The sequence below is a fragment of the Apium graveolens genome, chromosome 6 (genome assembly GCF_009905375.1).
Source record: "Apium graveolens cultivar Ventura chromosome 6, ASM990537v1, whole genome shotgun sequence".
Classification (NCBI taxonomy): domain Eukaryota; kingdom Viridiplantae; phylum Streptophyta; class Magnoliopsida; order Apiales; family Apiaceae; genus Apium; species Apium graveolens.
Genome location: NC_133652.1, coordinates 7,233,960 through 7,378,138, shown reverse-complemented (window position 1 = coordinate 7,378,138; position 144,179 = coordinate 7,233,960). Strand labels below are relative to the sequence as shown.

The window sequence follows — 144,179 nt, the reverse complement described above, 5'->3', positions numbered from 1 at the left end:
TTCAGTTTAAAATCTTTCTATGATACTGATTGGGCAACATGTCCAATAACTAGAAGGTCATTGTTTGGTTACTGTATTGTTCTAGGAGATTCCTTAATATTATGGAAATGCAAGAAACAAAACACAGTAGCCAGGTCTTCTGCTGAAGCAGAATATAGGGCTTTGACCACCACATTGTGTGAAGTTACTTGGATGTATAATCTACTCATAGAAATGCATTTCAAGATTCTTACACCCATTCCAATGTACTGTGACAATACTTTTGCAATACACATTGCTGAGAATCCAGTTCTACATGAAAGAACTAAACATATAGAGCTGCATTGTCATTTCATCATAGATAAAGTGAAGGAGGGAATGGTGCAACCTGTATATTTATCTACAGCACAGTAGCGAGCTGATTTAATTACTAAACCTCTATCTGCAGCAAAATTGTCCTATCTATTGAACAAATTGGGAGTTCAAAATATGTTCAGACCTTCCAATTTGAAGGAGGGTATTGGAGATAACAAGATAGATGGTGGATAGGTTAGTTTGTATATAAGGGTAGATATATCATTTCATCTGTTTCAAGTTAGTTAGAAGTATAGATATAGAATAGATACAAGTTAGTTAGATCTGATTTTCTGATCTTGTATATAAACAAGTTGTTGTACATATGTGAGTATGAATGTAATGTAAATATTGCTTTATGAAGGAAAACTAACCACCTTCGGAGTTACTTGCTGAAGAAAGGGATATGCATTCGAGTCTTGAAACAGATGTCGAGAACTATCTGCAAGGATAACTCTACAGTTGACTAGAATCACTTCAATATGAAATTGTGGTGCAGATGCATTCTGGCACAGCCACGGTGGTGGAGTATTGGGAAGCGATTCTTAAACGTCTCCACATATACAAGACCAAGGTACATTTTGGAAACCATTAAGAGGGTTAGAGACTTAGTGTTGAGAATATTGACACAAAATTAAGTTAAGAGGCCAAGGTAGAAGAGAATGACAGCACAGCTCAACTGATTGATAATTAGTGAAAGGGCAATTTTGTAATTACAAGCTTAAGTTCAGAATTAGTATAAAAACAAGGAAAGAACAGTCAGTTAGTTAGTTAGAATCTTGAGTCCAAACATTTCAATTAGAGAATGTAATCAGTAGATCTAATCTCGATGGATCTCTCTTCTCTCTCTCTCTCCCAATCTCGATGTATCACTTTGCTTATTCTAAGAATTAGTATGAATATGTAAAACTTTGTATTCAGTAATGAAGATTGTTATCATGATGTATTGTGTTCGTTATTTTGTTTGAGTCTGAATTACATCTTTCAACATGGTATCAGAGCTGTAGGTCTCGATCTTGGATCGGTACTTGAGATTGTTGACGATGAGTTTATGATCGTTGTTTTTTTTTCTCAAAAATTTCTTCAGAATCGACTTAATTGAGGTATTTTCTCTGGTGACATGCTCGAAGATTGATTTTCTTTTCGATTCTTATACGATTGATAGTGCGTTATCTTCGATTTTAGTACTCAGATTCATATCATTGATTCGTTAAGATGTTTCTTCTTGATTGTTCTTGATTGTTCCTATAAATCCTATTTTATCTTCTTGATTGTTCTTGTTGATTAGTGATACATATCTTGTGAATTGATCTTAGCACGATTACATCTTAGATCATAAAATTTGTTGTCAGTATTCATTGTTTCTTTCTTAACATCATTTCACAATTAGAGTTATTAAATTATTCTTGAAACTCTTGAATTAGCCACAGAAATGGCTGCAGCAATTGATATTTCACAGAATCCTACATCACCATATTATATACATCCTTCTGATAATCCTGGTATGAAGTTAGTCTCTACTCAGTTTGATGGTACTGGATATACTGATTGGAAGAGATCTATGTTATTGAGTTTGACAGCAAAGAATAAAACAGGTTTTATTAATGAATCTATAGAAAAACCTCTTGTGGATGATGATGCATATAAGGCTTGGGATAGATGTAATAGTATATTGATCTCTTGGTTATTGGGAGTGATTGATCAGAGTATAGCTAGAAGTGTATTATACCTTAAGAGTGCAAGGGACATTTGGTTGAATTTGGAAGAAAGGTATGGACAGACTTCTGACACTTTATTGTTTTCTTTACAACAAGCTTTACATGAAGTGAGACAAGGTCAAGATAGTATCTCAACATATTATACAAAGATAAAGATGATTTTGGATCAACTTGATTCAACTGATCCTATACCAAGTTGTGAGTGTGCTCAGTGTGCTTGTTCTATAACTCATAAACTTGTTAAATCTCAAGAGGATAGGAGATTGGTTGAGTTCTTGATGAAATTGAGTGATGGTTTTGAGGTAATCAGGGGTAGTATCTTGGTAATGAGTCCTCTACCTAAAATTTCTCACGCCTATATGCTGTTACTTCAGGAGGAAAATCATAAGAAACTTTATCAAAATTCTCATCCCCATGAGGGAGTAATGGCTTTTGCTGCTAATAGGAGAAATTTTCCTGACAAATACAAGCAACAAGGTATAATAGGTAGAACTTTGGAGGAAATTATGATAGTGGAAAAGGGAGGATCTCATACTATTGTGACCATTGTAAAGTCCCAGGACATAACATTCAAAGATGCTACAAAATACATGGATATCCACAAAACTTCAAAGAAAGGAAAATATCTGCTAATGTTTGCGAAGGACAGAAGGATGACAATATCAATGCTGATAATAACATGGGATTTACTCCAGCTCAATATCAACAATTGTTACAACTACTTGGAAAGAATAAACATGTGGATACAAATGAAGACAATACACACACTAAAGCAGCCTATGTAGCATGTAAAATGTGTTTCCTGTCTTCTTTTTCTCAGAGTTGGATAGTGGACAGTGGTGCCATTGATCACATGTGTTGTGATATTGCATTATTCACAAATATAAAACCAGTTCAAGGATTAAATCATATTGTGATTCCTAATGGTAAGCAAGTTTTAATAAGCCAAACTGGGATAGTTAAATTGGATAATCACATTACACTGTATGATGTGTTATATGTGCCCGATTTCAAGTACAACTTGATCTTTATTCCTAAGCTTTGCAAGGATCTAAAGGGTGCAGTTACATTTACTGATGATGCTTGTTTTCTTCAGACCACTTCAATCCAGAAAATGCTTCTTGGTAAATTCAAAGCTGGGTTGTATCATTTCGAAGATTGAAGTACTCAAATTCCGCATTCTTCACTTAGTATGGCTGATGCTGCTATCAACAGTTCTAAAGACACAAATAAGATCAAGCTTTGGCATCTCAGAATGGGGCACATGCCCATATCTTTATTGCATCTTCTCACATCAGAATTCTCTGCATCTTGCTCAATTGATCATATTTGTCAAATTTGTCCAGCAGCTAAACAAGTGAGAATTTTTTTTCAATCTAGTTCTATTAAAACTTCGGTTGCACTTCAGTTGTTATATATAGATGTTTGGGGCCCTTATAGAGAACAAACTCATAATGGTTGTAAGTTTTTCTTGACAATGATGGATGATTTTACAAGAATGACTTGGGTTTTTTTGTTGCATTATAAATCTGATGTGGTGCAAGTTCTTATTGACTTTGTTGCTTTTGTTGAAAGGCAATTTCCTTCTTTGGTAGTTAAAAGTATTAGAACTGATAATGCTCATGAATTATGTGATGGGGAATTAAAGCAGTTTTATTTTAGGAAATGAATTTTACACCAAAGGAGTTTTGTGTCAACACACCACAGCAGAATGATGTAGTAGAAAGAAAACATGGGCACTTATTAGAGACTTTTAGAGCGTTATTTTTTCAATCTAAGTTACCCTCTGTACATTGGGGTGATTGTGTTTTATATGCTGCTCATCTGATAAACAGAATGCCTTCTCAGTCATTATCCAATATTAGTCCTAATGAGAAATTTCACCACCAAGCCCCTGACTTAGAATACTTAACAGTATTTGGATGTCTCTCTTTTGTCTCTACTTCTACACAAAATAAATCAAAATTTGCTCTTAGGGCTCAGCCACATATCTTTATAGGATACCCTCTGAAGGGTTTTTAGCACATAAACGCAACGAAAACGTAAATTTAAAACTTAAAAAGAAACCGAAACCCTCCGTAGGATCCATGCGAAAAATAATATTTAATTCGTAGTTCAGTATGTTTACCTTAAGAAGCTTTACATTAATGGAAAGATGGAGGTCTTTAATAGCGATCCAAGAACCACGAGCGGAGATCCTTAGCAGCTGCTCCTCAAGTGTGAAGCACTCCACCGGTATCCACCAAGAAAACGATGTAATGGAGAAGGAGGAGGTGGAGAGAATTAGGGTTTTGTAAAAATTTTAGGTTGAGGCAAAAATAGGGTTTATAATAGTATATTTATAGACAAAATTTTCAGCTGAAAATTTTCCCATAAAATATTATTATTATTAACCCTTTATTATTCTCATTAATAATTAAAATATCTTTTAATTATTAATCCTTTTTCTAAACACTTTAGAAATAATTTTCTCTCTTCATTTAATTTCCAAAAATTAAATTCTTAATTAATAATATTAAGAACCTTTTCTTAATTAATTTATAATCAATTAAATCTCATTCAATCAATTATTAAATTTACCAATTAATTATTTATTTCATAAATAAATAATTATCAGCCATTATTAATTAATTCCTCCACCATTAAATCTTTCTCTTTTATGGTGTGACCCCGTAGGTTCAATATTAAGCCGGTAGTAGAAATAAATAATAATAAAACTATTTTATCATTATTTATATAAATTCTCTAATTCATTAAATATGATTAATTAATTAATCAAATTTATTCTATATCGTGAGGGATACTTCTCAGCATATCGCGACTATCCAAATAATACGAATTCACTGCTTAGATTACCAAGAACCTATTCAGTGAGTAGTTACCGTATAGTTAATTCCTTCTACCCTGCAATGTCACGATTAAATACAAGGCATGGAACTTGTGTTAAGCCTATCTTATTTAATCATTTTTTCCCCATTCACTATGCTTAGTTCTATTTAATGTAAATTAGAAACTCCTTTCTAATTTCATTCACTCTGGCCAGAGATTCCTGAAGTAACATAAGTGGATCAACATTGAACATTCTCTTCCTACACTGGAAGGGGTAGATCCTTTATTGATCATACACTATCTTCGTGTACAAATTCCTATACCCAGTAGAGCCCTTATAACTGTCCCTTGAGACTAAGAACTAAACCAAAGCATAGTTCAGTGTACACAAGATGACTATGATGACCTCAAGTCTAAGGATACTTGTACAACTATCACTATGTGAACAACTGCTGACACGTGAGTGAACTCCATCAGTTGTTCAGTTGTGTGAGTCATGTTCAGTGAACTTATTCTATAATAGGCACCTACATACTAGCTATAGTGTCACCACACAACTATCTATGAGAACAGACATCATTCATAATGATGCAAGCATAGTATGTATCGATCTTTGCGGATTATTAATTACCAGTTAGTAATCCTACGACCAGGAACTATTTAAGTTTAGAGTTATCATCTTTTAGGTCTCATTATTATGATCTCATCACAATCCATAAAAAGCTTTACTCTAAACTATGGTATATCTTATTTAAATACTTAAATAGATAAAGCCCACAATAAAACCAAAACAAGTCTTTTATTAATATCAATGAAATCAAAACAGATTACATAAAAGTTATTCCTAAATCATCATACATGATTGGACTTAGGACACATCTCTTTCAATCTCCCACTTGTACTAAAGCCAATCACTCTGGTATCTAATACCCATCTTATCTTTATGATGATCAAAGTGACTTTCAGAAAGTGGCTTTGTGAGTGGGTCCGTTACGTTGTTATGTGTGTCAACTCTCTTGACGTCTCATCTTTCAATATAATACAAGAAATGTTACCGCGCTCCCACTAACCTTTTTGTAGCCACATGGTTCATCTATGTTTTTGATAAAACCAAACTCTTGGATTGTCTCATCAAAACGGATGTTCCATCTACGAGAAGCTTGCTTTAAACCATATATGGTTCGCAGCAGCTTACACACTAGGTGTTCATTTCCCTTGGAAAGAAAACCCTATGGCTGTGTCATATACACTTCCTCCTCAAGTTCCCCATTGAGGAAGGCTGTTTTCACGTCCATTTTCCAGATCTCATAGTCGTAGTAAGCAGCAATCGCAAGCAAAATCTGAATTGATTTTAACAGGGCTACAGGAGAAAAAGTTTCATCAAAGTCAATCCCTTGCCTTTGTTTGAATCCTTTTGCCACGAGCCTGGCCTTATAGGTCTCCACCTGGCCATCTGCTCCAATCTTTCTTTTGTATACCCACTTGCACCCAATAGGCTTAACACCTTCAGGCGCCTCAACCAGAGTCCATACTTGGTTGGTATACATAGATTCCATTTCGGATTTCATGGCACTATGCCATTTCTCTAAGACAACACTACTCATAGCCTCATTATAGGTCACAGGGTCGTTATCATCAATGATTGACAACTCATTGTCATTCTCAATGACAAGGCCATAATACCTCTCAGGTTGGCGAGACACTCTCCCTGTCCTACGAATGGGCTGTTCCACAGAAGGTTGTTCAGTCTGAACAGGTGTTTCCACTTGATCCGTAGTAGTTTGTGCTTCTTGAACTTCATCAAGTTCAATTTTACTTCCACTGTTTCCTTCAAGGATAAACTCCTTTTTCCAAGAAGGTAGCATGTCTGGAGACAAACACCCGATGATCGGTGTAAAAGTAATACCCCAAAGTCTCTTTAGGATATCCCACAAAATTACATTTTATGGATCGAGATTCCGGCTTATCTGGGTCAACTTTCTTGACATAAGCTGGACATCCCCAAATCTTAACGTGTTTAAGACTCGGTTTCCTTTCTTTCCATATCTCATATGGTGTTTGAGGAACAGATGTGAGTATGAATGTAATGTAAATATTGCTTTATGAAGGAAAACTAACCACCTTCGGAGTTACTTGCTGAAGAAAGGGATATGCATTCGAGTCTTGAAACAGATGTCGAGAACCATCTGCAAGGATAACTCTACAGTTGACTAGAATCACTTCAATCTGAAATTGTGGTGCAGATGCATTCTGGCATAGCCACGGTGGTGGAGTATTGGGAAGCGATTCTTAAATGTCTCCACATATACAAGACCAAGGTACATTTTGGAAACCATTAAGAGGGTTAGAGACTTAGTGTTGAGAATATTGACACAAAATTAAGTTAAGAGGCCAAGGTAGAAGAGAATGACAGCACAGCTCAACTGATTGATAATTAGTGAAAGGGCAATTTTGTAATTACAAGCTTAAGTTCAGAATTAGTATAAAAACAAGGAAAGAACAGTCAGTTAGTTAGTTAGAATCTTGAGTCCAAACATTTCAATTAGAGAATGTAATCAGTAGATCTAATCTCGATGGATCTCTCTTCTCTCTCTCTCTCCCAATCTCGATGTATCACTTTGCTTATTCTAAGAATTAGTATGAATATGTAAAACTTTGTATTCAGTAATGAAGATTGTTATCATGATGTATTGTGTTCGTTATTTTGTTTGAGTCTGAATTACATCTTTCAACATGGTATCAGAGCTGTAGGTCTCGATCTTGGATCGGTACTTGAGATTGTTGACGATGAGTTTATGATCGTTGTTTTTTTTTCTCAAAAATTTCTTCAGAATCGACTTAATTGAGGTATTTTCTCTGGTGACATGCTCGAAGATTGATTTTCTTTTCGATTCTTATACGATTGATAGTGCGTTATCTTCGATTTTAGTACTCAGATTCATATCATTGATTCGTTAAGATGTTTCTTCTTGATTGTTCTTGATTGTTCCTATAAATCCTATTTTATCTTCTTGATTGTTCTTGTTGATTAGTGATACATATCTTGTGAATTGATCTTAGCACGATTACATCTTAGATCATAAAATTTGTTGTCAGTATTCATTGTTTCTTTCTTAACATCATTTCACAATTAGAGTTATTAAATTATTCTTGAAACTCTTGAATTAGCCACAGAAATGGCTGCAGCAATTGATATTTCACAGAATCCTACATCACCATATTATATACATCCTTCTGATAATCCTGGTATGAAGTTAGTCTCTACTCAGTTTGATGGTACTGGATATACTGATTGGAAGAGATCTATGTTATTGAGTTTGACAGCAAAGAATAAAACAGGTTTTATTAATGAATCTATAGAAAAACCTCTTGTGGATGATGATGCATATAAGGCTTGGGATAGATGTAATAGTATATTGATCTCTTGGTTATTGGGAGTGATTGATCAGAGTATAGCTAGAAGTGTATTATACCTTAAGAGTGCAAGGGACATTTGGTTGAATTTGGAAGAAAGGTATGGACAGACTTCTGACACTTTATTGTTTTCTTTACAACAAGCTTTACATGAAGTGAGACAAGGTCAAGATAGTATCTCAACATATTATACAAAGATAAAGATGATTTTGGATCAACTTGATTCAACTGATCCTATACCAAGTTGTGAGTGTGCTCAGTGTGCTTGTTCTATAACTCATAAACTTGTTAAATCTCAAGAGGATAGGAGATTGGTTGAGTTCTTGATGAAATTGAGTGATGGTTTTGAGGTAATCAGGGGTAGTATCTTGGTAATGAGTCCTCTACCTAAAATTTCTCACGCCTATATGCTGTTACTTCAGGAGGAAAATCATAAGAAACTTTATCAAAATTCTCATCCCCATGAGGGAGTAATGGCTTTTGCTGCTAATAGGAGAAATTTTCCTGACAAATACAAGCAACAAGGTATAATAGGTAGAACTTTGGAGGAAATTATGATAGTGGAAAAGGGAGGATCTCATACTATTGTGACCATTGTAAAGTCCCAGGACATAACATTCAAAGATGCTACAAAATACATGGATATCCACAAAACTTCAAAGAAAGGAAAATATCTGCTAATGTTTGCGAAGGACAGAAGGATGACAATATCAATGCTGATAATAACATGGGATTTACTCCAGCTCAATATCAACAATTGTTACAACTACTTGGAAAGAATAAACATGTGGATACAAATGAAGACAATACACACACTAAAGCAGCCTATGTAGCATGTAAAATGTGTTTCCTGTCTTCTTTTTCTCAGAGTTGGATAGTGGACAGTGGTGCCACTGATCACATGTGTTGTGATATTGCATTATTCACAAATATAAAACCAGTTCAAGGATTAAATCATATTGTGATTCCTAATGGTAAGCAAGTTTTAATAAGCCAAACTGGGATAGTTAAATTGGATAATCACATTACACTGTATGATGTGTTATATGTGCCCGATTTCAAGTATAACTTGATCTTTATTCCTAAGCTTTGCAAGGATCTAAAGGGTGCAGTTACATTTACTGATGATGCTTGTTTTCTTCAGACCACTTCAATCCAGAAAATGCTTCTTGGTAAATTCAAAGCTGGGTTGTATCATTTCGAAGATTGAAGTACTCAAATTCCGCATTCTTCACTTAGTATGGCTGATGCTGCTATCAACAGTTCTAAAGACACAAATAAGATCAAGCTTTGGCATCTCAGAATGGGGCACATGCCCATATCTTTATTGCATCTTCTCACATCAGAATTCTCTGCATCTTGCTCAATTGATCATATTTGTCAAATTTGTCCAGCAGCTAAACAAGTGAGAATTTTTTTTCAATCTAGTTCTATTAAAACTTCGGTTGCACTTCAGTTGTTATATATAGATGTTTGGGGCCCTTATAGAGAACAAACTCATAATGGTTGTAAGTTTTTCTTGACAATGATGGATGATTTTACAAGAATGACTTGGGTTTTTTTGTTGCATTATAAATCTGATGTGGTGCAAGTTCTTATTGACTTTGTTGCTTTTGTTGAAAGGCAATTTCCTTCTTTGGTAGTTAAAAGTATTAGAACTGATAATGCTCATGAATTATGTGATGGGGAATTAAAGCAGTTTTATTTTAGGAAATGAATTTTACACCAAAGGAGTTTTGTGTCAACACACCACAGCAGAATGATGTAGTAGAAAGAAAACATGGGCACTTATTAGAGACTTTTAGAGCGTTATTTTTTCAATCTAAGTTACCCTCTGTACATTGGGGTGATTGTGTTTTATATGCTGCTCATCTGATAAACAGAATGCCTTCTCAGTCATTATCCAATATTAGTCCTAATGAGAAATTTCACCACCAAGCCCCTGACTTAGAATACTTAACAGTGTTTGGATGTCTCTCTTTTGTCTCTACTTCTACACAAAATAAATCAAAATTTGCTCTTAGGGCTCAGCCACATATCTTTATAGGATACCCTCTGAAGGGTTTTTAGCACATAAACGCAACGAAAACGTAAATTTAAAACTTAAAAAGAAACCGAAACCCTCCGTAGGATCCATGCAAAAAATAATATTTAATTCGTAGTTCAGTATGTTTACCTTAAGAAGCTTTACATTAATGGAAAGATGGAGGTCTTTAATAGCGATCCAAGAACCACGAGCGGAGATCCTTAGCAGCTGCTCCTCAAGTGTGAAGCACTCCACCGGTATCCACTAAGAAAACGATGTAATGGAGAAGGAGGAGGTGGAGAGAATTAGGGTTTTGTAAAAATTTTAGGTTGAGGCAAAAATAGGGTTTATAATAGTATATTTATAGGCAAAATTTTCAGCTGAAAATTTTCCCATAAAATATTATTATTATTAACCCTTTATTATTCTCATTAATAATTAAAATATCTTTTAATTATTAATCCTTTTTCTAAACACTTTAGAAATAATTTTCTCTATTCATTTAATTTCCAAAAATTAAATTCTTAATTAATAATATTAAGAACCTTTTCTTAATTAATTTATAATCAATTAAATCTCATTCAATCAATTATTAAATTTACCAATTAATTATTTATTTCATAAATAAATAATTATCAGCCATTATTAATTAATTCCTCCACCATTAAATCTTTCTCTTTTATGGTGTGACCCCGTAGGTTCAATATTAAGCCGGTAGTAGAAATAAATAATAATAAAACTATTTTATCATTATTTATATAAATTCTCTAATTCATTAAATATGATTAATTAATTAATCAAATTTATTCTATATCGTGAGGGATACTTCTCAGCATATCGCGACTATCCAAATAATACGAATTCACTGCTTAGATTACCAAGAACCTATTCAGTGAGTAGTTACCGTATAATTAATTCCTTCTACCCTGCAATGTCACGATTAAATACAAGGCATGGAACTTGTGTTAAGCCTATCTTATTTAATCACTTTTTTCCCATTCACTATGCTTAGTTCTATTTAATGTAAATTAGAAACTCCTTTCTAATTTCATTCACTCTGGCCAGAGATTCCTGAAGTAACATAAGTGGATCAACATTGAACATTCTCTTCCTACACTGGAAGGGGTAGATCCTTTATTGATCATACACTATCTTCGTGTACAAATTCCTATACCCAGTAGAGCCCTTATAACTGTCCCTTGAGACTAAGAACTAAACCAAAGCATAGTTCAGTGTACACAAGATGACTATGATGACCTCAAGTCTAAGGATACTTGTACAACTATCACTATGTGAACAACTGCTGACACGTGAGTGAATTCCATCAGTTGTTCAGTTGTGTGAGTCATGTTCAGTGAACTTATTCTATAATAGGCACCTACATACTAGCTATAGTGTCACCACACAACTGTCTATGAGAACAGACATCATTCATAATGAAGCAAGCATAGTATGTATCGATCTTTGCGGATTATTAATTACCAGTTAGTAATCCTACGACCAGGAACTATTTAAGTTTAGAGTTATCATCTTTTAGGTCTCATTATTATGATCTCATCACAATCCATAAAAAGCTTTACTCTAAACTATGGTATATCTTATTTAAATACTTAAATAGATAAAGCCCGCAATAAAACCAAAACAAGTCTTTTATTAATATCAATGAAATCAAAACAGATTACATAAAAGTTATTCCTAAATCATCATACATGATTGGACTTAGGACACATCTCTTTCAATCTCCCACTTGTACTAAAGCCAATCACTCTGGTATCTAATACCCATCTTATCTTTATGATGATCAAAGTGACTTTCAGAAAGTGGCTTTGTGAGTGGGTCTGTTACGTTGTTATGTGTGTCAACTCTCTTGACGTCTCATCTTTTAATACAATACAAGAAATGTTACCGCGCTCCCACTAACCTTTTTGTAGCCACATGGTTCATCTATGTTTTTGATAAAACCAAACTCTTGGATTGTCTCATCAAAACGGATGTTCCATCTACGAGAAGCTTGCTTTAAACCATATATGGTTCGCAGCAGCTTACACACTAGGTGTTCATTTCCCTTGGAAAGAAAACCCTATGGCTGTGTCATATACACTTCCTCCTCAAGTTCCCCATTGAGGAATGCCGTTTTCACGTCCATTTTCCAGATCTCATAGTCGTAGTAAGCAGCAATCGCAAGCAAAATCTGAATTGATTTTAACAGGGCTACAGGAGAAAAAGTTTCATCAAAGTCAATCCCTTGCCTTTGTTTGAATCCTTTTGCCACGAGCCTGGCCTTATAGGTCTCCACCTGGCCATCTGCTCCAATCTTTCTTTTGTATACCCACTTGCACCCAATAGGCTTAACACCTTCAGGCGCCTCAACCAGAGTCCATACTTGGTTGGTATACATAGATTCCATTTCGGATTTCATGGCACTATGCCATTTCTCTAAGACAACACTACTCATAGCCTCATTATAGGTCACAGGGTCGTTATCATCAATGATTGACAACTCATTGTCATTCTCAATGACAAGGCCATAATACCTCTCAGGTTGGCGAGACACTCTCCCTGTCCTACGAATGGGCTGTTCCACAGAAGGTTGTTCAGTCTGAACAGGTGTTTCCACTTGATCCGTAGTAGTTTGTGCTTCTTGAACTTCATCAAGTTCAATTTTACTTCCACTGTTTCCTTCAAGGATAAACTCCTTTTTCCAAGAAGGTAGCATGTCTGGAGACAAACACCTGATGATCGGTGTAAAAGTAATACCCTAAAGTCTCTGGATATCCCACAAAATTACATTTTACGGATCGAGATTCCGGCTTATCTGGGTCAACTTTCTTGACATAAGCTGGACATCCCCAAATCTTAACGTGTTTAAGACTCGGTTTCCTTTCTTTCCATATCTCATATGGTGTTTGAGGAACAGATTTGGAAGACACCTTATTCAGTAAATATGCTGAGGTTTCCAATGCATAACCCCACAGGAATACTGGAAGATTCGCATAGCTCATCATGGACCGAACCATGTCTAACAAAGTTTGATTTCTCCTTTCAGATACCCCATTCAACTGTGGAGTATATGGAGAAGTCCACTGGGAGACTATACCATTTTCTTTGAGATAAGCTAGAAACTCTCCATTCAAGTATTCACCACCTCAATCTGATCGAAGAGTTATAATACTATGTTTGGTTTGTTTCTCCACTTCATACTTATATTCTTTGAACTTTTCAAAGGCTTCAGACTTGTGTTTCATCAAATACACATATCCGAATCTAGATCGATCATCTATGAAAGCAATGAAGTATGAAAATCCACCCATGGCTTGCGTAGACATTGGTCCACATACATCTGTGTGTACCAATCCTAGCAAATCTGCAGCCCTCTCTCCATGTCCACTAAATGGAGATTTGGTCATTTTACCCAATAGACAAGACTCGCATGTAGGATATGATTCAAAATCAAAGGGGTCAAGTAACCCTTCCTTATCCAATGTCCGCAGTCTATTTTCACTAATATGACCAAGTCCGCAGTGCCACAAGAAAGTGAGATTTTCATCATCCCTTTTTCTTTAGTATGTTCAATTTGTAGTAAATTATGCTCTACGTCACATACATACAGACCATTGTTTAAAATACCACTTCCATTAAGAACGTTATCTCTAAGAATTGAACATTTATTATTCTGAATAACAAATGAAAATCCAGCCAAGTCTAACATGGAATAGAAATAATATTCCTCACAATCGAGGGAACAAAATAACAATTATTTAGAACAATAGTCTTTCCCGTAGGCATATGTAAATGAAATGATCCTACAGCTTCAGCAGCAACTCTTGCTCCATTTCCCATTCGTAGAATCACCTCCTCTTCTTCAAGAGTCCTACTTCTCCTTAGTCCCTACAACGAATTGCAAATATGAGAACCACAGGCGGTATCTAATACCCAAGCAGAAATTTGACTTAGTGACATATTAACTTCGATCATGAACATACCTGAATCAGAAGCGGTAGTCTCACTACCCTTCTTCTTCTTCAATTCTGCAAGGTAAACCTTGCAGTTCCTCTTCCAGTGCCCCCACCTTGTTACAGTGAAAGCAAACAGCTTTGCTCTTGGGGTCTTCAGCTTTTGGTGGAACCGGATTTTTCTCACCTACTTTCTTCTTCTTGGAAGGGTTCTTCTTCCTTTTCTTAGGATTGGAACCTTCACCAATTAGAAGAACAGAACTCTTCTTATGGGGGAAATTCGATTCCGCAGTCTTCAACATGTTGTGGAGTTCAGGCAGGCTGACATCCAGCTTATTCATATGAAAGTTCACAACAAACTGCGAGAACGAACTCGGAAGTGATTACAAGACCAAGTCTTGGCTCAGCTCCCCATCCATGGCAAAACCAAGTTGTCCAAGACGTTCAATCAAATTGATCATCTTAAGTACATGGTCATTCACAGATGATCCCTCAGACATCCTACAACCGAACAGCTCCTTCGATATCTCATATCGAGTTGTCCTCCCTGCCACATCATACAACTCTTGTAGATGCATAAGGATAGTGTGAGCATCCATATGCTCATGTTGCTTCTGTAGCTCAATGTTCATGGAAGCTAGTATGATGTATTGAGCAACATTTGCATCATCTATCCACTTACGATACCCAACATGTTCATCATTATGTGTATCGCTAGCAGGTTCAGTAGGCTTAGGTGAGTCAAGCACATATTCCAGCTTCTCAACCCTGAGAACAATTCTCAAGTTTCGAAGCCATTCAGCAAAATTAGGACCAGTCAACTTGTGAGCATCTAGTATACTCCAGAGTGATAGTGCAGAAGACATAACGAATATAGTAAATCTGTAAATGATGAACACATAACAACACTTAGAAAATATTTAATTTCATTTTAAAACACTATATGAATCGGGTCTTTATTCATAAGTGGCTCCCACTAGTTTATCTAATTTTTTTCAACCCCCTATGTGAAAATTAAGCATTCATAATGCTAGTGGGAATAGGGATCCTACATTCCATCACACAACCTCGGTTGTGGCACGAAACGTCATGTGATGTTCAATAAGCAGACAACTCTTATCAATTACATCTTATGTTATTCCCTAATATAAGTTTAGCCTCTTGAATAATTGAGTCACGGCTGTGGCACGACAAACTCAATATTCTAAGTCAAGTCTAACCCAACATTTCGTACAATTAAATCAGTCTCCAACGGCCCACGGCTGTAGCACGTACTGACCTTTAGATTCTAATTCAATGTACACATCTCTATATAATAGACAAGTATTTCTTATTTCAAAATCAAAGCCCTCAGTTGTAGCACGAAACGACAATGATTTAAAAATAAGAACCACTTTCTACCATGTTGGAAGGCTATGACCGACACAAGCCCGTTGTGTCATTGGCCAATTACTACTTGATATTATTTAATTTTAGAGGGATTATATTACGTTACAATCATAATCATATTACAAAGAGATTCTTCCTTTTAAATTAAATATTTCAAATCAATAATCGATAATTAGATAATTCCCAGATCGGGTGGAGCATTGTCAAGAGGCGTCACTTAATAACCCTTTCTTACAGATAGAAATCTGTTGTTGACAGAATCATCCTTTCTCTCAATATTGAAAATTCATATTCAATTACATGTTTCATAAACACAAGAATCTCATGATCGTATTCATATTATTTATTGTTAAGGCAAGAAACAATTCATATTCTAGATTTTCTAGAGCATGCCTTATATTGATTTAAGTTCACCTAAATCTATCATCGCATGGTAAACATAGGCATATATCTCATATATAAAATTAAATAAACAAGTAAATGTAAAGTGCAATAAAGTAAATGTGTTTGGTTATGGCCCCATCCTATGTGATCTTTATCAGGCTCATGATAAAGATCAAGGTCAATCTAATATGGTGATGGAAATAAATACAACTACTTATTAGAAAAATAATATTTAATTCGTAGTTCAGTATGTTTACCTTAAGAAACTTTAAATTAATGAAAATATGGAGGTTTTAATAGCGATCCAAGAACCACGAGCGGAGATCCTTAGCAGCTGCTCCTCAAGTGTGAAGCACTCCACCGGTATCCACCAAGAAAACGATGTAATGGAGAAGGAGGAGGTGGAGAGAATTAGGGTTTTGTAAAAAATTTAGGTTGAGGCAAAAATAGGGTTTATAATAGTATATTTATAGGCAAAATTTTCAGCTGAAAATTTTCCCATAAAATATTATTATTATTAACCCTTTATTATTCTCATTAATAATTAAAACATCTTTTAATTATTAATCCTTTTTCTAAACACTTTAGAAATAATTCTCTCTCTTGATTTAATTTCCAAAAATTAAATTCTTAATTAATAATATTAAGAACCTTTTCTTAATTAATTTATAATCAATTAAATCTCATTTAATCAATTATTAAATTTGCCAATTAATTATTTATTTCATAAATAAATAATTATCAGCCATTATTAATTAATTCCTCCACCATTAAATCATTCTCTTTTATGGTGTGACCCTGTAGGTTCAATATTAAGCCGGTAGTAGAAATAAATAATAATAAAACTATTTTATCATTATTTATATAAATTCTCTAATTCATTAAAAATGATTAATTAATTAATCATATTTATTATCGTGAGGGATACTTCTCAGCATATCGCGACTATCCGGATAATAAGAATTCACTGCTTAGAATACCAAGAACATATTCAGTGAGTAGTTACCGTACAATTAATTCCTTCTACCCTGCAATGTCACGATTAAATACAAGGCATGAAACTTGTGTCAAGCCTATCTTATTTAATCACTTGTTTTCCCATTCACTATGCTTAGTTCTATTTAATGTAAATTAGAAACTTCTTTCTAATTTCATTCACTCTGGCCAGAGATTCCTGAACTAACATAAGTGGATCAGCATTGAACATTCTCTTCCTACACTGGAAGGGGTAGATCCTTTATTGATCATACACTATCTTCGTGTACAAATTCCTATACCCAGTAGAGCCCTTATAATTGTCCCTTGAGACTAAGAACTAAACCAAAGCATAGTTCAGTGTACACAAGATGACTATGATAACCTCAAGTCTAAGGATACTTGTACAACTATCACTATGTGAACAACTGCTATCACGTGAGTGAACTCCATCAGTTGTTCAGCTGTGTGAGTCATGTTCAGTGAACTTATTCTATAATAGGCACCTACATATTAGCTATAGTGTCACCACACAAATGTCTATGAGAACAGACATCCTTCATAATGAAGCAAGCATAGTATGTACCGATCTTTGCGGATTATTAATTACCAGTTAGTAATCCTACGACCAGGAACTATTTAAGTTTAGAGTTATCATCTTTTAGGTCTCATTATTATGATCTCATCACAATCCATAAAAAGCTTTACTCTAAACTATGGTATATCTTATTTAAACACTTAAATAGATAAAGCCCGCAATAAAACCAAAACAATTATTTTATTAATATCAATGAAATCAAAACAGATTACATAAAAGTTATTCCTAAATCATCATACATGATTGGACTTAGGACACATCTCTTTCACCCTCCAAATTAGAAGGGCTATAAAGTCTTGAATCTAGAAACAAGAAAAATACAGGTTTCTAGAGATGTTGTTTTTCATGAACAACATTTCCCCTTTCACATACCTAAATCTACACATTAACCTTTGATTCCATTCTTCTTACCAGCTAGTATAGAGTCTTATTACTTCGACCAAGATTTGTTGCCAACTATGTTACAGACTCCTACACCAAATACTGCAACATCCGAATCTGAGTCTTCTACTTCAGATATTGATACATCAAACTCTACCATTCCATCACAATCTCCTATTCTACCTAGAAAGAGTACCAGAATTATCAAACCACCATCTCACTTACATGATTTTTTTTTGCAACAATGCACATATTAAAACTGATTTCCCTGAACACGGTCATTGGTGTAATTTGGTATCCTTTCAATACCTATCTCCTGTTTCCCATGCTTTTATTGCTATTTCTGAGAATCTAAGAGAACCCACTACCTATGAGGAAGCTTTTAAGGACTATAGATGGGTGGAAGCTATGAATACGGAAATTCAGGCTCTTCAAGATAACAAAACCTGGGTAATGGTACCTCTCCCTCCTGGTAAAAAGCCAATAGGTTCAAAATGGGTTTACAAAATTAAGTTTAAGGCAGATGGCAGTATAGAAAGGTTTAAAGAAGATTGGTGGCTAAAGGGTATAATCAGCAGTGGGGGATAGACTATTAGGAGACATTCTCTCCAATGGTAAAGATGACCACGGTTAGATGTTTATTGGCTATTGCAGCTTATAGACACTGGGATTTGCATCGACTTGATATTAACAATGCTTTCTTACATGGAGATCTCCATGAACAAGTGTATATGTTACCTCTTGCTGGATTTCAGACTTCTCCAAATCATGTCTGCAAACTTATCAAATCATTGTATGGTCTAAAACAAGCTTCCAGACAATGGTTTGCTAAGTTAGTGGGGGAACTGTAGTTCAAAGATTATATTCAATCAAAAAATGACTATTAATTGTTCATTAAGAAAAGACTGCATCATATCACAATTATAGTTGTCTATGTGGATGATATCATTCTAACTGGAAATAATGCTGGTAAAATTCAGGAAGTCAAATAACATCTTCATGATACTTTTAGTATTAAGGATTTAGGAAGATTGAGTTATTTTCTGGGAATAGAAATTGGATATCTTGAATCTGGAATTTCAATGTCACAGAAAAAGTTTACCAGAGAATTATTGCAAGAAGCAAGGGATGCTGGAATTATAATTGATAAGACTTTGGTTACACCTTTGCCATTGAATCTCAAATTGAAAGCCGATGAAGGAGAATTGTATGCAGATCCTACTTTATACAGATGTTTAGTGGGAAAATTGAATTTTCTCGCTAATACAAGACCTAACTTGTCTTATACTGTTCAGCATTTAAGTCAATTTCTTCAAGAACCAAGGGAGTCTTATTTTCAAGCACTCTGTCATACTTTAAAGTATGTATGTTCAACTGCTGGACAAGGTATAGTACTTAGAGCAGAAGAACAGCTTACACTTCAGGCTTTCTCTTATTCTGATTGGGGTGCCTGCTTAGATAGTAGAAGATCTATATCTGGATATGTGATGTTACTTGGAAAGTCACCTGTGAGTTGGAAATCTAAAAAACAGGGAACCATATCTAAAAGCTCTTCTGAAATTGAATACAGAGTTATGTCAAATGCTGTATCAGAAGTAACATGGTTAGTTCGACTGCTGGATGAACTTGAAATTAAGAGATTGAAACGTGTGACACTTCACTGTGATAACCAAAGTGCAATTCATATTGCTAAAAACCCCGTGCAACATGAGAGAACAAAACACATCGAAATAGATGTGCATTTTATAAGAGACAAGGTTTCAGAGGGATTAATACAAATAGCATATCTACCAACCACTGATCAGATTGCTGATGTGTTCACAAAGATAATACCTTCTCAACATTTTGGTGAGTTGTTGTCCAAACTAGGCATGATTCAATGCCAGCCTAGTTTGAGGGAGGCTGTTGAGAATATTGACACAAAATTAAGTCAAGAGGTCAAGGCAGAAGAGAATGACAGCACAACTCAACTGATTGATAATTAGTGAAAGGGCATTTTTGTAATTACAAGCTTAAGTTCAGAATTAGTATAAAAATAAGGAAAGAACAGTCATCTAGTTAGTTAGAATCTTGAGTCCAAATATTTGAATTAGAAAATATAATCAGTAGATCTAATCTTTATGGATCTCTCTTCTCTCTCTCTCCCAATCTCGCTATATCACTTTGCTTATTCTGAGAATTAGTATGAAGATATAAAACTTTGTATTCAGTAATGAAGATTGTTATCATGATGTATTGTGTTCGTTATTTTGTTTGAGTCCGAATTACATCTTTCAACAGAATTGTGCTATATATGGTTTTAAAAGGAAATTATAGGCTACATAGTATACGTATTGAAGAATCGGCGGAGAATTGATAGGTGGAAGAAATTAAAAGGATATTAAAATAAAAAGCTGCGGAACTGGAACGGGTGCGCCTTGTTTTATCGTGTGTCCCGGATAAAATAAAGAAGATCAATATTGAAAATAGATGGAATAGAAGTACGGCTTCAAGAATAATGTTGAGAGCCCCCCCCCCCATTCAGGAGTGTGGCCCCATGTTTCATGCGAACCCCTCCATATATTACTGTGATAAAAAAACATAAGGACGTGTCTTACCAAATAACAAACATGTTTGTGCATTTATGTGGTGCAAAGCGCGCCCGTAAAAGTTGGCATTTTGAATTGGCTGGAAATGTATGAAGATTGTATATCATTTTGGTTAAGAATAAAAGTTAATGGGCTGCAAATTGAAGTTCGGGACTCTCCGACAAAAGTTTGGAGATTTGATGCGGAAAAAGTTAATGGGCTGCAAGTTAAGAATAAAAGTTTGGAAATTTTGTAACATGAATGTTCTGTAGAAGACCTTGTCGATGTTGATGCTCCCCTAACAGAGGATGCGCCCTCTAAGGATGATAACCTTATCGATGTTGATGCTCCTCTTACAGAAAACGCGCCCTCCAAGGATGAAGACCTTGTCGAGGTAGATGCTCCTCTTATAGAGGACGCGCCCTCTAAGAATGAAGACCTTGTCGATGTGGATGCTTTTCTTATAATGGACGCTCGCTTCAAGGATGAAAACCCTTGTCGAGGTTAGACACTCCTCTTAGAGAGGACGCGCCCTCATGATTAAGAATAACATAAATTTTTGCTTAGGTTTAAAGATAATGGGGATGAATGTTTTCCATGTATAACGTATTAATCGGTTAAAATTCTTTGGCTGCACCCTTAAAACTACACCAAATAGGTGTGCCTTAGTGAGAGAACGATGCGTACAAATTTTTTGAATCAACTAAAGTTAAAAATTCCAATCCCATTTTCAATGACATATGGAATTTGGGGGGTAGTTGTTATAGCCAAAACTTGGTACAAGAGATATTCGGATCAAAGTCGGGCAACATAACTCAATATGGGCGGATGCCAAGTAAATGGTTTTTCGTGGACGGGTTGGTGCGAGCCAAACCCCTTGGACAGCTTGGTGAGCCAAAACCCTTGGACAGGTCAGGGCAAGCCCTTACCATTGAAAGAGTTAGGGCGAGCCCTAAATGTTTGATTGTCAGATTCCTTGGACGGATTCCTCGGGCATGATTAAATTGACAGATTCACACATTGGCTTTCCTTGGACAGAGTTAAGGAAAGCCCTAACCATTGAATGAGTTAGGGCGCGCCCTATAATGACAAAAAAAGAGATCAAAGGATGATGACGCAAGGGTGGCACCAATATATAGAAATATTTGGGCGCGCCCTTAGATTCTACTTGGCGCGAAATACAACTTTGACATTTTGCTTGGACGAGGACTTTGGATGCTTTAAGGAGGAAGAATATTATTATTACTAACATATTTACTGCATGTACTCTATTGAACAACTCATTCCTGTAATGCAACCACGGGAAAGCGGTGTCCGTGGTCAGAGACCTCCAGGGGTATGCCTGGACGGAAGGCATCCTCCTGTAGTCAATGAGTATCCTTATTGGGGATGTGGGGTAAACTCTGGTATGTGCTTTGGGAGCTCTGTCTCTATAGTAAAGGTGTGTTCTCGTTGGTAGACTTCGGAGTATCCTGCACTTTGCACTCAAAAGTTTGGGATAACTTGCTGCAATCTGGTAGGAGCTCCTTCTCCGGGGGACAAGAATGTGTCCAACATTTGGGGTGAACCACGGCTATACCTGCGTTCACGGAATAGAGAAACAGCTGGTAGCAGAAGGTTATCCTTGGCAAGGGAGATGCCTTATCGCGAAGTCTTGAAGCCGTGGACGAGCCTTGAACCTTTGTGGTTGGGCCTCATCGGCGGACATTCCTAAGACTAATTGAAAACGATTTCCAGTAGGTTTCCTATTGGGCCCCGGGACAAGAAATCTAAGCTCATTAGGTTTTTTGTTCCCCAAGAACTACGTTGGCTTGATCCCTTATAAATAGGGATACGTAGATAAATTATAATGGGTGAGAAGTGAGAGCGCAAAGGAGCCAACACTAACCCTAAGCAATCTCAGCCACCAAAAATCACAAATACCAAACACTGTTCATATAATCTGATGATTATTGTTCACGTTTTCCGACGAAAAACCACCGTTATAGATTTTATTTTCGGCTACGAACCTCAAATTTTGTTGCTTCCAAATTTCTCCGTCTAACTGTATCGGGGTTGGGGCAGCTATCAGAAATCGACATGAGGCTTTCTTCGTGCTAGAGTTAATTGTATAGTTGGTAAATGGGTACCTCGTGAAGCTGAGGTTTTAAGCTTAAAGGAAGCTCTATCCTGGGTTAGGGAGCTAGGTTTGGAACATTGCATTTTCGATTCCGATTCTAAATGTTTGGTTGAAGCAGCAAAGGTGAAGATGGAATGAGCTATTTCTATAAAATTGTCTCAGATTTATGTAAGCACTATAATCATATAATCATGTGCTATTCCGTTTTATTCGTAGGTTTATAAATGGTATAGTATTGGTAGGTCTATAAATGGTATAGCACATTTATTAGGTACATATTTTATGTCCGGCACGAGAGAGTGTCCCCAGTTTATTCTACTATCATATATTAATTTCTGATATTAATTGAGTAATGCAACTACGTTTCTTTCAAAAAAAAGTAAGATAACTAAATAAAATATATAGTACTAAGATATCTGTATATTATTTTTTTTCCTAATATAATCACGTAGTATATTATGCAAATACCTTCGTGAAATATATTTTTTAACAATTATTTTTCATATTATTTTTTCCTTGAAGTTAAAATTACGTAATTAGTTTTACTATATGTCAAATGTACATGCATTTGTTATAAATATAATAAAATATAGTATTATAATGATTTAAATCAATATTTTTGTTCATCAACTCCAACAAAATGTCTTATATTTGTGCCTTATTATTAAATTAATAATATAATTAAATTATAATTAGAGTGAAAATAAATAATGAGAAGAGAGATGTATAAAAAAAAGAGAAATAATTTTTTTTATTGAAATAAATAATACAGAGCATGCATAATGTCTCAAAATGAGACATGATGGTTGTCCTAGTCATTGAGGCACTACTAAGGCCGAACACTTATTTTTGTTCAATATGCTTCAAATTTTAGTTTAGGATAAGAACTCTTGGACTTGCTACCAACCGTATTCCGATGATCAATCATATTTAATCGTACAATAATTAACGAATAAGAAATAATATCAAACTCCGTATATCTCATTAGTGGCTCGCTTTATTGTGGCTCCTTTCCGATGATCTATCATATTTACTCGTACAATAATTAACGAATAAGAAATAATGTCAAACTTCGTATATCTCAGTATCTCTAAATATCAGCATGGAAATCCAGTAAGATTGTCATTACCGGTATGTGCCAAACAATGAACATTCAGGAAATTGGAATGAGTATGCTTTTTACTTCTCGTTCTGGACAATTACAAATGATTGGTTTGAAAAAAATTATGATTGCTAATTAATCCTGTATATTGTCAGAGAAGACTATCCCTATCTTTTGAGGGTTTGTAAGAATTATTATCTACAGTTTCTTGCCTAGTTCATAAATTGCAGACAGACTGGACACAAGCAGGGGACCTTCTATTCGTCGCTCTCAGCTCTCATCAGGATCAAAATTGTAATCATACCTGCAAACAGAAACATGATTAAATAGCTTGGCAAACATGCAAGTCTGCAATTATGTACACTAATGGAACTTAAGAGAAATGATCGCAACCCACGTCAACTCATCTCCAGCAAGCACACTGGTTTTGGCAGTGAGCACTATCCTGCTTTCTTCTCCGCCCAGACTTAATATCCTAGCATTACAATTGGGCATGCACTGCAGTATAGTCACAAGCAAAAGTTAAAATAAACGTCAATGTTATTTCACATACACAATAGCCCAGAGGGTCATGATATGTAGATTTACAAAACAAAGAATGAACCCCTTTATCGAGCTTGAAGAAAATTTAAATGCCCTTCTCTAGCAGAATATACAAGTAAAAGTTCCGGGAAAAAGTTGTCTTGATCCAAATTTCGAAGAGAACTTTAACTTCAGTGATGTTTTATGTCTGCCTAGTGAACAGTTAAATAAAACTGACATGCTTATTGGACAAGATAAGCCTAGTGCTTGCAAGTTCCCGAAGGAATGGAAACTTGAATTTTAAGGCATAAGAAAAGCAATTGTCTCCAGAAGATTGGGAGGATAAACTACAGGGAACCAGTTAATATGCTTACATATTGGATAGAGAGGAAGAAAAGATGCATTTTATGGTTGTTTTTTTTTTTTGCCAAATTGCATTTTATGGTTTAAATTCAATACTGTAGAACTTACTGAATGATTGATCAAACGAGCAATGTTCCTCCTCTCAGTAGCATCAATTACTACTTCACTGATCTTGAAAAGCTGCAGAAGACAAGAGTTAAAGAATAATCAAATTATAGAGACTAACTCGAATTACAAATTAACTATAATTTGTTGATCTACAATCTTATTGGACCCAAAACAATAATTACAAAATAACTAATTTTTCAACAACTTCATTTACACCATGCTTTCAAGCAGAAATTAATCAACTTACATAACAATATTTGCCTTTTACACGGTACTGTGCCTCTCTAACATCAGCCACACGCTTCCTTTCCATCACGCCGCAATACTCCAGAATCTAGAATAAAAAATACTATCGGGAGTGTTAATAAACAGATTTCTTAGAAGCTTTTAAATACTAATTCATCTATATACCATTTCTCCTTCTTGAATGTCCGTGCGAGCAAAAAGTCCCCATCCATGTGTTCCAGATTTGCCAAAACAAAACCTATGATTTTCAATTTTCTGAAGCACAAAGATAAAACCAATATGTGACAATCAAATTTTGTAGAACATATAACTGAAGTTGCCACATGTTTAATTTTGTACAAAAATTTCTACTATAGGGTTCTAGCAACACTACTCATTACTGACTTGTGCAGTTGTGATGTGCAAGAATTTAATGGTGTCACCAAAATATGAAAAGAGATTATGGTTACGTCCCACACTTACCTTGCTATAGGAGAGATGATCTATATTGAGGTTTGATCCGTCTGCCTCTCGAATTGTACTGTGATTAATAACATGACCGCCTCCATGACCAACATTCATACTTTTCACTAAAAGTGCTTCCTCTATTGATGCACGAAACTTGCTAGGTTTGTATCCATACAGTTTAGTCTGTGTCCGGAATCTGAACAAGGCATATCCAAAGTTATTAATTCCAATCCATATACACAAGATATGCTCACTACTTTTTACCGAGAAATAAGGTAAGAGACCTCTCCATGAAGTCTGCAAATGGATATATATTACCTTCCTTGATCCATCCATAATCCTACATGTGAATAAATGTTGAGCATTAAACAATGAAACATCAATAAATGGGAGAGATAAAGGGGTGGGGAAGGGTGGGGCAGATGGTGATCACCCTTTCTCTTTTGCTATTGAATCCATAGAACATTACACAGATCCTTCCGGGTACACAGGCTTTGCGAACACCCAGAGGAGCTTCCCGTAATGGGTCGATGACAATAGCTGGCCAAGCGGGTGATCTTTCGAAGCATTTGGCCCAAACCAAATCACCGTGAAAAAAGTCTCCTGAGGTGTAATAATCCTCTTTTGTCTTCACCGGAGCAGAAGTAGCAGCAACAGAAGGAATCTGTAGTCAAATATTAGGCATTATGACTTCTTTTTTTCTGCTTCTTTGTTTTTACATTATATACTTGTTATTAATTATCAAAATACTATTAACATTCCAAAATTAGTAGTGCTATTAAAATATTTATACATGTTGCTAACATAAATAACTACATTTGACTAATGGATACAACATTAAATTTATATACTACTACAAATATCAACATCCACAATGCAACTTACAATTTGAAATGTAAGCTATATATGAGAATCTGTTAATATTAACACCTACTATTTAAATTTGTTATCGCATTTGCAACTTAATGATAAGGGAACAATTTCTATAAATTAAAATGCTGCGAGTATCAAGGTAGCAGTGATAGTAATATATTCAACACTATCAAAAAACACAAAAAGGTTCAACATAGCAGATAAACTCCCTGAAAAAAAAAAACAAAGTGCCTTCAACATATACTTCATGATCTGTACCTGCTTTTGCGATCTTCTGTAGATGCGACACCTTGCAGAAGAGAATGGCTCATACTCATTCACTTCTGCAGTTAATGGTTCGAGAAGTTCATTTGTCTTGCACGACACCAACCTTGATCCCCGTACAGATTGTGATTGATTAAGAAAGTCTTTGGCACCAAAAATGCCGGTGGGAGTCCGTATGACTATACCGTTACTTGCCTCATGGTCACTGCATTAAGAGCATGATTATGAAGCTGTGTAGTCTAAGCATTTAAAGCTAAACAGCTGACAGGCAAATTTTTTGCATGAGCACACACACACACACATTGATAATAAAAAAAAACAGTACAAGTTGACATCATCCACTATAATGTACCACTTGGTATTAAATTACTACATAGAACTGTAGAAGTTCGAAGAATCTTATTCAGATAAATGTTTTCATCCACAATACACAGAAAGCCATGTTCTGAAAATTCTCTGCTAGGATCATATTCCTACACAGTAAACCAAATATATCAAGTATATCCAGCTCGACACATAAAATGTATACTTGGGAAAAGTATCAGGTTACATTTGGAACTTGAATGGGGCAAGGAGGTTAAAACTCGGAAAATAAATGTTTCTTAAGATAGGAGGCAAAAAATGTCTGATGTATATTCTGCAGACAAATGTATAATATGGGTGCATTGCATCGTAACTTAGGTTGGGCCGGACTTCAAATTTATACCAAATCACATACAAGGAGTTGGATTAAAGTAGGCTTACCAAGCACCAGTAAAGAATCATACTGCTTTCTGCAACTAAATGATTTAAATAATAGAAGGTACTTCATAAACAATTATGATACCATGACTAATAAAAAATAGCAAAGCCTAATTCTTTTGTCATGCAAGCCAAAAAAACGAACTTCTGAAATTAAAAGAATAATAAGATTTAAAACTAGACAGTATCCGTACCATTTCATATTAGCTATTACTGTTCGTAACAAACCTCTTCCATTACGATCACAGGAGACCATAATGCACCAAATGAAACCCATCATAACATCATAATGAATGAAGTAATAGGTAAAGTAGAAGCATAACTATCAAGATGACAACACAGCAAAAACAACATCAAAGACAATATTGATTGCAACATTTTTTTCTTACCTGTGGACAGCACAGTAGGACACCCATTTGGTGATTTGCTGTCCATTCTTCTCCAAAATTTGCACCTGAAAAACGGAGAACATGAAATGCTGGATCTTAACCCTTGTACATTTTGGAAAGAAATAAAAGCCCATTTTTTATATAAAGAAAAAGATAACAAACTTTAAAAGTCGACTAATTAATTCTAATAGGCCAAAGTTTGTGAAGAACAAAAATAGGAACCTCTGTCTCTACCTTTCTGAAGCACAGCCACAGCCATTAAAGATACTACAGTAGAAGAGGGAAGCTAAATCTAAATTTCAGTCAGAAACAACTTTCCTCTAAACTGGAAGAACGTAATTCATTCTAAAAAGAAAAACAGCTAACCGAACTACTTTAACAAGGAAGACGACTATGACATTAGTATCAATGTGTAGCTCCCAATATCAAGAAGTACATATAGTGTGTCTTGGTAGATTTTAACCAGCATAATAAAACTATAAAAGTGAATTTAAAAAGGAAGAGGATAGTTATCTTATAACACCAATAACAGAACAGCTTTTGTACAGTTGCATGCTGGGAAAAATAATTTCCTTACAAGGCTAGTTACGTGCATGCTAATAACAGTAGCGGGAACTTACTTCCATGTGATAACCGGCTTTCAAAGCACACATTGAATGGTAATAAGTAGAACACCTGCAACACTGCGTGCAAGAACCATGCACTTGCTTGCAAATAATACATGCCTGTCATCAGAAGTCATAATGGATGATTATACAACAGTCACTCGGATATTATTAGCAGCAAGAAATGCAGCGTAAATATATAGTTACATGACCAAACAACAGAGGCAATTCCATCACAAAGTGCTAGGATAGGTAGTTAATTTTCTATGCTAGAACCACAACCTATAATAGAGATAGGGACACAAGCTTAAATATAAGAATGATAAAACTGATAAATTTAATTATATTAGTTTTGTAGTAAAAATCAACTTTGTCTTTTATATCATTGCACCTTCATAAAAGAATCTAACGGGGTTCTTAAAATCCCAACAGCCGGTTCCATTTTCTCAAAGTTCAGAAAACCAACTTCAGGACGAAACCATGCACATGTGACATGAACCCACAAAGTGTCAACATCAGTTGGCTTCAAAGCACCACCTGCACAGTAATTCATTACAATATAAAGAGATTAATTTAGTGGTATATTTGTCTGTGCCTGTGGTTGTGCGATTGTTTAGCGTGTCTGACATATACATGCCTTTAATTGGGCACATGCAACACTCTCTCCCAGCATCTGGTATTTCACAAACTCTACAAAACCATGAAGTAAAATCACGATCGCCTGTCACGCCATAGCATTCCTGATGGACTGAAATTTCACATCTGGGAAGAAAACAAGAAGTTTTGTAATTCTACTTGAATCATAAATTCACACGGTAAAGCATACTTGACAAATTCTTTACAACCGAGCCATGATTCAGAAGCTGTATATTAGTTTGGAGCTAACAGAAAACCTGTTACATAACACGATTTTGTTATACTCCCAGTCCTCAACCGAACCACAAACAGCACAACGTTCTGTCGTCCACTTTGGGCAAACAGGCTCATACTTCTCTGTCAGATCAGAATGCAATTAGATATGAGAAATTAGTTTTCCACAAATTAACCAAGACACAGATGCTAAAGGTGCTATTACCTTGTAGAATTGCGCATAACTTCTGCTTCTTTAACTTCAAGGGCTTTATGTCAAGTAGTTTATACTGCAACATCTGCAGTGCATTCATTAAATTATCAGGGCTGCAGCCCAAAGGGAACACTTAACATCAAAATTAATAAAATTTGCCTCCACCCACAAATGTGACCAACGAACATATGTTTGGCATTCAAATTATATATGTATTTTGATAGACTAGTTCCGATCGGGGTCATCAGAACAGACCAAGAAGAACAATAAAATGTATTAGGTGTAAAGCAGCAAGTATTTAAAAATTAAATTAGAGAACCAATAAACTAGTATCCCGTTGATACTCCAGTTGAAATTTCAATACAGCCCGAATTGCATTTCAACATAAAATTAAGTTGCGACCAACAGAATCATATAGATAGACACTTGAAGCAGAATAAAAAGCAAAACATTAGACCATGTCATCACTTGAGCAAAACTAAAGAAATTGCTGGCACTGATCCCAGAGGTCAGGACCCGGATAGTTTGACCACCGGGTAAGTCAAAGATTTTGAAATACAGATCCACTAATATCTTTAATATGTAACTGCATCAGCAATAACATCATTTACTTTCAGCAAACTAATTTCAGAGAGTACCATAATGAAAAGCCTGATTAAGACAAACACATCAGTTATGGTTATGTCACACTTACCTTGTTATAGGAGAGATAATCAATATCTTGATTTGATCCGATTTCTTCATCAGTTGTATTGTCATCAGTTTCATTATGCCATTCCAAAAATAGTATTTCATTTGGTGCAACTTGCTCCTCATCTTCGTGCAATTCAACTTCTAATGGTGGAGGTGGAGGTGGAAGTTGATTTGGGCCTGGATGCATATCTTCTGGAGCAGGTACCAGAGTAAACTCGAAGCAATCATAACCCTCATCGGTATGAACTATATTACCTGCAAAGATGTTATAAAGCCCTAAATATTCGTACCATCCCCTTCTTAGTGGACCCCCATGTGCATATAATCTGATTAAACTCCCGCTCATCATTGTTTCTCGAAGGGCCGCATTGTATGCGGTATTTTCTTGATCACGCATGATTCTTTGGCGTAGATGGAATGCCCTTTTGATGTCAGCACCGGAGCCACCAGCACGATAAGAAAAGAAAGGATTTACATCATGAAAGTTATGTGTTGCGTATTTAATTACAAGACATGTGGCTGTGGCATTAACTCCAATGCAAACCCCGTTGACAATGTGATTGTGATGACCTTTGAGAACTAGTTGATGACGATACCGATATCGCTCACCGGCAACACCAAACTGGTGGCCCTGATTTCTCGCTCTCTCTGACACAATTTGAAACTCGTGCCCGTGAAGATCCTTCGTAAAATTATATGCTGCATCTACATTATCGCCTAACTGCATACGGACATGGAATGTATTGAGAAGGACAAGAGCTGGATCCACTTCTTCTTGATCAAGAAGTATAATCTCTGCCATGTTTCTGAAAATAACCTGGAAGTACAGATAATAAATTTCAAGCCAAATTTACAAGTATCGAAAAACTAAGTCCTGCATTTTAACTAAAATAGCATTTCCTACTCAATTCTAGCTCCTGCCTTTTAGCAAAAACTAACTAGTATCATTTGGAGATTATATTCCTACTTCAATTATCATTTGTACGAGAAAACTAAAGTCGGCTAAACTAGCTCCTACATTTATGAGTCTCTTAGTTACCAAAAACATATAAAGAAATTATCACATAACATATTGCGGTTGTGGAGGGGAAGATAAAACTTAGTCTATTTATCTTATGTGTTGTTCGGAAAAATTATATTATAAGAAAATAAAAAACAAACAACGAAGTACATGAGTCAGGATACTGCAAAATTTGATCAGGTTGTATGTCACCTTCCGTAATCCGGAAACATACAAAACAGAAACTAATAATCCAACCAAATTCATCATACTTGGCCGCAATTAAGTTGAATTATATGTAAACATATACTAACTTATCATATAGACATGGCAATGGTCGATGATGTTTTAACACAAATTGTGAACACAGCATTTATTCCCATACATTTGACCTGATCGCAAGTTATTGTAATTCATGTTGAGTAAAAATAAACATGTAAAACATGCACAATAACAAGCTAAAAAATTGTACAACAAATAAGAATAGACTGCATGACATGACATACACGCTTTGTGGCATAATGAATTCACAATCTGCGGAAAATTGACCATTTTTTCACAATGACTCTTTACACCTCTTTGCAAATTGCACAAAACTTCAGATCAGATACATGTTATCCAGCGCACATACAAACTAGATTTCCAAATTCCCAATTTATTCACAACTAATTTTGTATTGCAGTAACATAAGCAACCCTAACACATAAATATATAAAGTTCACATGTACATTAAAATTTGTACATGTACATATATGACATACATACATAGGCATAGAAGAAATTACCTGCTAATTAACAGTAGACTAGGTTTAGATGATGTAGAGTGACTTAATCGCAACAGCAGTACTGTAGATGTTCAATTGAGTGAAAAGAAATCACCGGAACGAAAAGAAATCACCGTGAAAACATATCGGACGAGATCGCCGGACAACCGATCGGAGAAGAGAAGACGAGATCACCGGAAAACAGATCGATCGGAGAAGAAGGATTGGAGAAGCCTAATTTACTGCTAAGTAAAATCGATAATCGTCACGGAAAGCTGTTGTTTCTTAAGCGTGTACTCGGTGTGTTTGATAATGCTTGAGAGAGGTATGAAGATCACAATGATCTGCTCGTTGCGTTGAAGTGAATCATAGAGATGATGTAGAGTGTCTTAATCGCAACAGCAGTACTGTAGATGTTCAATTGAGTGAAAAGAAATCACCGGAACGAAAAGAAATCACCGTGAAAACATATCGGACGAGATCGCCGGACAACCGATCGGAGAAGAGAAGACGAGATCACCGGAAAACAGATCGATCGGAGAAGAAGGATTGGAGAAGCCTAATTCACTGCTAAGTAAAATCGATAATCGTCACGGAAAGCTGTTGTTTCTTAAGCGTGTACTCGGTGTGTTTGATAATTGCTTGAGAGAGATATGAAGATCAACGAGTAAAAATTAAGAAGGAACAACTAAGTAATATGTACAACTACAAAATTTTAGTCTATGAAACTACGCGGCTCCCCTGCTCAACCAAAACCAAAACTAGGCGGGAAACGTTGTTGCTAACCGGATGCTTAGCTGGAGAGCTGAGCTGTAAAATTATTTATAATATTATTTTGGATTTCAAAAGTTTGGGTATGGACTTTAAAAAAAACTAACAATTCTTAAAAATTCGTTGTTAATTACTTCAGATTCTAAAAAAAATTGTGGGTATTCAATCAATATTTCAAAAAAATAGGGAAAATGGATTATTCTATCACTCAAATATTATACATGTTAAAAACTTATCAATGAATTAAATGGTTTATTTTTATCGACCCTAATCTTACATTTCTTTTTCATTTAAAGTCATTCCGTTAATCTTGTCTAAAAAACATCAAAATTTGATTGATTAGGTGGACAAACCTCATGAAATATAACCCGACCACTATTTTAAAAAAAAACTAACTGTTTTTGGTGTTCTCAAAGATCAAACTCGATTTAAAAGTGAATTTATAGTTCAAATTCCGAATTTAACTAACCAAATCGATCGTTGTGAAATCATCTTCCTGATTTCATCAACAAAAATTGATTTAGGAAATTTTCAATTAAATTCAAAAAATTATATATTATTAAAAATAATTCGTGAATCGCGTATATTATTATATCCGAGAATTAGAAAAAAAGAATTCCTTATATTCTCAACAAGATAAGTGAGCATTAAAAAATATTATAATATTATCTTTAATGTCACATAACCACAAAATATTATTTATTTTTTTATAACTAACACACCCGTTCATGCATCTTGTTTTTGAGAATATTTGAAATAGGGTCGTGAAATGATCAGGGTAAAACCGTACACCCTAACTCAAATATCCTATCGTTTTAATTATAGTCTGTTTAAATTTGAATCTAGGATCATATTATTCAGATACAAATTAATCGCGAGTATATGAGGACTTAATCCAAATCGAATGATTAATCCAAATCGAATGATCTACCAAATACGAGTCAAATATGATACACTAATATTAAATATTATTTTTATTTCAAATATTGATAGTATTATTATTTAGTCTAAGAAAATATATTACTATTAAAATAATATCAATATAAGTCATACTTTGCAGCAAATTTAAACTTATATAAGATATTAATAATTATAAAACTATGGGGTTGAATATATTCAGTTGAATCGAAGATAAGTCATAAATCATATTTAAATATTCAAATAAGAACTCTTTATAGAAAAATAATATATTCATATCCTGAATCATATTTTATCTTAAACCTATGCCGGAAAAACAAGTCAGCTCAAATCATTCACTACTTATTCGTTCGTTCTCTGGCTTATGCCAAACGAGAAAACAGAGCATATTTACTTAGAACTGTGTACCAAGAGACCCATAATCCCGAAACGAAACACAAAAACAAAGATTTCACATTAAAATCAAAAGCACACAAAAACCTCATGTCCTAAACACGTATTTTTTTTTATTACCACTTGGTTACCACTTACCACCCGGAAGAACTTTACAAATCCATCAGTTGGGGATGTACTGCTACATCCTCCTTATCTGTTACTACTACTAGTGCTATAACAAGTCGGTGCATTTTCAACATGGTTAAGCTAGTCATTCATGGTTAAGCTAGTCATTTTGAAATTTTATTGTCATTGAAAAAAAACAGATTAGTAGTTCAATTGCAATATAACATCAATTTCGTTGGCCTTTTAACTTACAAATCAATTTCAAATTGGATAGGATTAGACAAGACTTTGCTATCTAATTCAAGATTATAAATTCTAAAACATGTGATAAAGAAAATAGTTCTAGTCTCCGTTGTGTTTTAACTCATTTTAAATCAACCTGTTCAACCACAAACATCAATGAGCCTATAGTAGCCGGAAAAGTGAACACTTGCAAAGCTAAGCATCTTCAATTTGCAAAAGAAAGAAAAGGCGATACTAATTTATTCAACAGAACCATCTAAGCAATTACAAGAAGTGCGAAGTATAGTCCAAAAAGATCTTCAAGCAGTCTATTGTGCATCCGTTGATATTATAACTTCACAACTGTATTTACGCACTTTTCACATGTCTCTTTTTGGAGTTATTTTTCCGACGCACCTTCACTAGACCGTTTTCCACAGCCTCGTCCTGATTAATATACAAAACAGAAAATATGGACTTTAGAAGTTGGCAAAAAGAAGAAAGTGGTTGACAAAGACCGACTTCAAGTTACCTGTCTTTCTTCTGAAGTAAATTTTTTCTCCTCCGTCCAGAGTGCATCCAAGTCGTAATAAGCTCTCATCTTCTCGTCAAGTGCATGAATAACCAATGAGCCTAAAGTGCAGACAGGTAAGTCGTATTCAAATTATTATAACTTCATATAAAGAACATTAATGCTTAAATTACGACAAATCCGGTGCAAGAATCGGTTATAAAGATTCAGGACTTGGAAATAGAGCCTGGTGAAGTGAAAAAATTTAGTAGTGAAAGCAGGCTATACAAGTAGTGATGGTCAGTAGTGCTTCGCTGCTTCTTTAACAGCGGGGCACTGATTCCACTGGTGCAAAGTGTTCAAATGCCAGTGAAAAGACGGAAAATGACCAAAGGAAACTTCTATATGCAGATCCTTGCCTTTTGAAAGTTGAGATAGGGAGGTTGGAAAGCCTAATCATCGCCACAGTATGCGGGAGTACTCATCAAACATCTATACAGCCAAAGTGCAAAAGTGTTGTATGACTGAATATTGAACAATTAGGGTGCCTAATCATTTTCCCGTGGTTAGTGTTTCTAGTTTAAATGATATAATTTTCTAAAGATCATCAGGGTAAATGCATTCCCATCAGAAGTACGAGTCTTCATTTTTGGATGAATTTTATCAAAAGGTCATCCGTCTGATAAATACTTGCTTTGTTTCTTATGTCAGTTCCTACATAATTTGAAGTCGGTCTTTGGTCTATGTGACTGGAGCTAAGAATCACCGCCAAAATATGCAAAAAGCTCTCAACTAATTACCCTCACTAGCACCACCATTTGACTCCTCATCTCACCCTCCCAAACCTACTACTATCTTAAAACTATGCCCGAAAAACAAGCCTACCAAATCATTTACTACTTATTCGTAAGTGCATTGGCTTATCCCAAAAAAACATGTGTACTTAGAACTATGTACCACAGACCCATAGTCCCGACCGAACAACACAAAAACAGAGATTTCACATTAAAACCAAAATCACACAAAAACCATAGTCCTAAGCATGTATAATTACGGTCAAGGAAAAAACGACCGAGTCAGGAAAAAATATACCAGAATCAACAACAATCCACTTCCCACCCTTTTGACCTTCGACAGTAGGCAGCAACTTCTTCTCACTCCCTCGCTGCTTCAACTTAGCCTATTCCTCATTACGAAAAAACAACAAAATATAAAACACAAACATTTCACATCCAACCAAAACCAAACAATCACCACACAAACCATCAAGCATTTCCAACAAACTAAACAAAAAAAGCACAACACTAAACCCGTCAATTTCATACACGATAAAATAAAAAAAACAAAACTACCTTATAAAAAAGGGCCTGAGCAATATTACGAACATGCCAAGCAGACCGACCAGTGGCGAGAACAACATGATCAGTAAAAGAGTGATTTTGAACCGGAATTACTTTCACATTATCGGCTCTCACGGCGCTAAGTATCTTCTCTACTTCCGGTAAGCTGAGAATGTCATTACGCTCCTCGCCGGATGTTGCGCAGGCGGTGTTTGCGTTATTACCAGTAACGAGGCGGCTAATTCGGTCAATTTTGTCGAGAGAAGATAGGGTTCGATAAAACCCTAGTTTCAATTGGGGGTTGAGGAGTGATGACACGCATCGATTCTTCACAGCAGCAAACATTTTTTTGATTTTTTGGATTGGAAAAGAGTGTGGGGATTTAACAGAATTGATGAATTGAATTGGGGGAGTGAGGGGTTTGTGGGGAAATGAATCGGGTCTTATTGATTGTTTGGCGACCCGGATCGCTCAATTGAAATGAACCTCTGATTTTTTGGTTCGGGAGTTAGTTTTTTGGGAAAATAACGTTTTTAAATTAAATTAGCGGTTTGACTAAATAAAATTTTTATTATTTGTATTTGGCTATTTGCAAGGTTTTAAAAATCCCCGATTTTTAAAAAATTTCCCGATTAATTCTTAAAAAATATTTGACCGATCTATTTTTTGAAATTCGATTAATATTTATAAATTATTTTTAAATTATATATTTCATAATAAATAAGGTAAATATATTAAATATTATTAAAATATTTAAATATATCCGATTTTTGTTCTGATTTACCTATTAATCCCTAATCAATAGCTAAATCGATTAGTACCGATTATCGATTTTTACAATCATGGCTATTTGCCTGTTTGGTAGTTTGCGGTTTGAAATAGAGATTTGAATTGGAAAGTAAAAATTTACTTGCTGGACCTCTTCTTTCCAATAATGGAAACATTTATTTAACAAATAATTTTTTTTAAATGATTAATCTAGGTAGCACCCAAGGAAGTATACTCTTATATAGAGAATCATAGAGAATCATTATTTAAAAAATATAAAATATATAATTTATTTTATTTTTCATCATATATAATTATAAATTTTAATTATCAAGTTAAAAATCAAAGTTACACAATTTTTTTATTTAAAAAATTATTGAAATTATTAAAAAAGTTTAAATCAGTTCTATAGCAGAATCACAGTAAAATCACACTTATTACAAATTATTACACTGTAGAATCAAATTTAAAATCAAGTAATTTTATCAAGTTTTAATTGTTAAATTTTTTATTATATTTATTATTCTAGATTAGGATCGAATTTTACATTTTTTTAAATAAAATTTTACTATTTATGATTATATTTTATAATAAAAACAATGATTTTTCATGGTTCACATATAACATGGTTATTCATGGAGTAAAGACATGTATTTGTATATTGCACATTTGTTAGTCATTGTAGTGCAGATCATCTCCCGAAACTAATCTATAAAATTATTCTATAAAATTATTAAAAAAAACCTCAAACCTGAGGCCTAACTACGTTCACAAAATTTCTAGTCGCGAAATTTAGTAAAAGTTAAAAATACTAAACTGAGATATGTGTTTAATGTAACTTAAAATATATATAAAATTTAATGTTTACAAGTAATTTGAGATCCAGGGCTCCCTCCGTCCCAAAATAGTAGTTTATTTGACTTTTTATGCGTAATTTAGTGTGTATAAAAGTCATAGTTACGAATATTTTTTTCTAATTTTATTTTTTTTAATTAAAATTTAGAATATTTATTTTATTTAGAAAAAAAATTGAATAATATTTTACAGAGCTATTTTTTTTATTCATTTTGAAATAAGCTAAAAAGTTAAAGAAAGAGCCATATTTAAAGACGGAGAAAGAATTAAACTTGAGAATCAGTGTCCGAGTAATTTGAGACGAGGGTATAGACAAATCTAGGTAGTCTTTTACCAAAACAAACTTTGTTCTTTTCTGCTGAAACATGGAGTTTCAGTCAACGGTCTTCTATTTTGTGTTTACACGTGCCACGAAGTATCTTGATTCAAATCATCAACTTACACTTTAATTAAGAATGTGTTTGGTATTGCAGACAAACAACAGCAGTTTTTCGCTGAAAAATAGTTAAAAAACTGTTTGGTAAAATTTAAAATTTGTTTTTTTTCTAAAAGTGTTTTTGTCCTAAAAGCTGCTGTTAGAGAAAGTAAGTCATCCGATACTTTTAGAAAAAGCTGATTTTCAACTGTTGCGAGAAGCAGATGCTGATTTCACCATCAAACCTTACCAAGAGCATCATTATTTTTAATTTTTTGCATCAAAACATATACGTATCAAAAAATTACCAAACAGTCATCTGATTTTTACAAAAACACTTTTTACGACAGCATTTTTTCTAACAGCAATTTTTAACGGCAATTTCAAACAGAGCCTAAGTCTAGGGTAAACTACAACATTTAATAAGGAGAAACGTGGGGCGGTTCAGTTCTGTTTTAGGCTAAAACCGAAATCGAAACCGCGAATTCTCGGTTTTTAAAATTGAAAACTGAAACCGTAATCGTCGATTCAGAGTTAGTTAAAAAAAACTCGGTTCGGCTATAATCGGATCGATTTCGGATTTAAAACCGCATCACACGAAATTAACAAAATAAATATATCTTGTATAATTAAAAAAAAGGAAAAATAATACATTTACTTAAAGTTTTTTATAAACCTTCAGGCAAGACGCGAAAAAAAAATTGAATAAAGAATAAGAATAATGTGCAATCAGGTTATATGAGTGTGAACTGAGCCTTCATATATTAATTTAGGAAAAAAGAAAACGAGAGTGCAGAGATGTTAAACTAACATAATCCTTTTACTGCTTGGACAACTAGGAAAAAAGTAATAAAGAAGCAAATTCAAGTAAAAATATTTTAACCTTGTGTTAAAAAAATAGGTAGTTACTAGTTTTAAATTTTATATATATTAAATATAATCTAGTTTTAAAATTTATATATATTAAATATAATATATATATTTAATTTTTAAAATAATCGGTTCGGATCGGGTTTTTACAGTTCGGTTTTTAATTATAACCGAAAACGAAGAATCAGTTTCGGTTTTTATTTTTCGGTTTCAGATCCGTTCTTTACGGTTCGGTTTTAACAATTTTTAGCGATTTCGAGTTCGGATTTTTTTGATTTTTTCTCACCGCTAACATTGGGATTAATACCACTTCTAACTAATACTTGCGACTTCCTTTATTTTAGCAAATGTCGAGGATTTGAACCTTGTCAGACTACTAATACCAAATGTAAAAATGTAGCAGTTGACTGCCAAGTACCAACACACCTGGTTTGGCCCTGTGGGAATAAAAGTGTAACATAACATGTGTACCACGTTGGATCATGTAATCATTATTACTAATAAATATATTGCACATATACAATATATACTGAACAATCACAATAGTGGTACTTGGATCAAGATCACAGCTAGCTTTGACATTTTTTTTAAGATGCTGAGAGCCAAGTCAATACCAAACACCAGCTCTGGCCTCTCCATACCCACCGTCCGGCGACATTTGGCGGCCTCAGTCACCGGAAAATCGAGTTCGAAAAGTACCCATCTGGTCCCTTTTTACAGGGTACCTCAGAAGCAGAGAGGCCTAGTTGCAGCAGCAAAACAAGTGCATGTAAATATTCAAGAAAATGAGTCAGTTACTAGCAGTTCAGCAAGTAAGAGTGATGGGATTGATGTGAAGGTAGTGATCACAATAAGAAAGAAGATGAAAGAGAAGTTGAGTGAGAAGATTGAGGATCAGTGGGAGTCTTTTATCATTGGGATTGGTCAAGGGATCTTGATTCAACTCATCAGTCAAGATATTGATCCTGGTTTGTTTAGTAATGTACATGTTTTTTATGTTAGATTTTCAATCTATTAGAGCAAGTTAAATGCAATGCTACAAGTAATGATATTTTTATAATTTGAAATCAAATGTCAAAAATTTCAACTACAAAGGAGTTCTATACTATGCAAATATGCATATATGCATCTTTGGTTCTAAATTTGAAACCAAAGATGTATTTATGTATCTAGCCACATCATCATCTACTATAAATTAGATGCATGGTGTTGTACTTTAAATGAAACTTAGTATAAAGTGACAATATTTAGGTAAATAAGGAAATATTTGGTTTTAAAATGCATCCGGCATTGGAGTTGAAGTTTTGTTTTAGCACAAAAAGATACTTTTTGATGTAGCAATAAACTATAGTTATTTTGCATCTTGCATTGGACTTGCTGTTACTAATATAAGAAGTTACTCTACTCATGCAATTATTGTCATTGCTAGTTCAAAATGGTAAGCTTTTCAGGATAATATTAAAAAGAGTATGCAGTTTGTCTGGTATCTTAAAAATGGCAAGTAAATAAGACTATTTTTTTGTCTTTTATCTACACAATTTTTTGAAGTAGCTAATAATGTGCTATATGATATCTTAATCTAGACTCATATCTTGATGTGCTTCTAGGTAGTAAAGATTGATTATGTAACAAATTGTAGGCTAATCTTGTTTAGTAGTATTCTTTAGTTTTCTATCTCCTTGTAACTGGACATTTTTGTACTTGCAGTAACCAAATCCGGAAAAAGCATAGATTCATTTGTAAGAGGCTGGATGCCGAAGCCATCAAACCATCCGAATATTGTTGAATATGCTGCTAATTTTACTGTTCCACATGACTTTGGACTTCCTGGAGCTATTCTCATAACCAATTTTTATGGCAAGGAGTTTTTTCTGAGAGAGATTATTATTCATGGCTTTCGTGAAGGTCCCGTGTTTTTCCCTGGTTATACATGGATTCACTCGCGCAATGCTAATCCTGAAAGTAGAATTATATTCAAAAATGATGTAAGAATCCTTTACATGATTAAGTCTAATTATTTCTAGTAGAGGTCATTGATAAGAATTCCCTTATGTTGAGATCAGGTGTACTTACCATCTCAAACACCAGCTGGTATTAAGGATCTTCGACGTGAAGATTTACTGAGCATTCGTGGAAATGGAAAAGGTGAGAGAAAGCCCCATGAGAGGATTTACGATTATGCTCCCTATAATGATCTGGGTGCCCCTGATAAGAGTAAGGATTTAGGAAGGCCTGTTATAGGTGACCAAGAAAGGCCATATCCTAGGCGCTGTCGGACTGGTAGACCATCAACTAAATCAGGTACTTTCTTTGACATTTTTGTCTTCCTTGTAATTTGTATATTTTCCTGCATAATATGGTGATTGTGTACAGATCCATTATCCGAGAGTAGAATAGAGAAACCTCATCCAGTCTATGTTCCACGCGATGAAACATTTGAGGAGATTAAACAAAACACTTTCTCAGCTGGAAGGCTGAAAGCTCTATTACACAACCTTATACCATCTATAGCTGCTTCATTGTCAAGCACAGACATTCCTTTCACATGCTTCACTGACATAGATAAGTTATACAAAGATGGTTTTGTTTTAAGTAACGAAGAACAGGAGGAGGGCACTGGGAATTTATTTCTTGGAAAATTGATGAATCAAGTCTTGACTGTCGGTGAAAGGTTACTGAAGTATGAAATTCCTGATGCTATAAAAAGTATGTTTTATATTTCCTTTCATTTCTTATCATTTAATGAATAAATCTGCCATTGAGCTCATCTGATCATCTCCACATAAATACGTGACCCTAGCCCATATTAAACTAGGAAGAATTTTTATATGAAGTGAAAAAATTCCAATATCGAATCTTAAAACATACTGTCATTATATGAGCTTTCCATTTGCAGGAGATAGATTTGCATGGCTGCGTGATAATGAGTTTGCACGACAGGCTATGGCCGGCGTTAACCCAGTAAACATTGAACTACTGAAGGTAGTACTTGGATTGCTTTCTGTTTTCAGGCTCTGTTGCTAAATATCCATGTGAGAGCGCACTAATCTGGCTGCATTGTACAGGAATTTCCAATTCTCAGCAAACTAGATCCCGCGGTCTATGGTCCAGCAGAATCTGCAATAACAAGAGAGATAATTGAGGAAGAATTACATGGAATGAGCATCGAAGAGGTATTTTTTTTACTGACTTTGTCGAAGAGTATGATTCTAAAGGCCATTAACATGTCCTTTTGCAATTTGCTTAGCTGTGCTCTAATCTGGAAAATGTGTACTTACTACTTAGGCAAACTATTCCACTTATTTTTGGCATAGTGATGATCTTTACTCATTCATATTGGATGAAACAGGCTATTGAGAAAAAGAAACTATTTTTACTTGACTACCATGACATGCTTTTGCCATTTATGGAGAAGATGAACTCCTTGCCAGGGAGGAAGGCTTATGCCTCTAGGACAATTTTCTTCTACAATCATACAGGTCATCTACGACCAATCGTTATAGAGCTCTTACTTCCTCCAACAAGTACTGCACCTCAGAACAAACGCGTGTTCACTCATGGGAATGATGCTACAAGTCATTGGATTTGGAAACAAGCTAAAGCTCATGTATGTTCGAACGATGCTGGAATACACCAACTTGTGAATCACTGGTAAATTTTAGATATAAAGTTAATTCCTTTGAAAACAGTACTTTTAAGCTTGGTCCACTCTGGAGCTAGACTGCAGGATTACTATTAAGTAAAATAAATAATAACTTAAGACATATCTTTTCATAAACTTCACCTGATCGCCTCACATAAGATATAATCTACATTTTTGCTGCAGAAAAAATAATAATAACGGTGATGTATATTTTCAGGTTGAGGACCCATGCTTGCATGGAACCTTACATAATTGCCACACATAGGCAGCTTAGCTCATTGCATCCCATTTACAAGCTACTTCATCCACATATGCGCTACACTTTAGAAATCAATGCACTTGCGCGTCAAAGTTTAATAAATGGAGGGGGAATTATTGAGGCTTCTTTTAGCCCAGGAAAGTATGCTATGGAATTAAGCTCTGCAGGCTATAGTAAGTGGCAATTTGATATGGAGGCTCTCCCAGCAGATCTGATTCGTAGGTATAATCACACCTTGAAACTCTTGCAAATATAAGATGTTGCATCTGCACACTTGGCTTATAAATTAAGAAAAATGCAGGGGCATGGCTGTTGAAGATTCTTCGAATCCCAATGGTATCAAACTTGTGATTGAAGATTACCCTTATGCTGCAGATGGGCTTCTTATCTGGTCAGCAATAAAAGAACTAGTTGAATCTTATGTTCAGTATTACTATACAGAGGTAAATTCTGTTACATCTGATATTGAGCTCCAAGCTTGGTGGTCCGAAATAAAGAACAAGGGTCATTTTGATAAAAGAAACGAGACATGGTGGCCTTCTCTTAACACTAAAGAGGATTTGTGTGGCATTCTTACCATAATGATTTGGATTGCTTCCGGTCAGCATGCAGCCATAAATTTTGGTCAGTACCCCTTTGGTGGATATGTGCCTAATCGTCCAACTCTTCTCAGAAAGTTCATCCCTCAAGAAACTGACCCTGATTATGAAAAGTTCATACACGACCCTCAGCAAAGTTTTCTGTCATCTTTACCAACTCAACTTCAAGCAACGAAGGTGATGGCTGTACAGGACACCTTGTCAACACACTCTCCAGATGAGGAGTACTTGGGTCAGATACACGAACTTCAGGGCCATTGGATATGTGATAATGAAGTTGTCAAACTGTACAAGGAGTTTTCTGCTAAACTTGAGGAGATAGAAGAAATCATAAAGAAAAGAAATAAGGATAATAGTCTGAAAAACCGTTGTGGTGCTGGCATTCCACCATATGAACTGCTGCGTCCATCATCTGGCCCCGGGGTAACTGGCCGGGGTATTCCCAACAGTATTTCTATATGAGAAGCATGCAGCTATTGGCAAGTGAAAGCCTCAGTCATTTGATGAAAACAAAGATTCCTGAGCTTCAATTTCAAATGACATTTTTTTTGCTAGGAGGTCATTAAAGTGTTTAAATGATGAGTGCCATCTTTTTAGCATTCTTGTAAGAGTATAATGAATAGCTTAGTGTTCGTGAAGGCTGAAGAAACAAATTCTGAGAGAAGTCTTAGTTGTCAGAAAACAAGATTTCGAGGTCCCTGCTTCATTAGGCACATAAAAGAGCTCTGTGGATCGGAATATCAATAATGGCGAAAACTAATCTGAATACGTGATTGGAATGGTCTTATTTTGTAAACCAGCCAAGTTCCTACTAGCTTGAACCTACCATCAGCAAGTTCCAGCAGAAACGATTGTGCACGTAAAAGCTAGCAGAGGTGGTATGTCAATAACTGTTAGTTGCCTGAAATGCAAACATTCGTTTACAAATTACAATCAAAATTGTAGGATATCACACACATTGCACAAAAACTTATTGCAGTCTGAATGCTAACAATTTCTATGATACAAACAAAAAAATGTCATGAAGCTAAGCAAACATGGTATGCTTTATTGTGGATCTCCCTGTTTACTACCGAATATAGCTTCTCGAGTGACTATTCTGATTCCCCTAACCCACAACTCAGCCATATCAGTTCCACCATCACACAAAAAATGAAACTCCTTGTTCTTTGTAGTAATTACACGGAAAATTCCAGGGTTATCAGCATCATTTTTTTTCCTTCGGTTCCATCGGAATCCCGAGCTCGGACCAACCTCAGCCCCCCTACAAGTCACATTTCTCCTACTTGATTTACCCCAGCTTAATACTCCAACAGTGTCAAGCATTCTCAATAACTTCCTATGCGAGGATCTTTTACCCCTCTTGCGATACTTTCTCAAAGATGACCCTCCTAGCACAAGCTTTCGTGCAAGCTCGTCTAGTAGTATCCCTTCTGCTTGATTGCCCACACCTTTCCTCCTTGCAAGCACTAGTGCTGTTTCATGCCTAGCATTCTCATAATCAAGCCTGGCGCCAAATGAAATCAGAAGCTCACATATGTTACCATGTCCTTCCTTTGCTGCTAACATAAGAGGAGTGTAACCATCACTATCAGGGATGTTAATATCATATCCCCTGGTCAGAAGCATACCTGCTGAGTCTATGTCACCTTGACGTGCAGCTCGGTGTAAAGCATGAATTCCACCAGAACATTGATTTCCCTTGCCAAGAGCATACTCAAGGATTACCTTTTCAAATTCATCGCGGTTATAGTTATCTTCTGATAGACTAACTGCTGTCTCCCCATTTTTATTAAGCAGCATTAGATCAGCTCCAGCATAAACAAGTAGCTGGAAAGCTTCCACATGACCACCTGCTGCAGCAACCATTGCTGCAGAGAATCCATTCTTATCTTGTTGATCAAGATCAGTGACAGGGTTCTCAAGTAGTTTTCTCAAGGCTGCTGTATCATTTGTTTGAATAACATATGTCAAAGGCCAAAATACATCGATGTTGCTAGAATGAGGAACCTTCTCAGCTTGAATGACTTCTAGAACTACATCTTGAAATTCAGTTTTCCACTGCATTGATTCAGCAATTGACTTGACACACTTACCAGTTGAACTTTGCAAACCAAAATCAGCACCAGCTAATGCGAGAAGTTTAAGACACTCGACATGTTTATATCTTGCACAGATCATTATTGCTGTCTCTCCGGCTTCTGATTTTGAATTGAGATGATAACCTGCATTGATTAGCTGCTGCAGTATATTCGTAGACCCAAGTCTAGCAGCCAAATGTAGAGGAAAGAACTCTGTTCTTTCAATTGTTTTGATAGGAAATTCTGCATTAGCACTGCAACTTAAAAGCACCTCGACTGCCCTGGCGTTACCACATAAGATAGCGTGGTGAAGGATTGTCCTACCTAAATGAGGTACATCATGGGAAATGTGTTGGAGGAGCATGCGCAAGATAGCACCACTGGATTCAAAATACTCAACTGCACACCAAACAGCATTGTATGGCTCAGCTAATCCAGCTCCCACTCGAAACTCTTCTCCTGTAGCCGTCTCCCAGGACCAAGCTCCCAGTCTCACCTTAGTGTCTATTCCAGCACCACCAACCTGCTGCCCAATATTAAAAGGTATCCGTCACTATCACATTGTTCTTATCTGGTTCTAGTACATTAAAAAAGAAGAGGAAAGGTTGATAAGTGATGTAGCAATGCTACTGCTAATGGTCACACCAAGGCGCATATTTAGTAGGTAGACCATATGCATAACTTAGAGACCAACATAGGGTAGATTGGAGGACGGTTTGCCAATAGATGATGCTATGAGAATGTTGTACCTCAACAAGATAGTTACCTTTAATAGCAGCTTCACTACAGCAGTCTGCCTACTCACAATAGCAGCTACAAGCGCGTTGCAGTCAACATTAGCATACAAAGAAGGCTTAGATGACTGAAGCAAAACGCGAGCTGTAGCACTGGCATCAACTCCACACTGACACCAGTAAGCGTATACATTAGGTAAGTAGATAAATTTTATCAATGAAGCAATTTAATGTATAGGAATTATAACCATGCAGTAGACATAGAATCAGAAGTATGAGTTACCTTAATGAGTGTCTCAACTAAATCGACAAACCCTCTGCAGGATGCAGTGACAAGAGCGTGAACTGCAACTTGTGGACGGATCATGCTGGCTTCCATGAGAAGCTTCGCAGGTTTAGCACGTCCAAGATAGCTTGCCTCCAGCAAGGCCTCTTCACATGCAGACTGAGATGCACCTGCTTTCAGTAGTATCTCCAATATCCCAATATGACCCTCCCTTACTGCTGCTGTCAATGCATATCCCCTAAACAGTTTCTGGTTTACACTAGCACCAACACTCTGTCACATAAATTTAACAAAAAAAAAAACTCGATCAGTAACACTGAAACTTTCAGTAACTCTGCTACCTTATCCTTAACCAATCTCGATTCTAATAATGAAAATATTACTAACAATGTAAACCAATGTGAAATAAAGGTGGTCTGGTTAAATTATAATATAAGATCGAGAAAAAAGTTACTAGGATATTGTTGGACTTGCTTTAGTATTGTTTCACGAGAGCCAACAACTTTCCAGTATAACACTGTACAAATCGAAAAAAGGCAGTAAAAGGTACTCCCTCCCTCCCGTATTACGTTTCCCGTTTTGACTTTTTACATTATTCATGGTAAGCGATTGAGTACTAATTTACGTCTAATCTATAAGATCAAATACAGTCATGCCTGATCTTGTTACATTCGTATTTATGAGTATTTTAATACAATGAAATTTTTATATTTAATACTAATACGAAATTAAAGATATTAACAATCAAAAGTGTGTATTGACAAACGTGTCCAACACAAATAGGAAACGTTTTTAGGGACGGAGGGAGTATGAAGCAGTGACCAACCAGTAATCTTCGAAGGAGAGTGACATTTCCAGCATGAGCAGCTAGGAATAAAGCAGTGACTTCAGTTTTAAACTCTTCAAACTCGAAACTAACTTCAACAGCAGAGTCATTATGCAGGAGAATCTCCGTCTTCCTCGACCTCAAAACAACGGTTCCGATGAAGTTAACATCCACAAACGGGTCATTTAGGCAATCAAATGCCACCTTAGGATGGTTAGAGTGTGCAGCATCGACTAGGCGTTGCGAGACCTGAGCACCGTAGTCGATAACTGGATAAATTTGTTTCAAAGACATTGATGAATCCTCAGAGAAAAAGAAGGTAGTAAGCAGGTAAAAGCATTAATGTCGAAATTATAATCAGCAGGGAAGGAGAAAGGGAGTAAAGCAATGGTATTTATGAGACCAAGGGGAAACAAAATGTGGTAGTATATTTTTATTACAGTAGTTGTTGCATTGACGACTTGACGTAGTCTCATACTAGTCCAGACAATAAAATAAATTTATATTAAAGTATGATAATCGGAATATAATTTGATATACCGTTGATTTGGTTATCATTAAATCACGATCAGAGCCGTTCCCTCAGGGTGTGCGAAGAGCCCTCAAATACTCTAGGGCACATTTTTATGTAGGTGTATATATAGTTTAAATAAAAAATAGTAAAAAATTTAGAATTATAGTTTTAATGTTAAAAAATGTAAATGAAAAAAAAACGTTTGAGATATAGTATTATACACGTACATAATATTTATTGTTTTCTTGAATAAGTCAAATAAATTCTAGAAACATAATATAAAAAATCATATTAATATAAATAAATACTTATATCAAAAATTGTTATCATTCCCTCCTTAGGTTCTAACAAGATAAACTCCATATTTAATTACCAATTTCAATGATTTCATTAAAATTAGTAATTTAACTATGTATACTAGCTAACTTTTTTTTCATCACTTCCTAGATCATTCAAGTAATGATTATGTTTTTAATATAAAATAAATAAAAGAATGGATTTATACAAAATTAAATAGCCGTACACACAAATTTAAATTTATATATATATATATTTAGATAAATTTCCAAATTCTGAAATTTAATAGTTTGCGAGAAAATGTTGATTATTAAATTATTAATAATAAGTATGCTTAAAAAAATGTAGCAAAAAAAGTAAGCTTAAAAAAGCTAGAACCTAGAATGACGATTTTATGATAATTTATATCATATATTTACTTGTTTTATTATTTTACAATTATGTTAATTTTCATTATGTAATACGGTTAATTTATGGCTTTTAATTGTTATATTACTTTTATAATTTACATGTTTTCTATTATTTCATGTATTTTTTAAAAAAATATTATTATGGCACTTTCTTAAAATTTTGCACATGACCCTCTAAAACTCAGGCACGACTCTGATCACGACCATCTGATCTTACTAGTCAAATGATCAAGGTTGTTAAATCCAAATATTGAAGAAAAACACAGTTTATAGGTTCGAATACCGCCAACGACAAATATTTAGATTATTATAGATTTATGAAGCAACAAATAAGGTTTCAAGTTCGAATCCTACCAACAACAATCATTTATATCAAATCAATTATATATTATTTTAAAATAATTGATCTTCACTGAAAATTATACACATTCAAAATTAAAATTCTCACAACAAGGTTATATAATATAAATGAAAAAAAAATTAAAGGCCCGCACATAGCATGGTTGTAAAGGTAGTAGATATAATTTGATGAACTCGGTTTTTCACGTCAAACGCATAAAAATCGAATGTTCTGGACCATCCTCGTAATATAAAAAGTGTCTAGAAATGGAATAGTTTCAAAACAAATAAGTAGTGAGGGCATGAAAATGGCAGAGGTGAAGAAGGGATTGGAAAAGACAACGGTAAAAAGATGGAATAGCCGGAATTGGCCTGCAGAAAATCAAAAGATTTGTAGGTTTGTGTGTGACATGTGGGGGGAAGAGGGAGCTGTAAAAATTAAAATACACAAGATCCTTCAATTTGGATGTACAACATGTCTGCTTTAAGGAAAAAAAAATATTGGACGTAATAAGCTGGTTTCCAAAATAGTTACAAATTTTCGTGAATAAATTTTGTTAAATTTCGTGTGTCGAATTTTTATTTGTTAAATAAAAATTAATAATACGTATTCACACAAATTAAATAGATTTGAAGGCGTGATATGGAATAATCAGATATTTTTCTGTTAATTTGATATTATGAAAATTTTGTAAAAATTATTAAGGAAAAAAGGCTAAAAATGTTTTTTTTAAGAGAGAAGCCGTTTTCCAAAAACTATTGTTAGTAAAATTTTTTTTGACAAATATGGTTTATATAGTCCGAGTATCTGTTCTCAGAAATTCTCGGATGAGCGAGGATCGAACACATGACCTGAAAGAAGATAAACTTTTAACCACTTGAAATATTTAACCGTAATAAATTGTAGAAATCTTAATTATTTTTTTTGAAAGTACATTTCTCATTCAATTTTTTTTTTCTTAGAGAAAAGGCCATCAAGCAGAAATTTGGAAATTTTAATTCAGAAGCTCAAATGAACATTAAAAACATTTTTCTTGAGAAAAAGAATCTGAGCCCAATTAAAACATTTCCCACCGGAGTCAAATAAAATTTGCGTTACTCAAGAAAATAATTTGCGATAAAATTGAAGTGTACAACAGCAAAGTGTCGGCCCAGTCCAGTTGTCTAGAAACGGACAGAGGTGGTTCAAAGTGTCGGCCCAATTCAGTTTTATAACCATAACACTCAAATTTTGATGATTTCTCTCCATCTCTCTCGCCTCATTATTATATTTGTAATCATTTTATCCGGTGATTATTAGTTTCGTAGATTTTAATGATCACAATTATTTGATGGGTAAAAAATCAAAATATCCATCATTTGCGGGTCTGGTGCCCAAAATATCCACATGCGGGAAAGTTGTTCATAATAACCACTGAATACGCATGCGTAACCTTTTTTTTAAAAAAATTTACAAAGGATACGCATGTCAGAAATGTGTATCCACTGCTACAGTAAACAGTGGATGCGGATGTTTGACATGCGTATTCTTTGTAAATTTTCAAAAAAAATTGCAGTTTTTCCGCATGTGGGTATTTTGGGCACTTGAAACTGGAAAGTAGTGTATTTTGGGTATTCTTTCATTATTGACCGTGTGTTTTTCAAAAAGCCCGATTTTTTATCCGGGCCGAACCAGTATTTTATTCGGGCTTTTTTAGATCTGGACTTTTATCCGATTTTTTAAAAATCTGGGTTTTTAGTCTTCGGACCGAGCCGAATTTTCGAGAAAAAAGATGGCCCGTTTAGGGCACACATACCGGACCGCAACGAGCCGGGTTTTTTTCCAGATCGGGCTTTTCAGGCTTTTTTCCGGATTGGATCAAATTTCGGATTTCGGATTTTTTGAACATCTCTACTCCCTCTATTTCATTTTATACGCTTTGGTGGTTAAATTAATTCAAATTTTTTTTTATGATACCTGAATTTACCCAATCATGTAAATTAATTTAGACTAATCAGAAAATATTCATAAATTTAGACCAATCATATTATATTCAATATTTCCTTATTTACCACCATCATCCTATTATATTAACCATGATTAGTAAATTGTTTTAATTTATCTATCATAATATATTAACCATGATTTTAGATATTTTTAGCTAATTTTAAGATTATAATTATTCATTAATATCATAATAGTCATTGCATAAATTTTAAAATTAAGATTTGAGTTAAAATTCATGACATTTAAAATTAGATTCTCATAATTTATTAGATTTGAAAACAAATTCTTAAAATTTATGAGATTAAATACTTTACATTTTCTTGGACGAAAATGATAAAAATTCTGAAAAATTAGAAAAATAATGTGTAAATATAATACATATTTATGATATATGAAGATGATTTCGATATAAATTATATTTTAAAATTATATTTATTTTAAATTATTTTAAATAAGTTTTTGATGCGAAGCACGAGTAAAATTTAACCCGTCAATATTATAATGAACAGAGGATTACACTATTATTTTCCTCAGTTACAGACAACGACTATTTGGTTGATATTTTTCTCAGACACAAGTAATAAATGGAGTAATAAATACTAACATGAAAAATCGAATTTTTATAAAATTAGAACAGTAGATTAATAAACTGCTGTATAATTGTGTGTTAACTAGTCAATAATTATGTGCTTCAATCGGGCCTGTTTGGCCACTCCCGATTAAGTAACTTATTGGCTTATAAGCCAATAAGTACTTATCGACGAGTGTTTGTCGACCCAACTTATAAGTTGAATTTACAATTTATAAGCTGATAAGTTAAATGTTAACAACGACGTACTTTTTCTCAACTTATTTTTGATTTTTTGTTTTTTTATTAATTTTTGTTTTAAAATTTATGTTTTTACATGTCTTTCTAATTTAAAATTTACGAATTAAGATAATTATATTTGAAATTTATTTATTTTAGCTCAGTTAAGTAAAAAAATATTCTGACATTTAACCAAACACTTATTTAACTTATAAGTATTTATCTACTTATCCCTTATAAGTCTCTTATTCATTTTAAGTCATAAATTACTTATTTTAAGATTTCCCAAACGGGCACGTAGATCTCCACTCTATAGTCAACATCTCTACCAAAAACCTTGAGCAATGATTACAATCGGATTCTATATATTCAAATGTCCCCCCTTAATTTCTCATGTGGTGGATATTTTAATATTTTCTTGTATTTTTTTAAAATATCATATATTTTTAAAATTATTTTGAAAATACTGTCATTTTTAAACTTATTTTTTAAAATATAATTTTTTAATTTTTATTTAAAAAAATACAATTTGCAACCTCTTAACCTATTATGCTACTTTTATTATATTTTTCCAAAGTTGGTTTTAAGATTGTTGCAAACCTGAAACACAACAAATTCAACCTTGAATCAATGTTTTAAAAATTGAAAATTAAGTTACGTAATAGGTTACGCAGGTTACAAACCGTATTTTTTAAAATAAAAGTTAAAAAAAATTATAATTTTAAAAATAACTTTAAAAATATTATATTTTTTAAATGAATTTAAAAATATGGTATTTTAGATAATTTCCCTTTTTTTGCTAAGCGGAAATTTTAAATTGATCAAACTAGATCAAATTGTTCAAAATGGGATTTTTTTTAAGTTCACTTGATTTATAGGAATTAATCTATATCTAATTTTAAAATGAAGATTGTTTTTTTTTACTAATTTGGCTTATATGCCTTACAATTGAATATCTGTCGTAGGGGGTGAGCGAGAATCGAACTCAGAACCTGGGACAACAAGAAATAAGCGCTTAAAGAAAACCGATTTTTTCTACGAATCTATTTAATTGACTTAATTGCTTCCATTGTTAGGAAAGTTAAATGAGATTGACAACAAGAGCTGACAACTTACCTATTCGTCGGCCACCCACCAAAAAATCGCAGCAAACGGTGGGGATCCAACGTGCAACAGAGATACAGTCCCTGTTTATATTTTTATGTCGCAAATGTCGAGTATTTCGAATTGGTTTTCAAAATCGTTTTTTAATATTTACATGTAATTTGTATACATAATAATTTTTCGAATAATAAAATTTGATTATGCGTTCGTACTATACGCACGATAAATATTGTGTCACAATATTCGAAAAAAGTTTTGAAAATTAATTGGAGATACATAATATTAAGGTTGTATAGATAATCCGCTCAATTGCACTAATGGCTCACAGCGTTTATTGCGGATACTCACAAAATACAAATCAAATGTGAATTGAAAATACATGAATTGCAAATTCGTGAATTGACTGCGGATTTAATTTTTAAATTATCGTAAAAAACGAACCGCAAACCGCTCAATACACCGTACATAAAAGTTATGGAATAAAAAGTTTAATATTTGAGATACTATTATTTTATTTTGTAGTAATATACTACTAGATGTGTTTAACAAAATTTTACAAAATTATGAGATTTTATAGGTATATTCTAGTGACTATTTTATTTATCATTTATTGTACAAGTTGGTGATTGAACCGCAAGTTGATCTGCACCAATGACAAAGTCACGGTTAAAAAATTTGTGATTAACTACAACCGCAATCATCAATATATCAATATATACTTATATAAAGGAGAAGACGGAGTCATTTAGGTGACGTCTCTCAAATCGTCTCATCCTATTTTTCTAATTTTTTCAATATTTTGAGTTAATAAAAATCAAAAATTACAATTACCTTATATTCTCCTAAATATATTATAATCGTTCGTAATATTCTTCTAAAATTTCTATAAATCTTTTATTAAGATTTTTGAAATCTTCGTTCGTAATATTCTACTAAAATTTCTATAAAAAATCTTTCGTTAAGATTTTTGAAATTTTCGTTCATAATATTATCCTAAAATTTCTATAAAATCTTTTATTAAGATTTTTGAAATCAATTTATCATTATATTCTCCTAAAACTTCTACTTTCTATTTAAATCAACTTACCATCTTGATATTTTCATAAATTTCGTTTTTACTACAATTTCTCATCTTTCTCATAAAATCAACTTACTATATTCTATTCTTTTAACCTATGAAATATTACAAAGACGGATATGTATAAATATTTATCATCATTCATTATATTCTCCTGAAGTTTATACAACATTTTTCATTAATATTTTTAAAATCAACTTTATGTTATAGTAAAGGAGAACTTCTCCCGAAGTTTATACAACATTTTCCATTAATATTTTTAAAATCAACTTTATGTTATAGTAAAGGAGAGCACGAGGGCTGACGCCTCTCATATATATTTTTGTAATTTTCTCAATATTTTATTTTATTAAATAGAAAAATATTACATTGATTATTAACTAATAAATGATATAATTTTATGATATTATATACATGAATAATGAGATAGCGACTCATTCAAGTAAACATGTTTAACGAGAAAACAACTTTTTAAATTTGTTTATTTATTATATTTATTTATTATTCATAATTTCAGAATGACAAAGATTAAATAAGAAACACGAGAAAAAAATTGGAACATTATTTTAGAAGGCCGCTGCGAAACGCGGCTTAGTAAACTAGTTACGATAAAAATTGGAGATTTAAGAAAACAGTTACATGTGATTTTGTGCGATTTCGATCTCTCAAATACACCGAACCTAACGGCGTAGATACAATCCGTCTATATCCCATCAACCTGTTCCTATAAAATGGTAATGTAAAAAACAAATTACTAAGAGAAATTTACTGACATTGTCACGGGAAGGACCTTTCCATACATTCTGTTTGCTTTTTACAATGACCTTTTTATGCAAAAGTTAGTAATCTTGTGAGTCTTGGTCGATCTCTATATAATTTTTTTTTATCTTTACTAAAGATCTTGTCGAAGAAATCATATTACCTTGTTAAAAAACTCATTTTCCATCTCTTAAAAAAAATCAAAATTGTAAGCTCTTAGTTTCCGAATTTATGCTTACAATTCAATAAAATTGTGAAGCATAGAATTTGAATTATATTTTGAGCCAATATTATGATAGAACTAGGATAAGTTTAAATCTGATTAAACTTTTGATTGCGCGATTACAAAAAAATTGAAAGATCAAATTTTTTGACACATATTGATTTGTGACCGCGAGATTCTGTATTTTTGTTAGGAGTTTGATCAATTATCTTACGTCATAATAATTTTCAAAATGAAAACTAATATATAAATATATAATGAAACGAAATAAAGGAGAATATCTCGAAAAAAAAATTTCGGTGTATGCTCACCATCTCATGCTAAGAATTAGTGTTTGATAAAAAATATTTATAAAATATTGACAAAACGCTTATTAACCTCCGATAAAACCTCCGGCATACGCAAAAATCTCCCCCAATCGCATCTCGAACGAAATACATTCATGCGTCCCACAACTAGCTCACATTCACTTTACATAACTTTACAGTGCACTTTCGTTTGTTTGTCTTCTCTTTTATCAACTGCATCTTCCCAAACTCAGCTTAAACTTCGCAAATCTGGTAAAAATAACAGACAGTTCAATATTTCACATCTTTTTGTATATGCACAGTCTCAACTAGTAGTAATATACTTATAGATTTTATAGATAGATAAACATGAAAGATGTCGTATGAGAAAAGGACTTTTGTGTCACTACCATCATCCCCCATCACTATCAGCTCTGTCTTCTTCTTCATATTCTTCTGTTTCTTTTTTTAGTCCTTTCATGCATTCCCACTTCAATTAAGCTCCTTAACAAAAGCTGCAAAAAACCCACTAAAGATTGTTATTATTATTGCCTAAAGTTGCAATCTTTTTCATCATTCATTCTCCTGGTACCTTTTGTTTACCCATTTTTATCCTTTTCTTTTTTTGATATTTTGGTGTTGTTTATTTGCCATTTACTGATTTTGGGTACATTTTTATTTGTTGTTTGATCTTGATTTAGGCTATGTTTATGTTGAATAAGCTATTGGATCCTTGTTTAGTTGTGTTTCATCTTGATTTTCTTGATGGGATTATTTTATTAGTGTTCATACTTGATTCTTTTCTTTTGTTTTAAGGACATGTAATTTGTATTTTGAACTTGATTTGTTCTTAACTTGTAGTTCAAATTAGCTTAAAGTTAGGTTCTTTTTCTTTTATTCTATGCCATTCAAGAATTTTTGTACATATTTATTTGTGTATTTATATGTGCATTGACAAATGTTATGGCTGATTTTGTAAATTAGTAGCTTAGCTGATGTGTATGTAGTAGTTCTCTAGTTGTATATGTTTCAGATAGAAGAGCTGATATTATGTTTTTAATGTTAATCAGCAGAAATTTTGAATTGAAGTTTTAAGGGATGGTTCTTGGGCTTCGATCAAAGCATCGAAAAGATGCTTCTGTTCAAGTTGATTACCTTGTCTATGTTGGAGAGATAAATCCCTGGCCTCCATCACAATCTCTCAGATCAGTGCAATCTGTATCGCTTCAATGGGAAAATGGCGATCAGAATTCGGGTTATCTCACTTCCAGTGTTGGGGATACCAGTATTCAGTTTAATGTGGCATTTGCACTTCCTGTAACTTTACGTAGAGAAAAAAGATCCCATGAAAGATTTCAGAAGAACCTCTTGGAATTTTCCTTGTTTGAACCTAAAAAGGATAAAGTTACGAAAGGTCAACTCTTGGGAACGGCCATAATTAATCTCGGTGATTATGGAATTATCGAAGATATTGTGTCTATTAGTGCTCCATTGAGCTGCAAGAAGAGTTCTAAGAACACACTGCAGCCTGTTCTCTTTCTTAGAATACAGCAGGTTGATAAAAATAGCTCTAATTCCTCTCCTATGACCGGCTTGTCAAAACAAGTTTCTCTAGATAAGGATAGGCAGGATTCTATTCCTGGATCGAGGAATGAAGATAATGACGATGTATCCGAGATAGCTTCTTTCACTGATGATGATGATGTTTCTTCACATTCATCACGGACTTTTGCTTCCTCTGCCTTTGAAGCTTCGAATTCACCACACAGAAGTGAGAAGGTAATTACATTCTACAATATTGCAACTGTGCTCCTTGACCTGATTAGTTATCAATGTAAATGTCAATTTGAGATGTAGAACTTAATAGAGTCTATTGGCGATATACTGAGTTACACAGTAGAACCTCAAAAAAATTATAATCAACACCCACAACAATTAATATTTTTTCAGCTCCAGTTTATTAAATATGTATATTTATAACCCGGATAAATTGATAAAATTCACTGGTCCTGAGGTAATTGATTTATTGAGGCTTAACTGTATATTGTTTAGTCTTGAAATGGCGATTGTGTTTTCGTTGTTATTAAACTATATTTTGGTGGATATATATAAGAATCAGGACACGATTTGTAAAATTTTAAGACTTTACATGATCAGGGAGAAACATAATTTTTTACCTTGGTGCAATCTACTTGTAGTGTGTCTCGGTCACAAGTTCAAATTTATGCAACAAAAAGTATGTCATTTTAAAACTCTGAGAATTGAGAAATGCAGGTTGGATCGAATGTGGCTGCAGAAAACACAGGAAGGATTAAATCAGAGCCTGCTCTACCTGTGGCAGTATCTTCTTTGGCGCCAATAGTTAATCCAGAGACCGAAACATTTAAACGTCCAAGTGGGATTTCACACACTTTATTATCAAAAGATTCAGTCCCTGTTGTGGGGAGGCCAGAAAATGATCATGTTTCTTTGTCCGAGTTTCCAGAACGAAACATCACATCAATCAAGAAAGAATACGATCCTCCAGTTGTTCAATCTTCTTCCTCATTTCTTCAGTTTCTGGATTCAAGTAAGGACAATGCGGGCACTATAAGGACCTTTGAACAAGAAAACACAAGTAACAGCCCTCATGAAAATGTTGCTAGCAGCGTAGACAAAACTCAAGCAAGTACTTTGCTACTTGCTGAAGAAATTTCTGACAAATCTGGAGCCAGGGTTGTAGCTACAAATGCATATACAGATGGCCCGTCCAATCAAATTGAAGACATTGTTCATCAACGGAGTAGCCAAGTGGAGGCAACAATTGATACTAACTTAGATATTGATATGAGAGAGGGAAAAGAGATAACAGAACAGCAAGATATTTCACATGATGAAAAAAGATTAGAGGAAAAGAGACAAGCTTTAGGAAACAAAGTTGCAAGTAAAGTACATCAAAATGCTGACAAAAAACAAGGCTCGTTAAGGAGCACTACTCTGGCATCCAGCGGGAAAGTGAATGGAGGTCAGGGAACTTCTTTTACAGGTAGCAAACTGAAACATGTGAATTCTGTGCAGTTGCCTCTAGCACCAGCAAAAGCAAATATGTATAATCAGAATGAGAAGGAAATTAATAAAATAGGCAGAGTCAATGATGCTCAAAGTAATCTGACAAATACTGCAGCATCAGGAAGAAAAGAATTAGTGAATGGCTCTGACCAAAAAAATGAGTGGAGATCTAAGGCTGAGAATCTTGAGGAAGAATTGAGGGAAGCAGCGGCCCTCGAGGTTTCCCTTTATTCTGTTGTCGCTGAGCATGGAGGTTCAATGAACAAGGTCCATGCTCCTGCTCGGCGCCTCTCGAGATTCTATCTTCATGCTTGCAAAACTAGGTCTTCAGATAAAAGGGCAAATGCAGCAAGGGCTGCTGTCTCAGGATTAGTTTTGGTTACCAAAGCATGTGGAAATGATGTTCCAAGGTATGTATCTATCACATAGTTAGGTGTGCTATTTGGACATAATGTTACTATAAGGGTCTGTTATATTAGCAGCTTCACCAGGTATGCTTCATATCTCTGCAGGCTAACTTTCTGGTTGTCCAATTCAATTATGTTAAGAGCAATTGTCAGAAAGACTGTTGGGGAAATGCAACTGTCTGATGAACCACACTTTAAAAGTAGAGTTGGTAAAAATAAATCTAATGGAAAAGGTAAATCAACCAAAGAATTCGATGACTGGGAGGACGTGGTTACATTTACTACAGCATTGGAAAAGGTTGAAGCTTGGATATTCTCTCGAATTGTCGAGTCCGTGTGGTGGCAGGTCATTTGCTCGGTTTTTTTCACCTGCTAATGTTCGATGACATAGCAATTTCAATTTGAATAAGTGTGGTCACTTATTAAATAAAATTATTTGCTCTTTGCAGACTCTGACTCCTCATATGCAGCCTGCAGCTGCAAAGAGTAGTAGAACATTTGGTTCAACTTCAAGAAAAACAAATGGGAATAAGCATGTCCTGCGAGATCAAGAACAAGGAAATAATTCCATAGAACTTTGGAAGAAGGCTTTTAAAGATGCTTGTGAAAGGCTTTGTCCAATTCGAGCTGGAGGGCACGAGTGTGGCTGCTTACCTGTATTGGCTAGATTGGTATGATAATGTCTTACTTGATGTGGTATCTTCTGTATCATCTGGAACCTATCAGTTGATACTTTTCTACTTTTAACAAGTGTCAATTTTGTCCTCCATTGGCACATAGTGACATAGAAGAGTCTTGGCTAGTACATTACCATATGATTAGATAGGCTTTAAATTAGCATAATGGACTCATCGTAGGTAATGGAGCAGTTGGTGAGTAGACTAGATGTGGCAATGTTCAATGCTATTCTTCGTGAATCGGCTGAAGAAATGCCAACAGATCCTGTATCTGATCCCATAGCAGATTCTAACGTCCTACCAGTGCCTTCTGGTCGATCAAGCTTTGGGGCTGGAGCACAATTGAAAAATGCTGTGAGTAGTATTACATCATTGTGGTTGTGTATGTTCTGTTTATCTATCATCATGCTGGTAAAAGTGTCATGGTTTATCTTTATTTTTGCTGCAAGGGAAAGTTAAAAACTGATAATTTCTATGTCAATTCTTAACATCTTTTTACGTATGACCCTAGATTGGCAACTGGTCAAGATGGCTGACAGATCTGTTTGGCATTGAGGATAACGATTCACATGAAGATGACGACACACTTGGTGATTACAAGGGAGTAGAAACTTATACATCTTTCAAGCCTTTTTGCCTCCTCAATGCATTGAGTGACCTCATGATGCTTCCATTTGAAATGCTTGCTGATGCCCCTACAAGAAAAGAAGTTTGTCCATCTAACTCTAGTACTTGATTCAAATACTTTAAATATTCTTCAAAACTGCCTTAATATTAATTACTCGCATACTACATGTTTTGAAGGTTTGCCCAACATTTTCCGCACCACTGATCAGAAGGGTTTTCATCAATTTTGTTCCAGACGAGTTCTGTCCAGAACCAGTTCCAAGTTCTGTTTTAGAATCGTTGGATTCTGAGGTAGTATGTCTGGCATAACCCTTAAACCATCGATCTTGGAAAATTTGGTACATGTTGATATATTTTTTTGTACCTAAGTGATAGTATGCATATTAAACATGTTTTGCTTTTGCTCATTTTTTGATCAAGGATGCTCCAGCAGCTGCGGATGAGTCTCTCACAGTTTTTCCATGCAATGCAAATTCTACAGTCTACCATCCACCTGCAGCAGCTTCATTTTCAAGCATTATCGGAGAAATTGGCAGCCATGAACTGCGGAGAAGCGGATCATCCGTGCGTCGAAAAGCGTATGCTAGTGACGATGAACTTGATGAGCTGGAGTCTCCATTGACCTCAATACTCAGTGATAACCTGCCTGTTTTAAAACCGTTAACTCGACCTAGCACAATGTTAAACGAAAAGGGTGGTCGGAATGTTGTCAGGTATCAACTCCTTAGGGAGGTATGGAGAGATGGTGAATAGGCCTGCTGTAAATTTTTTTTTTGTTCTCAATGTAGCAAAATGGTTTTTTTCTCTTTTTTTTGGAGATTGGAGGAGTTTGTTTTTGTGTAATAAGTTTGAATATGAATTTTGAAGCTCATGTATTACTTGTTCACTTGTAAACCCCATTCAGCATGCATTTGATCAAAATGTATACTCCCTCCGTCCCATTGAGAAGTATACATTTGATTTGGACACGGAGGTTAAGAAAAAATGGAATGTTGAGAGAAAAAGTAAGAAAAGTGGGTAAAGTGGTGGGGTCAATCAATATTTAATGTATAAAGTTAGTGTAGTGGAAGAAAATAGTGAATATGAGTGAGTGTAGTTAATTTTTATATTATAAAATTTTTACTATTTTTGGTAAATTTTTAAATGTAGAGAAATGAATGGGACAACTCAAAAAGGAAAGTGTAGAGAAATGAATGGGAGAGAGAGTATTAGCAGACAAGGAGGATAGTCTAAAAGAAGTATTACAATTTACAAAGAAATCTGAAAAGGTGCAACATTTAATGTTTATACAAAAAGTAATAATGCGCCCACCGTGGGGCTCGAACCCACGACCACAAGGTTAAGAGCCTTGCGCTCTACCAACTGAGCTAGACGGGCTGGATGCAAAATGTATTCTTTTGTAATACTTAACATAAAAAAATTTGGTTTAAGTTTTTTTAAATAAATAAAAACTAATGTAGGTAAAAAGTGCCAAAAGTTGAGAAATCATATACTATCCATTTTTATGCCACAAATTAATGCAGAGATTTTTTATTTTTTTTTAAAAGTCTAAATGAGCTACAAGGGCGGTAAAAATTTTGTTAGTTTCCGTCATTGGATTAGGACCTCATTATTCGTTTTTGATGAATAATCTAGAAATATTAGCAACATATAAGGAACAGAAGTTCAAAAATTCATCTTCATATTAAATTTCTAACATTTACAGCAACAACATGCAAGTCCAAGGGCCATAGATGATAAGACTAGCTTTAAGCTGTCATATAAGACTTGAAGTTGAACTATGTTCAAAGTACATGTAAACCTAGACCAGAGAGTTTAAGACCTGCCAAAATTCATAAAATTACATGACCTATACATCTATCCTCAAGGGACTTAACAATGTGACACTGTAAAACTTTTGTTCTTCCTCCAGAAACTCCAATTCTTGCTTAATTTTTTCCTTGAATTTGATTTGTATGCGGGTTTTGATTCTTGAGGATGCAAGACCATCCCACTGCTTCCAGGCATATTATCAACTTGAACTGGTGGCTGTTCCCGCTGCCTCTGCTCGCGGAACAGCATTAGAAGTTTCTGAGACTTCCGTCTCCCTCTCATAGTCCCATTCACTGATATGGAAACCAGTGAAGGAATTACGCCTTCTTGGAGGACCATTTGACAGCACTTGTCGTTTCCACTGCATAAACTCAGAAGACATGCTGTAGCTTGCTCCTGCTCGATAGGCTCGCCAATGTCCAGTATTGCTGAGAGCCCACTGATAAGATCTGGTGCTAATATGATGTCATCTTTTGCTGTTTTACTTGAAGCTATGTTTATCAAGACAGCTGCAGAATTTTCTACCAATGCACGGTCACTATCTTCTTTTATCAAAGCTTGAAGAGCATTGATGATGCCAGCAGATAAAAGATGAGGTACATTGGAGGGCAAGCTAGAAAGACTGTAAAGAGCATGCAGTGCATCAATCTTACATTGTGGATCGCTTTCTCCTGACAGGACTTCAAGTAAAAATTTGACTGCCTCGCTTGAGCCAATAATTGATTTTGCTTCTTCGTGGCATGAAAGGTTCAGGTAAACAGCAGTTGCTGATGACAGAGAACTGGAACTTGTCATCATTTTTCCAAGCAATGGAAGTACTCCTGCTTCCAGCATCAATTCCTTGTTTCTGAGAGGAAAAATAAGTATGAGATTCTGAACCTAGGACCTTCTAAGTTGAAGCTTAAAAAACGTATGAAACTTAATGGTCAACTGGCAACATGAACTATGGTATGCAAGGGGGGAAATGAGAGACGAGGACTTGAATCTGTATGCTTCGAGCAATTATATATGTCCATTGCTTTAGTTCTGCTAGATATCACACTAATGATTTTACAGTGGAAAATATATTACCTGTTGTTGTTAACCGCTATGTTGAAAAGGGCCATAGCTCCAATTTCTTGAGCCATTTCATTCCCTGTTTGTATGGCAGATTGTAAAAACTGCACAAGTGCTTCAACAAAACCATTAGCCCCCATATAAATCCTGGCTTCCTCGTCATCCCTCAGCAGGAGCCTAATCTGTTCTATAACTCTGCACTTTTTCCTCAAGGTCTTTACATTGTCCAAGATGGTCAGGAACTCCTTGTATCTATGAAATGCATTGACTTCACCTTTAGCCTCACCCTCAGCTGCAGAAATATTCTCATATTCATTTCTTTCGGCATCTTTAGTAATGTCACTCTCCTCTAGAGGAACAACCTTCATACCCCTAAACTTGCCAGAGCCTTTGCTTTCTAATAATTTGGAGTTTGCAGAGTCACTCTCCGACAAACACAGCCTCCAATAGTTTAGATCAAGGGACTCTGGGGGACCATCTGGGACAACAACTCCATTCTGTTCACACCAGCTCGCAACTAACCCCTTAACACAGTAATTAGGAGTCAAACAAAAATGAGAGAGCTGTTGCCGACTTTTTGGACAGGTATTGTGCCCATCACTAAACCATTTCTCAATGCAAACTCTTTCATATGTTTGCCCTGAAGCAATTATGACTGGATCATACATGAGTTGCAAAGATATTGGACACCGTAGTTCTTCAGGAGGAACAGCCATTTGGCCCGATCTCCTAAAGTTTGGATTAAAATTGAAAGAACTGAGTTTAGACAGCTGCCGCTCAAAGGCTTGCCCGTTGCTCTCAGGCCCACCATATCCCTCAAAAGACCCCTGAACAGTAGGGGAACAGGGTGTCGAACCCTGTGAATCATTATCGTCTGAGAAATCACTTCTAAACAACTTGGAATACTTTCTCATAAGATGTGAGAGATAAGCCACAATGGACTCTTTCCGCTTGTCTTCCTCAGCCCTGGCTCTCTCTATGAGCTTCTTTAAAGCCCTTCTTTCCCGAAGGGCTGCTCTTGAAGAAGTAATACCAAGTTTGGAAGCAGCTTGGTGAAATGTTTCCAGCTCAGTAGTGTCACCACAGCTACCATTAAATTTTTTGCCTTGCTGGAGCAATGCAATAATATTGTCCCCCACTTGCTTCTCTAATGGATCAAGTAAGAAGTCAATATCCTGAATCTCACTCAAAATCTCCGCAATCTGAAAAAAATGTAAACCAACACTGAGCCTCCTTGACACAATATTCGAATATGGAGAAACAATAAGCTTTCCAGATTATGAGCAAACTTAGTGAGATGCAAAAAGTTATAAGACCTTTTCTACATCGAAGTGGACTACAAACATGTGCGTGTGTTGTTTGTTTTATTAAGTATGAGAAATTAGACAGATGATCGTAATGATAAACATTTTGAGGAATTGTGAGCCTCCTAAAGATTTAAACAAGGACCGCAAAAGAGAAGAACAAATAGGCGAATGTTACCTGACAACCAATAGCTCGTGGAACAATATCTTCTACACGCTTAAGACCATCTTCAAGAGCACATCTAGCCTTTTCAAATTTAAGAACTACCGAGTCCCCGGTTATAGCCTGCACAATTTGAATTGTTTTACTTTAAAATTCCCAAGGATGAAATATATGGAACAATCAAACATGGATACTCACACGCACTGAAGAAGCAACATCTAGCAGCTATTCATACTCAATTACTTCCTAATTATGCAAGCAAGAACTGCTCAGTTCATAAATTTACGAACATAGAAGTTCTTACCAAGTATAATTTACTACATTCAGAACAATGCTGAAGAACATTCTTGGTCTTCTCAAGTGCAATGTGCAAAGAGCAAAGAGCCTGTATACCGGACGTACTCCTAGGCCTAGCAGCCTCTAGATCAGGAAAAATGGCAAACACTTTGCAATATGTAGCAGATAGAATCTTGCACATCCCTCCATGTAGCTGCAACAGCAACATAATTCTATTCAATTTCAGTTAGTAGAGACCACCAAAATGTGCAACCAGATATGATATGCACGAAATGTCAAAACCACTAATGATGCCTTGAAGAACATAATGCAAACAGAAAATTTTCGTTGTGAAAGACAATTTTAGCCTATTTTTATATAAAATTAACAAAAATGACCAATTTATGAAAAGTTGACCAACTTTAGCCGACTGTCAATGGACTATTCATTTTATATGAGATACCCGACTGTCAGTTGGAGTATCCATATATGAAATACCCAACTACATGTGGAGTATCATATATAAATTGGGATACCAACTAACACTGGAGTATTCAAACGGCTAAAATTGGCTATTTTTTCCGGGATGGTTATTTTTGTTATATTTTTTTAAAAAATCGGTTATGTTTGTCATTTTTTCTTGATAATGGCACTTGAATCCTAAAGCAACATAATTATTTCTTGCAACTTATTATCAACAGACACTCAGACAGACATTATAAATCATATAACTAAAGGGAATTTCCTAAATTTATAATGTAAATGTTTGAAAAGATGATGGTTGTTGTACCTTTGGCTCTCCAATGGAGAACATATGTTCTTCGACCTCAGCAGCATCCATGATTCACATAAACCGCGTAAAATAGTACCAAAACCCCTGTAATTTTCATATGTTTAGCTAACTTAAACAATAAGAGAAACCAGAACTTGCCTCAGTAGAGTTAAACCATTTACGAAATAATTATAGTCTATGCAAGTAATTGAAATTTCCCTGTTCAGGCAAATCAAAAGGGTGCAATGCAAATTAGACAAATTAGCAGATGCAAAGCATGTAAACAGGGAAAGAAACTGTAGACTACCACCTGATATTGCTCTTACTCCATTAACAAAAGTAGTTATTGTATGAAATCAAGAACTAACAAATTACAATAGTAGCTATAGTTAAAGAAGCTTACAGGATTTTAATTATGTGGTTATCAAAGCCAGCTTCAACTAGTTGTGGAAATGAATCAGATTACCATATAGCAACCACCTTACTTTTTATATAACACTGATTCTTTCTTGTTTTGTACTCTATCCGTCACTAAGACTATTATAAAACGAATTTTCTCTGATAAGAAGTCATAAATGTTGATGAACCCCTGTATTTATATTAATTTCACCAATATAAACACTCCAAAATCATGAAAGTTATAAAAATATAATATTAGAATTTTTTTTCTGTATAAAAGTTTAAACCATTTATTTGCCATTATTTAGCGGTGGAACCTTTTATCTTATTTGTGTGGAATTAGAAATCGTGCCACAGGGTCTTTCCAATATCCATATTTCATACACATACTTTACCCGATTGGTTGAGTTTCGATTCCCGATATTGAAATCTAAAATTTGCAATTTGTGGGCGACCAAACAATAACTAACAAATAATTAGTTAAGCCCTATGTGAATAATACCATATGAATAATACCATGGGTTAAGGTTTGTTTTGAATCTTTTCAATTTAAGTGGTCAATTTTTTTATATGTTTGAAGTTAGTATTAATTCTTGTATATATGTTAAATTGTTATTTTTACTCTTTACATATTTTGACACGCACACACAAGTCGGGTGTCTCTCAAAAAACAACAGACTCTTCATTCTTCGAAATGAGGGGAAGACCATGTACATCTTACTCTCCCCAGACCCTGCATTAAGCAGACCCTGCGTTAAGCAGAATATACCGGATATGTTTGATTTGATTTATATTTTATGAAAGCCTTAAAATACGTGTCGATTCCAAATCTCACACTATAAACGGAGAGAGTATCTATTTATGTATTTATGTATGTGACTCCTTCCAAAGTAAAAACTGCTAATGACCGATGGAGATGAGAATCGAAACTAAAACTTCGGGGATGATATCAAACTTTAAAAACTTCATCTGGGTTGCCGGATTCATCGGCCGACAATTGCCGACCTTTTGATTAATCCCACTGGTCACTACATATGAGAGAGGTTCCTTTGACCTTTTTCTGTTTTTGAACTAATGCCTTGAGTACCATCGACCAAAATGTAAACATATTGTTTGTAAAGTTGCTCAACTTTGGTCAAAGTTAGCGGCACATATTCGGTTCTGTTCTAAAAATTACCGATTTTACTGATTTATTACTTAATTAAGTATTTTAACATGTTCTGCTGATTTGATTTTATAATCGATTAATCACTTCACTTTTTTTTTAAAATTAATATATTTAGTTTAATAAATTAATTATTTTTATGTCTTATTAAACACACCCGATTAACTCTCCGATTAATCACCGATTATCCGATTAATCAACGAAAGCTACTCTACCGAACAATATCGATTTTCGTTTTTTAGAACAATGCCCATAAGGTCCATTTGCTAATAAAAAGTCTTATCCAGTATACGTCCACTTGCACATTTTAAACATAAAATTTTTAAATTTGAACTTATTTTGATTGATATATTTTTTATGAATGCGAGAGTAATATTATTTAAAATAGTAACTGATTAAAAGGAGTTAAAATTATTAAATTTTAAATTTAGCATATGCATATGAATACGCCCCGTAAATATCATCAATAAAATCATCATGCATAATGCATTACTACATATATGATATAACACGCTAACTTGGTGCAATTTGTATGTTAAAACAAGACCTAATTTCGAAATTTGTGGGTGATAATGATTCGAACAAATTATTGATGATTGTTATAGTTTGTCAGTTGCGATATAAGTCAAGTTATCGTCATGTCGACTGTGATACCACCACCGCGTTTAATTATTGTGTCGACTGCGATCTCTAAACTCCCGCCCTTCCATTTCAAGCATTTTAGGTTTTTTATAAATTCAAAAAAATAGAGAAAATGATAATTATTAACACAGTCAATTTTGATAAAATGTATGCACACGAACGAAAAAATTTAATCATTTAAATTTTAATGAGACTATTCGCTTAATGAGATAAGAAATACATTATTTTTATTATATTGTGACCGAAATAATTATTAATTTGACAAAATTAAATCTTGTTGTTATATCAAGATATAACAACAAGATTTCAATTTTCAATTTTAAAAATTGAAAATATTTATTTTGGGATTAAAATTAAAGATCCGTACAAAAAAATTCTCCTCTGATAAATATGACAAACTAATAAACAAATACTACATCCGTCCTTCTCATTTCTTTACATTTTTTTCACATGCTTGACACGCATTTTAAGACAACTATAAAATATAGTTATGGAATTCATTTAAATTTATTTATTTTGTATAAAAAATCAAACATTATATTTTTATTTAAATGAAAAAAAAATTAAAAAACTTATACAATTACATTTAATAAGAGTATTGAAGTATGTGCCGAGGCTGCGTCCCCTGATTTAAAAAATTGAGTGGGACAGATAGAGTAATATATAATTTTAAAATATATAGTACGGAAATTTGTCAATTTTTTGATTTTTGAAGCCACCCCAAAGGCACCTGAATTCATTGGAAATACTATCAAAATAATAATAAGGTCGCAGAAAATAGCAGCACCAAAAAATGAAATCACGCAGGAGGTGTCCACGTGTTCATGTTCTCGCCCACCTTATTTTAAAATGAGACACCATCTTTTTTAACGTAATTGACAGATCCGTAATTCACGGACATCCTCTTGGACATTTCTCCCATTTTACTTGTTTTCTTTTCTTTTTTTTTTATCTTTTTCAACTTTTTTGTTGCTATCGGACTGTGAAAGGCCATGATATAGTTGGGCTGGATTCTTGAATCTGATGGGTTGGGCCTAAAACTCAGCAATCTAAATTTTTTGTTTCCTTCTTTTTTTTGGATTAAAGTTGGTGTGGGGCAGCATGACCCTAATGCTGACCCAACTAAAAAATAAAACTGACCCTATAACGGCATCTCCAACTCATTACACTATTTTTAAATTTAACTGCAACCCATCAGCACCAAATTTTACACCATTATTGTATTATATAGATTATTTTATTACTAAAGTAAAAAAATAAAGTTAAAAGTGATAAAATGGTTGGATATAAATGGAACAAATTTATTTTTAGTAAAGGAGTAGAAGGGCAACATTTGAATATACAAAAACTCTAAAAATTTAGTGTGAGATCAAATTTGGTGTAACTTTTAGAGTTTGGTTGCAGAAGAATTTTACACCAAAACGGTGTAAATTTGCAAATTTAGAATTGGGTTAGAGATGGTCTAATATAAGCACATAAATCAGCATTATTATATATATGAGGGCATTATTGTCTTTTCAATCAATTTTGCTCCGGGAAAAAAATTCTGCCCCGGAAATACCATTTCCCTAAATGTTTATTAAAATGTATCTATAACGTCCTCGGTTAGCACATGTCAAGAAATCCTCCCAATACTCGAGGTTTTAGAAGAGCTTAATAACTTGACATGGTAGGAGAGTTTTGGACCCAATTGTCCCGACTATAGAGTTGAATTATGAGATAGAAGAACTCGTTATACAAAAGATGTTGACAAATTCATCTGGCTGAAATCATAGCAAGAGGTTTAAAACCAACAGGAAGACAAGAAATCACATGAACAATGATCTTATTCTTGTACCTCCTGAAGATTAAAACCCTTTCTTCTCCCCAGTTAAAGATGGATACAATTATCTTAGTCGGAATCAGAGGTTTCTTTGCTTCATTTGTTCCTTTTGGTGCAGTCTTGTCCAGTTCTTTGGTTTTATCATCTTCTCCTCCCTAGTGAAGTGGATAGCTCCTTAGGAAGACCCTTCTGTTGTTATAGCCTTCTTCACGGAAGCTCCTGGCTCGAGGCACAGTTTTCGTTCTGCATATAGGTTCCATGCTATGGCCAGTTGAGTTCTTGAGAGTTCTTATACTAGTTGAGAACACATTGATATGATTGAGAATGACTGTAACATTATTTTCATACTTGACAAAACATACAGATAACGTTCGATTCTATCGAGGAAAATGAACCAGTGTGTTAGTTCCAGTGTGCGTCTTTTCTGTCCTTGCGAAGTTCTCTAACCTTTCTCCAGATATTTCAGGTCTGACTTGTTTTGTCATTTGTCAAGAACAGAGCTTTAGAAGTCAGCATCAAGAAAGGCAAACTAGAAGGTGAATTTTTGTCATAATCTAGAGGGACACAGGAATCAGAATCTTGCAATAATCTGAGAGGTTTGTTCTATTGTATACGCCAATGCTAATTTTCAAGGTCTTATGACTCAAATTGTCCATTTTAATATTTTGCCATTATAATCCCCAACCTAAAGAAGTAAGAACTATTTAAACATACATAAAGAACTATCAATCTTAAATGTGAAAAAACATATATTTATATACACACGAATTTTTAAGTTTTCCATGAGTGTTTAACCATTATTAAGTTCCGGCATAATAAAATTTTGAGGCGTTATTCCAGGTTCCAGGTTGAATGCTCACCGTTAGAATGATATCTAGAGCCAAATTGTTGCTTTGTAAGGTAAACCTTACAGAACATACAAGCAATAGGTACATGCTTAAGTAGCTATAGTAGACAGATGCAACATGAATGAAAGCAGAAGCAGCAATTGCCTGAGTTTATTATTGTTTTTTGGTTGCCCCAGCTAACCCTTTATAATTATAATGATTTATAGAATTGGTAATAGAAATTCTTTAAACATTTAACAAAATAGTCTAATGGGACATGCAAACCCAAAACCCTTTAAGCAACTCTATCCCACCACACCACAATAGGACCTAAAAGAAATACGGACTTCCACATACAGACGGAATGCTAAAGACAGGTTCCCAACCAAAAACGGATGGCCATTTTGGCACCATATCAATTTCAAATCATCAGTAATTCAGGAGCTTGTCACTTGTAATTGCATAACACCAAGCAAAGAAAGATTATACTTACAGTGGACAAACTATGAATTGGGATGATCTTCCATTCAATCTCCTCATTTTCATGCAAAAATCAAATAAGGAATAACGTATGACAGCCTTCTCATTTACAACTTCTACCATGTTCACAAATTGAGTTAGAATTCCAGAAGCTTCAGCCTCTACCAAGTCTCGTGATCGAAAAGAGTGATAACAAAGGCTAATCCTAGAAAAACAAAATGGAAAAGGCCTAACTATGTCGCGGAAGCTTGAAAATGAAGGGATCATCAACATGTTCTGCCGGTGGTGTTTTACAGTTTTAGAGAGAATAGAATAGCCTCGGGGATATTAGAATAAAGAGGGAGGAAGATAAAGAAGCAGGGTATCATTTCTGTGGTGCACACTGCAGACAAGTGTCTGCTGCCTGCTGATTGAGTAGCCTTTTCATTTGCAAGCTTTAAGTATAGACCACAACAAATAAAGAATGGTACAACAAATTATAAATATTGAACATGCCTTTCTCAAGTATTTAACTACAGTGAGTTATCTCCACTCTCATTAACGAACACCTATACTGGCCACTGACAGAAAAATCCTGATGTCTGATGATCTTGCTTTTAGTCAATCATGATTCATGGGGCAAAGACTACTTGGATAGAAAGGAAAAATAATCAAAATCAGAGGCTGTCGTCACTAGAAGTGGTGTAAAATTTGGGCCATTAGGTGCCCTAATTAAGCTAATTAGAATATTGTACTTCGTTCCAGTTCAAGGCATATGTAATTTCATAAAAAGAAAAGGCCAAAGGCACAAGTACCTAATACGACCCATCTAACATGAGGGCACTGCAGTGATACAATTAGTCAAATTGTCTACTTTTTCGTAGCCTTCTTCTTTGATGTAGTAGCAGCAGCAGCTTGTGGCTTGGGATGTTTTGCAGCCTCGCTAGGATCCAACCATTTGAGAGGGTGGCGATTGAAGAATGGCCAGTTGGGCACAGTGATAAGAGTAGTCAGAACAACTCCGCCAGCATATATAAGTAACATCATCCGAAAGGAGCCCAGAACATAGCCTGTAAGAAACGCCACTACAGCAAAAGCTACCAGAATTATCTGCATCAGCTGCTCAGCGAGTTTTTGCCCTTGCCAATCCATCTATCAACATGAAAAATAGTATTAATAGAGGAAGATAATCGTGTATAATACCAACTTCTCGCATAATGTACAACTATCACTCCATTCTGATGGAAAGTGAAGCCACCTCATATAATCAGAAAGTCCAGATCTATATATTAAGCATAAAAAAGGACGTGGACCAAATTTTATCTTGTAATATGATTCATCTGACCAAAAAAAGATGTTTGGAAAACTAGAACAATGATGATGTAGTCTCACGAACCTGCACGCATATACAATTATCAACAACACGAGAGAGACCAATAATTCATTATCAATAATTCCCCATTAAAGACTGAAGTCAGACTAATTACGTTTTCACTGTACCCATACCTAACTTGCACTGTAAATGCTAAACGTGTAGTCTCGTATATAGAACCACCATATATTCCCGATATACATTACAGCCTCAATTCAATTCCGCAAGTTTAGACTTTACGTCTACAAAAAATGCTAATTCATTTCCCAAAAATCATACGATAATCACAAACCATACGATAAAAGAAAATGAAACTATGAAAATCTATAAAATTATTCAACTTCACATCTTCTACATTTTTATCACATAAAAATTATAAATTGATACCGGAAAAGTGCATCACGGATCATTAGATCAACATTCTAATTGCGAATTACGTAATAGCATACATACATATACATAGCAAACAGGAATTGAGTATGTATTGCAGATCCAAAAAGCAGTGGATTAGTAACAATCTTATTACATAACGGCTGAAACAGAGAGATAGAGAGAGAGAAGGGGGGGGAGAGAGAAATAGATACAGAGAGAGGGGGGGAGAGAGGGGGTAGGGGGGATACAGAGAGAGGGGAGAGAGAGAGAGAGAGAAGAGAGAGAGAGAGAGAGAGAGAGAGAGAGAGAGAGAGAGAGAGAGAGAGAGAGAGAGAGAGAGAGAGAGAGAGAGGGAGAGAGGGAGGGGGGGAGGGGGGAGGGAGGGAGAGAGAGAGGGGGAGGGAGGGAGAGGGAGGGAGAGAATACCAGAAGAGAGGGAGAGACAGAGAGAGAAATAGATAAGGGAGGGAGGGGGAGAGAGAGAGTGTGAGAGGGATTACCAGAAGTTGCTGGTTGTGATTGAAAAGAAGAATGACGCAGCAGTCTCGATCCCCAAATTGCCAAGGGAACTGGGGGTTTACTATTCTATTTGACTCCGACTGGCGACTACCAATCCCTTTAACCCAACAAAACTTGAAAAGCAAAAGAAATTTATAATGTAATATTCTGTTTTAACTTAATTTCATTTAATTTAATAGCACATTGTAATTTCTTAGATAAATTGTGGATTTAAAAATTAGAATAAGATAGTTGTTAGGTAATAAATCACACACATAGGGGTGAATGTGTTTTTGTGTTTTTCTGCTTTTCTTAAATTATTTAAAATGGTGAACAAAATAAATTAAATCTTGTAGTTAAATGTGTTAATACTGAAATTAAACAAGTAAGAATAGTGGACACAGATCTTTCAAAATTCACTAATTTTATATTAAAATTAAGAATGTTTTGCTACAAAATTTCTAGGTTCTTTGTTGATAAAGAGCTTAGCTTCTTCCTTGAGAGAATACAAGATTTTTTTTTAATCTAAATTGTTACTTCTAACAAAGGACCAGTGTTAACTTTATATGATAATTAACTCCTGGTTTACACAATGTGTAATAAGAGATGTTATTCACTTTACTAAACTGTCACTAATCATTCCATTGTAGGAAAAACATATCTTCCATTTCTGACTTAGCATATCTTTGCATACTGTGTTAACTTTGATCTTCCTTTGTCAGCTAATCTTCACCCTTGATCTTGCACCCCTCAAACTGCCTTTTGTAGGCTTGCAATCCAACTGAGTGGATTGTTTGTTGATTGTTAATCTTGGATATTGAACTGGTCTGCACTTTGTATTTTGAGTTTTACCTCGAGATCTCCAGTTTGATATATAGAGAACTTGACATCTCGATAAGTATACTGGCTTATCGAGATCTCTTATTACTCTATAGTTGCTTTGACTTGTAGAGGTCTCTGAGTTCTCTATAAGAGAATTTAGCTTGTCGAGATCTCTCCACTTCATGTCTTCACTTTGGCTTATAGATTTCTCTGAGTTCTCTAATGACTAATTGACTTGTCGATAACTCAGAGTTCTCTAGTGATATTTGACTTGTCGATATCTCAAAGTTCTCGAGTGATATTTGACTTGTCGATATCCCAGAGTTCTCTAGTGATATTTGACTTGTCGATATCTCAGAGTTCTCTGTGATATTTGACTTGTCGATAACTCTGAGTTCTCTAGTGAAGAAATGACTTGTCGATATCTTCAATCTTCATGTCTTCAATTTGGCTTGTCAATATCTTTGAGTTCTCGAGTAGCTTTCCCGACTTCTCTATAAGTCATTCTGGAGTTCTCGAATGACTTCTCTATAACACTAAATCTGTGACTTGTAGAGATCTTGACTTATAACATTTTTCTCAAAATAAATTTATTCAACTCCAAGCTTCTTCATAATCCTTCTGAGGAATGATCTTCTTGATCTTCTTCCAGATAGAATTCTTAAGCTTGATACTGTTTACAGAAAAAGACTGCAGTCTGCTATTTGACATTTTTACAGACTTTAAATGTTACAATACAAAATGCAAACTAAGATTACAATACAACTTACTTAGGGTTGTCAATTTGACTTAGTCTTGTTATAGTACATGCATGTATTGCACAACAATCTCCCCCAATTTGTGAGAAGATTGTTTAACATAAATTAATGCATGTTAAAAAGACTAACCCCAAGCTTCAATGGAAAATAAGCCTAATACATAAAAATTGACAAACTTGCAACATTTATAAATTAGGTGATTTACAGAGTTTAAATAGTTACAAGCATCAAGTAAACACTGGTTTTGCTTCTGCTTCTTCTCTAATGAGATCCTCCAAGTAAACAAGAATTTCAAGTTCTTCTATGATTGGTGTCTCACTTAGAGCTTCCACAAGTTTGAGTTTGTCTGCCTTTGGATAACCATTTAACAAATCAATCCAAAATCTTGGGTGAATTTGTCAGCTTTGATATTTAGAAATTTTCCATCTTTAGAAATTCTTCCCATTCCTTTGGCCTTGAGTTCTTCTGATCTTTTCATGTACATTTCAATCTCTTCATTATAATTCCTTATACTCTCCTCAGATTCAACTTTATTCCTTACTCTTCTTTCATCCCTTTCAATCAACCATTCAGCTAAAACAGATCTCCATACTCTTGTAGCAATATCCTTATCCTTAAGTAAGCTTATCACTCTTTTAATTTTTGTGGGAGAGAGAGTGTCCATCAAGGTACATCCTAGAAATGTGAAGGATCCATCTTCATGGTAGATTCTCACTTTTCTTAGAGAAACAACCCAGACTCTAACTATTTCCTCAGCTAGTTGTTGAAAATAGTCTTCATCTGAAATGCACCAATTTAAAGGTAGAAAATCATTCTGCTTGAAACAATTCCAGATGGCCCTTTCAGTGAGTTCAACTTTTTCAGTAGGCTTAGCTTTCTTAGGTTTTCTCCCAACAGACATGAAATGAGTTTTGTGTGATGGCTTGAAAGAAGGTAGGTTTGTGATTTTCTTGAGAGATGTTTGGCTTGTGGTGATTGGAATTTTTAGAAAGGTGTTAGCAGTTTGTCTGTATAGGAATTTAGGCTTAGAGGGTTGAGGTGGTTTGATGTTGGAGTTTGTTGGCTTTGAAGGTTGAGCTTGAGTTGTTTGGATTTTTAGGGTTGGTTGATGTGGTTCTGAGCCATCTTGTCTCTTCTTGCTTCTCCTCTCACTTTCTCTCTTCTTATCATCATCCTTCTTTTCTTCTTGCTTTTTATCCTTGCTACCAGTTGCCCTTGAGGATTGACTTGGATTTGAGCCAGAAGTTTTTTGTTCATCATGCTTCTGCTCATCATCATCTTTTTCTTCCTTTAAATTGTAGTCTGTTGTGGGCAACATGGTCTCAACATTTTACAGATATCTCCCCAAGATCCTGATCATTTCCTTATCTTTAGGCTTTTTGTTGATTTTGGTCTTTAGATCAGTTTCAAGGGTCATGATCAATCTCAAGTTATTCCTCACACGGTGTTTAGGAACTGTGAAGTGTCTGCACTTTCTGGTTTGTGGACAGATGTAGGTAATCCCCCTGCTTGGATGGAGATAGGCTTCAGGAAAAGCAGCTATCTGAGCATTTTTTATTTCCTTTAGCAGCTGGGTGTCCTCTGGAATGACTCTGTGTACTTTGTCAATTATTACATCCATCTCAGATGCTCTCAGTTTTTGAAGATTGGAGTGAGACACCTGGAGACATCTGTCAATTCCACAGTCATTTACATTTGCCACTATTCTCTTTTCTAGAAAGTTGTCAACTTTGACTAGTACCACTCTAAGAAAGTTTATGTTGTTGGCCAAAGCTTTCTTGTATGTAACATAATTATTGTGGAGAGACATTCTCAAGACTGTCAAAATTTCATTAAATTCATTATCTTGACAAGGTCCTTCTGCAGCTTTCAAGAGTCTTTCTTTTCCAACATCATGAGTGATTTGAGCTATTGCAGAGCTTTGACCGTTGTAGAGATCACTTCTTTTGACTTTCTAGCATCCTTGGATTGTTGAATCCTAGCTTCTATCTCCCCCTTAGTCTTGGTGACATGCATGATTGGGGGAGTTGGCAGTTCTGGCCTCACAGACTCGTGGAGTGCATGCAGTGGAATGTTTAGCTTTCCCATGATGACTACCAAAGCAACATAATTTTGCATTTGTAGGTGTTTATGGGAGTCCACCAAGGCTTAAATATCAGCCTGTTGACTCTGGACCAGTGTGGTGAGAGCATGCACTTGAGCCGTGAGCTGATCATTTGATGTTTGTAGAGTGTTGACTTGACCTTGAAGTGCTTGGATTTGAAGATTGGTAAAGGTTGAGGCAGGTTGATGAGAACTGATAGATGTTGATGAGCCAAAAATTGCTTCCACTGCTTGTTTGATGTCATCCATAAGCAAAACAGAAGGCTCATATCTGGTCTGATGAAGCTGGACCAGCTTGATCAGACCAGATTTGCTTGATAGAATGAGTGATTTAATGTTGGACCACTTCATGAAGAGCAATAAAAGACCGTCTAAGATTTTTGACATCTTTTTCCATAGTGGTCAAATCTAGTCTTTTCATTTGGTCAGAAAAGTGTTGAAACTTTGAGGTGATCTTGACCTGAAAAGGTATAATCTCATCCATCTTCTCATTTACCATTTTCCTCACCTTGTCTTCATGACCAATCAATCTGAGTTCTAGTGTTTTTCCAAAGAGATGGAAATCTTTGAGTTGAGCCTTGGGAACTTCATTAATGGCATCATAAACTTCACCAGGAGTTAGTGCTTTAGCATTGCTGCCTAAAATAGTCAAATAATCTTCCCTGAACTTAGCTAAAACACCCTCTGACTCCGTATTGTAGTCCTTGTTTAGCCATGCATCACAGTTGTCATCCTGTTCAGCTTTATTAACAATTTTGTCTTGTTGCTCTTGGACATATGTTTGATAGGAGAGCATAATGGCTTGATAGTCCTAGTTAGACATATCTGAGGTCAGCAACTATTGAGAAATTTGTGCAAGTCCTGCAAGCTGATCCATCCTGAAATCTTCAATATTTGATTGTGGTGCAGCTTGATGTAGCTAGTTGGAGATGAGGTGTGGTTGTTGAGGTTCTGAGGTTGAGGGTGGAGGAGTTGGATCAGAACCACCTGTGACAGAAGTCACAGTTTGACTCACAGTAGGTATTGTGGTTATGACAAGTTGTTGTTCCACACTAGTTGTGGGAACCTCCAATTGAATTGGAGGGGATTTGATTGAGTTACTGTCATGTGCATCCTTGTGCTTCTTGCAGAGCACTGTCACATGAATATGATAAACTTGTCTCTCCCATAGCAGGGTTATTGGCAATTGTACTCCTAGCATCAACTACTAATGCAATTTCTTCTAGGGTTTTGGGGGGAGTTGTTCCTTGAAAGGAACCTCCAATTGAATTGAAGAGGATTTAGATAGCTCCCCCTCAGGAGTATTACCCTCAAACCTAGCAGCCTGTGAATGCTGATTTGCACATGAAGGTGCATTTGTAATATCCATGAGGTCTTCAATAAAAACTGATGAATCCCCCATGGTTTTGACGGTGTCATCAAGGTCTATCCCAGCTAGTAGCCTCTCACCATCTAATTATAGTGTCTGGGTGGTGAGCAAGCTTTCTTGAACCAAGTCACTTGATTGAGCTTGCACTTGAGGAATGGATTCAAGTGTTGTATGTGAAGAAGAAATTTATGAGATTGAGAGTTGTTGTTCAGAAGTGAGTGTTGGTAGTTCCCCCTGAATGGATGAGGGAGCTTCAATAGATGTGCTCTCACTGTGTGTGCCATCTTTATTTTTTCTACCATACACTTGAATTTGTTCAAGTGTTGGCTGTGCAGACTCTGTACAAAGTGCATTGGGGATAATGCTCTTTTCAATAGACACACCCTGTTGAGAAGATGTATCTAGATTCTGTTTTATCCCCATTTTTACAACTGCATCCTTTTGGGAGGATACAGATGTGGTTTGAGTGGTCAGCTCAGATTTCTTACCCTTCTTTGTCCTTTTGACCAATGGTGACTCAGCTTCTGTTTATTCCTCACCATTCTCATTCATAACAGTTAAAGTTATCTCCATTCTCTTCTTTTTACTCACTTCACCCTTTTGAGAGGATGAAGTGGTTGATTTCCTAGTTGTTAATGGTTGTGAAGAAGTTGGCTCAACATGGGTAGGTTCATGTGGGTGTGCCTGTGTTTGTGCTTCCACAGGCTCAGGAACCATTGTTGCACTAGGTTGGTTTGCACTGGTTCTCATGTCTGGCATAGAATAAGGGGAGGTCTTAAATCTTTCAATCATGAAAGATGTTAACTTAAGACCCACTGGAACCTTATTCTTAGTAATAAGTGATCCAAATAGAATTTTGGACACTTGATTACAGTTGCCAGTTAATGACCTATTTACTCCTTCAAGCATATGTATGTCATTGACTTTATGGTTTAAAGCAGACATAATGAATCTAGGAAGAAAGATTTCCTTAACTCTTGACTCCAATGGCATTGTTAGCCTAATGCTCAATTCCTCCAGTATGATGTGTCCTACATTGAGCTGTTTGTTGTGAGCCATTAAGTAAACCAGCTTCTGGACAACACTAGATATGTTGTCAAACCCTGACTTCCGCAAGTGAAATCCCTTATCACTGAATCAAACAAAAAGGACCATTCTTTCCTCAGGTGCTTCTTGTTCATGTTTGACAGATTGATCTTCTCAGAATAGTTAATGAAGTCCATGAATTCATAGAGTTCATCCTGAGTTGGAGCCTCCACCAGTTTGTCAGTATGTATACCTAATGCCATATTGACATCATCCTCAAAGATCTCCACCTGTTGGCCTTTGATTGTGCAGTTTATTACAATTGATACAGCCTGGTTCTCATGCACAGTTGTCCTTGTCACTGTTGTGTTCCAAAAATCCCCTAACACATCCAGGTAAAGCACAGGATTAGCAGTAAGAGCCCCTACAAAGTAGGTCTCAGACATTAACTTGACAAAATATTTGAAAGTTTCAGGTGCTTGGTTTGCATCTAAGAATGCAAGAAAGTTGGTCTACTTTGGGATGAAAGTTACAGTATTGTTGGCTGTCATTGTTATGAGTGTGAAGTTTGGTGGGTAAGAGAAATTAGTGAGAAAGGAATGAAAACGAGAGAGAAATCGGGTTTGGATTGAAAAGCTAGATCACTTGAGTTCTCGAAAGTGTAAGTATGTATATGTATCGAGATGTCTGGGTAGTTATAGTAAAAGCAAATGACTTGTCGAGAAGTCAAAAATAGACGTTTGGAGTATACTTATCGAGAAGTCATTTTGAGATGTGAAAAATATATCGATAAATCATTTTATTTATTCTTGAAGAGAACTTAAAAAAATAACTTATCGAGATGTCAAATAAATATCCAGTTTTTCCAAAATGGACTGAATTATTTCCAATTTTTATTTGAATAAATTCAAAATAAAATCAGAATAGATTTGCCAAAATTATTTTTATCAAAATAATTTAGTAAATTAAATTATTTCAGTTCTGAGTTATTGATAAGTCTAAAAGTTATACTTGTAGAGAATTATGTGAATTAACACTACTAGAGAACTCTACAATGACTTATCGATAAGTCATAATGAAGCTTATCGAGAAGTCACTCGAGAAGTCAGTAAATTGACTTATCGAGAACTCGCTCGAGAAGTCTTAAAAGGACTTATCGATAAGTCAATTAGACTTATCGAGAACTCAGTTCTCTATATACTTTTGATCACTTTGATTATGCCTTGTGTTAATTCTACATATTAAAGATGTAGATTAACAGCTAGACAATTTTCTTAGAATTTTAAAAAAATTCCAACCTGAATTTTTGTTTTTGAAAAATAAAAATGCAGAGATTTCTGAAATATTTATAATTCATATTTCAGTTAATTTCACCTTAAATCAAATTAATTTTGATTTAGTAGAAATTAATCTGCTGCAAAACATTAGCTGAGTTCTTGCCTTAGGATGAAGAATTAAGCATTCCAATTTCACCTACAAGTCTAGTGAAAGTTACTCCATCCAAAGGTTTAGTAAAAATGTAAGCTAATTATTTTTCTGTTGGAACAAAAATGAGCTCAATGGTACCATTTGTAGCATGTTCTCTAATAAAATGGTACCTTACATCAATGTGCTTTGTTTTAGAATGATTAACTGGATTAGCTATTATAAATATAGCACTAGTATTGTCACACATGATTGGAATTTTGTGTAACACTAGACCATAATCCATTAGCTGATTTCTAATCCAAAGCACTTGAGCACAACAACTTTCTGCAGCTATGTATTCAGCCTCTGATGTAGAAGTTGACACAAATTGTTGTTTCTTGCTATATCAGGATACAAGTCTTTGTCCAAGAAATTGACAGCTTCCACTGGTACTCTTTTTGTCAACCCTGCATCCAGCAAAATCTGTATCTGTATAGCCAACAGCTTCAAAACCAGTTGGATACCATAATCCCAAGTTTGAAGTCCCCTTCAAGTATCTGAAAATCCTCTTTACCGCCATCAAATGTGATTCCTTTGGATTGGCTTGAAATCTTGCACACAAACATGTAGCAAACATGATGTCTGGTCTACTTGCAGTCAAGTAAAGCAAAGATCCAATTATCCCTCTATAGCTTGAAATATCTACACTTTTGCCCTTTTTATCTTCATCCAACTTTGTTGCTGTAGACATAGGTGTAGATGCAGGTGAACAATCAACCATACCAAACTTTTTCAATTAATTTTTGACATACTTAGCTTGGATGATGAAGATTCCATCACTTCTTTGACTGACTTGAAGTCCAAGAAAGTAACTTAATTCTCCCATCATACTCATTTTATATTCACTCTGCATAAGCCTGGAGAATCTTTGGCAAAGCTTTTCATTTGTAGAACCAAAGATGATATCATCCACATAAATCTGAACTAGGATCATATCATCACCATGCTTCTAGTAGAAGAGAGTCTTGTCTATAGTACCTCTAGTAAAACCATGTTTAAATAGGAATTCTAATAATGTATCATGCCAAGCTCTAGGTGCCTGCTTTAGTCCATATAGAGCCTTGAGTAACTTGTAAACAAAATTTGGAAATTCTGGATCTTCAAAGCCAGGTGGTTGTTACACATAAACCTCTTTTTATAGCTCACCATTTAGGAAGGCACTCTTGACATCCATTTGATACACTTAGAAATTTGAATGTGCAGTAAATGCTAGAAAAATCCTTATTGCTTCAAGTTTTGCAACTGGAGCAAAAGTTTTATCATAATCTTGCAACTGGAGCAAAAGTTTTATCATAATCAAGTCCTTCTTCCTGTGAGCAGCCTTTTGTAACCAACCTTGCCTTGTTTCTAGTAACTATACCATTTTCATCCATCTTGTTCCTGAACACCCATTTTGCTCCAATTACACTTCTGTTCTTTGGTGCAAGAACTAACTCCCAAACTTTGTTTCTTTTAAACTGATTCAGCTCTTCTTGCATAGCAGATATCCAGTCAGGATCCATTAGAGCTTCTTCAGTTTTTTTAGGCTCTACTTGAGACAGAAAGCATGCATATAGGTGTTAGGGATGAAACACGTGCTAATATTCACGCAAGTATACGCGATGGCAAGTAATATAGAATAAATTCTAGTACGTTCCCACAGGGACTGGTTTAGGTTAATTTCAATCAATGTATTTATGCAACACCAGTATGGTTATTATCCAATGCTAAGACAAATAACAAATTGAGGTTGTTTATAACTATAATTAACTAAGAGATTATACTAAAGAATATTAACTAAGAGATTAAAGAGAGTTGAATACTATATGACACAAACATGGGATTCTAACTTCATTAAATACTTCATTCAATAGCCTTTTCATTCTCAACCTTAACATATAATGGTGATGACACTAATCAGATAACACGAAACTGATAACCACCAACTTTCGTTGTACGAATACCATACTATCAGACATCCACAAAAGAGATAGAAGCTGAATAGACACCAATTATATTGCGACCCTATATGTCTATAAAATTTGACAACATAACGGTTTAATGCACAAGTTATCTATCGTGATTACATAGGGCAAGTAAGATGGTTAAAATTACTTACGAATCATGCATAACAAATATATGAACCTATGTTAGCATGACAAGTTCTAAACCCTTAAATTCATCTTCGCTTCATTAAAGATTAACACGCTATCTTATAAGTTCACGACGCTCATAAGATGAATAAGCACAAACAATACTAGGTTATCATACAATCACCACACACTAAGGCATCGAAACAAATTAACTAAAGAAATCTATAAATAAATCCGTTAGAACCCCACGATAACGATTAGCCCATAATCGAACTCATCATCAACGTGGGTTCCGATGAAAGCATGGTATAATAAACGTAGTCTTTATACTGAATAAATAATAAACCAAGTACGAAACAAGAGTGTAGGTTCACGAATAAGAAAACTAGCATCCAAAATTATAACTTAAAATAAAGAATCACAAGTAAAAACTAGATCTTCTTCACCTTGGTTGAATTGTGCTCTACGGTCTTCTTACGCCTTCTCCTTAAGCTCTGGTAGGTCTTCTTATAAAAAACGAACTTAAGTTATGTTTATATAGCAGCCCATGCAGAGTAGAAGTCCAACATATCAAAATTTCAGAAGAAACAGGATTTAATTTTCCCGACCTAGCCCGGGCGCGCTGACATTTTGCTCTTTGGGCGCGGGCGCGCCGTCTCTCTGTAGAATTTTCTGACTTCTTCTTTTCTTGCTGATTTGAGTTGGTCTTTTCACGAGCTTTTATTCTGGACATCATCCTAACACCATATTAGCATCAAAATAATGTTAATTCACCTGCACTCCTGATAAATGCCTGAAATGCAAAAATACTACAAAAACACGTTAAAAACACTAACAACTTGAGTACAAATCATCAATTCAAAGCTTTACGGAGCGTAATAAAGTGTCATAAATGCCACTCAACAGTAGGCACTCATTAGCAGTTGCACTTCTGGTCCTTATACCAGCATTAGGATCACCGATTATTGTATTTTGATTGTGACTCCTATCCCATTATCTGGTATGAGTTTGTTGACCGGTGCCTTCATCATTTTCTCCATTATTTGTATGACTGGAAGATCTTTCTCCTCTTTCTCCCCCTAAGTTTGTGCTATCAAATTCAGGTGTTTGAGATGAGCTTCCATTCCCATGATTTTTCTGTTCATTAAGCTCTTCATTTATCATCTGTTGTGCATTGACTTCATCTTCTCCATCAGAATCACTGTCAATATTGAGGTTTTCAAATGCAAGGGCTTCAGCTTCGTTATCACTGTCCAAGCCTGGACACTTGTCATCATCAAAAATCACATATGTGCTTTTCATTATCATCTTTTGATCAATTACATAGACCCTGTAGGCAGTTCTTTCCAGTGAATATCCCAGAAAAATTGCTTTAAAAACCTTTGAATCAAATTTTCCCACATATTCAGAGTTGTCTTTTAAAATATAACACTTGCTTCCAAACACATGAATATACTTTACAGTAGGCTTTCTCTTAGACATGATTGAGTAAGGTGATTTTCCATGAAACTTGTTGATGAGATGTCTGTTTTGAGTATAACATGCAGTGTTAACAACTTCTTCCCAAAAACTTGTTGGCAACTTAGCATCTTGCAGCATTGTTCTTGCAGCTTCAACTAATGTTCTGTTCTTTCTTTCAACCACTCCATTTTGTTGAGGTGTGCAGCAGAGAAATCTTGAATAATGCATTTGCTTTTGCAAAATTCACTCAATGTTGCATTTCTGAATTCTGTTCCATTATCACTTCTCAATCTCTTCACACAGTTTTGGTCTTCATCCTGTTTCTTTATCTTCTTTATGTGCTCAATTATGATATGTGGAGTTTCATGTTTAGAGTGCATGAACTCTACCCAAGTGTATCTTGAGAAATCATCCACCATCACAAGTGCATATTTGTTCTTGAAATTGATACGACATTTACTGGCCCAAACTAGTCCATGTGAATAAGTTGCAATGATGCACTTATGGAATTCACAGTTTTTGACTTGTGACTTGAGCTTTTCATTTTTCCTTTCTGACAAGTTTCACAAACTTCAATTTGAGCAAACTCTAATTTTGGCATGTCTCTTACTAACTCTTTCTTGACGAAGGTGTTGATTGCTTCATGTTCAGATGTGAGAGTTTCTTATGCCATAAGTTGCTTTGCTTTATAGATGCCTTGGTGTAGAAGCAACAAATACCATCCTCATTTGTTGAGTCCAAGTCTGCAACAAACAAGCTTCCTTTCGTTGCTCCTCTCAGAGCAACTTCATTGGTTTTCTTGCTGATGAAAATACATTCTTCTTTGTCAAATAAAACTTTGAAACCTTTGTCTGCAAACTGGCTGACACTGAGAAGATTTACTTCAAGACCAGCTACCAATGCTACATCATCAATGACAACATTTCCAGAAATAATCTTTCCATATCCCATTGTGAATTCTTTGTTATTGTCTCCAAAGGTCACCAAAGGGTCAGCCTTCTCCTCAAATTGTGATAGCAGGGCCTTATCACCTGTCATATGCCTGGAGCACCCACTGTCTATGATCCATATGACTTTCTTCATTTTGCCCTGCACACAATGAGTTTTAAGTGTGTTTAGCAACCCAAGCAGTGTTGGGCACTTTCTTCTTGTTAACTGATTTAGCAGAAGTAGAATGAGTTGTTTCAGATAAAATAGAATTCATTGACTGTTGTACATTTTCCCTGTCTGTTGTAGACCCAATTTTTGTTTCTTTGAGATCTACTCTCAGCTTGTGGCAACTTTTCATTACTTTCAAGTTGCAAGGGATGCAATCAAACTTGTCACAGAATGAGTATGGATCATTTGGATCCGCTTCATTGTATTTGTAGGCTCCTTCAACTGGCTTACTAACAATCTTTTTACAAAGGTGAGTTAGGTGACTCACAGAGCCACATTTCTCACATTTCTTTCTTGGAGCATCTGCAACATAAGCAAAATTGTTGCTTTTGTTTATTCCAATCTTCCCATTTCTATTTTTCTTCTTCTTTCTTGCATCTGCAGCTTTTGTTTCTTTGACAGGTGTCTTGGAACCTTAGTTGTCCATGAGCTCTTCAGCTTTGGAAGATTGAGTTGCTTCTGCATTTTTCTTCTCATTGGCTTCATCAGCAATTTATTGCTTTATAATCGACTATTCTTCACTGAAGTTAACTTCACATGCCTTGAACATAGGTGATACAACCTTTTTCAGCATAACTGGAATATCTTCATTTTCTGTTGATTTTCCTTTGTCACTTATATCTTTCTTCTTACTGTTCAAGGCATCATAATCAAAACCAATAACAATATTTGCACATGGCTTGTTCTTCTCATGGTATTGTCCAATCAACTCAGATGCATTCTTGAATGACTTTAACTTGACTTCATTCTTTTCCAGCTTCTCCCTTAACACTGCTTCAATCTCACTTGCACACTTGAGCTTGTTCTTTAGATATGCATTCTCTTGTCTTACAGCTTCAAGCTCTACCAACAACAATTCGGCTTCTTGTTTCTCATTTTCAAACTTCTCATTTATGTTTGTTAGTCTGCTAACCTCTTCATTAGCAGTAACCATACTTGTATGAATGTGAAACATTTCTGTGCTCATCTTCTCTACAGTTTCCTTATATTGACTCATATTTAAATCAATGGTAGTAAGAGTTGGTACCTGTGATTTTGATGAGGATGACTCTCCTTGCTCCAAGGCCATTAGTGCATAATTTCCAACTTCCTCATCTTCATCATTATCAGAATCATCCCAACTCTTTCCCTCTGTAATGTAAGCTTTGTTTTGTTGTTTCTTCAGAAGAGCTTCATACTTTGCTTCCAGTTCAAGATAAACTTTGTCTTTCTTTGCTTTCTTGGGTTTCCAGCATTCTGTAGCAAAATGGCTTAGTTCATCACAGTTGTAGCACCGTATCTTTGATCTGTCAACAGATCCAGTTTTGTAACCATTTTTGCTATCAGATGTGTACTCCCCTTTTCCTTTCCAGCTGTTGTCTTTGTTGAATGACTGTCATTTACCATCGAAGAATCTTGGCTTCTTTACTCTAATGTTAGAGAACTTTCTTGCCAAATAGGCCATTGACCGATCTAGCTCATCAAGTTCATCCACGGTGTAGAACTCATCTATTTTTGAGTTCTCTAGTAGCTTTCCTGACTTCTCTATAAGTTATTCTGAAGTTCTCGAATGACTTCTCTATAACACTAAATCTGTGACTTGTACAAATCTTGACTTAGAACATTTTTCTCAAAACAGATTTATTCAACTCCAAGTTTCTTTATAATCCTTTTGAGACGTGATCTTCTTCCAGATATAATTCTTAGGCTTGATACTGTTTACAGAAAAAGACTTCGGTCTGCTCTTTGACATTTTTACAGACTTTAAATGTTAAAATAAAAAATACAAACTAAGATTACAATACAACTTATTTAGGGTTGTCAATTTGACTTAATCTTATTATAGTACATGCATGTCTTGCACAACAATAGTCTAAGCTCAAATTGACATAAAATTAATAATCATTTACTTGCACAATCCTTTTGAAAAAAGATGTTATAATTTTATATTAGTAAATTTTCAGAGTGCCCAAGCACATGGGAAACGGGGAATGCATATTACCTTAATCAGTTCATTTTTAGGGAAAAATCGAATACTTAAGCATTATTTTTTTCCCAATATTTTACTTATCCTATTCTCAAATATTCTCGGGTAGACTAAACAAAATTATTTTACTTTACCATAAATTATTATTTTTAAAAGCTTAGTTTCAAATCTTTTAATACAGTATCAGTTTTAATTTTGATTAGAACCATTCTTCATTTTTTCAGTTTTAATTCTGGTTGTAATTATTCTTCATTTCTTTATTCTCGTTCTTTTGATTCATTGCATTGTTCTTAAAAAACGAAAATCTGCATTATTTAGTTTAGCAACTTTTTAATGATTAATCAGATAATTGGCGAATAATCGGATGCATTGTTCTAAAAATTCCCGATTTTTTAAAAAATCCCCGATTAATCCCTGATTAATCCTTAAAAATATTTGACAGATTTAATTTTTTAAATCCAACTAATATTCATAAATTATTTTTGAATTATATATTTCATAATAAATAAGGTAAATATATTAAATATTATTTAAATATTTAAATACATCCAATTTTTTTCTGATTAATCCCCGATTTGTCGATTAATCCTTAATCGGTACCTAAACCGATTATTACCGAGTACCGATTTTTACAGCCATGATCTAATGTATTTAATAATATATACAAATAATTAAATTATTAAATTATTAAACTAAATATATAAATTTAAGAAAAAAGTTCAATGATTAATAAGATTATAAAATCAAATCGGCAGACCATATTGAAATGATTTATAGGATTAATCAATAAAATTGGTGATTTTTAGACGGAAGTCAGCGATAATAATAATTTAATAATTTTTTCACTAAAACCATTAAAACATTTTAGAAAATTGTCCTTAATTTTTAACATCTCAATAAATTCACTAACTTCTGGTATTTCAATAGTTTTTATAAACTAAATTTATTTATTTCAGCTTTGAAACCCATACAGCAATCAAGTAGTATTTAATATACTGAACACCAATTTCTGGTCACATAATACCAAGAAGATTAGATTTAGATGGCCAAATATCTACAACTTAAAAGAAGGAAAACAAATACTGGAATGCTAATAATAAATCTTCTGAAAAAGGTATATATTTGAGGTGCTTCTGGAATAATTACTAAAACTAAGAACTTTTGGCAAGAACAGTCAAATTCCAAACAAGTTTTACAGGGCAACAAAACAAATCCAGAAAGCAGCATGAAAGTTTAGTTTTCCAAGGTCATTTAACACACAAGTGACGTTCAAAACTTCTAGCTAATCTCGTTCCAATCAAGAGGATGCACCGCTACGCAAAACTCGAGATTTCTTCGACTTGCTACTGGCCAATTGAGTCTCCGGCTGGAAAGTGTAAATATGAAGTAGTTCAAAACAAGTGCTAAACAAACATTTAACTTCTACAACATAGCTTGTAATTCAAGTGCATTTGTAACAATCAAAATTCTTTACCTCCTTTATCACAGGTTCCGCCTTTTCGGACAAGGTCAACTCAATATGGCAGGGTGAAGACATGTATGCTGCAAAAAAAATAGAAAGTAGAAAATTACTATCAATGCCACACATGACTTGAGACCGCAATGCATTAACACATTAACAAATTGAAATACATACGGTTTATCCTTCCATGAGCACGGTATGTTCGGCGCCTCTGTTTTTGAGCCTGGTTCACCTGAATGTGGGAGATGTGAAGCGCATCGATATCCAAACCTTTCACCTAACCCAAAAATCAACAAAAAAACTAAGAAAACGTAGCAGCAAAATGTTATAAAAGAACAAGTACCTTATAACTTAAAAGACTTGAGCATACCTCAGCATTGCTTTCAGCATTCTTAAGTAGATCAAGTATAAACTTTGCAGACTTAGCAGGCCAGCGTCCTTGTCCATTTGAATGCCTATTCTTTGCCTGAGCAGTTCGACCAACACCGCGACAAAACCGAGTAAAGGGAATGGCCTGCTTGTGAATCAGAACATCCTCCAAATACCTTTTAGCCTTGTTCAGTGGCAACTTCCTAATGGCATGTGCTGTCTCCCTTGTGTTCTACAAAGTATGATGCCAACATGATTATTTTTGTCCAAAATTTGCTATATACTAATCTTTTTACATGATAATGAACAGATTAAAAAAAGTGATTTTGAATTAAAAACAACGTTATAATAATAATAATCAATTCTCCTAAACAGAACAATAAACAAGATTGGATAATGAAAACGTAGTTTAACAAAAGCAAGGATACAGCAAAGACGTAGTTGAACAATCATAGCTTGTAATTCAAGTGCATTTGTAACAATCCGCGAATCAAGTGAAAAAATCAAAAGCAAGGATACAGCAAAGACGCAGTGACAAATTACTAATAAAATTACATCCTAATTTTTAACAAAATCGAACCCACTAGTAATTACAATGTCAAAAAAGCCGAGTCTAATTAAAACGTACTATCATTCACAACATTCGATTATTGTCCCGAGAAAACAAATGTTGAATCATTTACTGAACCTTCAGCCACGAAATTAAACAGAGGTTCACCCAAGAACGATTCACGAGTCGATGTTCCTGAATTCAACGGGTGTCCCATTCACAAAGGCAATGGGTCACTGCTTTTTTCATCAGGTTTAATAAAATTGTACACAACATTATTTCAACAAAAATACTAATTAAAAACACATATCACAACTGTAATTAAATAAAACAAGCATTTGGAATTGATATAATGTAATTATACATATATATATTAATGTAGATAAAATTAGAGTACCTTGAAATGAACTCGAAGACCCTCACCCCTGGCCTTGCAGGCTGTAAATTAGAGTATAGAATGAAACCATGAGTACTATAGATACAGGCTATAGATACAGAGAATGTGTATGTATGTAAAATGAAGATGAAGCGACTTACATTTAGTGGGATTATCGGGTTCTTTCGAGTACTTGACCTGTACATTTTATAATCAAACCAAGATTTTAATAAACATGTCACTTAGAATGAAGAGAGAGAAAGAGGGAGGGAGGGAGGGGGGGAGAGAGAGAGAGAGCGAGGGGGGGGGGGAGAGAGAGAGAGAGAGGCGGGAGTGGAGAGAGAGAGAGAGAGAGAGAGAGAGAGAGAGAGAGGGAGAGAGATTACCATGGCTGCCGGGTTTTGGTTAGCGACGGTTGTAGGACTGGCGCACAAAGTTTTTAGATATATAGAAACGGCGGAGATGTCTGATAAAACCCTAAAAACTGGTATGGGTTTTAATAGAGCTGGGCCTTTGTTATTTCACAATCTACACGAGCCTTTCTTTTTCAGGAGTTGGGCCTTTTCTCAAGAGTCTAGACAAAAAATATATTTCTTTATCAATGAATTGAAAACCCAGCAGTTAGGGGTGAGCATCGGTCGGTTTGGACGGTTTTGAGGGTCCAAACCGAACCAAACCGAAATTAGCGATTTCCCTAAAATCCAATCCGAAACCAAACCGTTATGTGAAAAAACCAAACCAAACCAATCCGTTTAAAACGGTTCGGTTCGGTTCGGTTTCGGTTTAAACCATTTTTCCTATAAAACAAAATTAGAAATTAAATTAAACTTGAAATTGTAAATAATAATCGAAATTTTGTACCATATTATAAAATTATATTTTCTATTATAATCATATTCAAAAAGAATATATATATAAAAATAATGATTTTGAAAAATAAAAAAAAAGGCAAGAAGAAGTACGAAAAGGTGCGACCAATTCTTATGCTTTTTTAGAATAGTGAAAATATAACACATACATGAATATTTATATCTTAAAATAAAATATATTATAATTAGTTCTTTTATATGTTTTAGTTTACACATATGTTGTACATAATAATTTTATTATTAATTACACTTTACTAATACATTTAAATATTCGGTTCAGTTCGGTTATATCGATCGGTTTGAAGGTAAAAACCGAAAAAATTCGGTTTTTAAAATGTCAATCTGTAACCGAACCAAACCGTTAGTAAACCGTAAAATTCGGTTTGGTCGGTTTGGATTGGGCGGTTTCCGTAATTTATGCTCAGCCCTATCAGCAGGCATCAATCATGTCACTAATATATGATATTTAAATTTTGATTAATTATCAAATATCATAATTCAATGATACTTTTTGATTGAATATGATTTATCATAGGTTTCATAACAAATATGTATTAATGGGTTGTAAGTGGGAATAAAAAAAGTTAAGCTCAATGGATGATAATGTTGGTATATTGTTTTTATTTTTATTATACAAAGTAACATATTTATATTATTATAATACTTTAAAATTTGAAAATAAACGTTATATGTAATTTAGTTTCTAAAATGTCTTGTAAAAACAATGTTATCATTGATGTACTATTTTCACCAGCGTTTTACATATATATTTGGGCAAGTTAATACATTAATTAATCAAGAATAAATCAACTTTAGAAAGTACTCAAACAGCTACCTTCGATCAGTTTTTATTTTTTAACATTAAGAATAAGAATTTGCAAAGGGTTTGATGCTCCCAAGTAAGAATAAGAATTTGCAAAGGGTTTGATGCTCCCAAGTACGGAGGCAAAATTCTCATTTGCAAATACTGCATTTATATTTCAATCCATGGTTGTAAAAATCGGTAATCGGTACTAATCGGTTTAGGTACCGATTAAAGATTAATCGGCAAATCGGAAATTAATCGAAATAAAAATCGGATATATTTAAATATTTTAATAATATTTAAATATATTTACCTTATTTATTATGAAATATATAATTCAAAAGTAATTTATAAATATTAATCGAATTTTAAAAAATAGATCGGCCAAATATTTTTTAAGGATTAATCGGAAATTTTTTAAAAAATCGGGGATTTTTAGAACACTGTTTCAATCACATAAATTAAATGAGACAATATAGAATACATGTATTTGGGCGTGGTGGTTACCTGGTGACTATCATTCTAAAAACCATCATTTGAATGTAACACAACAATTTATAAATAGCTGATATATATCTAATGGAAATAGAACTTTTGGGCATCTAGAAGAATGGCTATGTATACTCGAGTGCACAAGTGACAGGAGAATTTTCATTTTCAAAGAACTGAAAATGCCACTGCAACAACCTTCACACAACTCATTCACTAACACTCATGTCTACCAAACGAATATATAAAATTAACAATGGATTATATGAGTCTCCTGTACTGAGTACCATATACCCTACATATTTCACCATATATCATCTCAACACCAAACTCTACTATATACAAGCCGGTTACAGGGTTACACATGGATACTATCTTGGTTTTTCAAGGAAGCAAAACTATGGCCAACTGGGTGATTGGTTGATAGCTCATAGCTTTATAAAGGAGGAGATTCTTCAAAAGAAAGCAAAGCATACACTTCCTTCTTCTGTACTCTAAAGAATCCTCCTCCCAAACTCGAATAACAGAAAATATTCCAGCGCCCACCACCCTATAATATGTAGTAGTTCTTTACTGCTAAATGAAGCAGGCAACATGCCTCCACAAAATTACTCTCCCAATCCTCATTTTTCTCTTGTTCTCACCACTCCACTACAGCTCAAAACAAAAACAGGCTGGAAATATAGTCAAGCAATGGGCGTAACTAACAAGAAATCAATCGCAGCCTTAGTTTCTGTACTGATAACCGTTTCACTTCTCCGGCTTTTATGGATCACTATCCGTACATCTACTAATACACCAATTACTTCCATGCCTCCTGCTCTTGTGATTGCATGTTCATCTCCTCGTGATTGTAACAAAACTACACAACACAGAAAAAGGCCATCAACAGGTCAACCTCCCTCATTTTCCAATGCCAGTGCCCTCACGGACAAAGAATACCACTTACTTTCTCATCTCATTTCTCAGCGTGCTCCATGCAACATTCTGGTCTTTGGGCTTGAACACCAATACCTTGCAGTAGCCTCATTACTCAATGCAGGAGGAACCACCATTTTTCTCGAAGACAACCCCACCAAGCTAGGGAATGCAGATACACATCCCAAATATATTCAAGTCAAAGAGGTAAGGTACAAGACTTACGCCAAAGAAGCTTACAAACTGCTTAAGCACGCAAGAAAAAACCCAGGTTGTGCTCCAAATTCAGGGTTACATGACATGCCAAGGTGCAGGCTAGCATTAACAGAGCTTCCAGAAGAAGTATACAAGACTAAGTGGGATGTAGTGATAGTAGATGGGCCAAGTGGGGAGGGACCAGAATCGCCAGGGAGAATGGCTGCCATCTATACTGCAAGTATACTAGCAAGAACAGGGAACATGACCAATGTAATGGTACATGATGTGGACCGTATGATCGAGAAGTGGTTTTCTTGGGAGTTCCTATGTGACGAAAATTTAATTTCTTCTAAAGGTAGATTTTGGAATTTTCATATTGCCAAAGAAGTCAATTCTACAAGGTTCTGCACTACATAATTTGCTAAAAAGACAAACACCTTACAATTTTGAATTCCTATAGGAGTGGAACTATTCATAGAGAGGCACAGCCTTTTAGTTACTACCAGATATGCTCGAGGGTAGTCTTCAGATGAAATAGAACAAAAAAAATTAAAATCGGTAGCATAGAACTGCTGTATATAAAAAATGCAAGTAATACAGTTTTGGACTAATCATGGATCAGCAAAAAGCATGTATGTGAACAATTTCATTGCCTTAGATATATTGATCAAGCTTAGTACTGTTTGAACACATTTCCTTCAACTTCAGAATTTTTTGACCAATAAACATGTTGCGTAGGACAGATTGTTGCCATACCCAGAGAGCACCAATTTCCTATCAGTATACACTCTCCCTCTAAATGCCAGTTTTCCTCCCTGATGTTTGAGCTGAGAAGCCAGATATACACATAAGTAAAACAAAACCATACCAAATGCATGTACGATTATTTTCCGGTTCTCTTGAAATGCATGTCAGCGATATCAATCATTTGCCTGTCCGCTACAAATAGAAATCACAAAGAGCAGAAATTGTAATGTTGCACCCGTTCAGTTAACAAAGTTGCAACCCCGATAACAAATTTAAAGAAAAAATAGAATATGTATTGAATAGTATAAAACCAATTGGATTACGCGAAACTGTACACATGAAGAAGATCTACTAGGCACATCTAACCTGACATTATTGGATTCAGTAACTACTGAATCATATGAAGCGACACTTAAAAGTTTCTAAATGAAGTTGAAGGCACATCTAAATGAAGTTGCCAAAATTATGTGAATGTTTAAGATACCTACGGCTTTGATTGTTATTACTTTTGCATCACATTCACATCAAGGTATGCATATCAAAAAAATGGTACTAACCCAGTACATAGAATCTAATCCTACCTTTTGGCAATATCAAAAATTATCGTCTTAAGCAGAAAATTACACATTATGACACCCAACACTGCCCTTTATATATTATTACAAAGATCAGGGGCAGCACAGCACTAAATGCACATAATTTTGTATACAAAAATGACTTGGAAGCCGATATAGGTGAGAATTGGAGCTACCTGTCGTTTGCTGACGTAAGGTTGTAACTCGGTTGGCATCACAACTTGATTTTCATCCTTGTGGGATGTATTAGTCTCCACCTGAAATTCTTTCCTAGATTCCTTACGGCTACCAGACTGCCAAACTCTACCAAAATCAGGGAGCCAGTTAGAATCAAATTTAGTTGGTACAATCTCTCCTCTTTTCTCCATCTCCATCTCAATCTTTCTCCTTTCTGCCCAAGCAGCTCCAACCCTTTTTGGATTCAATTTAGATGATTTCCCTGATTATTAATGAGGAAGAAGACATTAAATAAGCACTTTAAGAAAATACAGGATGAACTTTGCTAATTCCTAAATGGATAAACCTGGTCTCTGTTTTTCATTAGAAGGCTTTTCATCAGTCGAACTAAACCATGGTGGGGGTCCTCCAGAATGCACATTTCCTGTTGCATCTACACCTGCTATGGATGAAATTCGAGCGAGCTTCTGCAGACCTGGGAATATAGATAAACAGAACAATGAAATTATATTTTAAGATCAATTTCTTTAACCTTTCTTTGTACACACAAGCATGAGTGTGCGCAGGCATTACTTGGCAACTCGAATAATGCATATGAGTACTACAGTTTACAATCATGCACCATATGCGGGTAACTCATATGTGAATTTAGGAGTCAATATGGAGTAAAGAAAGTTACATACCCTGAAACGTTCTCTCTCCATTTGCTTTTTCATGTTGGATTATCTGTTTCATCTACAACAATGAAATTAAATACTTTGCAGAAGTTAAAGAACAAATTATTATCAAAGCATATTGCAACATACTAGTCCAAAACCCATCCAATACGGATTGAATAAGGTGTAGGCACACAAGCGCTATAGGATTAAGAACCAAAACCAACTGTACTAGGTCTGGAGTCCAGGATTTAACAAGAAATAGACCAAATGGAGAATACTCCTTCAGAAATATGTCAGAACAATAGCACCCTAAAAATTAGACACAGTGCATGAAAAAAGAACTGAATGTAACAAAGAGGCAATAACCTGATAACAAATCATTAATATACTTGACTTAGCATAATTTCAAATCATTCAGTGCTTAACCCACAATATTTGATAACATGTTCTACATGTAACTTTAATCGGCCAACAGACTTCGCATGCTAGGTTCTATACAACTCACATACTCATAAATTAGTGTCAGTATCTTCCACATGTTAACCGCATGCAGTGGCGGACGCAGAAATTTTTTTTTAGGGGGGGGGATTTTGTTTTATAATTAAAATTTATTTAAAAATACAAATTTTTAATCATAAAATGGAAAAAAAATCATTAATTTAACACGTATCCCTTGTTTATAAATGACTAGATTTATTAGTATAATAATTAAAAGATTTTGTAAGTTTTAGAATATGTTAAAACCTAAAAAAAACTAAGAAATCACAAAGAAAAAACCAGAAAATGAACTGCAAGTACAGATGAAGTGTAAAAAGAGATAAAACAAAATCTGAAGGGAGTCGAACCCTGGCATTCAGGATAGAAAACAAGCATGCTAACCAACCGGGCTACAGAAACAATACATATATGAGGTATACAAACTGATGATATTGGGAAATTTGGGGGGGGGCAAGGACCCCTCTGGAACCCCCCCTAGATCCGCCTCTGACCGCATGATATAAGGCTCATGGACATATATATACAATAACTTACTCCAACTAAGCAAACAAAATTTAAGCATCTTTTATGTTATGCTTTTACTTGGTCTAATCAACCCAACAAAACACCTAATGACAATAGCATGACACAATGCTGCAAAAAAAAACTATCTTGATTGGAATCAAGATCACCCGCTAAATCAAGTAGCACCAAAGAGAAGGGACATTACTTATAACTGGAGGACATAGGATAGAGTGTAACAGGAACTCTAACAGATACCCTTAATGCAGGATCCCTTAAGAATAAGCAGAAATAATGTTAGCTTTAAGAGAAAAAGTTCATCAACAACCTAATACAAGTACAATTAATGTATTGACAAATAGATGACAAAAATAATAAACAAGATTTTAAAGGAGACAAATTTTTAAAAGGGAGAACAATATTAGTAAGTAATTATTTATTGAGAACTATTATTCTGGTTGGTATACTTACCCCGCCATTTATATGACGTCCAATCTCATTTTGTGGAATGTTGACGTGTTGGTTATCCATGTAACCTGATGATAATAACCAGAGAACAAAAATTACTACATTTGATATAGTAAGTCCGGATGTCAAATATATAGTAGATATGCTACTCGTAAACAATTAAACTCCTACGATTCTTACCAAATTGTGAGCCCGAGCTTTTGCTTATATGAGAATTAGCACCATGTAAATGACCGCCAAATTCAGTAATCCCGGATACCTGATATTCCTCAAGTGTTTGATTTTGTAAAGGTACAACACCATTTGAAAAGCTGGAATTTAGATAATGGATATTATTTTTGTCACAACTATAAAAATTATCAGAGTTCAGTTCATTGTGGATATCATTATCATTCACAGGTCCTGTAACAAGTCTTTGGGGCCCCTTGCTAGCAGCTTCATTCTTCAACAATTTGCACTTTTTCTCCCACTGCAAATGCATACAAATCAATAGGGATCAATTAACTGGCTATATGCTTAGATGACTTGACAATATCGAGGATAAAGTTTCTTGCCTACATTAAATGTCACAATAGGGAATAGGGACTATGACTCATCCCTAAAATTTTATAACTTATGTATGTCTTCAAATTTTTTTTTACAAAGCAACTGATTTAAGTACCAAAATATAATTGTGTCCATATATACAGGTCAGTCATAAACAGGTCAATCATAAACATGCTTCAAAAAACTTATTTCTTGAACACTTATCTTCTTGACCCATAGAAAAGTACACATTGTAACATTTTTTTTGCAACAAAGATCAATGGAACCCAGTTAAAGGTAAATTTCATATACTTTAGGATAAGGAACATATCAAAACTATAAGAAATGCCAGTAATATATAACACAAGTGAGATACTATTGTTAGAATAGAAATATATGATCCTGGTAAACCCGCTTAACACCTTGAAGTTCTAGGTTGAAGTTTCAGGAGAACTGGTAACTTACGGAGGTCTATATTAATATTATGAATTAAAAGTGCATGATGCAACTCTAAAGCAAAAAAAGTTTTAAGAAAAAGCTGCAACATGACTGATTTGAAATTCTGTCTATAATCCTACGAAACTACCCTAAGAGAGCCTAATGTGTGTCTCAAAAGACATATGATCTAGTTATTTCCTGTATTAGGAACGTAATTCATTTCTTACAAACATCATCAAGATCAAAAGCTTAGATGACTTGCCCAGCCTCTCTATATAAAAAAAATTGGCAATATCAGCTTTTATAAAACAATTAACGTGTGTCTTATTTCTCCAAGTATCTGATTGTAGATTTGCTACCCTAGTATTTTGGACAAGAAAAAATAATTTTATGGATTAACTATCAGGAAGCACCTCATGGATACATCAACTTAGATATATATGCCTTAATTACAACAGATACAACACATCTGAAAGCCACTAATTTCAAACTGCAAAATCCAAAGCATTGCACAGAAACTGAGAGCATATTCAATTACAAGTAACTAACAAGGTACACGTTCTATCTATATGGACCAAAAACGAACTAAATGTTTCTTGGATGAATCTGCTATTCTCGCTGTTGATAATTATACTTGCAAGTTGCAACACACAGAGACATAACTGGTTTAACATACGTCGCTAACTTGGAATGAACATTAGTTAAAATTTCACTTGACTATAATCCAGAACTTTAAAAACAAACCCATGATTACGAGAATAAGAGTAGTACCTTGTCCAGATCCGCATCCAGGATACGAAAAGAATCGATGCGGTCCATCCCACCACCATATCTCCAGAGGAAATCCTTTAGACTCTTCAAATGTTCCGTACTTGCCAGATGATTAATTGCATTAAAACTGAAAGCAATCAAAGCACAATCATCATGTTCAACAAGTCATATAAAATCATAATCCCCCTCCCCTCTTCCTGTCCTCAAACCCGAAAAAATGTCATCAAATATTTGCCTCTTGAATAAATTGCTCCAATGTTTGCCTTTTAATTAAACTTGCCCTATCTAGCAGGTATAACCAATCAGTCCCCGAAAATAAAGTTTAACCTAGGAATTTTACTATACACGCAATATTTGATTAAGTGCGAAAACAGTTTCTACTCCTAATTTGTGTAATTATAAACTCAATTAACTAAGATACAGAACTAGGAAATACCAATAGAAAACAACAATAAATAGATAAAGAATGATGAATTTAGGCATTTTCACAAATGTATGTGTGTGTAGAGAGAGGGGGAGGGGGGAGGGAGAGAGAGAGAGAGGGAGAGAGAGAGAAAGAGAGAGAGAGAGAGAGAGAGAGAGAGAGATAGAGAGAGAGAGAGAGACGGACCAAGCGAAGGAGCTATCAATCTCGTCGATATCGCAATCGCAGAAAACACACCAGAGACGATTAAGAGCAGCATGTTCAGGGCGAAGAATGCTAGGGTTTTTCATAAAGAAACGAACATCAGAAATCTTATTTTGAAAACGAGAGAGATAAGAGGAGAGAGATTTGATGTGGTTTGGGTAAAAGTTGTGGCGTCGACCTAGGTTGTGATTCAGTTTACACACTTTACAGAACTCGTACTCATTCTTCTCTTTCTCCTTTTTCATCTTCTCCGGCGCGGCGTCGTTGCGGTGGTGGATTCTAGGGCTTAGTTTGTTATTTACCGGGAATTTATCTTCATTAAATAAAACGCAGCGTTTTGATGAAAGTACCCAGTAATTAATTTTACGGTTTTACTCTAGTTTTGTCGTTAAATAAAAAATATTTGATAGATGCAATTTTTAGAATTTAATTAATTTATATAAATTACTTTAGAACGGCACATTTTATTATAAATAAAAATAAATTGTTATCTTAAATATAATTAAAAAAATAGTTGATTTTCGATCAAATTAATCATTCTAATTAATGCCTGATTTATCGATTAATCTCTAATAGGTATTTTTATCAATAAATTCAGTTGTGAATTTTTACAACCATGATTTTATAATTGGTGAGTGTGGCCGAAAATAATAACAATAATTGCATGTTTGAAAATATCGCGTCTGAAAATGAGTAAAATAATTTATTTCCTTGTTATTTATATAATGATAAACTCTCTTTTTATTGTTTTATTTTTTATTTTGTATGATTTCTAGTAAATAATTTTTTTCATTGAAAGTGTCAATAGCATATTGATACCATTTTTATTTATATTTAGGATTATGTTCACTCACCTTGCAAGAATCGTTTGTACTTGCTTTCGAAAACGTGGATACGCGCGACAGTTTCTGGGAGCATATCCGACAAACCAAATCAAACGTGCGTACAGTATGTCTTGTTTTTTTATTCCTAAAATAATTTGTAAGGAGTTGGAACAGATGTTCAACAACTATTGGTGGAGGTCTGGTAAAGCTGAGGATCAGAAATGTTTGAATTGGCTATCGTGGAATAACATGAGTAATGCGAAGAGCAAAGGTGGTCTAGGGTTCAGGGATTTATATGGTTTCAACGTTGCTTTACTGGGTAAACACATTTGGTCGTTCCTACACAATGAAAACTCTCTGGTGTCTCGGATTTTTAAAGCTAGATATTTTTCAAATACGAGTGTTCTGAAAGCTAAGAAAGGTCGCAAAGCCAGCTTTATTTGGCAAGGGATTTGGACAGCCAATGAGGAGCTCTATAAAGGCTTTAGATGGGTGCTCGGGAATGGGAACGAGATAGTTGCTTCAAAGGACCCTTGGTTACGTTTAAATAGTGATTTTCACGTTGAACAGAGTTCTTTTTATGAAGGGAGGAATGAAGTGGTTTCCAGTTTTTTTCAGCATAATGACAGGAAGTGGAATACTAATCTGGTTAGAGAATATTTTTTGGAGGAGGATGCAAATGCTATACTGGCTACAACCATTCCTCAACGGGATGTTGCAGATAGGGTGGTCTAGACAGGTGCAAAGAATGGTGTGTATAATGCGAAATCTGGCTATCATTACTGGTTCAACTTAAGGTATGGTACTGGCAGTGTTCCTCAGAGTGTAGGGTGGAAGAGAGTTTGGCATTTGAAGATTCCTCAGAAGGTGAAGGTGTTTATATGGAGATTATGTCGTAATATGGTTCCGGTCAGAAAGAGACCGAGTGCTAGAGGCTTAAGGGTACCTGTCACATGTCCAATGTGTTTATTTTACATTGAACATATGGCTCACCTTTTTTCGATTATGATTTTGCTGCTGAGTGTTGGTGTCATGTTGGTTTATGGTACGATTGGAGTGCAGTTGAAAATGCTAGTGATTGGTTACTAGCACAGATAAGCTCTGTGCCTATGGAAGAAGTAACAAAGATTTGCATGGTTCTCTGGGGAGTGTGGTTTTGGCATAACAAGAAAGTGTGGGGGAGTAAGGCTGTTACCCCTGCTTTTGCTATGGATACCAGTTTTAAGGTCCTCTCAAAATGGGTGGAAGCTAGAAAAAACAGGTGATGATTCGTCCGAAAGGTAATCCAGAGGTGCAGCAAGTTGATCACAGATGGCAATGCCCAGGTCCAGAAGCTTTTAAAATCAATGTAGACGCGTTTGTTTTCCCAAACGCACAATTCTTTTCTGTCGGTATGATTATGAGATATCACTTGGGGTCGTTTATTACTTGTAAAGTTGGAAGCTTTCCCATGGTTGATACTGTCTTTGAGGCAGAGTTGGTAGGGGTTAAAGAAGCTTTATCATGGATTAAGGGGGATAATACAGTAATGCCCCAGTGCAGCTTGAAACAGATTCACTGCTCAGTGTCAAAGCTATTCTGGAAAATAAGGTGAATTTATTAGAAGTAGGTGAGGTAATAGAAGAGTGTAAGCTGGGATTGCAAGGCTTACCATCTGTTTCACTTAGTTTTGTTCGGAAAACAGCTAACAGGGTAGCACACAATGTCGTTAGAATCCCTTGTTTAGCTAATTCCCAAATTACGTTCACGTCTCCTCCTACGTGTTTGTTAGAGGCTCTTTCGTATGATTGTTCGAGTTGAATGAAATTGTTTATTTTAAAAAAAAATCAAACGTATCCGGTATATCCCGCAAAAGTAGGGTCTGGGGAGGGTATGATATATGCATTCTTCCCCTCATTCCAAAAAATGAAGAGACTGTTTTGCGAAAGACCCCCGGCATGTGCCTGTGTAAATATGGAATATAACTATAAAAGATATAATACGCAATATCGTATAGGGACTGTTTATAGTCACTTTTATCCCACATAAAAATACTTTTGATATCTTCAACCCAATCTTACTTAAGAACACTCACAGAACTTCTATTTTATAAATTAAATAACCTCCTGTTCAAAAAGATAAGACATTCGATCTACCAAAAAATGATTAGTGCCAATAATGTATGAAACCCATAATACAGTAATAATAGAATGAAGCATATTAACGGGATAAATAAGCTGATACTATATGTTACTAACAGTATATGCTACTAACAACTCAAAATACAGGATCCATCAATCCCATAAGCTAATCAATCACTCTAATTCGACGCCTCCAAGACCTTCTATCTAATACCATATCCCCCCGAAGGATGAAAAAATGCAAATTTAGTGGAAGTAAGTTATCCCAAGTTCTTCTCGGTCTTCCTTTCCTTCTCGCATCCAGCAACGCTAAACCTTCAACTCTCTGCACTGGGATCGATATATGTCTCCTCCATACATGTCCAAACCATCACAGTCTACCTTCCCTTACTTTTTTTATTTTAGATACAACTCGTAATTGTCTTCTGAAAAAATCAATCGGCACAAATCCAACGCAACATCCTCATTTCCGCTACTTCTAGTCATTTTTCTTGGGCCTTCGTTATCGCCCAACATTCCGCCCCATACAACAAAGCTGGTTTAATCGCCATTCGATAAAATCTTCCTTTTAATTTTAAAGAAATCTTTTTATCACACAGTACTCCTGAAACAACCCACAACTTTAACCGTCCAGATTGAATACGATGAGTAACATCGACATCTATCTTACCATCTTTATGAATCATAGATCCCAAATACTTGAAACTTTATTTCGGAACTAATAAATACTCTCAAATTCTAACATCAACCCCATCTTAATCTGGTTCGTTACTAAAATTATACCGCATGTATTCAGTTTTTGAATGACTAACACGCAAGCCCGAAGTCTCCAATGTAACTCTCCATTGTTCTAACTTCTCATTAATCTCCGACTTTGTCTCATTATAACAGCTATGTCATCCGTAAAAAGCATACACAATGGTACAACATCCTGGATTCCTCTAGTGAGTACATCTATAATTATTGCGAATTAAAATGGACATAATGATGATCCTTGATGAAGTCCTATCTCGACCGAAAAATATTGAGTATCACCAACAGGAGTCCTGACACAAGTCATCACTTGAGAATATGTTGCTTGAATTGCTCTCACATATATCCAAGACATACCTTTACTCTCTAAACTTGTACAGATTACGCTGCGCGGAACACTATCATGAGCTTTTTTCAAATCAATAAACACCATGTGCAGGTCCCTCATACGTTCCCTATATTTCTCCATTAAACACCTAAGAAGGTGAATCGCCTCCGTTGTCAACCTTCCAGGCATGAAACCAAATTGATTTTCCGACGTTGTAACCTTTCTTCTAAGCCTAATTTCAATCACTCGCTCCCATAATTTCATAGTATGACTTAAAAGTTTAATACCATGAAAATTAATACAATTATGAGCATCACCCTTATTCTTGTAAATTGGAATAACCATACTAAGTTTCCATTCAAGTGGTATCTTACCAATCCGAAAAATAAGATTGAAGAGTTGAGCCAACCACCGCTCACCCTCCTTACCTAAACACCACCATACCTCTATAGATATTTCTTCTGGAACCGTGACTTTACCTTTACCCATCTTCCTTAATGCCCACTCAATTTCTTCACCATTTATAGGTTATATATGTATTTATTCTGGACCCGTGGCTTTACCTTTACCCTTCTTCCTTAATGCCCACTCAATTTCTTCACCATTTATAGGTTGTATATTAGAATCACAATGTAATTGACGAACTGTTCCCCACTCAATCTCCTTTCCACTTATGCAAGACTCATTATATAATTGTCTGAAATAGTGATACCATCTACATTTAATATCATCATCCTTAACTAACACGCGTGCATCTTTATCCTTAATAAATTTGACAAATCCCAAATCTCGTTGTATCCTTTCTCGAGCCTTTGCTAGTTTATAAATCTCATTTGCTCCCTCATTCGTAGATAGACCTACATACATTTCTTCATAAGCCTTATCCTTCACCTCCACAACAGCCTTTTTTTGCTAGACGTTTTGCTTCCTCATAGAGAGTTTTCTTTGTATCAAATTCCTCTTGTTCATTACAGCATATAAGCTCCTTAAAGCGTGCTTGTTTAGCTTTTACTCGCTCTTGCACATCCTCATTCCACCACCAAGCCTCTTTTTGATCAGAATTTTTCCCGAGGTGATTTCTAACATATCTTTAGCCACACCCCTAATTAAAAAAGCAAAATAGTTCCATATTTGGTTTACATCATCCTCAACAAAGCTTCTTTGTTCCAAACCAATTCGTTCCTTGAAAAGTCGTACTCTTTCACCCTTCAGTTTTTCTATAAAATACGCGGTGTCGCCTCATGAATACTTACTCTTATCTTTCTCCTCATATAAATATCCATTACCAACAAATGATGTTATATATCACACATCTCATCCGGAATCGCTTTACAATCTTTGTAATTTATGTTGCTTCTTCTCGTATGAAAATAATCTATTTGCGTGCTACAACCTCCACTCTTAAAAGTAATTAAATGAGCATCTCTCTTTTTGAAACAAGAATTAACTATCACTAATACATGAGATAATGCAAATTCTAAAAGTGTACACCCACCTTCATTCCTTATACCATATACAAAACCCCCATGAGTACCAACATATCCATCAGAATGCTCTCCAATATGACCATTAAAATCACCCCCAATATATACAATTTGATCACAAGGTATTGTACTAACTAAATCATCTAAACAATCCCTAAAGAGTTTTTTCTCCTCATCTCCCAAACCAACATGTGGAGCGTAGGCACTAACTATATTAACAACCACAACATCCACAACTTGTTTAATTATCATCACCATATCATTAAATCGATTCACCTATATCACATTATTCTTCAGTTGTGTACGTAACATAATACCAACACTATATGCTACTAACACTATATGCTACTAACACCTCAAAATACAGGATCCATCTATCCCATAAGCTAATCAACCACTCTAATTTGACGCCTCCGAGACTTCTATCTAATACCATATTCCCCTGAAGGTTAAAAAAATGCAAATCTAGTGAAAGTAAGTTATCCCTAGTTTTTCTCGGTCTTCCTTTCCTTCTCGCACCCGGCATCACTAAACCTTCAACTCTCCGCACTAGGGCCGGTATAAGTCTCCTCCGTACATGTCCAAACCATCACAGTCTACCTTCCCTTACTTTTTTTTATTATAGATGCAGCTCATAATTACCTATAATGGTTCACTATATTTTAAAAATAGTACCCCCTCTGTCCCTCCCAATTGTTATCATTTCTAAGAGAGTGTCCGACACATATTTTAAGATGAATAGAAAGTATAGTTCTATAATTGTTTTTGAATTTATTTTTCTGAATAAAATTTTAAACATTCTAGTTTTATTCAAATTTTTTTTTATAAAATACACTATTCATCTTAAAATGCGTGTCAGACACTCTCTCAAAAATGATAACAATTGGCTGGGATGAGGGAGTATGTTCTTATAGATTTAATGTGACTTTACTGGGTCAACTCTAATTTTAATTGGGCTTTTAACGAAACTTTTTATAGCTTTAATTTTGATCATAATATTGATTGAAAATCATAACTCACGACATAAGTTGGGCTATTTTTAAGATTTCGCTATATTCAAGTTTATTGTACTGTAATGATTATTGATTCTTAATATATTAATTTTGTGCCTTTTATTTAGCCCTATAGTTGATATTATTTTTGTAATCTTTTAGAGGCATTAAATATCATTGATGTCATTTGGAGTATTCTAATTTTATATGCGTGGGTGTATACCAAAAATGTTCTACATTGGTGTATACCAAAATATCATACGTTGGTGTATACCAAATTTTTATATACACTTACATGATATTTATATTTGCATATGTTACTGATTAAATATTATATGGTAGTGAGGTTCTAAGCAAAGGATATTCCTTTTGGTTAGATGTTATATTTTAACTTTTTTGACTTCATTACTTCATTCTACCTTTCAGAGATGAATGTTTTATTATCTAAACTTCCGGGATATTTTACATGCTCTTCGATTAGATAATAGAATTTCTCAAATGAAAGAATCCCTTTCGCGGCGGGCATTGTATTTTGATATAATTTATCCACGTGAAAGTGCTTCTCGACAAAAAAAAGTAGTTATAGTTTTTATCTTTATATGGTAATAAATGAAGTGTAATTTCATTACATGTTTGCATATGTTCGATAAAAATAGTTAATATCAATTGTTTGGCTAAAATTATACACAATGGTTTAGTTTTATTAAAGTGAAATTGTTTTTACATATTCTCAATATATTTAATTTTGGTACGCCACCTAAATTTTTAACTAAGGGTTTATCATGGTTGGAGATGCTCTGAGGTGAGGTAATTTAAAAATATCCAATAGAAATATGACATGTGTCTTATGTAGGATCAAATTGTATGTTATTTAAATAGAATAATTAAAGATTGTGCATTTGATTGTATCTGCATACATAAATTGCCATAAATAATATAATTTTATTATGTATCTCATGTAAATTTCCTAAGATAATCTCAGTAAAATCATCTCTCTATGGCAATATTATTAACAACAATTTATACTCAATGACAACAAGGGACTGATCCCCTACCGTGCTACTACATTGACCTAAGATTTTTTCCTCACATCGGATTCTGAACTAAAAATGAAAGCTTTCATGATTGCTTGGTACTCTTTACTTGATACTGCTTCGTTGGACTAATAGTGCACTGAACCGTACCGTAGTATTAAAAAAAGGATGTACTCAACACTGAAATGAATGGTTTGAGTTTGTCAAATGCTCGATAAGCCACTACATTAACGGTGCATAAACCATGTTCGTTTACAAAGTTTGTTTAGTGGTCGTAATTAGGCAGTGGGGACAAAACCCACCGAGAGTAGGGCCGAGAACAAAGGGAGGGGTAAATTTAATTCCTAGCTGGGGTTGAGCGAGATAACACAAAACACGCTATCATGATTATAATGTTACGACAAAATACTTATACATATTACTAATAAGTAATAACTATAACAAATTGGTGTACATTAGCTACGACAAACCTTTATATATTGATATTTAAATGATGAATGTATCTGTAACAGCTCGAATTCCGACTTACGATGAATTAACCAAAAAATTTATAAAACTGTTGATTTTTATGAATAAATGCCCTGCGAATTGCAATATAAAAAAACGAGGAAGACGAAGATGATGTATTTATAATATTAAAAACCCCTATTTCTTAACCTACAAGTTATCTTTATCAGAATCTGATCCAATTTTTAAAGCTTATAAATCTAATTAAATTTTAATCATAATCTTAATCTAATTTTAACTTTTTTCTATTATTATTATTATTATTATTATTATTATTATTATTATTATTATTATTATTATTATTATTATTATTATTATTATTATTATTCTAACAAATACGGGATATTATAGTATCATGATAGAAAATTTGTTTAACAATCTTAACTTGAATAAATGAAAATCTAAGAACTACTTTATTCTATGTTAATTCACATTTAATTATATTTATAGCTATCATATTGTATTTTATTAGTTAATTAATTATCTATACAAAAATAAATTATTATAAGTGTAATAAAATAATTTCTAAAAAAATTTATTTTATTATCTTAATAACTAGCCAAATTTGAATATGATAAAGTGAAATTTGAATAGTTGTATTTAAGAAATGTATAGGTGTAATTTTCTTGTTGCTTTTGTTAACTTAATATTTTAAATCAAGTAAAAAAGTAAAGTACAATTTGTAACACATTTTTGCCCCTTTTATTCTTGACCTACCATAACAGACAAATTGACTAATTTATATATTTGGGTAGAGACAAAAAATTAAAATTTCTTTAGCTAGTTCATGCATTCTACACCTTAATTATTTTCCTTATTTTTAATAGCCCTAAAACGTGAACGACATACACTTCATTATTTACTATTTTTTATAGTCCTCTAATATTTTTTTAATTAATTAGGCATACACTTCATTATTTACTATTTTTTAGAATCCTCTAATATTTTTTTTATTAATTAGGTTTATAAGCCTTACAATTTGAGTATTTGTTCTCAGTAATCTTGTGAATGAGCGAAAATCAAAATCAGAAATTGGGACGACAAGAGATAAGCACTTAATCATTTGAGTTATCTTATCGCGCTGGAATTCTCTAATATCTTAAACAGTCATTACCCAAACACATATGACATATGTATGTGTATGTATATTAACAATGTGTAAATGAGATTAAATATGTTATAATGTCGTAGAACGTGATATATATATAGGTTCTTACTCCAATGAGAACCCTACTATTGTGAGATATGAGATCTAATCTTATCCACTCGTTCAAATACAACATATTCATCTCTCACCGTTGATTTAATATTTAATATTTATAAATTATAATATTCCTCCATCTTCTATCTAATTCAACCACCCATCAACCACCACCACCTCCGGTGACAACCATTTCCGGCCACCATCACCTCCGGCGACCACCAGAAAATCACCACCGTCAAACATAAAATCACCACCGTCAAATCAAAAATCACCACCGGATAATGAAAAATCACCACCATAAAATAATAAATCAATGCCGGAAACTAGAAATCACCACATTAATCCACTTTCTTCCCATCAGATCTGGCCATGATCACCAACTCCGACCAAAATCACCATACTACAACTCTGTCTGGCCTTGCACCGACCAACAGAATAAAAAAAATCATCACCGGAAAACCAAAAATCACCATCAGCAAACGAAAATCACCATACTCAGCCACTATTTCTCGCCACCAGATCCAGCCACCAACTCCGACAACCGACATCATAATGAAATTACCAGATAAAATTTAAATCAGCACAAATAAATTATAAACGCCACAATAGTCATACTTCCTCCTCCAAAATCACCAAAATTAACACAACCATCATAAAATTCAGCAAAACTTAATGGATTACTAGTTTCAGGTCTAAATTTAATTAGTCAGAGTTTTTTCGGAGAAAAATCATATCGAGATCGGAGTTTCAGATCTTAAAGCGTGGTCGCAGGGAGTTGACACCGGAAATGGGCGGAGTGAGTGGTGAAAAAAAGGCAGGGATGGTGTTTGGCGAGGTTAGTGATGAGAGAGGGAGGGAGTGAGGGGGGTGGGAGAGATGACGACGATGACCAGATTTGTGTTTATCGGTGTGGAGGGTGGCAGTAGTGGCAGGCGGTGGTGCGAGGTTGGAGTGATGGTGGTAGTGGGTGGGAGCAGGCGGTGGTGATGATGGGTGGAGAGAAATGAGGTGGTTGTGAGAGATGAAGTAAAAAGGTAAATTTTAAAAAATTAATTGGATAAATATGATTTAATTTGGATAAAAGAATATATGGCTGAGATTAGATCTCAGTTCTCACATTAATGTGGGTTCTCATTTGAGCAACTCCATATATATATATATATATTACATATATTTAATGTATTGAAAGGTGGATGAGTTGTGAAAAAATCCAACACATACATAAAGCGTAGGTTGAGTAGGCACATCCGCATGTTGGATACAAAATATTTTTTCAGGCATAAAGACCATTCGATATAGTGTGCAAATTTTCTTAAAAAATAATTAAAAGTACAGTAAACTTTTAAAATATTACTGAATAATTCAACTTTTTTCATAATCAATAATTTATAAAGTTACTATAGTAAAATTTATAAAAAAATTACATCTGAAAGAAAAAAATTAAAACTTCGTTTCCAAATTTTACCAAAAATGGTGGCATGTTTCATGTGTCCGTTTTAATTTGACATGAAAGTGATTAACTTTAAATTAAAGACTAAATTATAAATTAATATCTTTTACTAAATTTATTTTTACACATTGTTAGCTGGATATTTAAACTTGGCATTTGTATATTTTCACAAAAAAACTTGATATTTTCATATTGAAGTTTAATATTTTTAAAACATAAGAAAAAAAAAATTGTACTTGTATTATACCATCAAAGAACATGTAGCGGCGATAAGTGTTTTAGTAATTTTTTTGAGTGATAGCTTTTACTATTTAATTATGGGATTTTATATTAGTTTTTGGTTTGATATTATATAAATCATTTATACTTTCGTTGAGTGATGTGTCTATAATTTGTTAAACGGTTAATGAGTCGGTTAATAAGTCAAGCTATGCATTTCTTCTACATGATCATGAAGGGTCTGTTATATAAGATTTTCATATTGATGTGTAGATACGATTCACTATGTGATTTTTCTTTAATTTATGTTGATGCCATATTCCCGTTTACTATGAATTTCACTGCAGTTCACTGTGAATTTCACTATATTACATGCACACGTCTATAAACAAATTCATACTCTTATTCACACACTATTTCACATTAATTAGTTATAAAAACTTGTTATTCAAGTGGGTGAGATTTTGGATCTGATTATTGTTTGGGTAGCCAGTGTCACGGATGTATCGTATTCATGGACATGTAGGATCTTTTTTATTTAAGGAGTTTGATTCGCTGCCCTAAGATTGAGTTACCGAGAATCATTACAATATCTTTGCAGGAAGACTACAAGTCTTGAACTGATTGTGACACAAACATCTATGTTAGAGTCAATGTTCTGATTCAATCACATTTCCATGAACCACTATTCGAATTAATACAACAAGTATGGATTTCAGTGGTAACTGTTTCCCTTCAATAGCCAGCATTTTTTACGGGTAACTCTCGTGCGAATAATATCATGAATTTAGATATCGTGTCGAACATATCACACACTAGTTTAGATATTGATGAACTAAGCCGGAGGTTTTCACCAAAACACTATCCCTACTTCACGATAATGGTATGACTGCATAAATATTACCCTATCCAAACCCCGATTTAAGCAGAATATACCTAGTACGTTTGTTTTTATATTGTTGCGTGTTATAGGGAGAATTTCGTTTAACAGTGTTGTGGAGGTTGATGGGCGGAACACGGATCAAGGACGGTGTTTGAGGGCGGAGAAAGGTTATGTATGGTGGTGGCTGAGCTTGTATATTGACTCCCTAAGAAAGAATAGGGTTTGTTATTCTCTATCAAGTGTCGACTCATATCTCATACAAGTGCCTACGTACCCTATTTATAGGGATCAAACCTTACGTAGTTCTTGGGGAATAAGTCACGTAGGCTAGGGTTAGGGTTCTCCAACCCGTGCAGCCCAAGCCCACGAAAAAGTCAGGCCTTCAGCCAATTAGTCACGTAAATCTCGACCGGCTCCACACGCTTTCTACAATCTCGCGGCATTCCCGCATTTCTTCCCGTAATTGTAAGAATAACCCGTTTCGGCCCCGAAATCTACGAGCAACTCAGTCATCTATGAGTCACTTTCCATGTTGCACACAAAGTCCTTTGATGCGGGTCGGCCTGGTCACTTCGGCTTGCGCCACCTCGGCCTGCGCCACCTTTCTTTTCGAGTACTACAATGTTACCTCTGTTTTCATAAGATGTGGGCTCATGGGCCCAGCCCGCGTATGGGCACTTGAGCCCAGCCCGCATGTGGGCAACCGAGCCCATCCCGCGTGTGAGCAACCGAGCCCAGCTCGAGTGCTGTCACATGAGCCCATCTCGCGTGAAGTCACCTGAGCCCACCTCACGTGTGGACACCTAAGCCCACCTCGCGTGTGGACACCAGATGGCAAATGTGAGCCTACCTTACAAGTATGAGCCCAGCTCGAATATCATGAGCCCAGATCACATATCACTAGCCCAGCCCGCATGTGCTGGCCCAAGTCACATTAATCCATGATTTAGCCCACACATAATAGTCCAGCTATTCAGTGCACCCATGGGGACCTGTTTAGGGTCCATGACCGAAAGCGAGCATAACAACTACCCCCCAATATTCCTGGTCGCATCTTGAGGCTAAGAATTTTTCCAGTATTAGCTTTTTATGGCCACGAAAGTGCGAGCCCACGAGGTCGCACTAAACCGCCTCGCGTGCCTCACCTCACATGCCTTTCAACGATCATGTGTTTGAACACATGACAACTGTTGGACAACTAGCGTAGGGATTCGTGTCTTCATTTGAGATGGTGACATATGTCGCTTCCCCGTTCTCTCTCCTATCCCCTATAAATATGTGAGATTTCAATTTATTTCTCACATTTCCAAGAACACTTAACAAAACTCTGCCCAATTTGCTCAAGGATCTACCACGGCGAAAATCATCATCTCCACTAGAACTGTCTACCGGCGGTGATATTCTCTGGGAACAGATTCATCAGGATCATCTTATACTTCACCTACAGGTACCCCTTCGATCCTTACTTATCCATATTCATTCAAGTTCTTCATACACACCATGCGAGCACACACCACCTGTTCGATGCGAGCCCACACACAATCACGACAGGCGACGCGAGCTTGTCTGCTCGCTTAGATACCTAGGTGCGATCCCGTGTGAGATGTGAGGACACTTAGGTGCGACCCAATACTTATTTTTGCTTTATTTTTAGGGCCACACACTAATTTTCACCATCTTTTACAGATGTCGAGTGTGTCTTCAGCCCGCTTATATGGATCGTCTCGCTCTTCCTCGAGTCCGTCTCGCACCTCTGCCAGCCGGGTTCGTTCTTCAGCCACTCCGTCTCCACTAAATCAATATCCACCCGAGCAGCGAGGCTCAAAGGACTTTCAACGCGAGCTGACTTCACTCTCTGGCCATCTCATCCAACCCATTTCCCCTGGCTCTGCTATCACCCCCCAAGAGGCCCTGAATATTGCTAGAGTTGAGAACTCGATGCGAGTAGGAGGCTCCAGCTTGCTTAATATTCACCTCGACCCGAACCCTGAGGATTACACCAGGGAGAAGAACATTTTTGATTGGAGAAACAGGCCTGTGGAACTCTCCAATATACCAGCTTCCCTTGGGGTGGAGGACTGATAAACCGCGAGCCCGCTCCCTTGGATAAAGAACGAGCTGAGGAGATTTTAAGAGAAATGGCTGAAGAGAGGGCAGCCTGCTTGAGGCAAGCTGCAGCCAGCAACCTTGACCCCATTCACCTCGACTCATAGTCCACTGACAGCGACCTGGGAAGTGCATACTACGACATCAAGAAGAAGGGAAAGGAGCCCGTAGCTGCAGAATATCCCATCTTGGGGCTCGAGGGTGAAGAGGAAGGCTCACATTGGTCCTATGATTCTCCTCAGAGCGAGGAGGTGGCAGATGTTACAAGTCAATTTATGATTTGTAACTATAACTATGTCCCCGCGGCTTCTCCTGAACCCTATGTGCCTCCTTCCCAGCATGAGCTCGAAGGTGAAATAATTATCAAAAAGCAGATTATTCCTGATGGGAAGGAGAGCTCAACTACAACCGAGGAGGTTAAGGTGCTCGCTTTCCGCGATCTACCCACCTCGCTTACTCAGAAATATATGGTTGGGCACATTGAGCAGTTCCAGCTCAAGGGCCACGTTGTCTTGCCCCTGCCTTACATGAGATGCTACAGATTTAACCATCTGGAGAATGGAGGCAGGGTGCCCCACATGGTCTTGTCTACCTTCCTTCTAAGGCTAGAAATCTCTTCTCCCCTTCATCCCTTCATCAAGGATGTCTGCGAGTACTACCAGCTCGCACCCTTGCAGATCAACCCAAATGGATACTGGGCCGCCCTCGCATTGTACATCATGTACAACAGATGCGGGTTTCCTCCTCTAACAGCGAGACAGCTGGGATACTTCTTTAATCTAAAGCATTCTCCTAACGACTTTGGATATTTTTATTTTTATGTTTGGTCGTGCTTCAATAAAAAGAACCTCATTCACAACGGGCCGAGCAACTCAGGGAAGTGGAAGAGCCCTTATTTCTATATCCACGAGGTGCCTCGAGTCCAGACTCACTTTTATTACAATCCATGTAAGTCTTCCCTGGCCGTTCTTGTTTTTTCTACCATATTTCTTTCTTTGAACAGAAAATGTTTTTACTCATCTCCAGCCACCCCGCCTCGCACTGTCCTTGCGGGACAAGAGAAAATAAACGTGGATAGCCTTCTAGATCTTCCTAAGGCGGACATGTATATTCGAAAACTCATAACGACCTCAAACCTGGTCGCGTGTGGGTTTTTGAAGGAAGGAGTGAGGCTGACTCCTCAAAAGAAGAAATCTAAGAAGAGGGCCAGAAAGGGTAAGAACATTGGGCCCGCATGCGCGAGCCTTTCTGCTCGCATATGCGAGCTCGTGTGCTCGCATATTTACATTGCCTGCATGCATCTCACTTCACATTGCACTTTAATTTTCTGCATTTATTATCTCCTCGCATCTTCTTCTTTCCATTGTATCTCGTTGTGACTAATATATCACTTTATTATTTTCCTTTTCAGAAATGGCCGTCTCCCCTATCCCTTTTATGGAAGAGGCTGAGCAAGCCGCGGCCTCGGGCTCAGTTCAGCCCGCTGCTGTGACCACAGGGGCCCGCTCTCAAGTTCCCCCTCCAGCCCGCATGACTACTCTTACTGAGCATCTCAAAGGCTCAGGGCCTTCTCCTCGGCTAAAAAGGCATCGAGGTCACAAAGAGGGAAAAACCGTCGAGTCAGACCCGAAAAAGGCTGCTCCATCTGATGCCCCATCTCCCCACCTCTTCTTCCGCCAACATGCTCGCGACCACCTTTGGCCGACTCGCTCAAGCTCACATCAGCGACCAGGATGTGAAGAATTGGTCCTCCTCTTCTCTTGAGGCAAACCAGGACGCCCTGACCCGGGCCGTGACTGAGGTGTATTACCGTCAGCTGTCTAAAGCTCGAGAAATATGAGCCCTCAGCCAGACCAATATAAAGCTTGACTCTAAGGTCAAGTCCCTTAAGATCAAGGTTGCTGAGCACGGGTAGGAGAAAGTCACGCTGGTGAATAATTACAATAAAAAAATGCTCGACTTGAATGCTGCTCACGAGAAGGATTTAAGGGAGCAGAAGGAGGCTCATGACCTGGCCGCGGATGCGTGGAAGAAGGAGAAGAATAGCCTCGAGGAGAGGGTGCTCGAGCTGGAGGGGTCAGTTCTGCCCTGACAGAGGGCCGTGAGGCCGCTCTTGCTGATGCCAGGAACCTAGGGGCCAGGAACTTCATGAAAATCTTCATTAGTAAGGTTCATGACTTTGATTGGGCGGCTCTGGATGCGAGAACAGCTAGGCATGCTGAGAAGCTGAAGCTGAGGATGGAAAGGGATGCCCATATTGCTGAGGAGGCCCGGGTCGCAGCCGAGCAGGCCCGGGTCACTGATGATGAAGTTCGTAGAGAGGCAGAGGCTGATAAGCCTTAGTGTAATTTTATTTTAGAACTAGACTTTTGACTGGGTAAGCGGGCACCCTTCTAGCCTCGCATTTGTATTTAAAATATTCTGCCTCGAGGCATAACCTATTTATCTCTTGTTTGTATAAAATTCCAAGTCTTTTGTGCCCGCATTTGTGTTTATTATGCTAGCTGATTTTCTTTATTTTATGTAAACTTTACCATGCCCCTACTGACCAAAAGCTATCATAGCCCTGGCCGCGTATGGCGGGTATTACACCTTCACAGCGAGCCGAGCTCATCAGCTCGCATTCATGTTCAATTAAGCAAAAATCAGTGATAATTTAAGTAGAGCAGGCTCGCATCATTACTAGCTCACAAATGTTGTAGGTGTACTCGCATTAGCGGGTCGGGCCTAGGGGCTCGCATCTTGTTCATGTATCTTCTTCTAGCATAATGCGACCCCGGGTCATGTACGCATGACAGCGGGCTAGTCTACCCGGCTCACCTTGATATCATGACAGCGGGCTAGTCTGCCCAACTCGCCTTGATATGGCCTCGCATTGTGGCTATCCTTAACTCTTAAGTTAGATTGTGGTCACCTCCCCCTATCTTTATCTTTAATCCACTTTGTGCTCATTATTTTTCCAAGCGGGCCGGAGCCCAGCTCGTTCCATAGATATGTTGTAAAGCGGGTTGGGGCCCGACTTGACTTGTGATTTTAACATGTTAATAAAACAACTGTTTTGTCCTCACATGGGCTCCCAAGGTTGGGCTCCCCTGCTGGATATTTTAATCTATTAACAAGAGTTAAAATATCAAGGGCACAAGTAGATATCAATCATTTATTCATAGATAATGGATAGTGAAAGGAGTGAAGGAATTTACGGATGAACGGAAGCGTGAAATAATAATTATTCCGTAAAAACCATATACCGCACATATAAAAATACGTATAAAAGGGAAAAACTGAGGAATCAAAACCATACCTCGTGAATCGAAGCTTTATAAAATTGGAGTGCTAGCAGTTGCTCCTAAGTGTGTGAAACACTCTACCGGTATCCACCAAGAACGATCTGCTTCGATGAACCCTTTTATAAAACTAAGCTTTTATAAAATGGAGTTTTTGGGAGAGAGAGAGAAGAAGAAGATGGAGGCTAGGGTTTTCACAAAACAAAAATTGTGTGTGTTGTATTTTTGAGCCATCCATCTCATTCTATTTATAGGACTCTCCTAGGGTTTTATAATATATCTTTATATATATTAACCCCCCACATTTTATCTTCATAAAATGCTTTAATAATAATTAAAACTATTTTAATCATTATTTCTTTTCTTAACTATTTAGAAAATAATTCTCTCTCTCATTATTTCATCAAAGAAAATATTCTTTTATGGTGTGACCCTGTAGGTTCAATATTATGCCGGTGGTAGAAATAAATAATAATAAACTTTTATTAATTATTTATATGAATATCAAAATTCACTAAATATAATTAACTGATTAATTATATTTATTCTACATCGTGAGTGATGCTTCTCAACATATCGCGACTATCCGGATAATATGAATTCACTGCTTAGAATATCAAGAACCTGTCAGTGACTAGTTACCGTACAATGAATTCCTTCTACCCTTATAATATCCCGATTAAATACAAGGCATGGATCTTGTGTCAAGTCTATCAAATTTAATCATATGATTTCTTATTCATAATGCAAAGTTCATATTAATGCAAATTAGAAACTCCTTTCTAATTTCATACACTCTAGCCAGAGATTCCAGAACTCGCATACTAAGAATAACATAGGATATTCTCTTCCTATACTGGAAGGGGTAGATCCTCTATTGACGTTAACTATCTCTATACACAAATTCCTATGCCCAGAATAGACCTAATGGATGTCCTTGAGACTAAGGACTAAACCAAAGCACAGTTTATTATATATAAAATACCTTTAACGATCTCAAGTCTAAGGACACTTGTACAACTATCACTCAGTGAATAACTATTGACACGTGAGTAATCTCCATTAGTTGTTCAACTTATCAAGTCATGTTCAGTGAACTTATTCCCTAATAAGCACCTACATACCAGCTATAGTGTCACCACACAAATGCCTATAAGAACAGACATCCTCCTGAAGGGAGCAAGCATAGTATGTACCAATCTTTGCGGATCCACTAACATCCGATTAGTTATCCTATGATCAGGAACTGTTTAAGTCCAGAGTTGTCATCTTCTAGATCCCATTATTATAATCTCATTATAATTCTAGAAGCTTTACTCTAAACTATGAAACATCTTATTTAATACACTTTAAATAGATAAAGCCCATAAAAATATAACAAGTCTTTTATTAATTCAAAATGAAATCAAATAGGAATACAAGAAAGTTCTTCCTAACTCATCATACATGATTGGATTTAGGACAAACACTTTCAATCTCCCACTTGAACTAAAGCCAATCACCCTGGTATCTAATACCCATCTTTTCTTTATGACGATCAAAGTGAATCTGAGACAATGACTTTGTGAGTGGGTCTGCTACGTTGTTATGTGTGTCAACTCTCTCAATCTTGACATCTCCTCTTTCAATGATTTCCCTAATCAAATGAAAGCGTCGCAAAATATGTTTGGAATTTTTATGAGACCTAGGTTCCTTGGCTTGTGCTATTGCTGCGTTGTTATCACAATACAACACAATAGGCTCCTCAATGCTAGGAACAACTCCCAACTCAGAAACAAATTTCCTCATCCAAACGGCTTCTTTTGCAGCCTCACTTGCAGCTATATATTCTGCTTCCGCTGTGGAGTCAGCCGTTGTAGACTGTTTGGAACTCTTTCAACTAATCGCACCACCGTTCAGAGTAAACACGTACCCTGACATGGATTTGCTATCATCACTTTCTGATTGAAAACTAGAGTCAGTATAACCCTCTATTTTCAACTCAGATCCGCCACCAAAAACAAGAAAAATATCCTTAGTCCTTCGCAAGTACTTAAGGATGTTCTTCACTGCTTTCCAGTGGTCTTCACCTGGATTGGACTGATATCTGCTCGTCACACTGATTGAATAAGCAACATCAGGCCTAGCACATAACATCGCGTACATGATAGATCCTATTGCTGAAGCATAAGGAATCTTACTCATACGCTCTCTTTCCTCAGGTGTCTTAGGAGACATCTTTTCGGAAAGGGACACTCCATGGCTCATCGGTATGAGACCTCTTTTGGAGTTTTCCATGCTAAACCTTTTAAGCACTTTTTGGATGTATGTACCTTGGGTAAGACCTATCATTCTTCTAGATCTATCTCTATAGATCTTCATACCGAGAATGTAGGATGCTTCTCCCAAGTCCTTCATAGTGAAGTTCTTCGATAGCCACACTTTGACTGATTGCAGCATCGATATATCATTTCCTATAAGAAGTATGTCATCCACATACAATACAAGAAATGTTACCGCGCTCCCACTAACCTTCTTGTAGACACATGGTTCATCTATGTTTTTGATAAAACCAAACTCTTTGATTGTCTCATCAAAACGGATGTTCCATCTACGAGAAGCTTGCTTTAAACCATATATGGTTCGCAGCAGCTTACACACTAGGTGTTCATTTCCCTTAGAAAGAAAACCCTTTGGCTGTGTCATATACACTTCCTCTTCAAGTTTCCCATTGAGGAAGGCCGTTTTCACGTCCATTTGCCAGATCTCATAGTCGTAGTAAGCAGCAATCGCAAGCAAAATCCGAATTGATTTTAACAGGGCTACAGGCGAAAAAGTTTCATCAAAGTCAATCCCTTGTCTTTGTTTGAATCCTTTTGCCACGAGCCTGGCCTTATAGGTCTCTACCTGGCCATCTGCTCCAATCTTTCTTTTGTATACCCATTTGCACTCAATAGGCTTCACACCCTCAGGTGCTTCAACCAAAGTCCATACTTGGTTGGTATACATAGATTCCATTTCGGATTTCATGGCACTTTGCCATTTCTCTGAGTCAACACTACTCATAGCCTCATTATAGGTCATAGGGTCGTCATCATCAATGATTGACAACTCATTGTCATTCTCAATGACAAGGCCATAATACCTCTCAGGTTGGCGAGACACTCTCCCTGACCTACGAATGGGCTGTTCCACAGAAGGTTGTTCAGTCTGAACAGGTGTTTCCACTTGATTCGTAGTAGTTTGTGCTTCTTGAACTTCATCAAGTTCAATTTTGCTCCCACTGTTTCCTTCAAGGATAAACTGCTTTTCCAAGAAGGTAGTATGTCTGGAGACAAACACCTTATGATCGGTGTAAAAGTAATACCCTAAAGTCTCTTTAGGATATCCCACAAAACTACATTTTACGAATCGAGATTCCACCTTATCTGGGTCAACTTTCTTGACATAAGCTGGACATCCCCAAATCTTAACATGTTTAAGACTCGGTTTCCTTTCTTTCCATATCTCATATGGAGTTTTAGGGACAGATTTGGAAGGCACCTTATTCAGTAAATATGCTGAGGTTTCCAATGCATAACCCCACAGGAATATTGGAAGATTCGCATAGCTCTTCATGGACCGAACCATGTCTAACAAAGTTCGATTTCTCCTTTTAGATACCCCATTCAACTGTGGAGTATATGGAGAAGTCCACTGGCAGACTATACCATTTTCTTTGAGATAATCTAGAAACTCTCCATTCAAGTATTCACCGCCTCGATCTGATCGAAGAGTTATAATACTATGTTTGGTTTGTTTCTCCACTTCATACTTATATTCTTTGAACTTTTCAAAGGCTTCGGACTTGTGTTTCATCAAATACACATATCCGAATCTAGATTGATCATCTATGAAAGTAATGAAGTATGAAAATCCACCCATGGCTTGCGTAGACATTGGTCCACATACATCTGTGTGTACCAATCCTAGCAAATTTGCAGTCCTCTCTCCATGTCCACTAAATGGAGATTTGGTCATTTTACCCAATAGATAAGACTCGCATGTAGGATATGATTCAAAATCAAAGGGGTCAAGTAACCCTTCCTTATGCAATGTCTGCAGTCTATTTTCACTAATATGACCAAATCTGCAGTGCCACAAAAAAGTGATATTTTCATCATCCCTTTTTCTTTTATTAGTATGTTCAATTTGTAGCAAATCATGCTCTACGTCACATACATACAAACCATTATTTAAAATACCACTTCCATAAAGAATGTTATCTCTAAGAATTGAACATTTATTATTCTGAATAACAAACGAAAATCCATCCAAGTCTAACATGGGAATAGAAATAATATTCCTCACAATCGAAGGAACAAAATAACAATTATTTAAAACAATGGTCTTGCCCGTAGGCATATTTAAATGAAATGATCCTACAGCTTCAGCAGCAACTCTTGCTCCATTTCCCATCCGTAGAATCACCTCCTCTTCCTCAAGAGTCCTACTTCTCCTTAGTCCCTGCAACGAATTGCAAATATGAGAACCACAGGCGGTATCTAATACCCAAGTAGAAATTTGATTTAATGACATATTCACTTCAATCATGAACATACCTGAAGCAGAAGTGGTAGTCTCACTACCCTTCTTCTTCTTCAATTCTGCAAGGTAAACCTTACAGTTCCTCTTCCAGTGCCCCACCTTGTTACAGTGAAAGCAAACAGATTTACTCTTGGGGTCTTCAGCTTTTGGTGGAACAGGCTTTTTATCACCTACTTTCTTCTTCTTGGAAGGGTTCTTCTTCCTTTTCTTAGGATTGGAACCTTCACCAATTAGAAGAACAGAGCTCTTCTTAGGGGGAAAATTTGATTCCGCAGTCTTCAACATGTTGTGGAGTTCAGCCAGACTGACATCCAACTTATTCATGTGAAAGTTCACAACAAACTGCGAGAACGAACTCGGAAGTGATTGCAAGACCAAGTCTTGGCTCAGCTCCCCATCCATGGCAAAACCAAGTTGTCCAAGACGTTCAATCAAATTGATCATCTTAAGTACATGGTCATTCACGGATGATCCCTCAGACATCCAACAACCGAACAGCTCCTTCGATATCTCATATCGAGCTGTCCTTCCTGCCACATCATACAACTCTTGTAGATGCATAAGGATAGTGTGAGCATCCATATGCTCATGCTGCTTATGTAGCTCAATGTTCATGGAAGCTAGCATGATGCATTGAGCAACATTTGCATCATCTATCCACTTATGATACACAATATGTTCATCATTATGTGCATCATTAGCAGGTTCAGTAGGCTTAGGTGAGTCAAGCACATATTCCAGCTTCTCCACCCTGAGAACAATTCTCAAGTTTCGAAGCCAGTCAGCAAAATTAGGACCAGTCAACTTGTGAGCATCTAGTATACTCAGGAGTGATAGTGCAGAAGACATAACGAATATAGTAAATCTGTAAATGATAAACACATAACAACACTTAGCAAATATTCAATTTTATTTCAAAAACACTATATGAATTTGGTCTTTATTCATAAGTGGCTCCCACTAGTTTATCTAATTTATTCAACCCCCTACGTGAAAAATAAGCATTCATAATGCTAGTGGGAATAGGGATCCTACATTCCATCACACAACCTCGGCTGTGGCACGAACCGCCATGTAATGTTCAATAGGCAGACAACTCTTGTCAATTACATCTTATGTTATTCCCTAATATAATTTTAGCCTCTTGAATAATTGAGTCACGGTTGTGGCACGACAAACTCAATATTCTAAGTCAAGTCTAACCCAACATTCTGTACAATTGAATCAGTCTCCAACGGCCCACGGCTGTGGCACGTAACGACCTTTAGATTCTAATTCAATGTACACATCTCTATGTAATAGACAAGTATTCCTTATTTCGAAATCAAAGCCCTCGGCTGTAGCACGAAACAACAATGATTTAAAAATAAGAACCACTTTCTATCATGTTGGAAGGCTATGACCGACACAAGCCCGTTGTGTCATTGGCCAATTACTACTTGATATTATTTAATTTTAGAGGGATTATATTACGTTACAATCATAATCATATTATAAAGAGATTCTTCCCTTTAAATTAAATATTTCAAATCAATAATCGATAATCAGATGATTCCCAAATCGGGTGGAGCATTGTCAAGAGGCGTCACTTAATAACCCTTTCTTACAGATAGAAATCTGTTGTTGACAGAATCATCCTTTCTCTCAAAATTGAAAATTTATATTTAATTACGTATTTCATAAACACAAGAATCTCATGATTGTATTCATAATATTATTGTCAAGGCAAGAAATGATTCCTTATTCTAGATTTTCTAGAGCACGCCTTATATTGATTTAAGTTCACCTAAATCTATCATCGCATGGTAAACACAGGCATATATCTCATATATAAAATTAAATAAACAAGTAAGCATGCAAGTAATATCATGTCACACATTGATATAATGATGTATGGATTTATTATAGCATTTAAAAGCAATTAAAACAATTAAAACATGCTTTAAAACACTTTCGAGAATATAAACAGTTCAAAACTTTTATATAAAAAATATTTGACCACTCCATTAGATCCGTCTCGGAAAAACGAATCCAACGATATATTGCACGCCCAAAACGGATACGAAACTCCCAAAAAATCAAATTTAATGTGGACATACGGGCTGTAACGCATGTACGTAATGCGTTACAACACTGTTGAGTCATTTACGCGTGTAACGCATTCCGTAAATGCGCAACAGTGTGTAACGCATTCACGGAATGCGCAACACACCCCGCGCGTGCGACTCACGCGCCCGCACAACCGCAGCAGGTTTTTGCCTCCTTTTTTTTCTGCCTGCTACCAGCCGTGTCTGTTTGCTTCCATCCGGCTGTTACAAAAAAAAATTGTAACCCCTTTCCTTTTACTCCCTCCCTTAATAACTCCTTATTAATTAATTATTTTAATTTTATTATTAATAAATTAATTAACATTTAATTAATAACTTAACAAAAATCAAAATAATATGATTTCTCAAATCAGGGAGTAGCAGAAAAATACCAGATCAACCATGGGTCCTTGTGCAAATTTTAATCATAATTATTCACATGCATAATTATTTTATGAATTTTAATTAAAACAATTTTTAAAAATTTATAACAAATAATCTACACATCACAAAATTATGAAAAAAATATCTAGATGATCTACAACACTTGTAGAACCCAGATCAGTAGTCAAAATCTCATGCAAAAATTATTTCGAATTAATTCATAATTAAATCCAAATAAACTTGCAAAAATCATAATAAATCCATACATGCATTAAAAATCTGAAATTTTTTATATGAATCTCTATATGCAGAACCTAGCTCTGATGTCAATGAAGGAATTTACGGATGAGCGGAAGCGTGAAATAACAATTATTTCGTAAAAACCATATACCGCACATATAGAAATACGTATAAAAGGGAAAAACTGAGGAATCAAAACCATACCTCGTGAATCAAAGCTTTATAAAATTGGAGTGCTAGCAGTTGCTCCTCAATGTGTGAAGCACTCTACCGGTATCCACCAAGAACGATCTGCTTCGATGAACCCTTTTATAAAACCTCATTATAATTCTAGAAGCTTTACTCTAAACTATGGAACATCTTATTTAATACACTTTAAATAGATAAAGCCCATAAAAATATAACAAGTCTTTTATTAATTCAAAATGAAATCAAATAGGAATACAAGAAAGTTCTTCCTAACTCATCATACATGATTGGATTTAGGACAAACACTTTCAAGGAGTACATGTTTGTGGTCTCAGGGAGGCACCTATATGGCACTACCCCCCGAGACTTAGGAATATTTTAAGATAATACTAAGTCTGAGAAGAATAATATTATTGATAATACTTGCGGAGGTGTTTCGCGTTCCAGGCTCTCGGGATCAACTTGTCTTGCATATCATTGAGGTGGTAGGTTCCCTCTCAAAGCACTGATTTTATCTTGTAGGGGCCTTCCCAATTTTCCCCAAAGACTCCGTGGCTCACCACCTTGGTGTTTGGCATGACCCGACGTAAAACTAAATCTCCCACCTTGAAAGTCCGGGCTCGAACCTTGTTGTTGTAGTGCCTAGCTGTCCTCTGCTGATATGCTGCTATCCTGATCTGAGTATCTTCCCGAGTTTCTTCGATCATGTCCAAATAGAGCCGATGGTTGACCTCATTTGCCTCGGAGTCATGGTTGTCCCTCCGAAAAGAACCAGTCCCTACCTCAACGGGCATCATAGCTTCACACCCATATACTAAAGAGAAAGGGGTCTCTCCAGTTATAGTTCGGGGAGTCGTCTTGTAAGACCACAATACCTGGGCGAGCTCCTCCATCCATGTCCCTTTCTTCTCTTCAAGCTTTTCCTTCAAGATGTGCTTAATGATTTTATTAATGGCCTCCGTCTGCCCCTTACTTTGGGGTTGGCAAACTGCACTAAAACTCTTCTGAATCCCCAGCTGCTCACAAAATTCCCGCATGTTTTTGCTATCGTACTATTTCCGGTTGTCAGATATCAACTTGTAAGGGATGCCATAGCGGCACACAATAGTCATGTGCACAAATTCCTTGAGTTTTTTTGTTGTGATAGTGGCTAGAGGCTCGGCCTCTACCCACTTAGTGAAGTAATCTACCGCAACAACCGCATACTTGACACCTCCCTTGGCCTTCGAGAGTTCTCCAAATAGATCAATCCCCCACATAGCGAAGGGCCAAGGGCTTATGAGGGATGTGAGGGGAGCTACGGGGCTGTTATAATAATTGGCATATCGCTGGCACTTATCACAGGCTCGGGAGAATTCAAAGGCATCTTTTTTCATTGTTGGCCAATGGTAACCTTGACGGAGGATTTTCTGAGCTAGAGAGCTACCCCCGAGTGATTTCCACAAATGCCCTCGTTTACTTCCCTTAGGATATAATTGCACTCATCCCCATCTATGCATTTGAGGAGGGGCACGCTGAACCCTCTTCTATATAAGACCCCATCGTATATCACATAGGGGGCTTCTTTGTATCTTATCCTCTTTGCCTCATTCTTTTCGTTCGGGAGTGAACCTTCTTTTATGTAGGCTGATATATGTGTCATCCATGTGGGGCCGCGATTATCATTGAGGCTGCCCACCTCGTGCTCGGGCACACTAGGTTGCCTCTGTATGTCAAGGGGCACGGCTCCTAGCAGAGTGGCCTCGCGGGCGCGAGGCGAGCTTAGCTAGCTCGCTCGCGCCTTCATTCTGCCCACGCGGGATTAGTTCTAGCCTCACCTCGTTGAACCTTGCGATTATCATCTGTGCACACTTATGGTAAAGCTCCATTCTCGGCCCCTTAGCTTGATACCCCCCATTTATCTAATATACCACAATCATGGAGTCACTAAACATATTCAAATTCTCCACCTTCATTTCCACAGCTAGCTTGAGACCGTTGATCTGGGTCTCGTATTCAGCATCATTGTTGGTTGCATAAAAGGCCAGATGAGTCGCGCGTCTGATCTTGTGTGCCTCCGGACTGATTAACTCAATTCCAGCTCCAGCACCATCACCATTAGAGGCTTCGTCCACAAATAGGCTCCACCATGGGGCACCATTTTGGCTCTCCAGCCCAACTTTTTATGTGCTAGGTATGACAACAAGGGCTCCCGGCTCCACTTCTTGATGTGGAGGAAATTCTAGCACAAAATAGGCCAGGGCTTGACCTTTGATTGTGGTCCTTGGCTTATAATCCACCTCGAATTGGCCGAGCTCAATCGTCCACTTCAGCATTCGACCAGAAGACTCCGGTTTATGCATCACTTGCCTGAGGGGGTAGGAGGTTCGCACTTCTATCTTGTGCGCCTGAAAGTAGGGCCTGAGCTTTTGGGAGGCCAGGATCAAGGTATATGCTAATTTCTCGAGGCTCGTGTACCGAGTCTCCGCATCGGTCAGCCTTTTACTCACATAATACACCGGGAGCTGGATATCATCCTCCTCTCAAACCAATACCACACTCACTGCAAAGTCAAAGACGGCCAAGTATAGGACCGGAGTCTCTCCTTCCCTTGGGTTGGATAATATTAGAAGGCTGCTGAGATGCTTCTTTATGTTCCGAAAGGCTTCTTCACACTATTCTGTCCACTCAAAATTCTTCCCCACTCCTTTAATCGCTTTAAAGAACTCCTGGCATTTGTCGGAGGATTTTGAGATGAAGCGGTTTAAGGCTGCCACTCGCCCCGTTAAGCTTTGGATGTCCTTCACCCGTCGAGGGATCTCATCTCGAGTAGGGCTCGTATCTTGGCAGGGTTGGCCTCAATGCCCCTATGGTTGACAATAAACCCCAAAATTTTTCCTGACTCGACCCCGAACACGCATTTCTGTGGGTTAAGCTTCATCATGTACTCCCTTAGGATCTGGAACATATCCGATAGGTGACGGACATGATCCTTTGCTTCCTTTGACTTCACAAGCATGTCATCTAAATAGGCCTCCATGGTCTTCCCCAACTGATCTTTGAACATTTTTGTTCACCAGCCTTTGATAAGTTTCCCCCGCATTAAGGAGCCCGAAAGGCATCCCGATATAACAATAGAGGCCTCGATCAGTGATAAAAGAGGTATGCTCCTGACCTGGCCCATACATTGGGATTTGGTTATATCCCGAATAAGCTTCCATAAAATTAAGTAGCGCGTGTGTTAGGGCGAAAACACACGCTAATATTCACGCAAGTATACGCGTTCGCAAGTAATATAGAATACTTTCTAGTTCGTTCTCACAGAGACTCAGACTAATTTATTGTCTAATTAAACTCACTCACCAATGTATGATTACTTCTCAATGTTAAGACACTAACACTTAGAATTGTTGACTAAATATTAACTACAATTAACTACTTAATTAATCACTTAATTAACACTTCAAATTATCAATAATAAAACACTCATGAGATCACAACTTCATTACTACTTCCTTCAATAGTCATTGTTATTACCTTTAGCATGTGACAGTGATGATATTAATCGAATAACACAAAACTGATATAAGCCAACTTTCATTGTACTAATACCATTCTACCAACATCCACAATCAAGATAGAAGTTGAATAGTCATCAATTATATTGAGTTCCTATATGTCTACAGAAATTGACAACACAACGATTTAAGCACGAGTTATTCCTTTTGATTACATAGGGCAAATAAAACCTGTTAGAGTTACCCACTAATCATGCACAACGTACATGAACCTATGCTAGCATGGCAAGTTCTAAATCTCACGATCCACCGTCGCTTCACAAGAGATTAACACCCTATCTTATATGTTCGCGACGCACATAAGACGAATATGCACAACCAAAACTAGATATCATACAATCATCACACACTAAAGTATTAAACAATTAACTAAAGAATTCCATAATAAATCCGTTACAACCCCATGATCACGATTAGCCCATAATAGCACTTATCGTCATCATGGGTTCATATGAAATCATGATAAACAAACACAAGAAAATATAACTAAACTAATTATATTAAATCAGAGTACGTCACAAGAGTAAATAGGTTCAAGGTAAGAAAACTAGCATCCAACGTTACAACGAAACAAGAATCACAAGAAAATATTCTTCCTCTTCGTTGCTGTGCACTAAACGGTCTTCTTCCTTATCTCCTTCGCTCCTTGCGTAATACCACGATCCTCTCCCTTGAAAATGTCTCCAAATCTACTTATATAATAGTCCCATAAAACTCAGATTACATAGAAGTGGAAGCCAAACAGAAATAGAAGTCCTAAAATAAATTATTTTTTTCCCGACCCTGCGCGGCCGCTCAGCATAGCTGAGCGGGCGCTCAGCTTTCTGCGCGGCCGCTCAGCATAGCTGAGCGGGCGCTCAGGACCCTTCTGGAAAATTCCTGAGTTCGCTTCGTTCCTTCGCCGTAATCTGCCCATTTCTTCCCTCTCTCAACGATGAACACATGCCAAGGCTTATTCTTGATGATTACTCCCCTGAAATGCAACTAATACCCTGAAACGCATAAACACTAGAAAAACGCATCAAATACACAAAATACTTGATTTCAAGACACCAACTTAAGCCATTTTAAGACGTTCTAAGTGGTATAAAATGCCACTTATCACACCCCCAAACTTAAATCGATGCTTGTCCTCAAGCGTCACAGACTCAAAAACAAATAAAAAAAACATGCATGAATACAATCTATATGAAAATGCAGCGATCCCTCTTACTAAGAATAAACCAACCAAATTGCAACATCTCAACAAATGCAGTTAGACAACTATAGATCAATAAACTCATGCCAATAGACATACAGCCAGAAACGTGGTGTGTGCACATGCTTAACAGATATGCTTCGGAACTAGACCAATTATTATGACTCGACTATCCTCAAGGCAATCACATGATCATACAAAGAATAAAAATTCTAGGCACAAAATGATATACAACACTACAAGAATTCTGGAGCTTATTACGCAATCATGCTTTTTATTCACAACACAAATGCTTATTTGATCGTGCAATGAGTGAGGTCCACAAAAGACTTATACAATGGTATCCATATAACGAGCGTTAGGTTAGCGAATCCCAGACTCTAAAAGCCTTAGGTCACTAGGCACAAAGTCCCCTAAGAACTTAATAACTCGAATACCAAAGAGCCCACTCTTAATCAATTATGCATAAACACCACAATTTTTTTTTTTATAAAATTTCTGAGCAAGTGCGTTTCGCTCCATCTTGCTCAACCCTAGACTACTCGCACAACATGCGAGCCGGCTACTAGCCATTTGACGCCTAGCCACAACTAGCAACAAATTCCATTTTTTTTACTCCAATTTTTTTTCTTTTTTTTTCATGCCTTTATCACTAAGAGCCTATTATCGAATTCTAAGCATAATAAATGGATTGACCTCGAAAACAATCAAATCATAACAACAATCTGGCCCTTACGCATTCTCTAAGACTTAGTGGAATTACAAGTGCTTCTAGCATGCATATCAACCTACACGACTTAATATCACTTCAATGCTATCACTACACTCGTATCAATATCACAATTCAGTCGATAAATCATCGCAAAAGGGATCATGGTAAATGCATGAGCTACATGACATGATAAACAATTAAAGCTATATAAAAAAAACTATATGGCATAAATTATGCAACTATATGAACTAAACTAACATGAATATGCAGCTATATGACACACACACAGTATTCCTTAACTACCACCCCCAAACTTAAAATCTTCACTGTCCTCAGTGAAGGTAGCAGAAAGGAACACAGGATATACCTACTCGGAGTCATCATCATCATCACCCTCAGTGGGTGGAGTATCAGGCGGCGGGTATGCAAAGTCCTCACCAAAAACTGGCCACTGGATATCAGCTCCAAGGCCCCGAAAAGCAGTCCCTAACGCAAGGGTGAGCTCCTGAGAAAACCTACTCTGCGTCTCGTACATGACATTCATCCGCCGTGAAAGCCTCCTATACTGGGTATCAGCCATCCCAGCACCCTCATGAGCTCTCGAAGAACCAGCCTCATCACGCCCAGGCCTAGCCATAGTAGCACCTCGTGCTGGACGCCCTCCTGGAAGACGATAACCCAGCCCATGCTCCTCCGGCTCACCACCGGTCCACTCCTGCATCCCATTCAGAGTTCCAGAATCAATCAGAGCTACCGGCAACTGCAACTGCTCATGAGCCGGCCAGTTCACTCCTACTGCTCGGCACAACTTCGTAACCGTGGATGCATAAGGGATGTTCATATGCTTAGCTCCCCTCAAAAACTTCAGAATTCCTTGGTAGATAAACTCACCAAGGTCCACATAGTACTCCTTATGAAGAATTCCCCACAACAACTGTGCTCTCTCAACTGTGACCTCGTGTGCATGTGAAGAAGGCAAAATATTGGCACAAATAAATGCATTCCATGCACGGGCATACCTGTTCATAGCGATCGCCGGGAAGTGACGATACTCATTAGTGCCGGTCTTGAAGGTCCACACTGTGCCCGGCCTACATAGAGTCGCACAAATCAAATCCAATTCAAAATCCTCAGCATTCTTCTCATTCCAGTTCTCCTCCTCGGGCTTCCTCTCTCGCTTTCCAATCACTTGGCGCATCGCCGCAGGGTGATAATCAACCGTCAACCCTTGGACCACAGAAAACCCATTCTTTTTGGCCTTCACGTTCGCATAGAACTCGCGAACCACGCTCATCGGTATTGCTTCGGGCGACTCACAAAAAGCTATCCACCCCTTTTCTGCAATCATAGGTAGCAACTCACCATCCCTCCCCGATGGTAAAAACCCTCTCTCCTTCAGAATCGGCTTCCCCAAAAGCCTAGTGTACTCCTCCTCCGCAGCTCTGTCAGTCAACTGAGGCCTTGCAGCAGTACCCCTTGATGAATCAGCAGTAGGGACTGTGTTGCTGCTATCGATAGTGCGTGCTCTCTTGGGTGCCATTGATTCTCCAATAAAAGTGTTTAAGAACTGAGTTTTGGTGCTTGGGAGAGAGTTTAAGTGTAGGAAGTTTGTGGGAGATATGTAAGATATGTGTATATATATATAGGGTGTGGAATAGGTTAAATTAGATTAGGGTTTGGGGATTAAGGGTTAAAATGATGGGGTAGTGGGAACAAATTGTGGGTTTATGGACTACAATTGGTTTTTTTTTTCTGAACTTAAAAAAAATTTCTGGCAGTCGACCCCTGAGCGGTCGCTCAGCAAAGCTGAGCGGGCGCTCAGGGGGTCACTGGAAAAAAAAAATTCAGCCCCGATTTTCTGATTTTTTTGTGTTTTTGGATAGGTTATTAACTTCTAAGGGTTCCTGTAACAACAATTCATGGGTTGCCTCCCACCCAGCGCTTCTTTTTCGTCATTAGCTTGACGTTACGTACCCTTCTCAAGTAGTCAACAAAATGGCGCTAGCCACTTATCGGTTTTCCATGTCCCCATAGTAGTGCTTCAAACGCTGACCGTTAACCTTGAATGCTTGGTCCGGATCATTCTCAAAAATTTCCACCGCTCCATGTGGAAACACAGTTTTGATAATAAAAGGTCTAGACCACCTCGATTTCAACTTCCCAGGAAAAAGTCGGAGCCGAGAGTTGAATAAGAGAACTTGTTGCCCCGGCACAAATAACTTAGGATGTAGCTTCCTATCATGCCACCTCTTCACCTTTTCCTTATACATTTTGTTATTCTCGTACGCTTGAAGTCGAAATTCATCAAGTTCATTAAGCTGAAGCATTCTTTTCTTACCAGCTGCATCTAAATCCAGGTTTAACTTTTTCAATGCCCAGTAGGCCTTATGCTCAAGCTCCGCAGGTAGATGACATCCCTTATCGTACACCAACTGAAACGGGGACATACCAAGTGGAGTTTTGTATGCTGTTTTGTAAGTCCAAACAGCTTCATCGAGCTTTAAAGACCAATCCTTCTTTGACGGACAAACAACCTTCTCTAGAATGCGCTTTATCTCTCTGTTAGACACTTCCGCTTGACCATTTGTTTGCGGATGATAGGCAGTAGCCACTCGATGATTCACATTATATTGCTGCATCATAGAAGTGAACTTACGGTTGCAGAAATGCGACCCTTCATCACTTATGATTACCCGAGGTGTTCCAAACCTTGTGAAAATTTGCTTATGAAGAAAATTTAGCACTGCCTTTGCATCATTTGTCGGTAAAGCTTTAACTTCTACCCATTTTGAGACATAATCGACTGCCAGCAAGATGTACTGATTATTGCAAGATGAGATAAAAGGCCCCATGAAATCGATTCCCCAAACATCAAAGACCTCGACTTCAAGCATCACATTTAATGGCATCTCATCCTTTCTTGTCAAATTTCCCACTCTTTGACAACGATCACACCTTAAAACAAACTGATGAGCATCCTTGAACAAAGTAGGCCAAAAAAAACCTGCTTGCAGAATACGAGCTGCCGTCTTCTCACCACCATAGTGTCCACCATAAACCGTGGAGTGGCAGTCTCGTAATATCCCCTCCGTCTCACAGAACGGGATACATCTCCTGATGATCTGGTCAGCTCCCTGTCTAAACAAATATGGTTCATCCCACATATACCACTTCACCTCATGCAGAAACTTCTTCTTTTGAGCGGAGGTCAAATTAGGAGGCATTACATTGCTGACGAGATAGTTTATAATATCTGTAAACCATGGTTCTTCCTCCTGAACTGCAAACAACTGCTCATCCGGAAAAGATTCATTGATTAATATCCTATCTTGTGAAGTAAAATCGGGATTCTCCAACCTAGAGAGATGGTCAGCTACTTGATTCTCAGTACCTTTTCTATCCTTGATCTCTAACTCAAATTCCTGAAGTAAAAGCACCCAACGAATGAGTATCGGCTTCGAATCCTTCTTAGAAACCAGATAGCGAATAGCCGCATGATCAGTGAATACTGTTACTTTTGTACCAAGTAGATAAGATCGAAATTTCTCGAAACCAAACACTATAGCCAATAGCTCCTTCTCAATAGTGGTGTAGTTCATTTGGGCCCCATTTAAAGTCTTACTCGCATAGTAGATCACATGGAAGAGATTTTTCTTGCGCTGTCCCAGAACTGCACCTACCGCATAATCACTCGCATCACACATCATCTCAAATAGTTCTTTCCAATCTGGTGCTGTAATAACTGGTGCAGTGATCAAACTCTTCTTGAGAGTCTCGAATGCTGCCAAACATTCCTCATCAAATTTGAAAGGCACATCTTTCTCAAGCAAATTGCACAATGGCTTAGATATCTTTGAAAAGTCCTTGATGAATCGCCGATAAAAACCCGCATGACCAAGAAAACTACGGATTCCTTTCACAGAATTAGGTGGTGGAAGATTTTCAATGACTCCCACCTTGGCATTGTCCACCTCCAGACCCTTGTTAGAGACCTTATGCCCAAGAATAATGCCTTCACGCACCATAAAATGACATTTCTCCCAATTGAGCACCAAATTAGTTTCCACGCACCTTTTGAGTACGGCGCGCAGATTATTCAAACATTCATCATATGAATGTCCAAAGACGGAGAAGTCGTCCATGAACACTTCGACATTATTTTCAATCATGTCAGAGAATATAGCCATCATACATCTCTGAAAAGTGGCCGGGGCGCCACATAACCCAAACGAAACTCTGCGAAAAGCAAACGTGCCAAATGGACAAGTGAAGGTAGTCTTTTCCTGATCCTCTGGTGCAATACAAATCTGATTATACCCTGAATAACCATCCAGAAGACAAAAATACTCATGACCCGCCAACCTGTCAAGCATCTGATCAATAAATGGAAGAGGGAAGTGATCCTTCCTTGTGGCTTTGTTCAATTTTCTATAATCCATGCATACTCTCCATCCTGTAACTGTTCGAGTGGGGATGAGCTCATTCTTTTTATTTGCTACCACAGTGATACCTCCTTTCTTAGGTACACATTGTACGGGGCTTACCCACGAGCTGTCAGAAATAGGATAAATGATGCCTGCATCCAGCCATTTCAGAATTTCTTTCTTCACCACCTCCTTCATGATAGGATTCAGTCTTCGCTGCTGTTCCACAGTCGGCTTACTACCTTCCTCTAGCAGAATTTTATGCATACAATATGAAGGACTTATCCCCTTGATGTCTGCTATGGTCCATCCAATAGCCGATTTAAATTCTCTCAAAATCCTTAAGAGCTTGTCTTCCTCACTACCTGAAAGGTCAGATGAAATAATAATAGGTAAAGTAGATGCATCACCTAAAAAAGCATACCTCAAGTGTTCAGATAATGGCTTGAGCTCCAAGGTAGGTGTTTCCTCTATTGATGGTTTGAGCTTTCCTTCAGTATTCTTGAGGTCAGAAGTACCGAGAGATTCAAATGGCATGTCCAGCTTTCGCTTCCAGGGAGAAGCGTTCAGATATTGTAATTGCTCGTTGCCATCTTCATCATCGCTGTCAAAATCCCCCACTAAGGCCTTTTCCAATGCATCAGACATTAGCATGCGATCGAGTTCCGAAGTAACCGCAGAATCAATCACATCCACTTTAAAGCACTCCTCATCTTCTGTAGGGAATTTCATTGCCTTGAATACGTTGAAGGTCACATCCTGATCTTGTACCCGCATAGTAAGTTCACCTTTTTGTACATCTATCAAGGTACGGCCAGTAGCCAAAAAAGGTCTTCCCAAGATTATGGGAATCTTCTTATCTTCCTCAAAAGCCAGAATAACAAAATCTGCAGGAAATAAGAGCTTATCCACCTTGACGAGCACATCCTCCACTATGCCCCTTGGGTAAGTAATGGAACGATCAGCCAACTGTAGAGACATGTATGTGGGTTTTGGATCAGGCAGATCCAGCTTTTTAAAGATCGACAACGGCATCAGATTAATGTTTGCTCCCAAATCACAAAGGCACTTGTCAAAAGTCAAATTGCCAATGGTGCAAGGAATGGTGAAGCTACCTGGATCTTTCAGTTTCGGTGGTAACTTTTGCTGCAGAACAGCGCTGCATTCTTCCATGAGAGCAACGGTCTCAAGGTCATCCAGTTTCACCTTCCTTGAAAGAATACTCTTCATAAACTTCGCATAACTAGACATTTGCTCCAGAGCCTCAGCGAAAGGTATATTGATGTGAAGTTTCTTGAACACCTCCAGAAACTTACCGAACTGTATATCCAGCTTTTGTTGCTGCAATCTCTTAGGAAAAAGTGGTGGAGGATAGAGCTGTTTCTCCCCTGTATTAGCCTCAGGCAGAGTGCGTTCAACAGTAGTCTTCCTTGGTTCCGCCGCTTTCTCCTTTTGCTTAGCTTCTTCATCTCTAATTTCAGCTTCTCCTTCTTTTTCCTTTTCAGCATCAACAACTTTTCCAGACCTTAAGGTAATAGCCTTTACTTGTTCTTTAGCTTCCTTCCTGCCTGGTACTTCCGTGTCACTGGGAAGAGTGCCAGGTTGACGATTGAGCACTGCATTGGCTAATTGACCGATTTGATTTTCCAAGGTCTTGATAGAAACCGCCTGACTCTTGCATAACAGCTTAAGTTCCTCAAAATCAGCACTAGTAGGTGCAGCTGTACTTCCCTGTTGAGGATATGATTGCCTTGTAGCATACTGCTGTGGTTGCCGGAATCCAGGTGGGTTAAACTGTTTACTCACTCCTTGCTGATATGGTGGCTGAATAGCATTCTGATTATTCCCCCAGCTGAAATTTGGATGATTTCTGTTATTAGGATGATAGGTCGCTGGCACAGGCTGATGTTGTCGCTGATAATTATTCACATACTGAACAGATTCGTTGACAAGAGAACACTGATCCGTAGCATGAGAACCTGCACAAAGCTCACAAACCATAGCTATTTGATTAACTCCATATGTAGCCAGAGAATCAACCTTCATTGATAGCGCTTGAAGCTGGGCTGTAATAGCGGTGGCTGCATCAACTTCCAGAATACCTGCTACCTTACCTGACGTCATCCTCTGAGTTGGGTTTTGATGCTCATTTGCAGCCATAGTCTCTATAAGATTATACGCCTCAGTATAGCTTTTAGCCCATAAGGCGCCTCCAGCTGCTGCATCGAGCATGGGCCGAGATTGGGCCCCCAAACCATTATAAAAACCAGTAATCACCATCCAATCAGGCATTCCATGATGTGGACATTTTCTCAACATTTCCTTGTAGCGTTCCCAAGCCTCGCACATAGATTCTGTAGGTTGCTGCGCAAACTGAGTAAGAGCACTCCTCATAGCAGCAGTCTTTGCCATCAGATAAAACTTCACCAGAAACTTTTGCGCAAGATCTTGCCACGTAGTGATGGACCCAGCTGGTTCAGAATGTAACCAGTCTTTAGCCTTGTCCCTCAGTGAGAATGGGAAAAGCCTCAACTTGATAGCCTCATCAGTCACGCCATTATACTTAAAAGTGCTGTAGATCTCAACAAAATTCCTTATGTGCATGTTGGGGTCTTCAGTCGCCGCTCCTCCAAAAGAAACAGAATTCTGCACCATCTGAATAGTGCCCGGCTTGATTTCAAAGGTGTTAGCTTGAATAGCCGGATGAAGAATGCTTGACTGAATGTCATCAATTTTTGGCCGAGAAAAATCCATAAGAGCTGGAACAGCTTGAACAATACGATCACCCATATTTACAGGTTCTTTCTGCTCAGTTCCTGAATCCGAATCTTCAAAATCTAACTTCTCCGGAATATCAAGAACTTCGTCTGTCTCCTCAGCTGTATCTAAAGTCCTCTTGCGAGTACGAGAACGAGTTTGCATAAACGCTTGCTAAAGTACCTGAAACACAACCGGAAACAATAAGTAACTACTACGTCCTAATCACTGAGTCCTAATGACCAATGATGGTAAGTACATAAACTAAACAAATACGCCGAGTCCCCGGCAGCGGCGCCAAAAACTTGTTAGGGCGAAAACACACGCTAATATTCACGCAAGTATACGTGTTCACAAGTAATATAGAATACTTTCTAGTTCGTTCCCACAGAGACTCAGACTAATTTATTGTCTAATTAAACTCACTCACCAATGTATGATTACTTCTCAATGTTAAGACACTAACACTTAGAATTATTGACTAAATATTAACTACAATTAACTACTTAATTAATCACTTAATTAACACTTCAAATTATCAATAATAAAACACTCATGAGATCACAACTTCATTACTACTTCCTTCAATAGTCATTGTTATTACCTTTAGCATATGACAGTGATGATATTAATCGAATAACACAAAACTGATAAAAGCCAACTTTCATTGTACTAATACCATTCTACCAACATCCACAATCAAGATAGAAGTTGAATAGTCATCAATTATGTTAAGTTCCTATATGTCTACAGAAATTGACAACACAACGATTTAAGCACAAGTTATTCCTTTTGATTACATAGGGCAAATAAAACTGTTAGAGTTACCCACTAATCATGCACAACGTACATGAACCTATGCTAGCATGACAAGTTCTAAATCTCACGATCCACCGTCGTTTCACAAGAGATTAACACCCTATCTTATATGTTCGCGACGCACATAAGACGAATACGCACAACCAAAACTAGATATCATACAATCATCACACACTAAAGTATTAAACAATTAACTAAAGAATTCCATAATAAATCCGTTACAACCCCATGATCACGATTAGCCCATAATAGCACTTATCGTCATCATGGGTTCATATGAAATCATGATAAACAAACACAAGAAAATATAACTAAACTAATTATATTAAATCAGAGTACGTCACAAGAGTAAATAGGTTCAAGGTAAGAAAACTAGCATCCAACGTTACAACGAAACAAAAATCACAAGAAAATATGCTTCCTCTTCGTTGCTGTGCACTAAACGGTCTTCTTCCTTATCTCCTTCGCTCCTTGCGTAATACCACGATCCTCTCCCTTGAAAACGTCTCCAAATCTACTTATATAATAGTCCCATAAAACTCAGATTACATAGAAGTGGAAGCCAAACAGAAATAGAAGTCCTAAAATAAATTATTTTTTTCCCCGACCCTGCGCGGCCGCTCAGCATAGCTGAGCGGGCGCTCAGCTTTCTGCGCGGCCGCTCAGCATAGCTGAGCGGGCGCTCAGGACCCTTCTGGAAAATTCCTGAGTTCGCTTCGTTCCTTCGCCGTAATCTGCCCATTTCTTCCCTCTCTCAACGATGAACACATGCCAAGGCTTATTCTTGATGATTACTCCCCTGAAATGCAACTAATACCCTGAAACGCATAAACACTAGAAAAACGCATCAAATACACAAAATACTTGATTTCAAGACACCAACTTAAGCCATTTTAAGACGTTCGAAGTGGTATAAAATGCCACTTATCAGCGTGCCCAGCTGTAGAGTCAACCAGCTAGTCGATTCGGGGTAGAGGAAAACTATCCTTTGGGCAAGCTTTGTTTAGGTTGGTGAAGTCCACACATGTCTTCAATTTGCCATTGGGCTTCTTGACAAGCAAGGGATTGGCCATCCACATGGGGTAGAAGGCTTCCCTTACGAGCCCTGCCTCCATTAGTCTATCTACTTCTTCTCAGAGGGCCTCTTCCCTCTCTCCACTAATTGGTCATATCTTCTGTCTGATCCCCTTCTTTTTCGGGTCCAAGTTGAGCCGATGGCACATGACATTCGGGCCAATCCCTATCATATTAGAGTGTGACCATGCAAAGACATCCAAATTTCCCCTGAGGAAGCGGGCTAGATCCTCCCTTAAGTCAGGACTTAGGTTAGAGCCTATTATGAGTACCTTTGAAGGATCATTTGGGTCTACTAGGATCAGGATTATGTCTTCTGTGGCCCCAGCCCTCTCAATTATTGGGGGCATTCTCGGATCTAAGTCTGCTCGAGCCTCACTATATTCTTCCACTTCCGTGATTGTTAAGCCTTTCGTTTCCGCGAGCTCGGGACAGTGAGATCGGACCGGATTTATCAAGTGCTCAGAGGTCGTAGTGACAGTGCGAGTGATTTCGTTGGGCAGATCCATAGTTTTTATCGTTTCTTCACGTGCCCATTTCCTTTTCCTGAGCCTTGCAGCGATTTATTCTGGGCTCTCTTCTTCATCACTTGCCTCTTCCACAATCCCTTCTTGTATCAACATGATAGGCTGAGAGGCTTCCATCAGCAAGGCCCCTGGGCGTGGTTCCACCTGAATCCCCATATGCTCAAAATAGTTCTCGGGCAACTTCTCGATTGAAATCAGGTTACAAGTCTCGTGTCCCTCAGGACGTACTCTCTTCCTGCCCTCTGCCTCTTCCAAGTGGACATCGTCTTCACCCGGTTGGACCATCTCCTTTGATGCATTTTCTGATTCGGCCTTCCTGAGTGCCTAGTTGTAGCAGACCCTCGATTTATATTCACAGCTCTTCAAGAAGCCTACCCTGTGGGGGTTGGGAATTTTACCATCATGTGATGGATCGAGGTCACCATCCTCATTTCCCTCATAAGGGGTCTGCCCACTATAACGTTGTAGGCACAAGGCTGATCTACTACTGTAAACATAGCGATCTGGGTGGCCACATAAGGCTCTTCTCCTATGGTCACCGGGAGCCGAATTGTCCATTTCACCCCGATCGAGTTTCCAGTGAACCCGTACAGGTGTCCCCCTGTCGAGGTTAGCTCTCTATCCAACAATCCTAGCTTCTTGTAGGCATCATAAGTTAAAATGTCGGCTAAGCTCCCGGTATATACCATTGCCCGGTGAACATTAACCGTCCCAATCTTCATTTTTATGACCAGGGCATCTGTATGAGGGTAATGCACCCATTTGGCATCGTTCTCCCTAAACACGATGTCATCAGCCTCCCTTTCAAAGAGTTTCGGTGGCCTCTGGCTCAGGTGGTTGACGTTGGTGATGGGCTTGTCCTTTGCTTCCCGGGCATACCTATATATCGCTTTCCGACTGTCTCCACCAATATGAGACCCGCCTAGAATAATATGAATGTTACCAGCCTGGGGTTCCATCTCTTTGTCTTCTGGGGGTGGGGAGGGATGGTATGATAATCAGTCATGTGCTTTCGAACTTCCTTGACGACCCACTCTATAAGCTTCCTTTGTCTTATCAACGTCTCGATTTCATCCCTCAATTGTTTGCAATCAGATGTATCTTGCCTCATGGCCTCGTGGTATGTGCAATACTTCGAAGTGTCCCTCTTGTTATAGTCTATGAGAGGGGATGCCTTCCTGAATACCCCCTTCCCAACATAGGTAGCATATATGTGGTTGATAGAGGCTACCAGAGGGGTGTGTGTCTGCCATTTGCTGGTATAAGGCCTCCCCGAATCTTTGTTTGCCTCTTTACCTCGGGCAGATTTTTTGGGGCTTAACCTACGCCGATACTTCTTTCTCCTCTCATCAGGGCTTGAACATCGGTGTCTCTTATCTCGATAGTTCTCGCTGATTTTCAGCTCTCTCATCGACTTCTCTACCCTCTTAAAGGGTTCAGCTTGCTCATAGAACTTGGCCAAGGTTCTCAGCTCACTCGCCTGGAGGCTCTTCCAGAATTTCGATCCTTCTTTCAACCCTGCTATCAAGAAATTTTTGATGGTCTCCTCACTGGCCCCCCTCATCTTAGGAACTTCGGCGTTGAACCGACGAAAGTATTCTGCCAGGGACTCCCCCTCCCTTTGCTTGATGTTGGCTAACGTGGCCACAGGAGGTGAGTAGTGGAGAGGACTGAAATTGTCTGATAAACAAGTCCTCCAATTGCCTCCATGTCCTTATGCTAGCAGGCCCCAACTTAGAGAACCATTGTTGGGCACTACCTCTGAGTGATGCCGCGAAGAGTCTGTAGCGGGTCATCTCCAACACCTGATATACTTCCATCTCAGTGTTAAATTGTATAAGGTATTCCGTCGGGTCGGCTTCACCGTTGAATAGAAGGTCGGGGTTGTGCCTAAATACCCGAGGTAGGGGGATGATCGGATAGCAGCCGTAAACGGAGAGGGGGCAGCTGAGGTTGGGGGCCCCTCTTCTCTCGCTCCATCTCATCTAAAATCCTCCTCAGGTCTCTTACTCTAACAAATTCTCCTTTTCTGTCACCACCCACGTTACTCAAATGGTGTGAGCCCTGAGGTCGCTCGCGGCAACCTCCTCCTCCGGCTCGCACTTGCGACTCCTCTTCATGATTGCCTCTGCGCCTACGTCGCTCCTCCCTCCTGGGCGAGGTGTGTTGACGTTTTTCCGGAGGGGTGACCGCGCGCTCTCTTTTTGAGCCTCTCTGATCTACAGGCTCTTTTTCTTCTCTCTCTTTCTTGCAATTCTCTAACTTAAGCCTGAGGTCGTGCTCGCTTAGCTTTTTACCCACACGGTCTAGCACGTTAGTCGACCTTGCCTCAGATGAAGCTGGCTTCTGCCCCGATCTCTTTGAGATATGGCTGCCCCGCTCATCATGGCCTTGGGGTATATCATCCTTTTCACGTGATGCCTCTTTCTTCTGCTTGGTCTCAGTTGTCGCGTCATCACAATCGTGGATCAGCCTCTTTTGAGAACCTTTGCCCTTCCAGCTATGCTAAGAGACCTTGAGGCGACGCGCCTTACGCTTGGCGTTTTGGACCGAGCTTCTCTCTACCCTTGACATCCGGGCGTTGATTTGATTCATCTGATCGGCTAGCCCTTCGAGATACGTCATGACCGCCTGCCCATCCACGGTTGCGATTGGTGGAGGTAGCGCCTGATTCTCTAGGGGCGTGTGCTCGACCTCGTTCTGGTCCTTCTTCTTGCCCCCGCTTCCTGGTGTCGCCGCTTGTTTGCCTTCTTTGGTCATCTCTTCTCTGTAAGATGAAATAGGTCCTCCTTCTAGCGCCAATTGTTATAGGGAGAATTTCGTATAACAGTGTTGTGGAGGTTGATGGGAGCAACAAGGATCAAGGACGGTGTTTGAGGACGGAGGAAGGTTATGTATGGTGGTGGCTGAGCTTGTATGTTGACTCCTTAAGAAAGAGTAGGGTTTGTTATTCTCTATCAAGTGTCGACTCATGTCTCATACAAGTGCCTACGTACCCTATTTATAGGGATCAAGCCTTACGTAGTTCTTGGAGAATAAGTCACATAGGCTAAGGTTAGGGTTCTCCAACCCGTGCAACCCAAGCCCACGAAAAAGTCAGGCATTTAGCCAATTAGTCACGTAAATCTCGACCAGCTCCACACGCTTCCTACAATCTCGCGGCATCTCCGCATTTCTTCCCGTAATTGTAGGAATAACCCGTGTCGGCCCCGAAATCTATGAGCAACTTAGTCTTCTATGAGATACTTTCCATGTTGCACACAAAGTCCTTCGATGCGGGCCTGCCTGGTCACCTCGGCCTGCGCCACCTTTCTTTTCGAGTACTACAATGTTACCTCTGTTTTCATAAGATGTGGGCTCATGGGCTCAGCCCGCGTATGGGCACCTGAGCCCAGCCCGCGTGTGGGCAACTGAGCCAGCTCGAGTGTTGTCACCTGAGCCCATCTCGCGTGAAGTCACTTAAGCCCACCTCGCTTGTGGACACCAGATGGCAAGTGTGAGCCTACCTTACAATTATGAGCTCAACTTGAATGTCACGAGCCCAGCCCGCATGTGCTAGCCCAAGTCACATTAATTCATGATTTTAGCCCACACATGAGGGTCCAGCTATACAGTGCACCCATGGGGACCTGTTTAGGGCCCATGACCGAAAGCGGGCATAACATTGCGTAGATTAGGATTGTCACATTAACGAATATTATTATTTTTAGAAAGACAAAGTTATAAACTCTAATTAACCGATTGGAATCCTAAATATTGATAATGTAAATAGAATTTAATGTATTCATTTTTCATACTTCATGTTATAACACGTCTCGAGTAATAAAACCAAAATACCAATTATTTCTATTTAAAAAATTAGTTATATCACATTGGAAATGAATATTTTAAATATGATTTTATATTATTGAGTAACATGTTAGGTTTTAAGTTAGTATTATACAAGACATTTTTTCATAAAAGAAAAAATTTAAAAAGCAGAAAAAAAATATTATATGTTTGTTGGACATGAATAATATCTTTTTATTTAAAGACTTACGGCCATTCTTGATCCAATCTGTTCCTTTTTAAGAACGCGTCAATGCAAACTCATACAGTTTTGAATTGTTGACTTGATTGAATACAGCTATTTTCGGTTAAAAATTCAAAGAACATCTATGAATTACTCAGTATTTTTTAAAATTCTCTAATATCTTAAAAAAATTAAAAATTTGGATAATTTTTTTATTATTTATTTGTCATGTTTATCACTAACTTAGTGATAATTCCTTCAAAAAAAACCTAGTGCAAATGTTATAAGTTGCATAACATTATATGAATAACAATATCACATAGTTTCGATCTATCAAGAGGTGTCTAGCTTGTGAATAAACACATAACTAAAGCGTGGATCAGCAAATGCATAATAGATGCATGAATTCGCGATCAAAGAACAAAGCTAAAAATAAATAGGTGACAGTAAATAAAATATTGTAAGAAAATGAGGTTGGTTAAATATATTTATCGAATAATTTAATTTTTTTGACAAAATTTGTGTTGCGAAAAAAACCAAACTTTTACTCGTAATTAAACATGGCCAAAACCCTAATAAATGGACATTATATGTAAATTTTTAAGAAATTTTGATTTTGGCTTGAAGAGAGTTGTCGCATATTCCAAGAGAAATCTAAAAATCTTTTTAAATAACAAATCTTAGTTTTTGAGAAAGGTCCAAACATAATCGTACAATCTTATTCTTGGAGAATATCCCAAAAGTTGTTAATGAAGGTTAAAAATAATCTTATACTTTTCAATATTGGTCAATGATTGTAGATTAAACTTCAAACAAGATCTTATAATTTTCTCCCTCTTTACGATACCCAATACCGATACTAATATTTCAATTAAATAAATAGGATGAGATCGAGTACTTGAACCGGAGATCAGTACCTAAATCAAGGTATCATATCATGGTCTTTTATTTTTTGATAATTATAACTTATAACCTTACAAATGAACTAGCATAATAACCCGTGCGAGACACGGGTCATTTTTTAGACATTTTTTGCGCGTCACGCAAATAATAACTTTCTTGGTTATTTTTTATTTGTAAATGTTGTGTAACGTCTCATGTGTCTCATATACAAGTTGATTGTTTAACAATATGCATGATTTTAATGTAAGATATTACTAACTTATAATTACTTTTCTCAATTTAAAAAGATTAAAAATACATAACTAAAGTAATAAAGTCTTGCAATCAAATAATTTAATAATGTATTAT

At 36.4% G+C, this 144,179-nt stretch overlaps 10 protein-coding genes and 3 non-coding genes across 20 annotated transcripts; 4 read left to right on the top strand and 9 right to left on the bottom strand.

Annotated features, from left to right (window-relative positions):
* Nucleotides 1-23,736: 23,736 nt before the first annotated feature.
* LOC141664183 (histone-lysine N-methyltransferase ATX5-like) lies at nucleotides 23,737-32,558 on the bottom strand. 2 transcript variants are annotated; one of them, XM_074470083.1, is made up of 17 exons: nucleotides 31,888-32,558; nucleotides 30,104-30,919; nucleotides 29,422-29,494; nucleotides 29,240-29,339; nucleotides 28,984-29,108; nucleotides 28,738-28,883; nucleotides 28,362-28,466; nucleotides 27,742-27,806; nucleotides 26,606-26,816; nucleotides 25,908-26,138; nucleotides 25,759-25,814; nucleotides 25,490-25,670; nucleotides 25,193-25,282; nucleotides 25,029-25,115; nucleotides 24,782-24,853; nucleotides 24,186-24,286; nucleotides 23,737-24,092 (listed from the first exon to the last, which is right to left on the bottom strand). In XM_074470083.1, the coding sequence occupies exons 2-17, from the start codon at nucleotides 30,902-30,904 to the stop codon at nucleotides 24,059-24,061; spliced, it is 2,478 nt and encodes an 825-aa protein (XP_074326184.1). In that variant the 5' UTR covers nucleotides 30,905-30,919; nucleotides 31,888-32,558; the 3' UTR covers nucleotides 23,737-24,058. The 2 variants fall into 2 exon arrangements, 1 of the variants encoding a protein (XP_074326184.1); XR_012551870.1 differs by lacking the exons at nucleotides 23,737-24,092; nucleotides 24,186-24,286 and having other exon boundaries at nucleotides 24,828-24,853; nucleotides 25,029-25,130.
* Nucleotides 32,559-34,384: 1,826 nt separating this feature from the next.
* On the bottom strand, nucleotides 34,385-36,638 carry LOC141664319 (protein Iojap-related, mitochondrial). Its single transcript, XM_074470239.1, has 4 exons — nucleotides 36,142-36,638; nucleotides 35,882-35,969; nucleotides 34,811-34,911; nucleotides 34,385-34,725 (listed from the first exon to the last, which is right to left on the bottom strand). Exons 1-4 carry the CDS (start codon nucleotides 36,472-36,474, stop codon nucleotides 34,648-34,650), a joined length of 600 nt encoding a protein of 199 aa, XP_074326340.1. The 5' UTR covers nucleotides 36,475-36,638; the 3' UTR covers nucleotides 34,385-34,647.
* Nucleotides 36,639-39,544: 2,906 nt separating this feature from the next.
* Nucleotides 39,545-44,334, top strand: LOC141664317 (lipoxygenase 6, chloroplastic). The gene is made up of 9 exons (XM_074470237.1): nucleotides 39,545-40,005; nucleotides 40,745-41,022; nucleotides 41,101-41,338; nucleotides 41,411-41,743; nucleotides 41,934-42,019; nucleotides 42,103-42,210; nucleotides 42,387-42,688; nucleotides 42,898-43,161; nucleotides 43,241-44,334. Exons 1-9 carry the CDS (start codon nucleotides 39,630-39,632, stop codon nucleotides 43,998-44,000), a joined length of 2,745 nt encoding a protein of 914 aa, XP_074326338.1. The 5' UTR covers nucleotides 39,545-39,629; the 3' UTR covers nucleotides 44,001-44,334.
* A 47-nt stretch (nucleotides 44,335-44,381) lies between these two features.
* LOC141664318 (uncharacterized) lies at nucleotides 44,382-48,000 on the bottom strand. Its single transcript, XM_074470238.1, has 4 exons — nucleotides 47,466-48,000; nucleotides 46,637-46,912; nucleotides 46,386-46,523; nucleotides 44,382-46,145 (listed from the first exon to the last, which is right to left on the bottom strand). The coding sequence occupies exons 1-4, from the start codon at nucleotides 47,757-47,759 to the stop codon at nucleotides 44,586-44,588; spliced, it is 2,268 nt and encodes a 755-aa protein (XP_074326339.1). The 5' UTR covers nucleotides 47,760-48,000; the 3' UTR covers nucleotides 44,382-44,585.
* Nucleotides 48,001-55,522: 7,522 nt separating this feature from the next.
* Nucleotides 55,523-60,931, top strand: LOC141665565 (uncharacterized). Of its 3 annotated transcripts, none has more exons than XM_074471550.1 (9): nucleotides 55,523-55,544; nucleotides 56,345-57,050; nucleotides 57,546-58,729; nucleotides 58,832-59,072; nucleotides 59,176-59,397; nucleotides 59,584-59,757; nucleotides 59,915-60,112; nucleotides 60,208-60,321; nucleotides 60,451-60,931. In XM_074471550.1, exons 2-9 carry the CDS (start codon nucleotides 56,370-56,372, stop codon nucleotides 60,781-60,783), a joined length of 3,147 nt encoding a protein of 1,048 aa, XP_074327651.1. In that variant the 5' UTR covers nucleotides 55,523-55,544; nucleotides 56,345-56,369; the 3' UTR covers nucleotides 60,784-60,931. The 3 variants fall into 3 exon arrangements, with proteins under 3 accessions (XP_074327651.1, XP_074327650.1, XP_074327649.1); XM_074471549.1 differs by lacking the exon at nucleotides 55,523-55,544 and adding an exon at nucleotides 55,628-55,859; XM_074471548.1 differs by lacking the exon at nucleotides 55,523-55,544 and adding an exon at nucleotides 55,628-55,859 and having other exon boundaries at nucleotides 56,342-57,050.
* A 403-nt stretch (nucleotides 60,932-61,334) lies between these two features.
* Nucleotides 61,335-61,407, bottom strand: TRNAK-CUU (transfer RNA lysine (anticodon CUU)). Its single transcript has one exon. It is a non-coding gene; the product is annotated as a tRNA-Lys (tRNA).
* Nucleotides 61,408-61,700: 293 nt separating this feature from the next.
* On the bottom strand, nucleotides 61,701-65,949 carry LOC141668888 (U-box domain-containing protein 6-like). Of its 2 annotated transcripts, none has more exons than XM_074475936.1 (6): nucleotides 65,817-65,949; nucleotides 65,432-65,518; nucleotides 64,670-64,874; nucleotides 64,381-64,488; nucleotides 62,914-64,100; nucleotides 61,701-62,689 (listed from the first exon to the last, which is right to left on the bottom strand). In XM_074475936.1, exons 2-6 carry the CDS (start codon nucleotides 65,476-65,478, stop codon nucleotides 61,903-61,905), a joined length of 2,334 nt encoding a protein of 777 aa, XP_074332037.1. In that variant the 5' UTR covers nucleotides 65,479-65,518; nucleotides 65,817-65,949; the 3' UTR covers nucleotides 61,701-61,902. The 2 variants fall into 2 exon arrangements, with proteins under 2 accessions (XP_074332037.1, XP_074332038.1); XM_074475937.1 differs by having other exon boundaries at nucleotides 64,670-64,855.
* Nucleotides 65,950-71,427: 5,478 nt separating this feature from the next.
* LOC141668319 (signal peptidase complex subunit 1-like) lies at nucleotides 71,428-73,093 on the bottom strand. 2 transcript variants are annotated; one of them, XM_074475133.1, is made up of 2 exons: nucleotides 72,972-73,093; nucleotides 71,428-71,879 (listed from the first exon to the last, which is right to left on the bottom strand). In XM_074475133.1, the coding sequence occupies exon 2, from the start codon at nucleotides 71,877-71,879 to the stop codon at nucleotides 71,598-71,600; it is 282 nt and encodes a 93-aa protein (XP_074331234.1). In that variant the 5' UTR covers nucleotides 72,972-73,093; the 3' UTR covers nucleotides 71,428-71,597. The 2 variants fall into 2 exon arrangements, with proteins under 2 accessions (XP_074331234.1, XP_074331235.1); XM_074475134.1 differs by having other exon boundaries at nucleotides 72,898-73,017.
* Nucleotides 73,094-88,238: 15,145 nt separating this feature from the next.
* On the bottom strand, nucleotides 88,239-90,449 carry LOC141668677 (large ribosomal subunit protein uL22y-like). Its single transcript, XM_074475663.1, has 7 exons — nucleotides 90,315-90,449; nucleotides 90,090-90,126; nucleotides 89,950-89,990; nucleotides 89,004-89,234; nucleotides 88,808-88,910; nucleotides 88,646-88,713; nucleotides 88,239-88,537 (listed from the first exon to the last, which is right to left on the bottom strand). Exons 1-7 carry the CDS (start codon nucleotides 90,315-90,317, stop codon nucleotides 88,469-88,471), a joined length of 552 nt encoding a protein of 183 aa, XP_074331764.1. The 5' UTR covers nucleotides 90,318-90,449; the 3' UTR covers nucleotides 88,239-88,468.
* LOC141669830 (small nucleolar RNA snoR74) lies at nucleotides 89,668-89,798 on the bottom strand. Its single transcript, XR_012554083.1, has one exon. It is a non-coding gene; the product is annotated as a small nucleolar RNA snoR74 (small nucleolar RNA).
* Nucleotides 90,450-92,505: 2,056 nt separating the features above from the next.
* Nucleotides 92,506-93,629, top strand: LOC141666484 (arabinogalactan O-methyltransferase 2). Its single transcript, XM_074472522.1, has one exon. The coding sequence runs from the start codon at nucleotides 92,686-92,688 to the stop codon at nucleotides 93,622-93,624; it is 939 nt and encodes a 312-aa protein (XP_074328623.1). The 5' UTR covers nucleotides 92,506-92,685; the 3' UTR covers nucleotides 93,625-93,629.
* Nucleotides 93,630-93,840: 211 nt separating this feature from the next.
* LOC141666483 (TITAN-like protein) lies at nucleotides 93,841-99,515 on the bottom strand. 3 transcript variants are annotated; one of them, XM_074472520.1, is made up of 8 exons: nucleotides 99,177-99,515; nucleotides 98,567-98,693; nucleotides 97,013-97,301; nucleotides 96,836-96,900; nucleotides 95,390-95,432; nucleotides 95,053-95,181; nucleotides 94,706-94,968; nucleotides 93,841-94,034 (listed from the first exon to the last, which is right to left on the bottom strand). In XM_074472520.1, the coding sequence occupies exons 1-8, from the start codon at nucleotides 99,437-99,439 to the stop codon at nucleotides 93,912-93,914; spliced, it is 1,302 nt and encodes a 433-aa protein (XP_074328621.1). In that variant the 5' UTR covers nucleotides 99,440-99,515; the 3' UTR covers nucleotides 93,841-93,911. The 3 variants fall into 3 exon arrangements, with proteins under 3 accessions (XP_074328621.1, XP_074328620.1, XP_074328622.1); XM_074472519.1 differs by having other exon boundaries at nucleotides 95,390-95,441; nucleotides 99,177-99,514; XM_074472521.1 differs by having other exon boundaries at nucleotides 93,841-94,146; nucleotides 95,390-95,441; nucleotides 99,177-99,513.
* Nucleotides 99,516-136,029: 36,514 nt separating this feature from the next.
* LOC141669398 (small nucleolar RNA R71) lies at nucleotides 136,030-136,136 on the top strand. The gene has a single exon (XR_012553684.1). It is a non-coding gene; the product is annotated as a small nucleolar RNA R71 (small nucleolar RNA).
* The last annotated feature ends 8,043 nt before the right edge of the window (nucleotides 136,137-144,179 follow it).

Coding starts and splice junctions, on each gene's coding strand:
- LOC141668677 (XM_074475663.1), bottom strand. Junction 89,235..89,949: donor GTCTTCGAGTTCATTTCAAG/GTACTCTAATTT, acceptor CATACTTTGTAG/AACACAAGGGAGACAGCACA. Junction 88,714..88,807: donor TGCTCATGGAAGGATAAACC/GTATGTATTTCA, acceptor TTTTTTTTGCAG/CATACATGTCTTCACCCTGC.
- LOC141668888 (XM_074475936.1), bottom strand. CDS start 65,478: ATGCTGCTGAGGTCGAAGAACATATGTTCTCCATTGGAGAGCCAAAG. Junction 64,875..65,431: donor TCTCCATTGGAGAGCCAAAG/GTACAACAACCA, acceptor GAAATTGAATAG/AATTATGTTGCTGTTGCAGC. Junction 64,101..64,380: donor CACGAGCTATTGGTTGTCAG/GTAACATTCGCC, acceptor CATTTTTTTCAG/ATTGCGGAGATTTTGAGTGA.
- LOC141664183 (XM_074470083.1), bottom strand. CDS start 30,904: ATGGCAGAGATTATACTTCTTGATCAAGAAGAAGTGGATCCAGCTCTT. Junction 28,884..28,983: donor TTGCATGTGCCCAATTAAAG/GCATGTATATGT, acceptor ATTACTGTGCAG/GTGGTGCTTTGAAGCCAACT. Junction 27,807..28,361: donor AAGCCGGTTATCACATGGAA/GTAAGTTCCCGC, acceptor TCCGTTTTTCAG/GTGCAAATTTTGGAGAAGAA.
- LOC141664318 (XM_074470238.1), bottom strand. CDS start 47,759: ATGTCTTTGAAACAAATTTATCCAGTTATCGACTACGGTGCTCAGGTC. Junction 46,913..47,465: donor CTCTCCTTCGAAGATTACTG/GTTGGTCACTGC, acceptor TTTATGTGACAG/AGTGTTGGTGCTAGTGTAAA. Junction 46,524..46,636: donor TAGTTGAGACACTCATTAAG/GTAACTCATACT, acceptor TACTGGTGTCAG/TGTGGAGTTGATGCCAGTGC.
- LOC141665565 (XM_074471550.1), top strand. CDS start 56,370: ATGGTTCTTGGGCTTCGATCAAAGCATCGAAAAGATGCTTCTGTTCAA. Junction 58,730..58,831: donor TGTGGAAATGATGTTCCAAG/GTATGTATCTAT, acceptor ATATCTCTGCAG/GCTAACTTTCTGGTTGTCCA. Junction 59,073..59,175: donor TCGAGTCCGTGTGGTGGCAG/GTCATTTGCTCG, acceptor TGCTCTTTGCAG/ACTCTGACTCCTCATATGCA.
- LOC141668319 (XM_074475133.1), bottom strand. CDS start 71,879: ATGGATTGGCAAGGGCAAAAACTCGCTGAGCAGCTGATGCAGATAATT.
- LOC141666484 (XM_074472522.1), top strand. CDS start 92,686: ATGCCTCCACAAAATTACTCTCCCAATCCTCATTTTTCTCTTGTTCTC.
- LOC141664319 (XM_074470239.1), bottom strand. CDS start 36,474: ATGTTTGCTGCTGTGAAGAATCGATGCGTGTCATCACTCCTCAACCCC. Junction 34,912..35,881: donor GTGGATTGTTGTTGATTCTG/GTATATTTTTTC, acceptor TCTGCACTTTAG/GCTCATTGGTTATTCATGCA. Junction 34,726..34,810: donor TTACTTCAGAAGAAAGACAG/GTAACTTGAAGT, acceptor TATATTAATCAG/GACGAGGCTGTGGAAAACGG.
- LOC141666483 (XM_074472519.1), bottom strand. CDS start 99,439: ATGAAAAAGGAGAAAGAGAAGAATGAGTACGAGTTCTGTAAAGTGTGT. Junction 97,302..98,566: donor TGGATGCGGATCTGGACAAG/GTACTACTCTTA, acceptor ATGCATTTGCAG/TGGGAGAAAAAGTGCAAATT. Junction 95,182..95,389: donor TGGAGAGAGAACGTTTCAGG/GTATGTAACTTT, acceptor CTATATTCCCAG/GTCTGCAGAAGCTCGCTCGA.
- LOC141664317 (XM_074470237.1), top strand. CDS start 39,630: ATGCTGAGAGCCAAGTCAATACCAAACACCAGCTCTGGCCTCTCCATA. Junction 40,006..40,744: donor CAGTCAAGATATTGATCCTG/GTTTGTTTAGTA, acceptor TTGTACTTGCAG/TAACCAAATCCGGAAAAAGC. Junction 41,339..41,410: donor TAGACCATCAACTAAATCAG/GTACTTTCTTTG, acceptor GATTGTGTACAG/ATCCATTATCCGAGAGTAGA.